Source organism: Hydra vulgaris, chromosome 14 (genome assembly GCF_038396675.1).
Source record: "Hydra vulgaris chromosome 14, alternate assembly HydraT2T_AEP".
NCBI lineage: Eukaryota > Metazoa > Cnidaria > Hydrozoa > Anthoathecata > Hydridae > Hydra > Hydra vulgaris.
In genome coordinates this window covers 20,726,471-20,848,366 of record NC_088933.1, presented here as the reverse complement: position 1 = coordinate 20,848,366, position 121,896 = coordinate 20,726,471, and the positions used below count along the sequence as shown (strand labels likewise).

The 121,896-nt window shown below is 28.5% G+C and overlaps 5 protein-coding genes across 10 annotated transcripts; 2 read left to right on the top strand and 3 right to left on the bottom strand.

Annotated features, from left to right (window-relative positions):
* Positions 1 to 794: 794 nt before the first annotated feature.
* Positions 795 to 49,964, bottom strand: LOC100204497 (uncharacterized). 4 transcript variants are annotated; one of them, XM_065817111.1, is made up of 19 exons: positions 49,872 to 49,964; positions 46,144 to 46,175; positions 42,022 to 42,070; positions 29,635 to 29,750; positions 29,349 to 29,429; positions 28,450 to 28,489; positions 28,294 to 28,359; positions 26,474 to 26,518; positions 25,688 to 25,706; positions 25,370 to 25,517; positions 25,162 to 25,263; positions 20,921 to 20,997; positions 12,545 to 12,665; positions 11,624 to 11,665; positions 11,366 to 11,540; positions 9,028 to 9,092; positions 5,654 to 5,749; positions 1,208 to 1,308; positions 795 to 1,070 (listed from the first exon to the last, which is right to left on the bottom strand). In XM_065817111.1, the coding sequence occupies exons 4-19, from the start codon at positions 29,666 to 29,668 to the stop codon at positions 900 to 902; spliced, it is 1,383 nt and encodes a 460-aa protein (XP_065673183.1). In that variant the 5' UTR covers positions 29,669 to 29,750; positions 42,022 to 42,070; positions 46,144 to 46,175; positions 49,872 to 49,964; the 3' UTR covers positions 795 to 899. The 4 variants fall into 4 exon arrangements, with proteins under 4 accessions (XP_065673183.1, XP_065673182.1, XP_065673181.1 ...); XM_065817110.1 differs by having other exon boundaries at positions 42,046 to 42,070; XM_065817109.1 differs by having other exon boundaries at positions 42,046 to 42,070; positions 49,767 to 49,908.
* Positions 49,965 to 53,984: 4,020 nt separating this feature from the next.
* Positions 53,985 to 54,973, bottom strand: LOC136090968 (protein FAM200A-like). The gene is made up of 3 exons (XM_065817949.1): positions 54,758 to 54,973; positions 54,179 to 54,299; positions 53,985 to 54,136 (listed from the first exon to the last, which is right to left on the bottom strand). The coding sequence occupies exons 1-3, from the start codon at positions 54,971 to 54,973 to the stop codon at positions 53,985 to 53,987; spliced, it is 489 nt and encodes a 162-aa protein (XP_065674021.1).
* A 10,653-nt stretch (positions 54,974 to 65,626) lies between these two features.
* On the top strand, positions 65,627 to 67,480 carry LOC136090967 (E3 SUMO-protein ligase ZBED1-like). Its single transcript, XM_065817948.1, has one exon. It carries the CDS (start codon positions 65,627 to 65,629, stop codon positions 67,478 to 67,480), a length of 1,854 nt encoding a protein of 617 aa, XP_065674020.1.
* A 2,508-nt stretch (positions 67,481 to 69,988) lies between these two features.
* Positions 69,989 to 96,361, bottom strand: LOC101239853 (tafazzin). Of its 3 annotated transcripts, none has more exons than XM_065818446.1 (11): positions 96,117 to 96,348; positions 89,955 to 90,083; positions 82,510 to 82,558; positions 82,345 to 82,411; positions 82,166 to 82,184; positions 75,328 to 75,408; positions 70,990 to 71,025; positions 70,852 to 70,914; positions 70,699 to 70,778; positions 70,421 to 70,498; positions 69,994 to 70,332 (listed from the first exon to the last, which is right to left on the bottom strand). In XM_065818446.1, the coding sequence occupies exons 1-11, from the start codon at positions 96,133 to 96,135 to the stop codon at positions 70,228 to 70,230; spliced, it is 726 nt and encodes a 241-aa protein (XP_065674518.1). In that variant the 5' UTR covers positions 96,136 to 96,348; the 3' UTR covers positions 69,994 to 70,227. The 3 variants fall into 3 exon arrangements, with proteins under 3 accessions (XP_065674517.1, XP_065674518.1, XP_065674516.1); XM_065818444.1 differs by having other exon boundaries at positions 69,996 to 70,332; positions 96,113 to 96,359; XM_065818445.1 differs by lacking the exon at positions 89,955 to 90,083 and having other exon boundaries at positions 69,989 to 70,332; positions 96,113 to 96,361.
* A 9,043-nt stretch (positions 96,362 to 105,404) lies between these two features.
* On the top strand, positions 105,405 to 106,418 carry LOC136091236 (uncharacterized). Its single transcript, XM_065818447.1, has 3 exons — positions 105,405 to 105,711; positions 105,832 to 106,180; positions 106,353 to 106,418. Exons 1-3 carry the CDS (start codon positions 105,483 to 105,485, stop codon positions 106,405 to 106,407), a joined length of 633 nt encoding a protein of 210 aa, XP_065674519.1. The 5' UTR covers positions 105,405 to 105,482; the 3' UTR covers positions 106,408 to 106,418.
* The last annotated feature ends 15,478 nt before the right edge of the window (positions 106,419 to 121,896 follow it).

The following is a 121,896-nucleotide window of genomic DNA, read 5'->3' as shown; positions in this document are numbered from 1 at the left end:
ATAGCTACAAAATCGCAATGTCGAAAGTTCAATTATTTTTATAATTATAATCACTACTAAAAATCAACACTAAAAATCGAATTTTTAAAAATGTTAAAGAGATTAGGAAAAAATAAAATAAGAAAAAAAAAATCGCCTGAAAATCTAGCTAGTGGCTCGCTAATAGCTCATTTCCAACGGGTACCTGCTGAACTTTTCACGCTATGCATTAGCCATGTCAAATCGCCCTTTAAATAGCAAACCAATATTTTGGTCTATAAAATGAAAATGATACCAGAAAACAATTATAATAAAATTTGTAGGTATTACATAGTAGATTACTCATTAACCATTTTTCGAAAATAGTGACCGAATATCATAGTCATCGATAACGTTTTGAAATACAATTAGCAATAGCTAACAAAATATAGACCAAAACTGACATTAATTCTTAACCAGTTTACCAATCAGACTAAAACTTTATCCAGAGTTTGGTGTAGACATTTGCATCAACTTTATCAAATTAGAACGGTTGAATGAAATAGAATGGTTCTCATTCTATAGGTGTTTTTACAATACAAATACATTTATACAACAAATAGTCTATTTAAACTTAAACGAAATTTTTTTACAACGTATAAATAGATATAAATTCTAAACATATATATATATATATACACTGTGTATTTAAAAAATAGATATGGCATATTTATATATATATATATATATATATATATATATATATATATATATATATATATATATATATATATATATATATATATATATATATATATATATATATATACAAATACATTTATACAATAGTCTTAAAGCTTGAATGAAATTTTTTACAATGTATAAATAGAATAAAATTTTATAAAGAGTTTTTAATTAGCGCCTAGAAGATTGGCAAATGATTACTTGGCCTTTCTTATGAAACGAACCATGTAAGCGCTTATCGCAAAATAAACACATGTTATAAGAAACAGTATAATATATCCTAGTCCCCAGTGACAGTTTACATGATTAAATCCATCCAACACAATACCACCTATTGGTGTAGCAATGGCTTGCGGCAACACAAGAGCCTATGTAAAAAATATGTTTAAATAAATGTTTAAAAAATAGGAAATAATATTTACAAAAAAATAAATAAATTGAATACATAAATTATCTGCAAGTTTTAATTAAATAATTTCTGGAAGTTTGAGTAAACCCTCCTAACCTGATGCCATACTGCAAGATCTTTTGCTATATCTCTGTCATCTGGGAGAACATCTAAAACCAACGCAAAATCAATTGCAGAGTAAGCTCCGAAACCAATACCTTAAATAGAAAAGTAATCTCCATAAAATGTTTGTTTTTTTCAATTTCTTTTACGTACCTAATAAGTAATATTTTAGCAATAATAAACAACTTGTTTACCAAACTTCAAACAACTTGTTTATCATAACTTCAAGCAACTTGTTTATCAAACATCAATTAATTTTTTTTTTGTTGTCACCAGAAAAATTTAAAGAAACATGATTTTGGTAACTAGTAGAATTTAAAATAATTTATTAATAAACCATTCTCGTTCTTACTGGTATAAAAACACATAAAGTGTACCAGACCTACCCACCATATCATAAAGCTAACAAAATATCCATTCAGTATTTTATTAATTTTCAAAAGAAAAATTTGCCAAAATTTCAAAATAGTCCTAATCTTAACCGGATTCTGCTCCATCAACGTCCGTATCAAACGTTTGTTGATTTATAATGTTGTCGCAAAGATATCATCATATATGTGTATGTATGTAATATAGTACTTTTATTTCTTGAGATTTTTTTTTACTGGACATAGAATAAAAATATTAATTATCATTAAATGTTTAATAACGAACTTTTTCAAAATTAGTAGTAATTCACCCCTTCACTTTTCCATTTCATCTTCTTCACTTTTCCAGTTCACTTCCTTCACCTTTCTATTTCACCCCTCCACCTTTTCATTTTCATGACCATTTTACATAAATAAAAGTTTGTTAAATTTTATTGCATAAAAATTATAATTTTAAACATATACAAAAAAATTAATTTATTAACGCTTTTTACTAAAAAAAATTTTTGCAGATATTTTTATAAAATATGATTATTATTTTTAACTTTTGTATAAAATTTTAATACTTTTAAGACCCTACATTGGCAAAGTAGGTATTTCTCTAAAATGTTGCTTTAAAAGCCAGCCTATTCATTAACTACCCTTGGTTAAATCAACTCATGTTCTTTAAAACTAACAACAGGTTAAACACATTTCAGCTCGCTAAAAATAGTTGACAAACTTTCTCACGCTCTTTAACAATAAATAAAAAATAAACTATTTATAATATTATATATTCTTCTTATATATTATATATATATATATATATATCTTTTTTCCTGGCCATAAACAATGGCAGATGCTTCCGTCATGTTTTTGATGCAGCGTTCTGTTGCTTGAGTGTCAATGCTGAATTTAGGAATTTTCAATGGATTTTCAATGAACTTGGAGAACTCCGCTTTAGAAAGATTATATGTAAATATTGGTTCATAGCAATCTTTTAAATTCCTAGAAATTAATTCTTGAAGATTAGTAGTGTCAAGGTTAATCTTTGGAGATATTCTTTGTCAAACAGCAGTGTCTCTAAGGTCATTATTTCTTCTAATTTGTAAAATCTTATCAACACCAAACTTTCTTTCAATTTCGTTAGAGCTAGACAAGAGTGAAGCCAGAAAACACTCACTATGGCTGTACCAAGACCCAGTTTATATATATAGTATGATAATATTCACCACATTTACTGGGAGTGTCTTAAGAATTTTAAGTTCAAACAAAATGTGTCTTGGTCCGTCCTCTAGCAGATGTTTGGTAGAAAATTCAAAAAAAAGTTTGAAATACATTTTGACACAAAACTCAACTAATATCTTCAAGATCTCAAACTCACTGTATATAAGGTTATGATTTCTTGTCCATAAAAACATCAAAGCCATACCTGTTGTAAGACAGTGATCTACATTTGAGATTTGTGAGATCCGGAAAAAGTTTTCCTGACTTGATAGCATTTACATATCTATAACTCATGTAAGCATCAGTAGATAAGCTTTTATGTCTTTCTTATCAAGTTTCGGAAGTTCCTCTCCATCTGGCAGGGGTGTAAAATTATAATTTATTGCCATATCATTTATATACTTAAGATTTTTGCAAACTGATCCTGTAAATCCTTGCTATTTGTTGGATGGTCAAGTGATATAATTAAATGTCTTAGCTTGAGTTCATTTGTATGTTTCATGAAAATCGCCCAATAGCATTTATATCCCAACATTTTCTCAAGATGGGCACGAATTCCCCCCGACCATCCTGTGTTGGTATTAGTTGAATCTCCACCTATTACTATGCATGATTCAGTAGCATTGTTTTTTTGAAGCACCTCATAGTGTGCTTCAGCTATCTTTTTTGCATGTTTTTCCGGATGAATGGCAAGTTCTGGCGTGATGTGAGCAACGTCCAGTTGGCTCCCAAGTTACACTTATATGCCCCTCTTTTATGACTCTAGGGTGAAGTTTTCCATATTTATCTGGAACTAACGTCTTGGTCCAGTTTTTTCTCCACCATACGCAATTTTAATTATATTTTAGTTACTACATTTATTAGCTTCAATAATTGTATTTTCTTTCATTACATTATTCTTAGCACTTTGCATTTTTTTTGGGTCAATAGAAAGGTATGACATATCAGGAGAAAGATAACCTGCAGCTATAAAATCTTTTATCATACCAGTTACTATAGCTACCGCACCAACATTAGAAATGTTATATCTTATTGCAGCTGATGCCGCATGTGTTATAGTCATTTTATTCTGCTTTAGACTTGGTTTTTCTAAGTATCTTGTAACCAGTGATGCCAATCTTCCAAGTTTTTCTTTAAGCAACTTGTCAACCACAGTTTTTGGAATATATAAATTTTAAATTCAAGTATAATGGAATATATAAATTTTAAATTCAAAAAATTTCAATATATATATTAAACATTAAAAAGTTAGTTTTAAAGTCTATTTTAGATTGCGATAAGAAATGTTTTAGAACAATTAAAGAATTCCATTCATTCATTGAAATTTAGCTAACCTGAAATTTATCAAACTTATTTTTTCTTTAATTTTCTTTTTTTTTTTAGCTTTTTCCTGAATGTTTTTACTTTTTTTTCTACTCTGTAGGCGAATTGATTCTTTATAATCACATAAACCAATTTGCATAGTAGAAATCTCTTTCTTCTTAAGCCTCTGATTACGAAGCCAAAGAAGATCAGGTACAGGAACTTTTTCTAAGTTTTTGGGAACATTGCAAAATGATGTGGCCTCTGTGCATATATCGATTGCATTAGTACATGCTACGATATCAAAGAGACTTTGAGATCATTATTTATTTTATTGGTTGCTTCTTTGTATGGTTTTACATTTTTCAAAAACTTGGATACTTTATTCCATAATTTCTCTATTTTTTGCACGAGTGATTTTTCCATAATTGTAACTGGTGGTTTACACTGACTATTTGCTTTGAACCATTGAGCTGTCACCAGTTTAGCAAGTTCTCTGCTTCTACATTCAAACTTCATTTTTTTCTTTCCTAAAAGGTAGATATAGGTCTAGTTATTTTTCACGAATAATTTATATAAAGTGAATACATATTTTTAATATAATCACTTTTGAAAATATTTTTAAAGTTTTAAAAATAATTAAAAACAAACCTTTAGAAGAATTCATATTTGAATTACTGATCTTTTTGTGGGTACCTCCGACAAAACAAACTCTTTACCTTTTCCAACAAAATTAGACAATTTAGTTGCTAAATTATGTCTAGTTTTCACATTCAATGTATAACCACTCATTGTAATTACTTTTATTAAAATTAAAAAAAAATACACATAAAAAGAATTTGTGATTATAACCTTTTTTATAAAAAAGATTCTAGTATATAAACTAATAAAATTTGAAGTCTCGGGTATATAAACTGAATAAAATTCTGCTTCTTTCGTTTCTTTGCTTTTTTTAACAAAAGCAACATGTATTTAGACTATTTAACAATATTAATTCAAATAAGATAAAACATCTACTACTACAAGGTCAAAAAATTAACCACACAATTTTATCACACAATTCATTTTATCACATATATATATAATATGCATACTCACTGAATATGAATAATATGAATGCATTATAAAGACAAACTTTATGATATTTTGATAACTGGTATTAGTTTTACAATGTGAGTATTACTCACCTTGAGAATTATACAGTTGTTACAACATATTCTCAAAAAACAATTTTTTATAAAAAACTATAAAATGCACAACTAAAAGTCTCATTTGTACTACCAAAACATTTTTAAGTTAAAAAACACAAAAAAGAAACTCAAATTAAAGTTTAATTTTACATAGGAATATCAGTACGCCGTATTATTTTAATAAAATTAATTTTTAGCAATGTACCCTAATATACACACTTACTTGGGTGGACTTAGTTGTGCACTGCCCTATAATATTTTGCCACTTTAAGTTATATATATTCATGTATATGTACACTTTAATATATACATTTACTACTACATGATTTTATAATACAAAATGTTTTTTTTACATTAAAAAAAAAAAGACATACCAAATGTCAATGAGACAGGAATCACTGCATAGAAAGCATACTTTCCTTGCAATCCAATAAATGCCAAAATAAAGGAACAAACAGCCATTAAAATTGCTAAAATATTATTTTAAATCTTTTAAATAAAATAGCAAATAGCAAATGATAACATATTTATATATATATATATATATATATATATATATATATATATATATATATATATATATATATATATATATATATATATATATACACACACACATACACGTAAGTGTACATTAGCTAAATGCTAATGTTTGTAATATAATATATATATATATATATATATATATATATACATATATATATATATATATATATATATATATATATATATATATATATATATATATATATATATATTGGCACATCTAAAATATATTACATTCATGTCAATGTATGTAAAAGAATAAAAATAAAAACATTCAGAATGTTTTTATTTTTAATGCAAAAAATGAAAAACATTCCAATCTTTTAAGTTGCATGGTTTTTTAAAAAGCGATAAAATTTTATTAGTTTCCTCAAATAAACAGTTTTTACATAAGTGTACTTGATTTTGTTATTTTTAAAGACAGAGTTGTTAAGAGCCGTTTTTAATAACCTCTTATCCCAAACAGAAAAACTATAGGAATATATATACGTGCTTTTAATTATTTAAAACTAAACACTTGGAAAAGCATGCAAGCAAAAATCAAATTTTGAAATAAGCCAAAGTTTGCTATGAGTTCAATAAAAGTAACTCTTTATTCATAGAAAAATATATAGTTATGTTGGAAAATAAGATAACAACCGTTTGTTTTAGTAATCTGAAGGTAAAACAATTATTATTTTATTATTATTAATTATTTCTCGGTAAACGCAGAATATGTTTATTCTACACATTAATACATTATTTTTTCGGTGGTAATTAAATATATAAACTAACTTTACAAACCTAAATACATTCTTTAATAACTTAATAACACAAACGTGTTATTAAGTTTACAATACAATTAGGTAATAACACGAACGGAAAGTAAGTTGACAACAAAGAAAATTAATTGTTTTATATTTATTAAAAAAAGATTATAAATGAATTTGAAAGCCTTATGACTTAATGACCTCTAGCAATCGACTATGCATACTTCTAATTAATTTTTAATAATTTCTTGAGTCATATCCTCTGCAGAGCTCCATTTGGCATTCCCTCTGCAGGGCTCATTTGAGTTAAGTTTTAGAATCTTTTTCATTTTGGAATATTTTGCAGTTTAATGTCCTTTGTCCCAAAGATAATTTAGAGGTTATAGTCAGGGCTATGAGGTGGCTGTGTAACAAGTTAAAGTGATTTTCTACCAGTAATTTCTTAGTAATTTTGAAAGCATGTTTGGGGTCATTATCCTATAGGATAATTGTTTACACCTTCTCTTGATATATGGAATACATTATCAATATTTTGCAAAAATTCACTGGTTTATTTTAGCTTATAAATTTTCACATTGGCAAAAATGTCCTTCAGATCATTTATCAAGACATACCTTTTTCCATCGCCACACAGTCCTGATCTGCCTGTTCCGACTCCTCCTAGGCAGCATTAATCATCTTCAGGAGACAGCAGCAAGTCAGATAGCAAGATACTGGAGATAAGGACTACGATTCTGCAAATGAAGTTGGGGATAGAAAGCCCTAACCAGAAAGACGTGAATAATTTAATTAGGGACCACAGGCTTATGAAATCGAATGCTGAGCCTCTGATATCCTGGCCCACTCTATGCATCTCAAAGAGGACTACATCAGTGTCAAAATATTGCTGAGTGCATTAAAGTATGATGACTACAGATGGGAGGTCATTGGTGACTTCAAAAGAGTATCATTCCTCGTGGTTCTTCAAGGAGGTTTTATGAAATTCCCTTGTTTCCTCTGTCTCCTGGACAGTCGTGATACTAAGGCGCAATATTGCACAAAGGACTGGCTAAAATTAACCGAGTTATTTGTTGGGAAGAGTAATGTGAAGCCGCTGATAGAACCTCATAAAGTGCTTATTCCACCACTGCACATCAAGTTAGACCTTATTAAACAATTTGTCACTACTCTTGACAAGGAGCCAGCAGCATTTCAATACCTCCAAGATCTTTTTCCAAAGCTGTCCAAGACTAAGGTCTGGGCTAGTATATATATCGGCACACAGATCAAGATCATAGATTGTAAGAATTTCACAAAGCTATTGAACAGGACAGAGAGAGCGACTTGGAGCAGTTTTGTTGCAGTTGTTCAGGGCTTCCTAGGTAATCACAAAGCTGAAAACTATGTGGAGTTGGTGCAGACTCTCATAAAGAATTAAGCCAAAATGAAATCCAGAATTTTTCTGTAAGCCCATATCCTTGATTCGCATCTCCAAAAATTCAAAGAGAACATGGGAGATTACTCCGAGGAGCAAAGCGAGCACTTTCATCAAGATATATTGGACTTTAAATGCCGTTATCAAGGACAGTATAACGAAAACATGACGGGGGACTACATTTGGGGGCTACTTTGAGAGAGTGATTTACAGTAAAATTGTAAATCTAGAAAATCTAAACATTTCTGAACCTTGTTGAGTGGTTTCCAACTATGTTTGTCTATTCCTTGTGCAATTTTTGTTTTTACCTGATCATAACGATGAAATGAAAAAAAATCGCTTTATCTTTTAAGCAAAGCTTGTGCCTAATGAAGTCATTTTTTCACATACTTTAGACATAAGCAATTAAAATGTAACAGTTAGAAGCACAACATTTGTGTTACATAGTGTTATTTGTTGCAGGTGAGGCAGGTGAAATCTCTAATTTTTTGTATTCTAGAATATCTAATTATAATATACATTCTAACTTTCAAAAACTGTCTTGGAATTTATTTTTTAATATATATAACAGCAAAATGTTATCACAAATATAGACATAGACTAACTTGAATGTATAATTCTAAAATTTAAATAGAAATTGTTTTTGTCAACTTAATTTCCGACTAGTCCGTAAAAACTCTGATAAACAAAAAATGATATATATGACCTTCCCACTTCGGATGTTACAGTGTAACTAACTAAAATGTTTAGACTTATGATGGATTGTGTTGTTCATATTAACTCAGTATGTTTACATTAGCGCGTTACAGAGCTCTAAGAAATAACGTTTACAATAATCTAGATACTATTTCATACCAAAAAATATCTGTCCCCTCCTTTTGGCTTGTGGGGTGGAAGTTGTTTCATCACTAACCAGAGGAGATTTAAATAAAACTAAGCTACTGTAACACTAACAGAATTGAAATTTGAAAAACATTATTGCTAAATCTACTTAAACAAATAAAATTAACAACAATAATGAAAATACAAATAATCAAACCTGATCCAATTACAAGAGGTTTTCTTTTTCTAAGCTTGTCTGACAAGAATCCACCAACAACTGAACTAAAATAAGATTTCATTATAGTAGTTATTTGTTTTTTTAATATATTTTAAACCTTTTAAAATTAAAAAAAAATAATTTAAAGTTGCTTTAAATAACTACTATTAATTAAATGAGCAATTAAGAAAAATTTGAAATAAACAAGTAAGAGATATGCAGGTCCATCACCTTCCATTTGGTCATTCAATTGATCGTAGTTGGGGTGTTTTAAGATGGTATACAATGTTAACAATGAAGCGAAGGAAAACTTTAAATTGAGATTTCTCTAAAACCATAAATATTTCTTTTAATTTTTTAATTAAAACTACTTATCATTGATCATCTTCAGTTACTTCCTTATCTTTAATTGTGTTGATAAACTTTTGTTTATAAATCAATGATTTGCGAAATTTTTCATAAAACAATTGAGGTGCATAAAAAAGTTGTGAATTTTTTCTTGCAAAAATCCATGAACTTCATATTGCTTGATTGCTAAATGTACTTGATTGCCCAAAATCTACTCTCATAGATATTAAAATTAATTTAAGACTACTCAAAGGTTTGAAAGAAAACCTAAAAGCGAAAGAAAGAAAACTTTCTTTCACTTCCAGGTTGTAAGTTGATTTTCAGTTCAATAGCAAGAAATTCGAACCAGTCACAACAAGATCTAGCAAGAAAATTCAAGACTTTGTGTTCTTATATCAAAAAAGTACTTAAAAATGCTGGAATTGAAGCATTTCATAAGAAAAATACACCCAAGAGAAGCCTAAATTGTGAAATGAAAGGAAATCGATACGCAAAGAAGTTGGTTCAAAATAATGGCGGATAAAAGTATGTGCATAATTAGACCATTAAACATACTGCAAGGCCAATTTTTCACAACTTCCTGGTCAACAATTTTACTATGAGAACAAAAATAAATTTGTCAATGATCAATTTATATATATTCTACAAGAAAAATTTGCACCCAAGTTGTTTAGCAAACAATTTGTAGTTGTGGTATGCAGTCCTCTTATTTTGTCACTAAGAAAGCCTTGCTGCCAGTCTCTACATCAAAGAATGCCTCCAAAAAAGACTTATGCAATTTATGAAAAATACTGATGTCTCTTTTGGGCAGATCTTGCTGCTTCTCACCATTCTAAAAAATTTCTTCAGTGGTGCAAAAATAATAATGTGAAAATTGTTCCTAAAGATACAAATCCTCCAAACCATCCTGAAGAGCTCAAGATTAAAGATTTTTGGGCAATAGTTAAAGGAGTTCTTTGTATCACAGGCGAAGTAACAAAAAATAAAAAGGACCAAAAAAAGAAGATTAATGCCACTAATAAGGTGAAAAAAGAAAAAATCTGCAAAATGATGAAATCAACCAGCTATAAAATTTGATATCTTGCAAAACAGCCCATCAAGCCTCTTAAAATTAAGTTGAAGCCCTATTTGATGTAAACAATTGAGATTTCTCTAAAACCATAAATGCTTTTTATTGAAATAAAAAATATCATCTTTTATAATGGATAGATAAACATGCTCTTCATCCTGTACTCCTATGAATTTTTTGGATAGCAACTTTAAAAAAAATTATAACCAGGGATGCAAAGTCCCAAAAGGACTCTGGCTTTATATCTCTACTTTTCCAAGTCTGTAGTGTCCACATGTTTGCTGACTTATGATCTGCTATAAGAAAAATAAAAAAATGATTGTTCCTCTAACCTAAAAATCTTAATTTTTTTCCTATCAGTTGTCCATAAACTTATTTAATTTTTTAGAGCTCCTGGATACCAAAAACTAGGATGAAGTAATCTTTTTGTGACTTTCAAATCCGGAATCCTTTTTGGGACTCTGCATCCCTGCTTATAATCAATATCTTTAATGTGAATGAAGGTACAAAGTCTGCAAAATACATGAACAGTGGTGTCCAGCATCAAATTCTCACAATTATTGAAGATATTCTTAAATCAGACCATAACTTAAAAATACTATTAGGAAAACTCAATTTGCTAGATGTCAAGTTGTCGACAGCATTTAACCTAAAGTATGCCAATGCTGAGTTTGGTCTGCCAGGCCAGGCTGGAAAAAAACCATATACAAAATACATAGCAGAAAGGAACTTATTAAATCTAACGACACTATATAAATGTGACATTCAAAGGTTCTTAAACATATAGTTAAATGTTTGAAAGATGTGAAAAGCAAAAAGAAGATAGTGATAATGTTATTTAAATTCTGAAACATTCAAGTTTCTTTTTCTCTTTTCTCAGATCATTTTTCATATAAAAAGTATTTAAATAAAAATTCTTACAAAATTGCAGCAGACAAAAGCAAAGGTAACAGGATAACAGCCACAGCCTTTTCAGGGGTCCAACAAGCAGGCAATTCTACCATATCCCCTAACCAATACTCTAGAAAACCAACAACAGTAGCAACACCTTGCTGCATAAGAAACCGTGTAAGAAACACCCAGCGAAAATCGTGTTCTAAAATAAAATATGAAATTAATTTTCAAAAATTTAAAAATTTCTTGTAAAAATAAAATATTAAAGTCAAACAGTTCTTAAACCTCTAAGTGGTCCCCAATAAGCACTGAAAAGCATTTTTGTGTCTACAATAAAAAAATAATAATAATAATAAGTAAAGTAGAATGGAACATTTTTAAAAAATGAGATAACTTTATTTTTACAAAAGTTAAAGTTCCACCTTTACAAGATATTCTGCTAAGTACAACTCCATCTTTAAAAATGAAAATCACATTATTTATTTCCAGTTAAATGTAATCAAAATATAACTTTATCCTTGCACTATTTATTCATTCATTCCCAAGTATACACTTTTATATACCTGAATATGATGTTTGTGATCAAATTTTTGTGCAGAGAATCAAAACGTTTTCAAGATTTCCTAATGAAAACTTTCATAAAAATTTTTTTGTAATTTTTTATTTTGTTTTTAATCTTTAAACTTTAAAATTAATTATGAAAAACAAGCAAATAAATAGTATCTTTGCAAAAACATTATTATTATGAAAAACAAGAAAATAAATTGCACATTATCAAAACATAATGGCAATAAAAAAAAAACCTTTGGTATTTATGAATTCCAAAGAGTATTTTTTTACAGTTCATCTTAGTAATTTATTTTGACAGTTACACCATAGCCACTATACCCACCATACCTTTAACTGACTTTGACTTTCCAGAAAAAAAATAATAAGATTTCATAATTATATAAAAACCATCGATTAAGAATAAAATAGTCTGTAAAATAGTTAAAATAGTCTGAACACCAAAATATTTTTAAAATTTAAACCAATTAACTATTAAAAAAAAAATGTTTCAATTTCTTCAAGGTAAATGTAATGTAATGTAAAGGTAAAAACCATATGAAATTAAATTTTAACAACAACAACATAGTGTTTTTACTTGTAATGCCTGGACATAAATTCTCCTAAAACATAGAATCATTTTTCGAAAAACACACTTACCAATCTTTTTTTTAACTTCGTTAACATATGATGGCTTTTCTGAGCAGGATATTACTGTTATAACCACGCACACAAAGTAAAGACCAGATATGATAGAATATGTGGGTACAACACCAATTTTCTTTAAAAAAATTTAATTAAAGTTACGCCCAAATCTTTCTAAAAATCCCCCTCTCCACTTAATACATAATAAAACACTAAATCTTTCTCTAATTAATAACAAGCTAGAGATTTAATCTATTAACCTCAGTTGTGTATAACCTATTAGTCTTTTTCTATTGGATAGCCTTTTTCATCAGAATCAGTTAGCTTATCTGCATTTAATTGCTCAAACAAGTATAGAATGGCATGTTTATAAACAGAAAAAAAGTTTAACTTTGTATATTTTGTTTAATGCTTTCATTGTAAAAAATAATTTCAAAAAACACATTTGCTGATAACAATAGGTGATATAGTAGAGATGTGCCGTAACCAGTTTATGCAGAGTCCCTGATTCAGGCTACCCGGAAGAAAATACTGGGTCTGAGTCCGGCATAAGGTCAAAAAGTTGGAATAAAAGCTTTTGAAATCTCTAGTGCTAAACTGTTTTCACAAAATAATGCTAGTTAATTTGCGCTAATTAAGTTTACCTAAATATATCAAGTTTCTTTTTAATAAATAACTGTATTTACACTTGAGGTTATAAACTAAAGTGTAAACTTGATGTCTGTAAATACTTTCTCAACCTCAGGGTTGTTAATATTTGGAATAACTTGCTATCTGATATCATTAATACCAAAAACATCAAGAGCTTTAAAATTAAAATTGACTCTATCAACTTCAAAAAATTCTTATGTAAAAAAATTCTCTCACACAATAAAAAGTAGCTATTCAAATATCTGTATAAATGTTTTTTTTTTGCAATATATTCTGATTGTTTGCAAAAATATATTTAAAAAAATATTTTAAGTAAGACACATTAACATTGAGAAAATCGGAATTTGTGGTTATTGACTCCATAACACTTTTAGACTTATGTCAAGAAGTTTATTAGTTGAAGTTTAAACTAAAAGCAATTCTGTTAATAATATTTTGACACAATTTAAAGTACCACTTAAACAAATAGTTATTTAAGGTTATTGTTTATTAAAAACTTCTTTCAAAATACCCTGTGCTGGGTACTGCAACAAAATGGCAGATTCCGGGTACCTGGTAAAACAGCAGAATTAACAAGTCCCCAGGTCTGAACCGGGTACCTGGCACACCACTATATAGCACTTAAAAAAAGTTAAACCACCTATTTTTCCTCCCACTCCTTTCTTCTCCTATAGTTATATACATTTACTTAAAAACAAGCAGTTTTTGTCGTACAGGTAAAGGGTCCTCCTTAAATTATGTCATGCTCTAGGAAGGGAAGGAGGTTATTGGTTTTGTAACAACTTGTACTAGACTTGTTACTAAAGAGTTAGGATGTTGTTAAAGAGGGGGAAAGGTATTCAAAAACTGTCAAAAATTGAATGACCTATTTTATGGACAACCCCTAAGAAGTAAGAATATTTTTGACTAATGAGAATTTAAAGTAATTAGGTCATACAAATAGTAGAACCAGTACTGATAGCAAGAGTAGTGTAGTAAAATGCAAAGTAGATTTAATATCAAGAACATCAAACACTAAAATATAGTTTAATGGTTGGAGAATTAACAGTCATATTTAAGAACACAAAAAAGTTAAAATGGTTTTAAAATAATGGTTTTAAATTAATTGATTAAAAACTTTATTTGTAACTTTATGGTAGGCTTTTGCAGCAGCAAAATTAGCCTTTATTTCACATTTGTATATTTTGGATGATTTGAAATTTGAACATTAAGATCTCTTTCAGATATAGTATTGAGTTGACTAAAAAGTATTATGCAGTTTTTCTGAAAAAAATTCATAATACTTTGATCAAGAAAGCTCTGGGAACGAAGTTTACATGCTTTCTAGTATATAGGTGATATATAGGCGAGATTGCCTGCTTAAAAGCATTTAAAAATTATTTCACTGCAATACAAAAAAACTTGGCTGTGTTCATCCTTTTATAGAACACCACTTGCACAAGATGAGAAAGATCTTTATGCTCAATGTTTGGATGCAGGCTGAATATATGTCAGCTAGGTCAGCAGACTGACACCTGCACAAACCTATTGTCTATACAACACACATTTAACTAGCTAGGCCATGTTATTGCCAGAGATAAGTAGTGAATACTTTACATAAACCTAACCAGGAAGCGCCAGTAGCTAGGCCAGAAACAACCATCAAAACCAATGCTAAAGGTAACACTCCAACACCCTAAATAAGTGTTACTTTTTGTAAGATTAGATGCAAAAAGCATTGTGTAAACCAAGCTTCTAGCAGAAACTTGAAAAAATGCTAAAGGCACAACAAATTTTACTTCCCCTATGCCCTCAAAAAAAAATTAAAGGGTAGTCGGGAAGTGTTGTGTCATTCGCTCAATGATTATTTGTTCTGATCATTAAGCAACAGCTTGCGCAATTAAAGATTCAATCACAAAGCACCTCAATCACTTCTTTAACTCAAAGATTAAAGAGTTAAATTAAACACCCATGGCACTTTTTCATTGCCTAAGCCTTGGTAGATGATCATAGTCAATGATAATCCATGTTGTTGAAGATTAGTTATAGAAATAAAACAAGAAAATTATTTTTGAAAATATGCTTGTTACTTTTTATCACACCCAAAATATTTTTTTAAAAAAAAACTTTTGAGTTGCTTCTGTTAAAAAAAAATAAAAATTTATGAAATAAATAAAATAATTTTCGAAATTCATTTATGAAATAAATAAAATAAATCATGAAATTCATTTATGAAATAAATAAAATAATTTATGAAATTCATTTAATAAAATAAATTATGAAATTCATTTATGAAATAAATAAAATAACTTATGAAATTCATTTATGAAACAAATATAACTTATCTGTCACACTAGCTATTATAAATCTTAGTATAAAATAAATAATGCAAAAACAGTCCAAAATAAGCATAAAAATGGTAAAGATATCACTGAGTTTAAAACAACTTTTGAAGTTAAATGAGAATTCCAACATATTCACAAATTTTAAGTTAACCCTACGTAGTTTTATCCAGGTAGAAGTGCCAACATTTTTCACCTTGAGGGTATTCCTATTAGGGTTTTTTTATTAAAAAGGCAGTATAGTTAGGTGTAAAAAAATTAGGTATGGTAAGCAACGGGGAAATATGCTACATATTTATAGCAATTAAAAAGAAATCATAGTATTAAGTTGTTTGATAATTTACTATTCTTCTATAGACTAAATCATTAAATTAAGTCTAATAACTAAAGATTTATAATTTATGCAAAATGTAAACAATCGAAAAGTTAGGTTAGAGCAAAAGAAAAATTGTTTTGTTATATATGTAATATGTTATATATGTAATATATGTAATATATGTTATATATGTAATATATGTAATATATGTTATATATGTAATATATGTTATATATGTAATATATGTTATATATGTAATATATGTTATATATGTAATATATGTTATATATGTATTTCAGTTTGCTGCAAAGGAAGAATCTAAGTTAAAAAATTTAAAAGTGATCAATTAAAAAAAAATTTTTTTTTTGTTTGATTAGTTTCAAATTAAAAATTTAAAGCAAGTTCAAAATAAAAAAGATCTTAATTCTATCAAAAATATTTGATATTGGGTTAAAAAAATTAATACAGAAAAGATTCAAACTTATGTGTATGTTTTGAAATTTTAAATACTTTTAATAGTAATAAAAGAAACATCAAAAATTTTAGGTAGTGGTCTAACTTCCAATATAAAATCCTTGTGAAATTTGTTGTTAAGTATGACTGCAATTTTGATTAGATCATTAAAAAATTTTATTATTTAATAACGTAAATTTACGTAAATGATAACTTTACTTAAGTTTTGGGTTCGAATCTTGAAAAAAAAAAGTTTAATAAAATTTTTGTTAAAAAAGAAATGGATTTTTTATTTGGTAGTTTATGTATATATGTATGGACATATATGTATGTGTATGTATGTGTATGTATGTGTGTGTATGTGTGTGTATGTGTGTGCATGTAAAATAACAAATAAAAGTAGAATAAAAGAGAGAATTTAAAAAAATAAAATCAAAAAATAATCAATTTTTATTTTTTTGTAGACAGTAAATTGATTGTTAATACAATTTAATTTTTTTTTTTTCATTTTTCATTTTTATAAGCTGTATTTTTCAGTTATATTAACGGGGCTGGATGATAAAACCTTGTTTTTTATTAAAAATTTTTCAAGTTATTCTTTCTAAACACTCTGGGCATAAGCCAACAAAGAAGTTCATATTTTTCTAAACAATTCTAAATGCATACACACATACCCCAAAAATACTGGACAAACATATAAAAAAGAAAATTCCTGATGCAGTCAGAGATAACACCAGGGAACACATAAATATTCCTGTTATAGAATCACACTATTGCCATGCCAATACAGAAAAGAAATTATTTGAATCTTAATTGTCTATTAGTCGACTGTATGAGCTCTAACAAAAAATTTTTAAGCAAAAGAGACTTCAATCAGCTAAAAAGCCTTTATAGCCTGAATAAGTTTAATATTTCTTTCCAACAAAAAAAAAAAGTTGTGATAAATGTGAAGTTTTTAAAACAATTGTGAACGGACTCAAAATCTAAATCATATTGAACAACAAGATGCTTGTAAAGAGGGCAAAGAATAAAAATTGCTTGTGAAGACAGAGAGTTCACAGATTCTGTTCTTTGATTTGATTCACAAAATATTTCAACACTGCCCAAAGCTGAGATCTCAAGTTTCTTTTATCTTAGGAAGTTGTCTGTTTTTTAAAAAGCATTTAAAAAATTTAAGTTTGCAAAATATATTAGGACAATGCTGATCTCAATTTGCAGAACCAAATATACTATGTATATTTATATAAACAGCCCTTGGATAATAAGTCGGCATTCGGCAATGCTAACCTAACTGAAAAATTGCCGACCTCAGGATTTTAAAACTTAATTTTATTTGATATCTCAAATGAATCAAAAACTGCAAAACAAACCAGGGTTCCCACCAGATTAAAAAAATTGAAATTCCAGGACTATCCAGGACTTTTCAGGACAATTTTTTTATTTATCCAGAACATTTGCTTTATTATTTCCAGGACTTACAAAAAAAAGTTATATACTCCAGGATTTTCCAGGACTTTTTTAAAGATAGCTCAAAATAACAAAAAACACGTTACTAAATGTAAATTAATATAGAAATTAAATGTAAATTAAAGAAATACATTACAGCTACATCACTACAGCTACATCGCTACATAACTAACTGTAAATTCAAAAAATATTTGACAAGGAACTATTTTTAATTTGAAAGGAAACTTTTAATGCAACCAATTTCAAAAACATCAGAATCATTTCAATAACTCATAATAAAAATACTGTTTTAACAAAACAACAAAAAACAAATAAAAACTTTACTCAATAACTATGTAAACAAAAATATGCTTTTAAAATTAGATAGTGAATTTATCACTTTTATGAATCATCTATTTTTCTATATTGCGCAAATCCTTGATTTCCTTTTGTTTTTCTCAACATTTTTTCATTTTAAATTTCTTTCTAAAAAACATAACTACTTTGCCTTTCTGCATTTATGGCTTGCATATCAGACTATTCAATCAAAGTAGTTAATTCACTTTGCAAGATTATACACTTTGCTTTAACTACCTTTTTCTCATTGTCCAAAATTTGTTTTAAATTCCTACTGTTACATTCTTTTTGTTCTTGTGATTGCAAATACTCTTTATATCAACTACTTGCTTGTTTTATATTTTGCAGCATTTCTTTATTAATTTTGATACAATCAGGGGATTCTTCAAAGGAAGACAAATGATCTTCAATATGACAATATTGAATATCTTCAATATTTTCTTTAAGATTTTCGACAAGAAGATGTTTATTAATACTAAAGCCACGCTCAATGGAAGATTGTCCATGTGAAAGCACAAAAACTATTTTAAAAATGCTCCAAACATCTTGATAAGCTTTATTTGCTCCAATAAAGTCAGAGAAAAAATGATCAAGACTATCGTATTTAATATCGAAATCTTGAAATGATTTTTGATTTGATTCTACTATTTCTAAAAACTTATAATATTGATTTTTTGCTAGTTCAGCAGACTTTGGTGACAAAAGGCCATATTTAACTAACTTTTGCAACAGAATTGAAAAATTATTGATACAAGTGTTCTTTTTATTTGGATTTGAAATAAAAATTGGGTTAATAGATACTGCAGTGCGTACTATGACAAAATTCAAAGGACACTTCTCAAGAAGATGTGTCAACAGACCAGCTAAAAACTGGCCCGCCTCTTTTTAATATATAACCACTCTTTGGTCACTGTAACTTAAATTACAGTGACCAAAGAGTCATGTAGAAATTGCCACACTATTTTTAACAGATTAAGCTTCCAAACACTTGCTTTTGCCCCTGCTTTAAAAATGCCAAGGTCCATTTGACCCTTCTGAAAAACTTGTTTCTTGGATTCATCAAATGAAACAGTGTAATAAGGTGTATTAAATAGAAAAGTAAGCAACTCATTTTTAAAAAAGCGAGTTAATCTAAATGTTGCAATATAACTGGCCTTGGTGGGTCCACATTGAAACAACTTAGCAATGTCACTATCTGGAAACATTGTACTAAATAATTTACCAGAATCAGTTGAAGAATTCATTGAATATTTAGAATACACAATATTAAGGACCCAACCAACTTCAGCTTTAAGTGTAGATGTATTTATTAGCATTTCATTAACTGTTTTTTGGTGTTATGCTTTATTTGAGCATTCTGACATATACTCATTAACTTAAACAATGTTAGGAGCAGTTGGCATCAATGACTTGTTATTGTTAGCAGAAGGAGATCTTTCTATGTCCTTTTTACCTTTCATGTGTGAAGTTAAAGCAGCTTCTCCCATGCTAGCAATAATAATGTCTTTAGCACAATAACTGCAGTTTCTGTTTTTTTTACGTAACCAATGTTTATATTTTTTTTCAACAAGCCATTTAATTGTAAAACACAATTTTAATTAATTGATTAATTTTAATTGTAAAACACATTTATTGTTTTCTAATTATTTTATCTGAAAACAAAACAAAAAATTGTAAACATTTTAGGAGCCAAAAAGAATTTAGAATCTCTAATATTTCATACTTTTAAAAATTATTCAAAACTATACAACAATGCAATAATTATATACTAATCAAAAAATATATATATATAAACTGTCTATATATTTATGATTTATGGAAACCTCTATGATGATATCTTTCAAATAATATTTTAAAAATAAATTAACTATACCTTATTGTTGATGTGTAAGCTTTTTTAAGGGTCTTAAAAGTACAAATTTCAAAAACAATATAAGAACCAGATTTTCCATAAAAAATATACATTAGAACAATTATATTACTATAATTTACTATAATTAGTATTGTAGTTGTATTGTTTTCTTTACTTAAAATCAACAACAAAATATAAAATATAATCCCATTTTCCAGGACTATTCGAGAATTTTATAGAATAATTAAAAAAAATCCAGGACTTTCCAGGACCACTATCAAATTCCAGGACCACTATCAAATTCCAGGACTTTCCAGGACTGGTGGGAACCCTGCAAACACTTCATTTAAATTTTAAACAAATTGAAATAAAAACAGTTAATTGGGTGTTTTATTTAAATTCTAAATAAATTTATTAAAATATAAACAAAACTAAATGAAATTTTAAAATAAATTTAAAAAAAAAACGAAAAGAATTTTATTTATACTCAAAATGAAAATAATTAAAATATATAGGCAAAACGAACGTTCTATTTTAATTCTAAATACCACTCTTTAATTTAAATTGTAAACATAACAATTAAAATGTAAAACGATATAACTAATATCTTATCTAACTCCTAATAAAATATAAAATGTTATTTTATTACAAAATTTTAAAAAAATTTTAAACAAATATCAACATTTTAAAAAAAAGTCTATGATCTCTCCATTTTTTTTTTGTCAATTTAATGCAAATTTGTTGCATGTTTGTTAATTTGTTGAACACCGTTTGTAAATTTGTGACAAATTAAAATAGTTTTAGGTCTACAAAAAATTGCTGACCTTATTTTTCCAAATTCCAAGTGCTGTATATATATATATATATATATATATATATATATATATATATATATATATATATATATATATATATATATATATATATATATATATATATATATATATATATATATATATATATATATAACATATGAAGAGTATTTAGAACCTTACATTAAAAAAGAAGCCAATAACAGCACCTGCAAGATTTCCAAACAAAGTCATTGCTCCCATTACACCAGAACTAAAACCTAAACATAAAAATCATTAAAGAATCATTAAAAAAAACCACTTTGTAAAAATATTGAAGATTTAAAAAAGCAATTCATTTTTTTTTACAAATATGCATTAAAGTAAACCTAAAACACTCAGGAATACTTTGGATTTTTTCATTTTGTTAAACCTGTGTTTTAAATATATATATATATATATATATATATATATATATATATATATATATATATATATATATTCAATTAATTTTAACTAGACACTGAAAAAAATATTATTTTTTGATTTTATTTTAATGTTATACCACAAACAAATTGTTAAGATTAAAATGAGAAAAAATAAAAGCTAGATCTAAAAACCGAAATCTGTCACAAACATTTAGAAATCTCAGTTTGTAGTAAGTTATTAAATATACAAAAAAATAACAGTTTGCTATGAAGTAATTCTATTAGCATTATTTGTAAAATTTTCAAATATGAACAATAAAAAGTTTCTATTGTTAGTGCATAAGTAGCTCAAGCGTAGTACTAAAAGCTACCTGAAAATAATCTGATGATTGGAATTAACTTTAAACGTTTAACTGTAAGTTTAAGCACAGTAATTGCCCCAAATCATGCTTAGCAAAACCCTTTTCAATAGGTTGTAGCAGTTGTAATACCTACCATATTTACTAAAACTGTTGGGTTTAAAACAGTTGAATGAGTATAATTTATAGAGAAGCAAGGGGTGAATTAAGTAATAGCAAATTGCAATGGGCAAAACAATTTAGTGATCTTGAAAGTATACTATTGAAACAATCGCAATTTTTAAAAATTTCTATGAAAAAAAGTTTCTTCATATTTTACGTCTATGTTGATACAAAATAAAATGGTTGGACAAAGATTACCTTTGTTTATTTGTCCATCAGGTCAACAAAGCCAAATTTATAATTAAAGCCTATATTTTTTTAGTCCACTAGTATCACAAAGAAATGCTTTAAAGTTGATTAAAGTGGTAATGTTTTTTTACTTAACTCTTTTTTTTTTAATTTTGGCCTACAACAATAAGAATTTTTATCCTGTATTTGTATATCCTGGATTAACACCAGTTAAATGATATTTAAAATATGTTAGTTACAAAAATCTTAGTAAAATATTTTTGTTGCAGTAAATTTGTTGTTTTTAGCAAAATTTATTGCAATCTGGCAAATTTGAGTTGATTGACCCCTTATTAAAGTGATCCCAAAGTGCCGAGACAAGTTGTGTTCATATTAAAGAGAACGTTAAAAAAATATTTGGGTTATCTTTGACGTCATTGTAAAATTTTGATAAGAAATCTAAAAATTATTTTTTTCCTTAAATTATATAATTTTTTTATTATTATTATAGATTATTAAAGAATTTGTTTAGTTACTTATTATTATATAAAAAAATTTTTTCATTGTAAATTACTATAGACTTTCTTTAGTAATTTTATTTTCTAAATTTTGTGAAGTTTTGCATTAAAAATATGAATAAAATATTTCAGATATTTTAAGCTTGTCTATTGCTATAAATTAGTTTTATGTTATATTTATTGTTATTACATGATTAATATCTTTATTAAGATTCTTTAAAAAAAATTATTTTGTATTTTTAAACCTTATAAAAGTTTAAATAACAGCATTTATTTGCTAAATTTTTCATCGGGTACAAATATTTTCGAAATTCTTATTTAATCATGCAAGAATATATTAAATGAAATTTAATCTGTAAAATAGGTATAGCTTATTTTATTTTATTTTTAAAATTGAACAATTATTGTTAAAGATTGCAAAAAGGTGTAGAATTATCAAATCAATTTTAAAATTAAAATTGTTTAATGAAAAACTTTTTACTGTCAAATTAGGTAGTTTTTTGATTTGTTAAGAGACTGTTTTTAATGTTAAATACTTGTCGAATACAACATATAAATTGGGAAATATTAAATATAATATGTTTTTTAACACGCTGGAACATATTGACAATTTTAATTGCCATCTGTCTTGCATTATTGACATAAAACATTAATTGTTTTAATTAATAAAAAGCTGTCTGTAAATTTGTTAAGTGTAAATTCTATAAAAATCTTTTAACTGAAAGTTAAAAAATTCGGCAAATATCTCTAATAAATGATGTCATTTACCAAAATTATTTATTTATTAAAAATGTGAGAATTTGTAAAATGTCATTTCAATAGGAGAACAAAAACGATAAACGATGAAAAACTAGAAAAAACATTTTTTACATTACAAGATTCAGATTATAAAGTGATCAATAAGGTGATATAATAAGGTGATCAACCTCTTTTTTATATATTTATTATATATAAAAGTGTACCATAAAAATCTTTTTTTGGTTCTCACGCTCTACAAAAAAAAACATTCTTATGTTTAGCTTTCTATAAAAATTATTGGAAAGTTATGCGATTGATGATAAACGCTTATTTTAAAAAACAAATAAAACAAAAACAATTATTGATTCAAAAAAAAAAATTAGATTTTTCAAAAAAAAAAATCCTACAATGACATCATTTTTAATACTAAAACTTTTTATTATTAAACGCACTTGAATAAATTATAATTTATAGATTGCGGCGTATATTTTAAAGACTTGAAAAAACACGCTAACATGCAGACAGTGAGCTTCGAGTAAAACTGCAAAGTTAGTTTTACTTGGCATACATTTATCATTTTGTTTTACTCCAAAAAATTCAGCCTAAACATTTTTTTAAACATTCTCTTTAATATGAACAAAACTTGTCTCTGCACTTTGGAATTCCCTTTAAGTTTAAAAACATGTGTCAATCTGATACAACATGTGTGACAACACCTATGTAGTCTATATCTTTGAAATATTAGATAATGATAAGAAATTAATATTTTTTTTAGGTTTTATTGCTGCCCTACATTTTGCTTCTGCTTTCTAAAACTATGTCATATTGGGTCTACTACTTTATTTATAGTACACACACACACACACACACACACACACACACACACACACACACACACACACACACACACACACACACACACACACACACACACACGCACACACACACACGCACACACACACATATATATGTATATATATGTATATACATGTATATATATGTATATACATGTATATATATGTATATATATATATGTATATATATATATATATGTATATATATATATATGTATATATATATATATATATATATACATATATATGTATATATATATCAGGGATGCGGAGTCCTAAAAAGGACTCCGGGTTTGAAAGTCACAAAAAGATTACTTTATCCTAGTTTTTGGTATTCAGGAGCTCTAAAAATATAAATAAGTTTATGAACTACTAATAGGAAAAAATTTAAGACTTTTAGATTAGAAGAACAATAGTTTTTTAAGCCCGAAGTCCTTAGGTATAATGGTTGCAAGGACTCCGGGACTCCAGGACTCCGGGCTTAAAAACAATAAGTTTCAAGTCATTAAATCTCATTAATTTTTTTATTATAGCAGATAATAAGTCAACAAACATGTTTGGAGCTTCTGGACACTACAGACTTGGAAAAAGTAGAGATATAAAGCCGGAGTCCTTTTGGGACTCCGCATCCCTGATATATATATATATATATATATATATATATATATATATATATATATATATATATATATATATATATATATATATATATATATATATATATATATATATATATATATATATAGTAGAAAAAATTATAAACAGCAAACTAAAACAAAAGTTTTTGATTGGAAGAAAAATGTTTAAGATACTATGGAGATACAGTGTACAAAGTACATTATAGGAAACATAGCAAGTCAGTTTGAGATTTGAAAATTTCAGCCATCTAATACATATATTCATTATATTCAGTATATATTTATAAAAATTAATATAGATGCGTATATGTAGGTTTGCATATTAGGTTGCATAAATGTGCATATATATTAGGTTGTATAGAAGTGTATATGTACTAGGATGTATATGTGGCATAAAGGTGTAAAAAGATGTTCAAAGTGATTCTCAGATTTGAGAATCTTTTGCACATGTTGTAAGTGTACACATTGCACATTTACAGCATTTGTCTACTATAAAATCTCCTTTTTTCAATATGTAAAATAAAAGAATACAATAAATTTAATAAATAAGAAAATTAAGAACATTTGTATTTGTGCATACCACGTTGAGTTGCAGGTGTTTGATCAGCAATAAGTCCATTGTAAGGAACGGCTACAATTGCATAACAAGCCATTACACATAAATAAAATAAGAAGTAAAAACCTAGAAAAAAAAACTGCTCTCAATTTTGTAGTAAATGAATATATATATATATATATTTTGTCTTTCATTACAATTTTAAATTATTCAAAAATTATAATACTATTACCTAAACTACCAGTAGCAACTTGTTGTTGTGACATTAACTCAAGCAGCACAGTTGAGTTAAATGTAGAATTCAATGCAATATTTTGAAGGAGTGTAAGATTATTTTGGTAAAAAGATGTACACCTTCTTAGTTCCAGATCAATAGAGCACTAAAATAATTTTTTTGTTTATATATTAAACAAAACAGTTCTATTTAAAGGTGAGTGAGTTATAAAAAAGCAAAATTATTTTACAGCAGAATTTATCAGGATTTACAATTACAATAATTCCAACTTTTTCATTTATTTAAAAAAAATAACAATACTGAAACAGTTCTTACTGTTGCATTAGCTTTCACACTAAAAACAAAAAATTAATAAAATAAATTGAAGTATGTAAGTAAATATAAACATGTCTTATAAATTTTTTTTAATACTTCTGATCAACAATTTTAATTTAATCTTAAAAGCACTGCTTTGTTTGTAAGTCATTTTATAGATGAAAGAACTAAGAAATTATAGAGTAACTTTATACTATATTTATAGAGGAACTTTAAAATTATAGAGGAACTTATATACAGCATGTATATACTCTATGAAGGAAACTTTATAAGGTAATCCTCTTAGTAGTTATTACAATAAAAATACTCAGTCTTGATCTGGTAAACAGGTCAATGCAGGTCGTAATGCCAGTAAGGACACCCAGTTGTAAAAAACTTACTTTAATACTTTTATGTCATATATAAATTTAAAAAAAATGACATTATGGTAACTTCTTAAATTTTTAATAGAAAGCTTGACTTTGATTATAAAGTTTCATTACTGTAGCTCACTGCTTCTAATCATTTAGTTGAACCAAAGAAAAAAATTGAATTTCAGTTCCTTGTAAAGCTTTTTTAAAAACATATTATTTTTTTTTTGCTTTCCAACAAATATTTTGAAATCTTCAGAAAAACTGTCATTGGTTCAACATCCTAAATTGCCCGCTTTTAACCTTGATACTATTCATTAAAAATTATAAAAATAAAGGATATAAAATAAATGAAAGAATGAGAAACAGATTTTTAGTACATTTATAAAAATTAAAAAAAAAAAAATAAAAAATAACTTTCAGTTCTGACACATACCTTTCACTTCCAGGTGCACTAAAAGCCATACCAAATAAACTAATTCTAAACAAATTAAAATAATTTATCTTAATTTTATCATAATTAATATTATTATATCAAAATTTTAAATTTACAGCAACAGTCTATATAATATTTTGTTAGCATATGGTCCTCTTTCATTCACCACCATGCTGTATTTTTATTTATTAATATATAAAATTAAATAAATTGTTAAAAATAGATCCAATAATAAATATTCCTTAAATGATTTTATCACTCAGTGTAGTTAAGGCAATTTTAAAATATTTTAGTGCCTGTATGATATTTTGTTGATTACAAAATATTTACGCTAAATGATCAGGTCTGTGAATTATGAAAAGACCAAAAAAATTACAATGATAAATTTTGTGGTATCATAAAATATAAATGTTTGTTTCGAAAAAACCCAAAATAAAAAATCCTTTTAAATCACAATTTCTTGACCAAATTTGAATAAGATTTTAAACAAATTTGTTGTTTAGGTAAAATGAGCAACATAGTTTAATAATATGTTCTGATTTGTTTATTAATAATTTTTCTTAATTATAAGCTCTTTTTTGGTCGGAATTCTAGTATTTTTTGTGAAAATTGATAGAAATATTGTATTTTGACAAGTATATATAGTTAATATACGTCAAGTATATATATATATATATATATATACAAGTATATATAGTTAATATATAGGTAAGAACCGATTAGAACTAGGATCTATAGTAAATTAAGGTACTTTTTCAAAAGATTTTAACTAATTTCATGTTAACGCTGATGAGGGAAAGTGATCTAAAGACTCCAAAATGGTGTTCTTTAGATTCACTATTAGGGGTAATAAAAAGTTATTGAAAGTTATGTATAAAAAAGAAATGTTTCTTTAAATATTAAAAAAATTTGATGCAAAAAAATCATAACATCTAAAGCTCTTATTTGGACATAATACACTGATAAAATCATGCTAATTCCAAATACAAGAATTTAAACAATTTGTAAATCGCCTTACACCAAGCAGTAAAATTTATTAAAATTAAAAAAATATATAAATCTTTATATAAATATATAAATCTTTAAATAAATCTTCTAAAAGTGTCTAAACAAAAATTGAAAAAAGAAAAGAAAAAAAAGTTTTAATTAAAAAAAATATTTTATATTTAGAAATTGTTTTTTTAAAACATTTAACATCTACAACTGATCACATGTTTTAAAACATTGCATTTTTCATTTTTGACATATAAAATTTTTTATTAGATCTTAAAAAATTAATAAAACTCCTCGCAATTAAAATTTCAACTTGAATCCAGGTTCCAAAAATGACTTTGGTTTTGAAAGTTACAAAATCCTTAATTAATCCTGAGCTTTAAAAATATTGAGAGATTTAGGACCTTCTTTGGTGAAAAAAATTAGGAGTTCCTAGAGTCCTCATGTAAAACAAGGGCATGGGGCTCCAAAACTCCAAGGTTAAAATAACACCTTTCAATTCAAAAACAGGTTAAACCCCATACAATTTTTCTCAAAATAGTCCACAAGTGTCTTATCATTTTTAAAAACCCTGGACACCAAATACCAGAAAAAAATAATGATTTTAGGCAGGAATTTACTTTAGGACTTTCCACACCTGCTTATATCTTTGTGCAGCAACCTTATTTGCAACAATTAGAAAAAGTAAAGTATATAGATACAAATACAAATACAATAAATAGAAGAGACAATATTTCCTCCTTGACTATAGTGACTCTGCCTTGGGGCAGTTAAGGTAGAAAAAATTGAACTTATAAAACAGAAAGAAAATTTCCAAAAAAACTTACATGAGCAAAACTGTACCAGCAACCATTAATGGACGACGTTTACCAAATGGTGAAGCAAATCGATCACTTTTTAAAAAAAGTTAAAATGATTTCATTTTTCAAGCTTTTGCAGAAGCTATTCAAACTTTTCTTGCAATTTTAACAAAAAACTCTCACCTGTGGATTCCAATCAGTGGACTTACAATGAATGTCACAACTAAATAAATAAAGTAGGATAAACTATTTACTAACTTTTTTTAAACATTAAAAACTGTACATTTTGTGAATATGATCTAAAAATAGTTTTTTTCAATAAAGTTAAAAGTTTTCAATAAAGTTTTCAATATAGTTAACTCTTATCCTATTTTTAATTAAAATTAATTTTTATGTAAACTCACAATAAGATCATTTTAAAAAAATGAAAAACTCAAAAAAAATTATATTCTAAACCACATAACTTAAAACTTTAATAAACATGAAATGACTGAATAGGTTATCATTCTTAAAGGAATAGCTTTCTTTCATTAAATTAATTTAATTAATTCTTAAAAGAATACCGTTTTTAAAAAACATTCAAGATGCAACTAATAAAAAAGCTATCATATTGTAGATAAAAATCTCTTAAATTTTAGGTAAGAAAGTTTTATTTATTCTCATCTTAAATCAACCAAAACTTATTTTCGCTTGATTCATCATTCAGCGAAGTCACTGTATCTGTCCTTGCATGCTCTAAAAACTTTTTTTTGTTTAGTTTTATTTCCAGCACTTTAACTCTTTGGTACTCTCTCCCATCTTCAAGTTTTCCTGATTCATAAAACCTAGAAATTTTCAAGTCTTATATCAACCATTCTTCTTTAACTCTTCTTTAATTCTTTGTTTTCTAGTAACTCTCATCTTAATAGTGGTTGCTTGCAGAGGAGGTTGGGAGTGAATTAGTTTTAAAATCATATAAAAAAATCATTAGGGAGTTGGGAGTGAATTAAAATAAAATAAAAAATTACTTAAACCATATAAGATATAAATGTATAAAAAGACTTGCATAAAATCTAGAGCAAAAAAAACAAAACAGTTATTACCTGCACCAAGTGCGACCATTGCACCAAATATCTGCCCTTTCATTTCTGAACCAACTAAAGCATGGACTTGACTTGGTACAACTACAAACAGATAATTTGTTAAAGTTTTTTTTCAAAAATTTTTGAAAAACCTGCTTAACGATGTATAAACTAATATGACATGGCATAGAAATTTAGAAGTCTATTTTAGCATCAAGATTAAAAGCCACATAAAGAAAAAAAAAAAACATAAAATAAATACATTAATAAAAATACATTAAGAAAAATTTAATAAACTAAAAAAAACCTTCTACTGAGAGAATAAGATACATAGCATTCATCCCAAACCATGATAAATTAAGGAAAAATACACCAGTTTTTGATAACTGATTTGAAGAAAATGCTTCCTCTGACTTTTGTAGACTAAAAAATAAAATTAATTAAATTGATATTTTACTTTTTTTATAATATAAACAAAGTTTCATTAAGTAAAAAAAAATTGTGTAATATACTTATTTACCAAACATGTATATATAAATATATAAACATGTATATATAAATATATATATATATATATATATATATATATATATATATATATATATATATATATATTTACAGGTGACCTAAACATATCTTAGGTCAGTGATTTTTTGCCGACTTTTCTACATATACAGTATGGGACAAAAAATAGCAAATTTTTTTTTAAGGAACAATCTTGTTTCTCTGGTCAGGAATATATGCCCTGTCTTGAGAAGGGACCTTAAATATAACTTTTAAAAATAATCAACTATTTCAGTTTGATTGAAGTAAAATCAAAGTATAATATAAAATTCTTAGTACAATAACTGCAGATTAAAACAACAGCACAAAAAAAAAAATAACTATTTTTTGTCCCACACTGTATATATATATACATATATATACATATATATATATATATATATATATATATATATATATATATATATATATATATATATATATATATACATATACATATATATATATATATATATATATACATATATATATATATATATATATATATATATATATATATATATATATATATATATATATATATATATATATATATATATATATATATATATATACCCTTGTACCTTGCTCATTTAATTTTAATTATACCCATAAAATGTCAAGTTTATGTTTTTGTTTTTTTTTTAAATTGTTTTAAAGACCAGATGTTAAAATTAGTTTTTCTTATTATTTGATAGACTACCTGCCCCAACCAAACCCTCAGTTGATGTAGCAGCACTTCCTTCTAACAGCAGGCCATAAGATGTAGCAGCAGGCTATATATAGTCAACATAGCAACACTCCGCGCATATTACAATAAAAAAATAAAAACATGTTGAATGTTTTTATTTTTATTTTATTTTTTTGTGTTTTTTTTTAATTAAAAGATTGCTTGTCTAAACCAAAACCCTCAGTTCATGTAGCAGGACTCCTTGCATGTTTTAACTATTTTTCAGCCCATGTAGCAGCAATTCTCACATGTTCTACCTATTAGTCAGTTGATGTAAGTAAAAATTAAAAAAATAAATAAAAAAAACCGTTCAGAAAGATTTTATTTTCATTAAAAAAATAAAAAGCATTTTTCAATGGTTTTAAAAACATTTTTGTCTATTAATTTGCGCTTTTGTGATTTTTTAAAAAACAATAAATTTAATTGGTTTTTTCATTTAAATTTAATGGTTTTGACAAAGTGTAATTTATAAAAGAGAAGCATTAAGAAACAAAGCAGAATAAAGTAAAGAGAGTTAAAATTGTATCCTGATAAGCTTTCTCAACATGATGAGTTGGAGTCAGTTAACTTTGACAATGATTATGCACCAAACACACATAATCTCTATGATAAATGCCTTACATGTAGATGTAAGATATTGCTTTATCAGCATTATGATTTGGCATAAGTAACAGAGTAGCAATATTAAGCACTGCAACATTAAAAGCAGCCAAAGGTAAAGGTTTTTTTAAAGCTAACATTCCTGATACAACCCTTGCTCTAGAATAAAATTGAGAAATTAAAGCAAAGAGTGATGAAGGTTTGTCAAGAGAAGCATAAAAATAAAAATAAAGGAAAAGATATGAATAAACTAATTAGTTACAATATGAGCAGACTCAAGCAACCTTAACAAGGTTTTATTTCTTTTCATTATAAAACTTTTATTATTTTTCTGTTGTTTAACTTACTGAAAATAAAAAACAATAGGTTGGAAGGGTGGAGTAATTCAATATTTAGAGAAAAAACTAGGATTCAAACTAATCTGGATTGTTTGTGCTTAATATATATTTTTTTTAATTTGAATTTTCGTGCTATATTTTTCTATACAATGTTATATCCAAAGATATTGTTGGCTTAGCGTAGGAACAGCCACAAGTAGTCATTAAGACTAATCAAAAGTAGTGTCCGGTATTGACCAAGATTTTTGCATACTGAAGTACTACTCATGTGCTGAGTTGGCAGTCACAGGATTTGAAATTGTATCGTACAACAGTCCGGGTTTTAACTTTTCGTTTGACGCTTTAACCAACTGAGCTATCCAGCCACTATATAACCATTATATTTATTACCATTACAGCCATTATATAACAAGTATTTGTCCCACACAGAAACATGCAACATGATTGAATCTTACAAACAGACTACTTTGAACTGAGTGCTCTGAGCATGGAATAAAAATCTACACAAGATCTACACAATTTGAAACTACTAAAAGAGTTCATCAAGCAAGTTTATTCTGTTTGAAATTAGGGTGATAATCTTAGTTTATTAAATACTGAAAAAAATATAATTTACATTTACAAGAAATTTGTGTTGGATACTGTATTAGTCGATGTCTTCTCATCTATCAGAATACACACAATGAGTATGTTCTTCAAAAAATGCTCTGTAGTTCAGTTGAACAAGAAAGGAGATTTGCAGTGCTGAAAATCATTTATATAAGAAAAAATAAAGACATAAGACAGAAAATCTTGAAATAAAAAAATACTAATGATAAAAACTTAAGCAAGCAATCTGACAGATTTAATTAATTGGGAAACAGAGGAAATCAATATAAATGTATACAACCCTCAGAATTAGGGTCGCATTTGGCAATGCCGACTTTACTGCTGACAAAAATGTGTTTAAGGTCAGCAAAAAATTGCCAACCTCGTTTCTGTTTTATGGTCAAACCTTTGTTTTACATTCTGTGGATCTCACACAGATTAAGGTCAGCAAATTATGGCCAACCTTATATTTCCTAATTCCGAGGGCTATATATATATATATATATATATATATATATATATATATATATATATATATATATATATATATATATATATATATATATAATATATATATATATATATATATATAATATATATATATATATATATATATATATATATATATATATACATATATATACATACATACACATATATTTATATATATACACATATATATGTATATGCATAGATATACACATATGTATACTTCTATATATATAAAATATATATATTTTAACAAAGTATATATATATATATTTATATCATACTTATATAAAATACATAGTCCTGATCAGCTAATCAGAGTAACACCAGGATGGGCATCTGCTTGTAAAAAACTAATTCAACTCTTCCATAATGTCATATTCAAAAAATGTGTAGAAACCTGGGTGTTTATTATATTATTTGATGCATGTTAGCATGTAGCCAAAAATGTGCTAGAAGATACAGTTTGGACTAAGATTCGAATGCATCTGTAGTCAGACCAGCATTAATATATGTAGGTTTTCTGTTAATTTTTATGCAATTCAAACCAATAAGGAAAGAAATTGTAGACATAACACTAAAACATTGGCCTTAAAAAAATATTAAATCAAAGACCGATGAAGACATACATAAAACTTAAAATCCATCAAAGACACTCTCACACACACAATATTTAGAGAAAAATTCCACAGGATCTGGTTAACAGAAAACAAGCACCTACTACAAACACTGAAAATTTTGAAATTACTTTTGGACATAATTGGAAGGCTGTTGTAACTTAGACTATATTATTTTTTAACTTGTAATCTAAATAATTTTTAAACTTCATCACTTGTAATCTAAACTAATTTTTAAACTTCATCATCACATCAACACCATCAATTAAAACAATTTATTACTTGTGTTTCTGCATTTTATTACATTAAAATAAAGGCTTATACTTAATAGGCTGCAAATACCAACTGCACATGATGTTGGAGTTCTAGAACAAATCATTAAATGGATTGATTCAGCAAAGCAGAGCTTGTCAACACTAGGCTGTTTATCTGTCCTAACTTACAGCAACTTTAACTTCAGCCATACATCATACGAGGTACTAATAACTGATGGAGGCGCAGCAACGGTTGTACAAAATGAAAATCCATTTAACAAGAAATTCCAGCATTGTTTGAGAGATCTTTTCTCATGCAAAAAACCTTTGTCACTTTTCCTCACTCTCTGCAGAAATAGTGAAGAAAGACCAATCAACCGCATTACATTTACTAATCACTGATGAAACTGACAGCATACATAAAGTCAACTCACTTAACAACATACCTGTAGGGGAAGCCCGCTTCTTACTCAATGGCTCATTTGCTACAAACAGTACTTCTGTTAAAGAAGAACAGAAAAGATTCATCTGGAGCAGGGCGAACTATGAAGCAATCTTAACGCTAATGGGTAATTTTATGTCAAATGACCCAGGTCATGCCACCATACATCTCAGATTTTGGTGATTTTTATACAGTTGAGAGTGATTATTAAAATAAGAATTCTTTGAAATTTTTAGCCTCAGGCTCCAAGAAGATCCTGAGATATGGCCATTTTACTTTTAGCAGATACTGGCCAGGCCCCTCTTATCCCCTCAAATTTGCAACATTTATTTATAGGTTTCAAGTCACATAAGTTTAAAATATATTTGATTTTTTTACTTGAAAACTTGTAAACGGCTATTTTTGGGGGTTACAAATCTAATGGAATGATCAGAAGTGTAAAAAGTTATTATTAAGTACATGTAATTATTAATTTAAATAAGTTAAGGCAACTTTTTATATACCTGTTTTTAATGCTCAAGAAACCCATGTGGTCTTGATGATATCAAAAAAAAATTTACTACACATTATATATATTCATTGATCTTTCAAAAAATAAAAAGATTTTAATCTGCAAGTATATGGATTTCCATAGATGGTTAACGGGGCACAGTTCCCACTTTTTTGTTGCAAAATATTGCAATTGGCTTCACTAACTTCCAGACTAGCTGGAACTCTGAGAATTTTGGAATTTCAATAGTGCCAATAAATGTGCATGTTAAAATTGTTTTCAGGGCCCCAAGACATTAGGGGGAACTAGGCAAGTGCCCCACTTTTTTGTAGTGGGATCTTGTGATATATTTTTTAATATCTTCCAGACAAACTGGAGCTCGAAAACTTTCAGCATTTGTGTAGTCTTAAACACAAGTTAAAATTATTTTCTGCCCTAGAAACAATTTTAACGCATGTTAAAATTATTTCCAGGGCAGACGACCAGAAGGTCCATGGCTCGGGGCACTGGGACCATGCCCCATTTATTTTCTCAAAAAAAAATTTTTTTTTTTTTTTTACATTTTTACTAAAGTAAAGATAACATTGTTTTCAAAAAATTTTTTGGTTTGTACTTGTTCTGTTTCATTTACAAAATAAAATACAAAAATATTATGTCTCAAGATTGTGTTAAGATTTGCTTAGATGCGTAAACAGTCAAAGTATACATACATCCAGTTGTTGTTACAGGTGCATCAATCGTACAAACTATTTGGTAAATGGAACCCAACACTCGTTTGCTCTAGATGGTCAGGAAAGTTTGTTAAAAGAACTGTGTGGGTGCATAAATGTTACCATAACATCTTGCTCATACCAATCCAATCAAACATATCATATTTACACAGAATAAATTCACCAAATTTCAATGCAATAATGTTAATTTTCAATGTGCTGATGTTATTTCGCTGATAAGGTTAAATACTTAGAATATCAGAAAAAGAAATCATACCTGTTATATTAAAATCTTCACTTGTTTGTTTAAAACTAATAGTATCTATAGATTCTGGGTTAAATTGATGATAGCTCCTAATAGGGCTAGCAAATCCGGTAAACCGGTTTACCGGTAAATTGGTTAAAAATTATGTTTAAATTTACCGGTAATTTTCAAATAATTTACTGGTAATTCGGTAAATTTTACGGAAATTCTGAATAAATTATTAGTAGTATTTTTTTCTAACTAAAAAGAAAAATTCTACAAAAAAGCTAACTTTTCTACATATTATAAAAAAACAGTTGAAATCGCAAAAAATTAAGAACTTTATAATGGAAAAGAATTTTGTTTTCTTACAATATTACAATATGCATTTCTTAAAAAAAAATACAGCCTACTTGATTGATTTTTCTTAAATTTTCGTTTTTTAATAGAGAAAGAAAAATATTTACATAAAATTAAGACTTGTTTATGTAGTTTATTTATAATTACATTCAGTTTATTTTGTGCTCGCGTCCCATCTGCTTACAGTTACAGGTGACATTTTATTTAATTTTAATAGTGCGTTAGTGAGTTTTTTTTAAATTATTTGGTTTTTTGCACTGGATGATAAAATTATTAAGTATCATAAAAAAAAATTGAAAATAAACACAAAGCATAACTTTGAAAATAAAGCGAATATTCTATATTCTTATTGTGTTGAGTAAGTATTTCACAAAAAGTCTTTAAAATTATATTATAGAAAATATTTGTATTGTGTTCCAAAATTTACATATTGAATTTTTTTTAAAAAAATAGCTTCATCTATGATGTCTACTGGATGCGGACAAAATCAATTGTGGAATCATTTTCTATGTACGAAAGCTGGTGATTCAGCTATATGCAAAAAAAAAAAAAAATGCTCTGGCGGCAGCACAAGTGGTTTGCACAATCACCTTATCAGAAAACATAAAATTAATCTGCTAAAAGGAGTGATCAACATGATGATGCAGAAGCTAGCTGTTCTAATATCAATACCACAACTTCCGTTACGAATGATACAAATTCTAGATCAAAAATTTCTGATTATTTCAACATTATTAAAACGATTGATGACTCATTCCCAGCTGTTTTAGCACGACTGACAGCACTAGATTGTTTATCATTTAAAAAGATTTGCAATCATACGATCTTCAGCAATTATTTAAATTCAGAGGATATGATTGCCCAAAGTCTCCAAAACAATTAAGAAAATGGTGTTGCAGTACGGTGACAAAATCCGAAAACAAATCGTTACAGAATTATCAAAAAGATTAGCCCGTGGTGAATTATTCAGCTTGACTTTCGATGAATGGACATCTCTTAAAAATCGAAGGTTTATGAATGTGAATGTCCACTTGTATGATAATGTATTTTGGAATCTCGGATTGGTTAGGATTATAAGATCGATGCCTGCTGAAAAATGTATAACGTATCTTCAAAATACACTTAAAGAATTTAGTATTGCGATAGAAAATATAATTTCCATTACTACGAATGGGGCCGCCGTAATGAAAAAGGTAGGCAGATTACTGGACGTAAATCATCAACTTTGTTTAGCCCACGGCATCCAGTTATCAGTAATTAAGGTGCTGTATAAAAGATCTGTTTTGGATAATATTTCCGTAGAAAATCAAGAAGTGGCTATTACTGAATTTGAACATGGTGAAGATGAAGAGGACGATGTAATGGAAGATATTGGGGTTTTTGATGTTATTGAGGATACATCAACTACTGATTCATCAATTCAACATGAATGTATAGGTCCAATAATAACAAAAATTGGAAAAATTGTTGTCATGTTCTGTAGATCATCAACAAAAAATGACATCCTCCAAAAACATATTAAGGATGAATTTAAAAAAGAACTTACGCTAATCCTTGACACAAAAACACGGTGGAGCAGTATGTTGATAATGTTGGAAAGAATTTATGAGATTAAAAATTGTGTTCGTAAGAGTCTAATCGATATCAAATCTGATATAGATTTATCAGAAAATGATCTCAATGTTGTATCAAATATAATAATGGCTTTGCAACCTGTTAAAGTAGCTGTGGAAGCTCTCAGTTCAAGGGACACGAATCTATATGTTGCAGATTTGACAATTAGGTTCATGTTGGATGAACTAAGTAACCAAAATAATTTCTAAAGTAATGAATTGAAATAAGATTTAATATTTCGAATAAGTGAGAGAAGAACCGTATATTCTGATATATATTCATATCTTTATGAACCATGTCCACATACAGCTTTAAATAATGAAAATAATTATGACGTGTTTAATACAACAAGTAAATTGGTTATGGAAAAAAATATTGTAGAAATCATTCAACAATTTTTAAAAAACGATTCCGAAACTACTGAAGCTGAAGTTGTGCAAGTGTATGAAACTGAATCAACTAGTGAATCTATGGTTTTATCAGCAGTGGCGACATCAAGTCAAGCAATGTCAATGAAGGAAAAACTTGGTTTAGTAATTTAAAAAAAAATGATAACTATTGCTCATGAAGAGATTAGTGATCCGAAGACAACATCCGGTCTTTTAAATATAGTCAGGAAAGAAATGGCGTATTTCAAGGAACAAAATATTAAAGGAAAATATTTAAACAAACTCCAAAAGTATATTTCAGCAGTTCGCCCAACCAGTGTAGAGTCGGAAAGAGCTTTTTCTGCACCAGGCTTAATTGGCACAAGGTACAGAACAAGTTTAAACAACGAAACATTAAATGTAATGTGTTTTTTAAGAGCTTACTTTAATAAACAATTTATGCTCCTTGAAAAGAATTGACTATATTAATTATTTTTATTTTAAAAATGAAGTTTTCTTTATGTTTATGTTTGTTTATGTTTACGCTAAAATACAAAAATGTTAATGTATAATAAATGAATTATATTTTGTTATATAAAAAAAATCTTTTTGATTGTTTAATTTATTTATTTTTAACTAGGATGGACCTGTAAACTGATGCTGTTTTACTAATATATTCATTTGTTATGCTTTTTGTTGTTTTCAGTGTTTAGATTATTACTATTTAAGCCTTTAGAAAAAATACCGGTAAATTACCGGTAACCCGGTAATTTTTTTTTTTTTACCGAATTACCGGTTTTTTAAAATATCGGTAAATTTACTAGCACTACCACCAATACCATCACATGGTGACTTACCATGACTTGTAGCAAAAATTTTAAATAATTAACTACTTGTGTCTTCACAAAACCAATGTCATGCTCATTATCTTCTGACATGAAGCAAAACAATTTTCCTTTCAGCTGGTCAATTTTGTTTAATAAATACATGCATAGACTTTGGCACCAATCGTAACTTTAGATTTTATCTTGAATCACAAACATGTAGTTTTCTGCAAAATCATCTAAAACGATAAGCAGTCTTTTGCCAAATTTTCATTTTGTTGCCTTAGATATCTTGCTTGACATTTTGCAATGTAGGAATGAACAGTTAACTTGTTTATTGTCTCTGATAACACCAATTTGTATTCTTCAATTGTTGTTGTCTGAAAGATTAATGCTATTTTATCTGTTTTCTTTTTAATTCAAAAGGTTTTAAATTATACAATGTAAAATTCTACTAAAATCATTATTTTAGATGAATGACTGTTTTTAATCCATATACTTGCTATAAAATTTCTTAAAACATGTTAAGAAAGATCATTGAATACAGAATGACAAAAAACCAAATGGAACAAATATAAACAAAAAAAATTTTAGAAGACAATATTTTCAAAATTATCTTTACTTTATTAAAAATGTAAAAAAAAAAAATTTTAACAAAAATGGGGCATGACCCCTAGTGCCCCAACCTTATGAACCCTCTGGTCATCTACTCTGGAAACAATTTTAACACACATTGATCAGAACTACACAAATGCTGAAAGTTTCCAAGCTCCAGTTTGTCTGAAAAGTAGTGAAAAATCTATCACAAGATTCCGCTTCAAAGAAGTGGACCAATGACCCAGCCCCCCCCTCCCCTGCTGTTGTGGGCCCTGAAAACAACTTTAACATGCATTTTCATTGGCACTACAAAAATGCCAAAATTTTCAGAGCTCTAGCTAGTCTGGAAGTTAGTGAAAAGTCAAATATCAAATATTTTTAAAGTTATGTGACTTGAAACCTCTAAATAAATGTTGCAATTCTAAGAGGACAAGAGAGGCCTGGCCAGTATCTGCTTAAAGTAAAATGGTCATATTTCAGGATCTTTTTGAAGCCAGAGGCTAAAATTTTCAAGGAATTCTTATTTTAATAAGTACTCTCAACTGTATAAAAATCAGTAAAATCTGAGATATAGGGTGAAATTTTAGAAAATTTCTGGGTCATTTGACATGGAATTACCCTAATCAAATTTTATGACTGGGTAACAATTTTCAACTCCTATTTAGTAAATGAAAGTTATCACGTGTTTGTTGACAGAATCAACTGTTTCAAAATTGATTCATAATGTCTTCATAACCAAGTCAAACAGAAGCAGTAATAATGAATAATGAAGTCACTGGAAGACAACAATGGAAATCTTACAACTGACAGTCATAAAGTTTCTCATTTACTTAACTGTTGTTGAGCTGTTACACCAGATGTTAACCTTTGAGAACAAAAAAAAATTAAATGCGCCCTGAGTGAAGCAGAGATAACAACTATATTGGTTCAGCAATAGCTAGAAGAGCTCATTGAGACAAAGTTAAAAGGCTATGATAACATACATCCACATGTTCTTTGACACTGCGGTACTGCAATAGCCGGGCCACTGCTACGATTTTAAAAAAATCACTGGCTGAAGGCATAGACCCTATGGATAATATCAAACGTGACTCCTATATTTCAAAATAAAACCCAGACCAGATTTCTATCACATCAGTAGCATGTAAGATAAGATCCTTCTCATAGGTTTCTGGAAGTTCCTCACAAACAGCAATCCTGGAGTGGATAACTGACTGGATAAAAAATGAAAACAGAAAAATTGTCAGCGATAGCAAGTCTGAATGGGTAGATGTTACTAGTGGAGATCCACAAGATTCAGTGTTAGGCCCACTTTCGTTTCTGATTTATACAGTCTTCCAGACAACATGGCGCACCATATAAAGATCTATGCAAATGACAGTAGTTTTATTGCATCATCTTCAAAACAGAAGATGATGCAATAAAACTACAAAAAGACATAGATCATGCAGTTGAATGGTCTAAGAAGTGGCTAATGTTTTTTAACTTCAACAAATATAACAAAAGTCTTGCATGCTGGTAACTCAACTAAGTCAGTTCGTCTTTTTACTCAATGCTTGACATAGATTAAAATTGAATAGAACTTGGAACAACAACAATGACCCTGACTCTTAACATCAAACAACCACAATGTTAAGCATTAAGTAGAAGCTGCAGAGGCTTGACCAAGTACTAGGCAAACTAAAAAAATCATTTTGCACTAAAGGGCTAATATTATGGAGGGTAATCTACACAACATCCATTAGACCTCATCTAGATTTAGCCATCCAAGCCTGGTCTCCTCACCTAAAAAGTAACATAAAAACACTTGAATGCATTCAACAGCAAGCAACCAAAATGATAAGCGAATTAAAGCACAAAACTATGAGGATAGACTGGCCATACTAAATCTTGCCACTCTAGAAGAATGACAAAAATGGGAAGACCTGATTTAGCAGTATAAAATTAAAAATAAAATAGAAAAAATTGACTTTGTTTTCTGCAAATATATGTGCAAATCATCAGGTTATAGACAATCATCAGATATCAGAGTGATTTTAATTAACGACTAACACAACAAATTGTTAAATCCTGTCATGAACAAGTTGTTAAAAATTCGAGTTGTTAACAACTGAAATAAGCGACCAGCAAAGATAGTCAATGCAAAGTCAACTAAGATTTTTAAAAGTCGATTTTACACACTTTTAAAGCAGGACACACAGTGTGACCGGAATTATGTTATCATAATGGTGCCTGGTGCAGCTTTTTTTCATCAAAGTTTACAAAATATACATTAAAAAATGATAAAATTAAATACACTTTATATAAAAACCATTTAATTTAATTGAGGAAACTAATTAAATTTTATCATTTTTTGAAAAACCACAAAATAGCAACTTAATAGGCATTCATTTTTATTTTTTTATTGTTCATATATATCAACTTAAAAATAGGATGAAAATGCGAGGATGTGTGATGACATCAACTGACAATTTGGTAGAACTTGCATGGAGTGCTGCTACATTAACTGACAAATAGATAGAACATGTGAGTAGTGCTGCTACTCCGACTGAAGGTTTTGGTTTAGGCAGGCAACCTACCAATTAAAAAGATAAAACTTTATTTTAAATTTTACAAAGTTTAAATTTTATGGTAAAAATAAAAGACGACCATGCAAGAGTGTATATATATATATATATATATATATATATATATATATATATATATATATATATATATATATATATATATATATATATATATATATATATATATATATATATATATATATATATATATATATATATACTCATGAGAAAATAATAAAGCATTACTAATGTTTTTTTTAAAGGTAGATAATTTTATCTTTGCTGTTTTATCAAACCAATATTTTAATTAAACATTTACTGTAAACATGTAATAATGACATACTATAACTTTTCATCCAATGGACAGCCTAAAATGCAAAAAAATATCGTTATAACAGGTAAATATAAAAATACTAAAAGAACTTTAAGTTACATTCTTATTATTTGGCGAGGATAAAATATTTTCATAATACATATATATATATATATGTATTATGAAAAAAATTTCGTTAGATATCTTAGATAAAGAAAGAGAAATAATTTTCTTTTTAATTCTACATTTTTTTTCAATATTAAACTAAATAAAAATGTTCAGAAATTTTTAAGAAAGCTAATAATAGTCATGGAGGATGGGAAGTCTTTGCTTTTGACTTTAACCTTTTTGGTTGCCTTTTCTTTATTTTGTTTTTGTTTTCTATTTGCTACTATTAATAAGTTTTGTTAATGTTGATATTGTATTCTTTAGGACTTTTGAGCAATTTATTTATTAGACATCTTTTTTTCTAGGTTTTTTAATGCCTTCTACTTTTCTATTGCAGATTTGTTTGTAAGTTTTAAATTATTGAGCGTTGTTGGGTTTGATAAAAACAATAAAGTAATAAAATAAAAAATTTATAATTATAAATAATTACATTTAAAATATAATCAAATTATTTGATTATTTATAATTCAAATATCTAAATTATAAATAATCAAATTTAAAATATAATCAAATCAATAATTATAAAAAAATCAAATTTAAAACGTTTTTTAAGGAATACTTTTCAAAAATTGGAATTTTAAAAAATGAAATATTATTAAAATGTTTACTTAAAAAAGAAATTGTGTAAATGTTTGAGATAACGAGAGAATATAGGCCCAGGGACCAAAAATATTGTTTAAGATATAAAAAGTTTGAAATATTGAGAAGATTTTAGCCCAAACCAGTAGGTAATGTCCAATCAATAGCTCGAATACTTGAAATATCAAGTATTCAAGCTATTGATATTCAACTGAATATATTTAATGTTGTTTTCTAACTTAACAATTTCAACTTTATTATCAGTTTTTTGAACAGTAACTTTAGGGCTGGAGCATAGACACCATTTAAGATCCACATATCCTCATAATTTTTCAATGCTGAAGAAATTTCAATCATATACAAAGTTTTTTAAGACAGAATAGACTGCTCTCTTGACAACCAGTGAAAAATCACAGGTCGCATGAAAGTACACCTTTATGAGCATCTCTAACCTGGACTTTAACAGTGACGCTTGCTCATAAAGATATATTTTATTATGTATCACAGAATATAATATCTGTTCAAAATAAAAATAAAATGCACATATATCACAAGTGTGTTTATGTTGTTTGGTATGCACATACCTTCACACATTTATTGAAATTTAGAAGTAAGGATAAAACAATGTTAAAATAGTCACCATCATACCAAATCATACTGCATACATATTTGTAAAAAAGTGTTAAAATCATGCTAACTAGACACAAGATAATCAGTATCAGGTATATCAATACAGAGTATCATTTATATTTTAATCCAATACCATCAATATCATTTCGATACCACACAATAGCAATAATAAAAAGAATTGTATAAAAAGAATTATTGAATGGTTGAATAATCTCATTTGATATAATTTTTAAATTTATTATGAACAAAATACAAGATTGCTATTTGGTGATTCAGTTAATAACAAATAAAGACATTTTTTATATATTTTTTATTAAAAGCAACAAATTACAAAATACAAAATTTAATTAAAAAAAATACAAATTAAAAGGTATTAACTAAGGTATTATTTAGACAAGGAACAAAATGGATGAACAAAAATATATAATAAATATGATACTTAGTATCATACTTATTATATATTTTTATATACTGTTATATAATGATTGATGATTAGTTTATTTTAATTGTTGAATTTCAAACACAGAATGAAAGAAGATACAAGGTAAGAACTATAATACCACACAAGACTTAAATAAATAATGATACCATATAAGTAATTAAATTACGGAAGCAATAGCACACAATTAACTAAACTATAACAATACCATGCAAAAAGTTAAATTACAGAAGAGATAACACACCATTAAATAAAGTAAAAGAACAATACCAGATAGGAAATTAAATTACGGAAGTAATACAACACAATTGAATAAAGCAAAATAGCGATACTATTTGAAAAAGTGATATTTGAAAATGGTTATGATTTATCGTATGTCATTTGATAAGACACTATCATTGATAATTTCTATTACATTTTATTTTCTACAATATGAGTCAATCATGAAAACAAATAAAAATTCTTGTGAAAAACAAATACAAAATGATAACATCAATACAGAAATAACATATATATATATATAACATGATATAACCAATACCTTTGATATAGGTACTGATTTCAATATCAATACTGTAAGGTATTGTATTGATACAACACAATAATCGAGACTCAATACCAATTATCTAGTGGTTAATACTATCATGCCCTAAAATTGAAAAACTTTTAAAGGATTCGTTATAATCTCAAGTTTTTTTATTCTTTCCAAAAGTATCTTGTGACATGAGATGAGTTTTTTTTTTGCTTTTATCTATTTTAAAGACCTAAACATGTTTTAAAATTTTAATTTTTCGGTAAAACATGTAAATGATTTTGACATTTTTTATACCTCTGTACTTACCTTAATTCTAATAAATATCAAACTATATATTAATGAAATTAATATCAGTTGATTATATCATACTTAGTTTTATCTTACATACTTGTAGGATACAGTTTGTGCATTTAAAAAAAAAACTGATCTCTTAAGGACTTGGAAACCAGTGAGCTTGGAGGAGCACTTCCTATAACTGATTGCCAAAAAACTTAAACTTTAAACTTATTTCCTTGAACCTGGCCAAATATAAGAGGGTGTGATATATAATTTAAAAAATATATTAAACTACCCTAATATGCACACTACTCAGCAGAACAACCCACTACATGTCTAACCTAGTTTACTGCTATAACCAAACACAAATTTAACCTTTAAAAATCATATTCTTATCATAGAATAAACATATATATATATATATATATATATATATATATATATATAAATATATATATATATATATATATATATATATATATATATATATATATATATATATATATATATATATATATATATATATACAAACCTTGGAATTAGGAAAAATGAGGTTGGAAAAATGAAGTCGGTAAAAAATTGCTGACCTCATACTGTTAGAGGTCAGCATCAGATTGGCAAAAAAATTTGACACAAAGGGGTTACCATAAACCATTGAAACGAGGTCAGTAATTTTTTTCCAACCTAAAACACTTTAAGGTCAGTAGTTAGGTCAGCATTGCCGAATGCTGACCCTAATTCTGAGGGTTATATATATATATATATATATATATATATATATATATATATATATATATATATATATATATATATATAATATATATATATATATATATATATATATATATATATATATATATGCAATAGTGTGCAAAGGTTTTGCAATTTTAATAAAAAACAGTTATTATCTTGAAAAAGTAAAATTAAACTTTATTACTTAAAATTAATTTTATTACTTACAAGTAGTGATTATGTAAAATGAAATATGTAATAATATTTTATGACTATTTAGACTTGAATAAAATTTTAAAAATGGGGAATACAAAGCATTTATCCCCTGGTAAATGAAGGTTAATCATGAAGCTTGAGAAGACTTATCTATCTAATAAAGCTATTGACACTCACTTGGAAGTATCTCAATCAGCTATATCTCGACTTCAAAAAAAAGCAACTCCACCAATAACATTAGACCAGAACCAAGGTCCGAAAGACTGCTAAATGTTCAACTTTTAGTTGGACATCTTTTTGTGAAAGCATAGGACAAAGTTCCTATGCTTTCACAAAAAGTGTTGATGCACTTAAAGATGTAATTGAGTATATCTAGTTACAAGAAATAACTCTAGAATTGAGTGAAAATTCAATGCCTAAGAGAATCAATACATTCTTGAAATTAAAATTTTACCCATCAAAAAAATTATGATTATAATAATAATAATTAAGATAATAATAAAAATAAAAATAATTACAATAATAATGATAATAATAATAATAAAAATACAACCTTTTTCATTTATAGGTGAGCGTTTTTTCAATCTAAAAAAAAATAAATATTAGAATATGAAGTATACATATCTATGGCTTAATCCACAAACAAGATAACTTTACTTTTTTGTAATATCAACTTTATTGTGGTAACAATTTTTCTTACTTCTAAGATATCATTATAAAAATGTGTCATTTTGTTTTTAGTAATGATTTTAAATATAGAAATATGAACAAATAACAATAAAAATTCGTGTAAGTGTATATATGGGCTTTTAAAATACTTTTGTATTGCTCTTGCACAGTTTGGTTTAATAGAGTTATCTTGTTTGCAGATTAAGCTGTTGATATGTATTTTATTCCAATAAAAACGATTAACAAATAACCTTTTTTTAACAAATTTTAATGCATTATATTTTAAAACTAAGTTAAAAATATATATATATATTTAATATATTTTTATATATATTACTGTTTTATTAACTTTTTTTATTTCTTTTCTTTTTTCTTATTTTTTTCTAATTTTTTGTCATAAATTTTTATCAAATGATTTATCTAGTAACCACAGAGTATACATCAACTAACTTTTGTAAGAGCAGCTACAGTGAATGTTTTAGTTTAGCAGTCATGAAATGAAATAAAAAAAGTACTACTTTATTTATATTTTTTCCCCAGCCTTAACTTTTACCTTCCTTGAGTTTTGGATTAAAGCTTATCTTTTATGTGAAAAATTCATGTGCAACATGCAAGGGTTGGGTTTAAGGTTGTTGTTATTTTTAATTTATCAGGGTGAGCTTACTCTTCCCACCAAGTCTGTTTTAGACAAGCTTTTCACTACTCTAGCATTTGTTTAAAACACTAAAGTTTTCTACTAAAAAAAGCCATAGTCAGGGCTCACTAGTAGATACATCAACTAAGAATTCAGAAAGCTGTATGTGCAATTTTTAGACAAACTGCAAAAATAAAAATAAAAGTTATTTTATAAATGTTTTTAAAAGTTAAAACAAGAAGTTTACTAAAAAAAATTTATTTTAAAGTTTTCAAGAAAATTTTTATTTTTTTATCTTAAGCATAATTAATACATGGTTAATTTTTATCTTGTTTAAAAATTTATTTTTGAATACATGTTCTTCTTTTTTAAAATACATTCATCTTAAATATATAACATTCCTTTTTTCCAAGTAAACTAGGTTTTCCAGGTTTGTTGTTGATCCTTCTTTATAAAATATCAAGGTCACAATAACAATAAAAAAACAGATAAGATTTGAAAAGATATCGTGATTCTTACAAAAAATCAGACTAAACCTTCAAATGCCAGTTATATATTATACAAAAAATTAGATTATTCTTTTTTGGTGTGATTATATTTTAAGGCTGCCTTAATGTAACCATAAAGATAGCCTTGAAAGATTTATATCTTCCATACCAACATAGTTGTCACCTTTAGTGCCCACCTATTTGTGATCCCTATCCTTTTGTAAGAACAAACTTTTTTGGACATTATCAATCTAAAAGAGAAAGAGCATCATTAGAAGAACTAGCCCAAGTATGACAAAAGCATTATATACAAGGACAAATAAATAATTAATAGAGTTAGAGAACAGAATGAGAAGTATGACAACAACAAGAGACAACCATAACAGATGTTAACTTTACAATCGCTTGTATATATAGCATCCAGTAGAAATACAAAAGGATAATAAAAAAAAATACATAAAGTAGTGGAGTTGATAGGTTAAATTTATCAGCTACTGTGCTGCCCAAGATCATCATACCACATTGAAATTCAGCTATCTGCTCTTAGCAATCAAGTGATAGTTTTTTTGTCAAGACTGAAGTAAATAGCTTTGTTGTCAGCAAATAGAGCCGCTTAAGAGGTAAGTATTTCAAAAAGATAACTAATACAGATGAGAAACAATACAGGACCTAGAATGGTCTTCTGTGGTACTCTAGAGATTTTTTTTTTAAACTTCACTTCCAACAAGACTACAAGCAACCACTATTAGAGTTAAAAGTTACTGGAAGAGAAAACATGAAGTTTATAAAGCAAGATAATTAACAGATTACAAGAAACAAAAAAGAGTATTTTGTCAAGTACAAGCAGACTTTTCCTAATGCAATCCAAATTCTTTTTTCAAAAAATTAAATAATTTATGGATATAATGGAGTCTAAAAAATGACGCATTAACATTCAAATTTCAGTAACTGGCTCGAAACCTTTAACACTCAAATACTTTCAAGAATTTGACTGTTAAAGGTTTGAGAGATTTTAGTTGCAAAACTAATAACACTCGAATATTGTTAAGCTTTTAAATGAGTTTAACCCTTTAAATATGGTTATGCTATTGTTAAATTTTATAAAACTAACTTTTTTTGAAACATGTTTTTGTAATTGGGTTAAACGAAATTATCACCTCAAACAATTTTAAAACCTACTACCACTTTTAATAGGGAGAGTACCTGGGCAGTGACAGATCAAGGGGGTATGCATCCCTCCCCTCCCCCAAAATCTGAAAGTTCTAAAATATTTTAGAAATTGAGGACCTTTTTTTTTCCTTTAGAAGGGACACAAAAGTGGTACAAAATATGAAAAAATTTCAACACCACCAAAAATACCTGGATCCGTCACTGTACCTGGGTAAAACACAGTAAAAAAATTTGTTGTTATTATTATTTTGTTATAATTATTAAATATTTAGTTGTAATTTTTATTACCAAGAAAAAAAAAAAATTTTCTGGAATGCTCATTTTAAGCACAATCTTAATTATATTTTCTAAAATTACTTTTTTTTCTATCTGTCAATTTACCCAAAGCGATTCCACAGCACAGCGAAAAGTATTTAAGGTTTGGCAAAAAACACATAAATTTCATGAACTTTACTCCCTTATATCTTTTTTTATGATTAAGCAAGAACCTTTAGTTTTTTGCATCAATTAGTTTCCACCTCTATCCAACCATGTATAGAAAGTACTTAGTTTTATATGGCTTGGCTTATATATCATTCATGTCTTATAAATTCATTCATGTCAAGACCACTACTGATATAAAAGCTTGCAATGGGAACGTTTTTTTAAAAGAAGTTTTTGAAGGTAAGAATTCTTAAGTATCAAATTACATCAAATTTATTTGAAAAATTTTTATATAAAATAAAAGGGATGAGGAATATAATGGAATAGGGAACCTTTTTAACGTTTATTCATAATTTTTTAGTTCTCAGCGTTTAAAAACTTCAAGGTTGATTTATTTAAAAATACAACCTGTGAAAAAAAGCAACAATAGCCTTTCCTCTATTCAAATCAAGAATTTATTTAAGTTTTCTTGATGAAATGGTACTTAGGATTTTTGCGTAGAAATTATGTATATTATGGTTTTTTTCCTTTGCGTATATTTTGTTTTGATTTTTGATGTTTTCTTATTTTATTTCGGTGTCATTACACAGCCAATTTCCATACTTAAGTATGAGGCGTTTTGTCAAAAAATCATCACTAGTCAGATTGATTAACCAAAATTATTTTACATTAACCAAAAAATCACCACAGGCTAACCTTAAAGTATTATCTTAAAGAAAAAAACATAGACTATTAAATGCCCTGGTCAATTACAGCCACTAAATTTGCATATAAGTAAACTTAATTTCATACCTTGAATCATCCATTATATTTTAACATTAACTATTAACTTATCATATCTTTTAATAGATTGATTAAGGAAATAAAAAAATAGCAACGTAAATGCAATATACATACAAAAGTTTGATAAGTATTTGTATCCAACACGCTTAGATTTACGAATTAGATCATTTACTCTACCTCGGCTTGTTAGTTTTAGCTCGATTAACAATAAGGTGATAAAAATTCACTAATAATTTTCTATACGGCTTATTGAGTTGATAATAACAAACAAGAGCTCACTGCTTAACTTTCAATGCAAAAATAGTTTCGTTTTTAAACTTGAACTTTTACGGCGTATTTTGTTTTAAAATTTCTAATTTCTTAAGTATAAAATTTTTTTATTAGTAGTTTTTAAATGGAGAACTTTTAAATATTTTATTTTTAAATAGAAAAGTATCCGAGTAAGTAAGGATTTTTAAGGTAAATTATAAAGCAAGAATGTGACAACTTATTTAAGAGAAGCTCCTAAGGAGGTCACTTTTTCCATAAGTTTGTGGATGCTAAATGAGTTCATACTATTATTATTATTTTTTTTTTAATTAAATAAATTTTATTTCGCTGATTAAACAACAATTTTCAAATAAACATGTAAAAAATAAATAACATCGTAAAAATAAAAACCTTGATAAAAACATTTTTAATTTTTTTATAGTATATATTTATATATATATATATATATATATATATATATATATATATATATATATATATATATATATATATATATATATATATATATATATATATATATATATATATATATATATACTTGAACGTATAAATCATGTATGAGAGTATGTAAATTATTATTTTATGAACATCAATAAACACGAGTTTCTCTCGAAACAAAATTTATTTTTTTAAAGAAATTTTCGCTGGATTGTTGTGACCAGCGTCTTCAGCTTTAAGTTTTTTTTTTTTTTTTTATATTTTTGAATTTAGATGAGGGACAATATGTGTCAACAAAATTTTGGACACCGTTTAAGGCGCACTTACGTCAAAAAAAGATGAAACCATCACTTTGACATAAAATAGAACTGCCGTTTTAAAATAAGATGTTCGAATTAATTTTCCCTATGTAGTTGTACCTGGTATTTGAAGGCAGATTATATTTTTTAAAAAATGATATCAAGAAAGATAATATCTTAGAAGAAAATATCTTAAAAAACGCTTGGTAGTAGATTGTCCTTATACTTGTACATAAAAATTAGTATCTGTAATGTCTTATGTGTTAAGTTTCTCATTATCAGAACCATCATACTTTTCATTATTGGGGCCGGGTTTGTTAAACTATTTAAATAATTAATTGCTTTGCATGCATGCATGGCAATTTTAGCAATTTTGTTTTATGGATGCTGGCCAATAAGACAAAACTGACTATGCTGACTATGATATAAAGTAAAGCATATTACGTGACTTACTATCGAGAAAAGGTCTCGACTTATAAAAAACACCTATTACAGAAGACATCTTTTTTCAAGAAGACCAATATGGTTTCTTCATTACAAATTTTAATGAAAAAATACTCCTAAAAGTTTTGTATATTTTTCACGTTCAACTTTATTTTTATTAATAAGCAGTTTAGACAGCTTTAACGATTATTTGATTTTGATTTGATTTTTTTCTTTTAATGAAAAAGAGTTAAGCTAATTTTTCACAATTTAGGGATAATTTATTTGCTATGAATCAGAGGTTGAAACTTTTGAGTTCAATATTCGTAGTCAAAAACGAAGTTTTTGCATCAGGATGATTAAAAAATAAATTTGTATTGTCAGCATACATAACTGTAGATATCTGTTGGCTTTATGCATATTGTTAATATATATTAAAAGAAAAATGGACCTAGGATTCATGGTACTATCTTTGATACAAAAATTCTTTATTGTTGTTGTATCTTAAGCGTTGCAAAATCTTCAAAAAAACTTTCTTTTTCACGCTGGTAAGCTGGGTTTTTATATTAAAATGGTGACTGTTTTATTTTTTTACTTTTTTGCTCGATGACGTATATACGTCATTGAATATATATTTAAAGTTTTGAATATATATTAAAAGTTTGGGGAAGTGGAGTGAGGAGGGAAAAAAAGAAGGGCAGTGGTGTTTTTCCGTTGTTTTTTGTTTTTTTTAATTTGTTTGGACTGTGTACCACCGTATAACTACAGTACACCATTTTAACAACAATTTTGTTTTTTTTCATTTATTACTTCAAATTTACTTTAATTGCTAAAAGTTACATGATTCACTTTTCCAAAGATCCAATTAATTTCTTACCGCACAAGTTCTAGTTGCTCTCCTTCTAAAAAAAGAAAGAAGTTTTAAATCCAAAGACTATTAAATGCTTTGAAATAATTTTTACACAGGACATCGTATATTTAAATTTTGTGTGTATTTAAAAAAAAATATTCTAATGTTTAGAAAACAGGAGTTGTTCTTCTTTTCCGGGTTTATTTAGTTTACCGGTAATAAAAAGTTGTAAACCGGTAGCTTTCTTTATTAAACATTTAAAGCAGTTTATTTATAATATCATTTTTTTTTTTTTTTTTTTTTTAAAGTTATAAGTTTGCCGTTAAAAATAATTACAACTCTCGTATTGGTAAAATATACACATGGCGGGGGCAAGAAGAAGACAAAATAGTCTTATCGCCAAGCTCCCAATAATCCGTAAATAATATAGCTATCAAATCTTGTCATTAAAAAAGTTATCAAATATAAAAAGAAAGAAAAGAAAGAAAAAAAAAAAAAAATTTTTTTTTTATTTTTTATTATTTTTTTTTTTTGTTTTTTTGTTTTTTTTGTTTTTTATAACTATAAATGATAAAGGTTTTTGGAGAATAAACTGAGTCGGTTTTCTAAATAGTTCACAACCCGTAAAAATAAATTGAAGTACCTTACTACAGAGGTAGCCAAATTTTTTTTTTTTTTACTGATTAAATGTCAATTTGTTGAATAAAATTTACATCAAATAAAAACTGGCTGCCTCTGAAGCAACATGATTCAACCATCTTTACCAAAACAATTTTGAATCATTATCATTTAACTTTTTTCGATCTAACGACTTAGTGCTTGACACAAATTCAGATCCGGATCTAAATTATTTTAGTGATGTAGGAGCGTTATAAAACAACTGCTTATACTTTTATAACAAAGGAATTTCTAGAGCGGGATCATTTAAATGTTGTTCATTTTAATATAAGAAGTCTAATAAAATTTTTGAAAATTTGCGTAATTTAATAAACGAAATTTCAAATACTTTTAATATAATATGCGTAACTGAAACATGGTGTGAATTTGATGACGCAAAATCTAATTTTAATCTTCCAGGTTTTAATATGATCCCACAAGCGCAAAAAGTAAATAAACGAAGTGGTATTGTTCTTTTTTATATACAGGAAAACTGGAGACTTATTATCAGGCCTAAGATGAGTATTTCTGATGACAAGAAAGAGATTTTAACAATTGAACTTTTAACAAATAAAAATGTACTCCTAAGCTGCTGCTATCGGCCACCATCTGGCCATATTAAAAGCTTTAATGCATATTTGCAAAATAATATTTTAAAAATAAGTTTAAAAGAAAAGAGGATAAATTATGTAATTGGTGACTTTAATTTAAATTGTTTTGAATACCACGTAAATAGCAACATTAAAAAGTTTTACGATAATTTATTCCAAAGTGGAGCTATGCCGCTTATTAACAAACCAACTAGAATAACCTCAATGTCAGCGACCTTAATTGACAACATAATAACAAACGATATTTTTAAGGAATCTCTTAAAATAGGTATAATTAAAAATGACGTTTCGGATCATTTCCCCATTTTTTTTTCCATTAACATTGAGAAAAAAACATAAAAAAGTCTTTTACAAGCAATCTTTCAATGATAAAAATACGGCATCATTTAAAGATCAGCTCTCTCTAATAAATTGGAAGCATGTAAATCAGTGTTTCCCAGCCTTTTTATTGCCATGCACCACCAAAGCTCATAAAAACTTAAAATGTCCCCCTACGTTACATATGAATAATTTTTAATATTATAAATTTTTCATAAGTAGCATAAATGATATACTGCGGGAAGAAATCTCAAAAAGTTATTTATTAAACAAAAAATTTCAAGTAAACAAAATATAGTAAACAATATATAAGTAAATAAAATAAAATACATCAGGTATTCAAGTTTAAAATAATTGAAATTTAGTGAGATCGTTGTGCTTTATGCTGGTTACAAAGAGATTTTATATTTCCAATTTTTGTCAGCTTCATTCTTAGATCTCCCCGTTGAGTTATATCCAAACGATTTCTTTTTTTAAGTAACAAATCAGTTATGGCACTAAATCCGCATTCAGCTAAATATGAAAAAGGAAACGGTAATAATAGTTTTTAAGCACATTCTATTGTGCTTGGATATTTTATTTTGGTCTCTTCAAAAAACCATGCCATCGATTCTTTTATATTAAATAAAGTTTTAACTGACTCATCATTCTGCATTTCTGCTAATTCTTCTTGGTACTACATATTTGAAATATGAGATAAATTAACTAACATTGGCTGCATCAACCAAGTTGGAAAAGCAATTTTTTTCAAATCGGAAAATCTTCCTTTTAAAACAGCTGATAAACTTTTTAGATCCTCGACAATATTAAGTACAGCGATATCAGTTACTTCACATTTTTGAAACCAATTAAACTTTTCAAATTGTTTTTGATAAACGTCTTTTTCGACTAGTTTAATAGACGTAATAAAACCAAATATCTTCGTTTTTGCATCGACAATAGTTTTATTTGTTCCTCTAGTCCTTTATTCAATATATTTAGTTTTTCAAAAATATCGGCTAAATAACTCAAATATGCCTTAAAATCGATCGTTAACAGATATTGCATTTCAGTTTTGTTGCTTAAAAAACCACTAAGAGTATCAAATAGTTCCATAAATCTTTTTAAACAGTTCTCTTTCGAAAGCCATCTTACCTCAGAGTGAAGTAAAAGTCTCACATGGGCTTCGTTGTTTTCTTTACAAAATAATTTTAAAATGCGCTCTTCTTTTGCACTTGCTTTAATAGAATTAATGCATTTTACAACCAAGTTCATTATTTTATTTAGAACAGGAGAAAGATTTTTAGCTACCAAGTTTTCCCTATGAATAACACAGTGCACAAGAAGCATATCTGGATTTTCATCTTTCATCAGTTTTAAGCAACCTTTTTTTTTTGTCTATCATATTAGGAGCACCATCAGCAGTACAGGTCATTATATTTTTCATCGCTATTTTATTCGTATCTAAGTAACTTTTTAGAGTACTATATATATCTTTAGCGGTAGTGCTGCTTTTTAATGATTCGCAAAATAACATTACTTGAGCAAAATCATTATTATCAATGTATCTGACATATGTAAGTAATACTGCTTCGCTGTCTCTCAATGTTGATTCGTCCATTTGCACCGAAAAAAGTCTTGTTTTTTATTTTTCGATAAGTTGTATTTCAACATCTTTTCTCATTTTGTCGGTTCTTCTACTAACAGTATTTAATTAGTGGCATGGTTTTCACGTCTTGGTCATCTTTTCCAAAAACAGTTTTAACAAATGTTGATATTGTAGGCTTGATTAACTGCTCTCCAATTGTATGATTTTTCCCAGATTTAGCGATGAGTAAAGAAATTTGATAGCTAGCCTCAAGAGTGCGATTAATATTAACATTATGAGCAGTAAAGAGAGACTTTAAAGTTGCTCATTTTTCATAATTTTTCTTTAAAACTTGAAAATAATTCAAATTTGAATTAATTTGATCTTTATGTTTTGCCTTCAAATGTGCTTTAAGACAACCTGGTTTCATTGATTCATTGCTCAAGCATTGTTGGTATAATAGACAAAAAGGTAACCGTGCATCATGAATAGCAAGTATGAAACCAAACTTTAAATACTCTTCCGAGTACTGCCAAATTTTTTCTTGCTTGCACTACTCATGGGCTAAAAAATGAATTTTAAAATCAATTAGGAAATTAAAAATATATATTTTGTAATGTTTCGTATTCTTATTTATTATTAAAAGAAAATCAACGTTAGTTTTTGTATTATATTTATTTCTATATTTGAATATTAAATTATAAACAACTAGTTGTATATAAACTATGTGTTGTCTTCTCGACTTGTTATTCAAACTGTTATTATGTTTAGCGCTATGGCTTTTAAGTGAGAATTCCTGGTGCGGAATTAGTCTTTCAAGGTTATACTTTCACAATAAGTTTTCGTGCAATTCTCCAAAGGGAATTGCTTATTCCGCAATTGCTAATCGTTATTCTGAACCAGCGTTTGAAATGATTGTCCAGAGGGAATTGTTTTCGTAGCAATCATTACATATCTCTTTATTTTTCGTAACAATCATTACATATTTCTATGAGGCATCTAAAATTCTAAATAATTATTTAAATATATTTACAATTATATTTACTTACCAATTATATTTAAATATCACTTATATTTATTTATAAAATGTATTAAAAATTTGAAAACAACGATAAATTCACATAAAAGCACAGCACTGCTTTTATAAGCACAGCACTATTTTTATTTCAAATTAACGGTAACGCACATTGACAGAAAGATACAAGCAACTGATAATCCTAGTCCAAATTCAAGTTTTTCGAATCAAATTCTAGTTTTCCGAATTAGTTTTCTGAATCCTAGTTTGCCGAAGCAAATCTTAGTTTTTCGAATGCATTCCAGCGAATAAATTTTGCATGGATGCACTTTATAATGGACGTTTCCTGGAGATTCGACTATGTGGTTAAACTTAAGCTGAAAAAGTCCTTTTTTTTCCATTACCCCCGAACAATCGAATTGCCCCATGAAAATTTCTTACGCCCCACGTTGGCAAACACTGATGTAAACAGTTCATTCGAAGCAAATATAATGTACGACAGATTCTTTCAAACCTTTTATGAAATTTACGATGTAAATTTTTCAAAACGTCAATTTATAAAAACCGATAAAAGTTTAAAGTCACCTTGGATCAATACAGATCTTAAGAAATCCTCAAAAAAAAAAGCAAAAACTGAATAGAAAATACTTAAAAAAACCAACACCTGAAATTAAATTAATTTATAAAAATTACACTAAACTATTTGAAAGCCAAAGAAAAAAGGTAAAAAAACATTACTGCGATTTACTAGAGAAGTATAAATCTAGCTCAGGGGTCATCCATAAATGATGTCAGTAAAAATAGGGGGGAGGGAGTGCTGGAAAGTTTGACACTAATTGACAATGGGGAGGGGGTGTTGAGGCCCAAATGATGTCAATTATTTTTTTAGTTTGAGCAGATTTTAACGGTATTTACATCTACTAAATGGTATAGAAACGATGTTTTGTTTGTGGGGAAATTAATATTAAATGCGGGGAATTTGATATTTTATTAAATTATTTTATTAAAACTTTATTAATTTAAATTTTATTTTTTATAATTTTATTATAAATTTTAAATTTTATTATTTTATTAAAATTTTATTAAAATTTTATTAAATTATTTTATTAAAATATTTTATTAAATTATTTATAATATAATATTATAAATTAATATAATAAGTTTCCCAGAGACATTAAATAAATAACAACTACTAACGTAAAATAAAAATTACTATCGTTTAATTAATATATTACCATTTGACTGCGAATCAAATTGTGTTATAAATATTAACTCTTTGTTTATAAAATTCACAATCGTTATTCGCTCCCTAGCGGATTATAAAATGCGGTTCAAAGTAAACTCATAAAAGCAAACTCATAAATTTGTCATTTTTTGAAATTAAATTGTCGTTATTTCAAATACGAAACTCTAATTGCTCTCTAATTGATTGTAAAACGTGATGCAATGCAAACGCATAAAGTCTATTGAAAATTCGAAACGCTAATTTCTCCATAGCGGGTTGAAGAAACTCTTTTAAAAAGCTTGCGCTAACGATGAGCAAAATCATTATTTTGATTGTGATGTAAACAATACTAATAAATCAATATTAAAAATTGGATAAAACCGCATTACTTAACTTATTGATGGTCTCGTATGGAAATGCTCATCCCGATAAAAAAAAGGCTAATATCCAGAAAGAAGTCCATAGTATATGGAATTCATTAAAAGAAAAGAAACTGGTGCATAAAGATCTTGAATCAGGAGTAATGTATTTAATCAATTTATTTAATGAAAAGGCAATGAAGTTCAAGAGCAAGCAACTATCATTTTAGGCCAATAATCCAAAACAGTCTGCCTCCACGTATACTCCACTTGAATTTGAAAAGAGTTCATAACAGTTTGTTGAGCCCACCAATGAGCGATCTGTTATTGATGATCACAAAGTGCATTAACTTTGAGTTTATTGACCACGAAAAATCAAAAAATGCAAGAATAGTGGCTCAAGATCGACTCAATTCTGAGATTACAGCTTTAAATTGTGAAGTTGCTGGACTGAAGACCAGAAAGAGAAGTAGATTGATTGTTGAAGCTGAAGAGGATGGTTTAAAAAAGAAAAAGAAGAAACTAGCTCATCTATGTAAAGAACTGGCCAAAAAAAGTATGATCAAGCTCAACAGAAGAAAACTAGAGAACTGAAAAAAGATAGAATGGAGAAAATCTGTTTGGATCATCCAGAAGTCAAAGAAAAACTAAAAATCAGAAAGAAACCTGGTCGACCGTCATTAGAAGTAGATCTTGAAATGTTAACAACTAATTTCAAGATTTTTTTTAAATATGATTTACGAAATAAATCCCGTTTTCTGTAAAAAAGTTAATTATATCCAAATATATTTCTTTATTATTTAGAGCATTAAAACTCTCGACGAATTGACATCCGAGATGAACAAAATTGGATTTGCAATCAGCAAGAGCGCCCTCTATACTCGTCTACTTCCGAGAAGTTAAGGAACATTAGAAGGCTAAAGGCACGTCAAAACAGTCCCTGTTAGATTGATCAGTCCTCAGAATGAATCTCATTTAAATCATGTTGACGGACTCTTTTGCAGTTCAACTATAAAATATGTGGAAGAAGTTTGTTCTTTTTTAGGGCCAGATGAAGTGTGTTTCATTAGCCAAGACGACAAGGCTAGAGTGCCAATTGGAATCACAGCAGCCAAAAAACAGGGGCCGTTGTTGATGCATTTGGAGTACCGGTAACTCTCCCAGACCACGACTGGGTTGTGGCTGCCAAACACAAGCTTATACCATCTGTATACGCTGGAATTACGATCAAAAAAGATGGTTTCGGAAAAACAGATGCTGTTACTTATTCTGGACCTACCTACATTGCTGTTCGATCAGGAAAACACGCATCCTCGACCGCCTTCGCTCATGGATTAGACTTTCAGCGGCTCTTGGATATCAAAGAATTTGACTCTATTACCAGAGATTCTCAAACTAATATGGTTAAGCCTATCGTTGTGTTTAGCGTCGATGGAGGACCCGACGAAAATCCTAGATACCAGAAAGTAATTGAAATCGGCATTCACCATTTCTTGAAGAATAACCTTAACGCTCTTTTCATCATGACGAACGCTCCAGGCCGCAGTGCATTCAACAGAGCTGAGCGACGAATGGCACCTCTAAGTAAAGAATCATCTGGGATGATTCTTCCGCACAAACATTACGGAACTCATCTTGATTCTCAAGGTAATTACATTGACAAATTTGTAAAAATATTAGTAATTTGTAAAAATATTAGTATAATTTTTAACCTATAATAACCAACATATCTTTTTAAATCAGGCAGGACAATAGAGGAAAATTTAGAAAAACAGAAGTTTGGTTTTGCTGGACAAGCTTTGGCAGATATTTGGTCTGATCTACAAATTGACGGTTATCCAACCATTGCAGAGTATATTGATCCAGACAAATCAGAGCTAGAGTCAAGGAGCCTTTTATTACAAGATCAACGTTGGATTGCCGATCATCTTCGTACAAGTCAAATTGCGAAATGTGAAAGTCGTTCTTGTTGTCGGACTATTAGAAGCTCTTACTTTACTCTAATTAGAGCAAGATTTCTTTCACCACCTGTCCCTGTTAACCAAACGAGAGACGGGCTCAAAGCAGTAGATGTCTCAGAAGGAGCAAAATAATTGTTTCCATCGTCCGTCTTTATGCTCATCGCATCAAACATTGAAAGTATTCATCCTCGTACTGCCAAAGGATTTCCAATTTTGTCGTATGATGCGTTTTGTTCATCAATTCAGTCTATCCTAGCTGATATAATCTGTAAAAAGTGCAATATCTACTTTGCCTCTCAAGCTATGTTGAAAAAGCACGCTTCTATCCATTCTTCTGCTATAACACTCCTGCTAATCAAAAGGGTCCAACCTGTTCGTATCGCTGCCAAGCGTCAGACAAAATTTTTGGCAGTCATTGCCTTGCAGAAGAGTTAGAAAACTGCTGAATGGTTAGATGAAAATGAAGTTGACGCAACGAATTTGATTGTACCTCAAGAATACGATATCCTTTTAGAGTGCGGAGAGCATTCACTACCTATTGTTTCAATCGATGATCACTTCAACAACCCATTGGAAGATTATATTAAAGATATATAATACTATTTGCTTAGTTGATTATTTAATGAGATATCGACTATTATATAATATAATTTGATGAGATCTACTATTATATAAATGTATAATTTAGTCAGAAAAAAAATCAATGGTTTTTAAGCATTTTATTGTTTTTAAGGGGGGGAGTACACAAAAACTGACATCATATATAATGGGGGTTGGCCAAAAATTGACAGAGTTTGACAAAAGGGGGGAGGGGAGTCGAAAAATTGAGAAAAAACACTGATATCATTTATGGATGACCCCCTCAAAGCGTACATGACAAATTATTAGTCAAATTACTGGTAAAAACAAATTTAAAATGTGCTCTATACCTAAGACTATAAAAATAGATGGCGTATTTTTACATGAACCTAAACAAATAGTGAGCGAACTAAATAAGTTTTTGTATCTGTGAAACCAAATTTAGCTAAAAATATTCCTAATATGATTAATCCAATAAATGATTACGCTTTTCCATTAATTTCTAAATTAGATAAATTTGAAGTAACTTTTTCAGAATTTGAAAATGCATTTAAAATGCTGAAAAATAATAAGGGGTCGTCCAAAAAGTACGTACGCTCATAGGGGGGAGGGGGGAGGTCTTCAGAAAGCGTACGAAAGCGTATGGGAGGGGGCGGGAGGGTTTAATTTAAAAGTACGTACTTTGATTTTCTAATTTATCACAATTAACCAGCTAATCAATAGAAAAGTTACATTCTGACTAAAGATTCTAGTTTGCCAACATAAAAAGATGTATGGTATATGGAGTAGAGGGTATAGTTTTCCTCTATGTACACACATGTATGGGCGCCCTCAGAATTTTTTGATGTTCCAGATAGGACACTTTCACACATCGTGCAAACTCATAGCTTAAGTTTGTTTATACCTATGCCAATGAGGAGGCCTTGCAAAATATCGGGATGGCGGAGGCCTGTGAACAAAAAGCCTTAAAACGCTTACCCTCCCCTGCCCATATGTGAGGGCACTAATGTAGTAAAATTTTCAACTTTACTATCTAAAATTAAGTTTAAATTTATTGACAGATTTTAATTTTTGTAGAAAAATATTACAAAAGTTACAAAATTACAAAAGTTATGACCATGCAAGTTTTCCGACCCCAAAATGAGAGGGGTGTAAATTTTGCATGGTCATAACTTTTTTGTAATTTACAATATTTTTCTACAAAAATTAAAATCTGTCGATAAATTTAAATTTAGTTTTAGATGGTAAAGTTAAAAATTTTGCTACATATTTCCCTCACGTTTGGGTAGGGAAGGGGGAGCCGAATGTTTTAGGGCTTTTTGTTCCCAGGCCTCCACCATCCAATTTTTTTGCAAGGCCACCTCATTTGGCATATTAACAAACTTAAGTTTGCACGATGTGTGAAAGTGTTCTATCTGGAACATCAAAAAATCCTAAGGGAGCCCATGCACACATGCCACCCTTATATACTGGTCCTGAGTAAGACCTGAGGGCCGTGGTTGATGGGACGGAGTCCCCCTCCAAAAAAACGTGTCAATGGCGTCTCAAAATCTTCCAAATTTGACCACTAGGTTTTGCTCAAATAAAAAGCTTCTTAAATTAGCAAAAGGGCACAAAATTTGCTGTTGCCCCTTCCCACTGGGTTTTACCCTTTGTTTTCAATATTACTGATCTCACGTAAGACTCGTTTTTTACTTACTAAAGAGGGGTGCCTGAAAAAAACGTCCACCTTAAGTATAGTTTATTTACATTTGATTCGTTATTAAAACAAAAAAAGGTTTACATGGGTTTCACCGGGAATCGAACCTGGATCTGTCTACTTTTTCCGCCGCATTAACCTTTCGCCCAAATAGACACGTAATTCTAAGTATTTTAAATTTATTTAAATTATTATTTGCATATATACTTGAAGACGTTTTTAAAATGCGCAAACAGAGGGCTTTGGGGTCGTATAAAGTATTTATCCGTCTTTTTTTTTTTAAATCAACTTATTTATTGAGAAGAAATAATAAAAGAAGGGATGGGGGGGGGGGGGGGGGGGGGTTTGAGGGTGAGGGGGTATTTGAGAAACGTACGTACTTTTAAGGGGGGGGGGCATAAAAGTACGCATGGCAACAGGGGGGAGAGGTAGGGGTCTAATTTCAAAATTTTTGGCGTACGTACTTTATGGACGACCCCTAAAGCAGTTGGTCCTGATGACATAAATTGTAATATAGTTATAGATTCATACGACGATATAAAGTATATTCTTTTCAAAGTTTTTAAAGGTTCAATTAATTAAGGAATTTTTCCAGACCAATTAAAAATTGGTAAGATTACACCAGTATTTAAAGGTGGTGAACCCTCAAATGTCAGTAATTATCGTCCAATATCTGTCCTCTCTGTTTTTCAAAAATCGTAGAGCGAATTTTGTTTAACCAAATATACAATCATCTAACTGTTAATAATATACTTTACATGAACCAATACGGCTTCAAGAGAAACAGCTCTTCAGAACATGCAATAATTCATCTCACTCGAAGCAAAACTGAATCATTTGAAAAAGCAGAACTTACTTTAGGCGTTTTTATAGACTTATCTAATCTAACTTATCTAAGGCGTTTGAAACAATTGACTATGAAATACATTTTACAAAACTTGAATATTACGGTATTACTGGAAAAGCTTTAATGTTACTTAAAAGTTACCAAAAAATTAGCAATGAGTCACATCGGAGGATTTTCTTTACCTTACTTTCTAAATATAATCTGTGGAGTTTCACAAGGATCTATACTAGGACCCCTATTATTTCTAATTTATGTAAATTATCTCTATAAAGCCTTCAAATTAACAACAATCATGTTTGCTGATGATACTAACTTCTTCTTATCATGTAATAATATCAATATCAATAGACTTTTTAATGATATGAATATTGAGTTAACAAAAATCTCAAATCGGTTCAAATCAAACAAACTATCGCTCAATATTGAAAAGATTAAATGAACTCTCTTTTATCCATCATTTATAAAACGTTTACACCCAAGTGATATGCCTATACTATATGTTGATAATATTCAAATAAAAAGAGTAACGTCTACAAACTTTTTAGGTATTATTATAGATGAAAATCTATCCTGGAAAAATCACATCAGGAACTTATGTAGTAAAATTGCAAAAAGTATTGGAGTCTTGTATAAAGTAAGAACCGTTTTGAATAAATATCTACTAATTCAACTTTATTACTCTTTTATACATTGTCATATTAATTATGCTAATATTGCGTGGGGAAGCGCTTAAAAAAATAATTTAAAACCACTTTATTGTCAACAGAAGCTCATTGCACGACTTATAAATTTCAAAGATCGTCTTACTCACTCAAAGCCTCTCTTAATTAACATGAATATTCTTAATATATATATCAAGTAAATGTTTTTAATGTACTTTGTTTTATGTTCAAGTGTAAAACCAACTCTTCTCCAACCCCCTTTCTTGATTTATATTCTTTAAAAGAAAAAAATAAATATTCTTTAAGAAGTTATAATTCTATTAAACAACCAATTATCCAAACAAACTTTGGTAAAACCTGTATTTCATTTCGTGGAGCTTTCTTATGGAACAAAGTTGTGTTAAAAAACTTTTTTTTTCTCATGAATGGAGTTCTTTTTTATTTAAGAGAAAACTTAGAGAAGTAATTTTTCCTCTTGATAATATACTTACATACTTTTAAATTATACTTAGCTCTTAAATACCTAAATATCGATTTATTTTATTCAACATTATATTAAATTTACTATTTATATACATTTATTTGAATATAATTGAAGGTTGTATTGACTACGATATTTGGTTCATATATATTCTATTTATTTACACTATTATACTGAACGACTTTAAATGTAAATACAATTATATATATATATATATATTTCTTATTTTGTATATGTACAACGAACTCTCTAAGTTGTAAAAAAAATAAATATGTATACGTATGTATGTGTGTGTGTGTGTGCGTGTGTGTGCGTGTGTGTGTGTGTGTGTGTGTGTGGGTGTGGGTGTGTGTCTGTATGTATGTGTATGTATATGTGTATGTGTTTATATGTATATGGATATATATGTGTTTATTTGTATATGGGTATATATATGTGTTTATATGTATATGGATATAAATACATAACTGTATGTATGTGTATATGTATGTATGGATGTGTGTATGCGTGAATTTTTATATCTATGTATGTATTCATGTGGGTATATATGTATTTATGTATTTATGTATGTATGTATGTATGTATGTATGTATGTATGTATGTATGTATGTATGTATGTATGTATGTATGTATGTATGTATGTATGTATGTATGTATGTATGTATGTATGTATGTATGTATGTATGTGTGTATGTATGTATCTGGATATGCATGTGTGTGTTTGTATGTGTATGTGCTAGGGCTGCGGAAATTAACGATTAATTAATCGATTAATCGCTAATTTATTTAATCGATTAAAATTTCTTTAATCGGTAATATTTCGATTAATTTTTGCCGGTTTTCCGTTACTTATTTTTTTTATTTTTTTATTACCGTTCATATATATATTTACAAGTTTTGTAATTAATAATAGTAATATTTACAAGTTTCCTTAGTCAAAATATATAAACGAGATTATAATTATAATTAAAATAGTACAGACAGGACTTCAAGAAGATCGTACTGATCTTATCACGAAGCCCTTACAAGTGAATAATATATATTATGTTCAATATAGGTAATATATTACATATTAAGTACAACTAGTTGTATTAAAACTACTCGAATATTAAAGTTAACTTTAATATTCTTCAATTAGAATAAACTCAAGATTACCTGTTTCTCTTATATTATATTTATTAACGTTATTTATAAAGAAATTATTTGTGAAGTGGTATGGTACTTGGCCTAATTTAAATTTTAGCATGAACAATATATTTTGATATATGTTAATTTGATAAATGTTAAGCATAAAAATTTATAAAAAAAATATATCGTTTTCATATAAATCATTCGCAAAGAAGTTATTTTCAGTTTTAAAAGTTTTAAAAACGTCTAAACGCAACTTTTCAAAATCAATTGTTTCAAAGTCATTAGCCATGACGAAAAAGAGTATTAAATTTAGAATTTTTCAATAGAATTCGATAAATATAAAATTAATTTTGAAAGCGCGTATCTTGAAAATCTCGACTAAAAATTTTGTCATATTTTAAAATACTTACTGACCTGGGAACATTATCTTACATTTCTATATCCGTTTCTAAAGTAAACAAAGTTTGTTTTGCAAATATGGCTGCGGCAACTAATGAAAGCAACGTTTCTGTCAAACATTTAACTGGAAAGTTAAGCAAGCATTTTGTTTTCAAGTTGAATGCTGATGGTAAAGTAGACGAAGGTGACAAAATATACTGCGTTCACTGCAATGAACAGTTTACTTTCCGTGGCTCAAACACATCGCTGACTTATCACCTTCAGCACAAGCATCCTCTGAAATATCAACAGGTTGTCGACAGTGAACGTAAGATGACCCCTCAGATAAAATCAATCACCAATTTATTTACGTGTCAGTCAAACAAGCCTGTCAGTGAAAAGGTCTCAGCCGACCTGAAGGTGGCAATAGCTCATTGGATTGCCAGTTCTGGACGTCCAACAGCAATTGTAGAAGATGCTGGACTAGAGGCGGTGCTTCGTATTGCCCTTCAAAACCAGACTTATACTTTGCCCAGTCGCCGTACAATCGACACTGTCATTGGAGAGATGTACAATGAGAAGTTGAATGAGCACAAGAAAGCTCTAGAATGCATTCATAGTATTGCTCTAACTACTGACTTTTGGACCTCCACCAACAATGAATCGTACTGTGGGATAACAGGTCATTGGATTGATTCTGAGTGGAAACTGACGTCTGTCGCTTTAGCTTGCATAAATGTTAAAGAAAGGCACACTGCTGATAATGTTGCCAGTTTCTATGAAGAGTTTGCCGCAACGTGGAACATTGCTGAAAAAATTAGCTGTATCGTAACGGACAGTGCACGAAATATGGTTGCTGCTATAGGACGGACGGATTACAGCCATATACCGTGTATTGCACACTGTCTTCAACTGAGCATACTAGCAGGTTTGAAAGCAGCTGATTCATCTCCTATTCTGGCTAAATTTCGACACCTAGTTGGACATTTTAGGCGCAGTTCAAAGAATACATCAGAGCTAAAGGCCAGCCAAGCCAGTACCTCTAACAGGTCTGACGATGTGAAATTTCACAAATTGCAGCAAGATGTAGCTACGCGGTGGAACAGTACCTACCTAATGTTAGCCAGATTGCTGGAAGTGAAAGATGCCATTAAGCAGTATCATATTGACCATCCCGAAAATTACACTGGAGATAAACTAAGGGAGTTGGACTGGGAGAGAATGTCAAAATTTGTCTCGGTATTGGGTCCACTTGCAGATGCTACTGAGTATATTGGTAGTGAACAGTATGCTACATGTTCGGCTGCACTTCCGTTAGAAGCATTTTTGCGCAGACTTCTGCGGGTTAATGATGACGATCCAGGGTATATAGCACGTTTCAAATCTGCAACACTAAATGACTTCTCAGGTCGCATTGAAAACATTTATGCATTGCCAACGTTGCAAATGGCTGTGGCATTAGACCCACGTTACAAGAAACTCGGCTGTCTCTCAAGAGAGAAACGTGAAGCAGTTTGGACAATACTTTCTAATGCATTTCGGGTGTACTGTAACCAAAGACAGAGAGCTGAACGTGAAACTACTACCAGCACTGGCGAGGCATCAGAACCCGTGCGTAAGAAACTGAAACTTACTCTGTTGGTCAGCGACTCGGAATCGCAATCCTCATCAGATGAATCACAAACAGTACATGGCTCACTGGCTGAGCTTACACGATATCAAGAAGAAGGTGTAATTCCAGAAACTGAGAATCCCCTCATGTGGTGGCAACTGAACAGGCATCGTTACCCTAACCTGAGCAGTTTTTTGCAGACAATTCTGTGTGTACCTGCCACTTCTGTTCCTTGTGAAAGACTGTTTAGTTCGTCAGGGTACATTGTCAACAAACTGCGATCTTGTCTACTTCCAGAAAACGTTAACGTCCTCGTTTGTTTACGTGACTGGCTAAAGTGATGCCTACTTGTACTTGTCAATTAAACTGAATACAGTATAGCAGGCATTAAGTGTCTTGTTTGTTAACGTTTGTGAATACTGTAGTTAGTTAACGTTTACCGATAACAACTTCACCTCACCAGTGGTGAAAAGCAGGTTATTCTGTCGACTTCAGAATTAATCGAAATTAATCGATTAATCGATTAAAATTTTAGACGATTAATCGAACAAAAAAAAATTAATCAGTACCAGCCCTAGTATGTGCATATTCATAAACCTTTATACCAGAAGAGAAGCATTGTACAGATGTATCACAGAAGAGGTAACATTAATACAGACGAAGAAAGAACATGAAACTACATTACAAGTGTTTGATGAATATTTATCAGTACAATAAAGATCAATGCTATAAAACGAAAAAAGTAATATCCTAATTATTTATACTTTATTGTTGACCTTGTACATATACTTTAAAGAAGAAGAAAAAAAAAAGCAACACATGGTGAAATTAGTCGTAAATATAGAAAACTCAATTGAAATATCAAATAATAATCATTGAATGAAGATTACTTGACCATATATATTGATTTTAAGAAAGTGAAATTTATCTAAAAATCACAGACAAAAGTCGCATGAGTCTTTTGGAAGGCTATTTAATTTTGTTGCAAGCACCTTTAACAAAGCAACTTAAAACTATAGCGAAAGAAATGTCTAAGTTTCAACAGCGGTTCTCTGTGACAAGACCTTAAGGTCTTCTTGGAGAGTCCGCGTTCTTTATATTTATCCATAACTTTTTCAAGTGTAATTTTTCTCTTTTATATTGGTATCTTAAACGTTTGTTTTTAAATCATGTAGTAAAGAACAAAAAAAAAAAAAAAAAAAAAATGTGCGTACGCATCATTTAAAACAAAACTGAGATCGCCTTTTATAGTTTAAAATGCAAAATAACAATATAAACTTATCTTATAAGTTACTGCAAGCATGATATTGCTGTAATATAACAAAATAGTCCAAAGTTTTCTTGGTTGGAACTTTAAAGTTTTCCTTACTTAATCAGTAATAAAATCAAAGGGTTGTAGAAATAGTACGAGCGCAATTTAAATACTTAGTAACAACAATAAACCTTAAAAATTATACTTTATTAGTTATTTTTAGTCAATAAACTAAGAGAACGTTATAACAGTTGAAGCTTTTATACAATTTTTTGTTTGTAGAATTTCAGTTAGTCAGAATAATATTAATTCTATTATAAGTTTTGAATGAACTGTTTAAATTTTCACTGTAAAGATAAAAATCATTTTTAAACATGTATTAAAATTAATTTTTGTTGATTTTATTGAGTTTTTTTTAAAAAAAAAACAACCTGTTCTGATTAAGGAATCAAAGTGTTCTAATTTAGGGAACAAGTTACCTTGATTGGAAAAAAATGGTATCTTAGCAAAAACAAATTTATTTCCAATTATTTAATTATTGCAATTAATTAAGCCAAACTACGGTTAAAAGTATAGTGGGGTTGACTGATTATATTAATCAAATCATAAATGTTTTCATAGTTAAGCCATCTTTGGTTAATAAATATTTATTCCTAAAGTGTTCGAATTAAGGCAACTCTCCCCCAACTTATTTTAATTTTCAGAGTTTAAAACTATTGTATTTTTTAATTTATCACACACCTCCACCCCTCACACCAAAGGCGGATCTAACATTTTTTGGTCTTTGAGATTTTTTTATATGGGTATACTCATGTCAAATAATAAGGGTTTGCAAAAAAATGCGATGATTGGAGGTTGGGAACAAAAAGCAACAAAATTTTCACGCCCTTCCTGCCCCAAACGTGAGAGCAACAAGTTGATGAAATATTTTTTGTACTATTCTTAACTACACTTATATTCATCGATAAATTTTAGATTTCATAGTAAAATATTTAAGCGTTCAAAAATTATGACTATATAAAGTTTAAACACCCTCAATTTGAGGGAGTTTAAACTTTATATATATATATATATATATATATATATATATATATATATATATATATATATATATATATATATATATATATATATATATATATATATAGTATAAAAATTATTATGAAAAATAAATTGAATAATACATTTATTTAATAATTAAAATTTTACAAAAGTTACAAACATTCGTTTTAAATTTGTAATTAAAAAAAAAATGCTTTTTTGGCATTTGTTAAATAACTACAAAAACCATTAGTGTATTAAATATAAAACTTTATTTTGTAATTACATTTCTATTGGTAAATTTTGAGATTTAGATTTATTATCATTTCCGACACATTTATAAATTGTTGGATTTTAAACTTTACTCTACAATCAGAAAATATCAAGCCTTAAATATAACTAAAATAACTTAAATATAACTAAAAAATCAGGGATGCGGAGTACCAAAAAGAACCCCGGATTTAAAAGTCATAAAATGACCTGGTTTTCGATCTCAAGAAGGTTTGAAAATGTAAAGAGGGTTATGCACTACTTTATAAAAAAAAATAAAAAAATAAAAAGATTTATAGGGTAGAGTAATGTATAATGTATAATGGTGGCAAGGGACTTTGGGCTAAAAAACAATAGGTTCCGAGTCATTAAATCTCATGAATTTTTTCCTTATTGCAGATCATAAATCACTCAACACTTATAGAGCTCCTAGACACCAGAGAACAGGAAAAAAAATTTACAGCATAAATCTTCGGAACTCCGCATCCCTGAAAATAACTAACTGCTAAGTTTTCATTTTTAAAACTATTTGCTAAGAAACCCTCTGTTAGTGTGTAGATCCTCGGCAATAATTCGAAGTTGCTGAAACGCACCTTGTATTCGATTAGTGAGCTGAATCCTTGCGCTAACCTATTTTAGTAAAAAATAAATTCGCACCATCAGCATGTCAAAGTTTAAAAATGTTTAAATTAAAAAAATAGATCAGAAAAAAAATTACTTCATTAAGTTCGCCAGAATGAAATTTCAATAAAATGTCGCATACTGGTATCGGATCGCCAAACAAAATAGTGATTTTCTAATTAAAATGTAATCAAAATTCTACATGAAAAAAGCAAACATCAGCAAGAGAAACAATAATATAACCCCAAAAAAACAAATCCCTGACCAAATCCCGTACATTAATTTAGTCAACCTTTTATTGTATTATATTTCTACAAAATGCATTAATGCATTGTATTTCTACAGAATACTTTCACATTTTGAAAGGATACAAACCTTTTTAATTCTTGGTAAAGTTATATGTCCAAAAAAAGGTATATATATGTCATTTTCTAGTGGAAGAAATTCTTGCATTCCTAAAATATTAAAAATTTCAAACTGAATAATACTGGTTTATAACTATTGTAAAAAAAACGTACAGTCACTCACCAACATGCCAAAACGGTAAAATAATGGGCGTTTTTACACATTCATTAATCATCCTGCCAACACCTAACACAAGTAACATTAACTTGATAAACATAATTTAAAACAAAAAATAAACTCAATGAAGGTTAAAATTTTTACCCCATTTTAGTCTGACAGTTTCTGAAGTTATCTTTCCTAAATAAAACAGTAACTTAATAATGTAATAATGAAACTGTATTTTAATCATAATAGAAAATAATTTAATAATAATACAATAATGTACGTATACAGGGGTTGAAATAAGTGTCGGATATCGTTGCACCTCTTACCAATCTTGAGATATACTAGAGGAGGGAAACAAATGATTGCTTATTTTTTCATATATATATATAAAATATATATATATATATATATATATATATATATATATATATATATATATTATATATATATATATTATATATATATATATATATATATATATATATATATATATATATATATATATATATATATATATATATATATATATATATATATATATATATATATATATATATGTATATATATATATTTATATATATAAAGGCCTCAGCAGGAAGCGAGAGCTTTAGCTCTTGCTCTCCCCCACACTTCCTTAAAGTGTTTTACGGGAGCAATTTACGGCCCTTGCAAAAGTATTATTTTTTCATAAATATAAACCACTTCTTTTCTTCTCTATTTTTAGAAATTGATGAGAAAAGTTAAAAGTTCTTGTGCAAACTACATCAAATAAAAAATAAAAATAAAAAGTTCCAATTTCAGATTGACTTTTTTTTATTACAAAATGCGATTGTTTGTCTTTAGTAATGTTTTAATAAATCAATGGATAGCTATAGTGAAAATCTAAAGGAAAGGCTTGTCTTAACCTATCACCCTATAAATAAAATTTCGGACAAATTTTAATTGCATTTATTATGTAATTTATTTCATGCACGCAAAAAACAATTATACTTATTTGGAAGAGGATTTTATAATCTATTTAAATTTAATTTAATTCAGTTAAAAATATTATTTAAATATTGAAAATAAAATGGTCAAAGGAAAGGACCTCGAAAAAATTATGGAAATTTTTTCCAAAAAAATTGAGAAAAAGGTAAAGCGTTTGTTGTTAAGCAGTTTATAGAATGGGGTTTACCCAGATCAACTGCTTACAATAAAATCATAAAATTGGAGAATGGATCTCTAAAAAGAAAAATTGGAAATGGTTGAATCGCTAAGGTAGCTACTAAAGAAAATATTCCAAAGATTGCTGCATTTTTTGAAAATAAGTCAGGGTGCTCCCAAAAGAAAGTAGCTCAAGTTTTTAACTGTAGTCAAACTCGAATTTCCCAAGTATTAAAAACAATGACTAACATTCGAACTTTCAAAAATCATCCAGATCATAGCCATCAGCAGAAGAAAGCTATGCGTCTGAAATGTCATAAATTGTACGAAAATTATAAAAACTTGGATTTTGTTATGGATGATGAAAGCTATTTTACCTTAAACAATAGCACATTAGCTGGTAATGATAGGTTTTAAGCCGCTGATCCTTCTCAATGTTCTGACCAAGTAAGATAAAATTTGTGTAAAAAGTACGAGGACAAGCTCTTAGTTTCTTGTTGCATCAGCCTCCGTGGAATAAGCCCTCTTTATATTCATCACAGTAAGCAGGCAATCAACCAGTACACTTATAAAGAGATACTAGAAAAAACTTTACTTCCTCTAGTATCAGAATATTATAAAAAAGACAATGAGTTTATCTTCTGGCCTGATCTAGCTCGATCACATTACGCAAAGTTGGTCATCAACTTTTTAAAATTGAAAAAAATCAAAGTTGTACCCAAAGATATAAACCCAGCTAACATTCCAGAAGCAAGACCAATTGAAAACTTTTGGGGTGATTTAAACCCATTTGTAGGGAAACTAGATTTGAATCAACCTTTTATGTGCTTTCATTTACCACCACTTCACTCTATCACCTTTCTCTTTGTTCTGTATAGCTTTCCTTTATCTCAAGACCACACTCTTTTCGATGTTGTTTCTGATCAAACTGACCAAGCCCTCTCTCTTTATCCATCAGCCAATATCGTTGTTTTTAGTGACTTAAAATGCTCACCACACTGAGTGGCTTGGCTCTAGTGTCAGTGACTCCGCAGCCGTTAAGAACCACAACTTTTGCCTTTCTCAATCTCTAACTCAAATAGTAAACTTTCCAACTCGCTTTCCAGACACCACAAATCATTTACCTTCTCTACTTGACTTATGTCTTGTTTCTGATTCTAGTCAGTGCTCAGTTTCTTCACATTCACCCTTATGTGTTTGTGATCACGGTTTGATCTCGCTAAAAGTATTATCTCATTCTTCTTCATCATCGGAATCTCCCTATCATCGTACCTCTCACAACTACCTTAAAGCTGACTGAGATTTTTTCTGTGATTTTCTTCGTGATGGCCCTTGGGTAAAAATCTTTCATCTTCCTGCTGACAAATGTGCATTTTACATAACTTTATGGATTCAGGCTGGCATGGAATCTTTTATTCCCTCTCGATTCCAAGTCAAGCCTTACTCCATTGTTTTCCTCACATTGTGCTACTGCAACTTCAGGCCTTCTGTAGAGACGCATGTAATCGCACCTTTTATTTGACCATTCATATAATTTTTTTTGTTGATAAATTGGCCACGATTTTTTTGCATATATTAAAAATGACACGTTTTAGAAAAGAGCGGAAAATCTAAATGAAATGATGTTTATAAATTATAATTATGCTTATAATTACGTTTGGATATATAACTTAAATAAAAACAAATATATATATATATATATTAAATAAATAACTTTGATCTTTATAAATGTTTTTATTTTACGCAAAACGCTTTTAAATAAACATTGCAATTTACTTCTGTTTACAATAAACACATTAAAATTAAGGAATATATATTCTTATAATCATTTTAATATATTTTAATAATAAATAAATATAATATATGTAACTATATTTTTTTGTTTATGTTTTTTTAATATAGATTTAATTTTATAAATATTTCTATAATTTGATTTATTTCTGTTTTTTTAATGCAATAAACCTTTAGCGCTTTATCGAAAAAACTAAAACCTTTTTTCGCTAAAACGTTTTTTAATAAATGCAACCTTTTTTTTTTGATTATTTTTTATTTTTTCATCTACAATCAGTAAATCATAAATATTTACATTATTTTATACTGAATCTTAAAATTTTTTTACTAATTTAAATCGTTTATAACTATTTCTATGATTAATTTTAAAAAGAACATTTAATCAACGCATTGATTAAAGTAGTAAAAAAAATTAATAAACAACGACAACTTTATTCAAAACTTGAATGTTTCAATTTAAAACCACTTTAAAAGTTTAAACGTTTCGTGAAGTCATTCCAATTTTTGCAACAATAGGAATCGGAGACGGAGATTTTTTTTGTATAAGACGTTCAAATCATTTTTACAAAAGAATTTTTTTATAAAAGAAAAATCTTAATGATAGGTTGAAAAAAAAAAAGAATTAAAAAAAGATTTGTTTTTTAAAGTTTATTTTATAAGCCTAATATTTTTTTTTAATCTCACTTTACACTTTAATCTAATTTTTTAATTTATGTTTTAACTTTCTCTTTAGTTTAGTTTGGATTTTCAGCGCCTTTTTAAAATGCGCTATTTTTAATATATGCAAAAAAATCGTCGCCTTAAGTTATCAACAAAAAAAATTATATGCGCAGTCAAATAAGAGGTGCAATAGCACATGTCTCCTCAGAAGGCCTGAACTTCCAATTGAAACCATTACTTCCATATCTATAAGCAAAACAATTCTCCAGAAAACAGACATGTTTACTAATGCTAGAAATCATTGTAAAAAGGTTTTGTCTAACGTCAAAACGCTGTATTCTCAGGTCATGAAATCTTGTATTTCATCTCAAAAATTAGGCTCTCGTGACTTCTGGAGAATCTTTAACAGTAACAATAATAAGGACAAATCTGTTATTCCACCTCTCTTGTATGGTTCAGATTTTGTAACCTCACCTAAAGACAAAGCTGAATTGTTTGCTAAAAACTTTTTATCAATATCATCTCTTGATTCCTTTTTATCAATATCATCTCTTGATTACCAAAAGTAAAGCTAAAATTCTGAAGATCAAGTTTTCAGTTTTTGCTTCACAAATATTGAAAATAAAAACTTTTTTTTCAAATGAGTAATAGTACTGATTGATAGCAGCTGACTATATTAATTTATTTACTAAAAATAAAAATCTATAAAAAATGTATAAGTATTTTAAAAGAAATAAAACACCAATAAATATATCAATTATAATAGCAATAATAAAACTGACTTTGATTTTTTTGTTATAAAATTTTATATTATATTGTATTTGTTATATTATTGTTAATGTTAACTTAATTGATTAACCAAATAAAAATAAGATAAGCAGTAAAAACTTAAATACAAACCTTCAGGAAACACATGTATCCAATCACCAGCATTGAGTTTTTGAATAGCATAATTTACTCCATCCTGATAAACTCCCTTTCCTACAAAATATTTTCATTATAAATTTGTAGCATTTAATGTGTGTGTGTGTGTGTGAGTGTGTGTGTGTGTGTGTGTGTGTGTGTGTGTGTGTGTGTGTGTGTGTGTGTGTGTGTGTGTGTGTGTGTGTAAGTGCAGTGGTGTACACTGGAGTTTTAGATGTTTGAGTTTTGACACTTACAGGCATTGTGCAAACTCCAAACTTTTGTATGATTATGCTTATATCAAAAAATAATGTTTTGCAAAGAATTGGGGTGATTGGAGCTTGGGAACAAAAAACCCCTAATTTTTGGGCCCACCCAGCCCTTAACATGGGAGCAACAAATTTATAAAATATTTTCTTCACTATTCTAATCTAAATTCATATTCATCAACAAATTTCAAGTTTCATGCAATAGTCTCTTAGTGTTCAGTTTTTATGACCCTGCAATGTTTACAGCTCCCTCAAATTGAGGGGGGTTAAAACTTTATATGGTCATAGTTTTTGAAAAATAAGAGATTATTGCATGAAATTTGTTGATGAATATAAATTTAGACAAAAATAGTAAAGAAAATACTTTATAAACTTGTTGCTCCCACATTAAGGGCTGGGTGGGCCCAAAAATTAGGGTTTTTTTGTTCCCAAGTTCACCCCAATTCTTTGCAAAACATTCTTTTTTTATATAAGCATAAACATACAGAAGTTTAGAGTTTGCGCAACGCCTGTAAGTGTCAAAACTCAAACATCTAAAAATCCAGTGTACACCACTGAAGTGTGTGTTTGAATATATATTTAAAGCTGAAATCAGAACCAAAGGTTTATAATTAAATTTCATGAAATTTAATTTAATCTTATTGAAAGTTGGATCTAAAGTCAGAATCTGCGGTTGAACTTACTACAAAATAGAACTGTGTTTGAGTACAAAAAGAACTGTTCGCTTTATGAAATGATAAAAAAAAAAAAAATTCACAACTAAGATATTTAATATACAAGTTGCAAACAATTTTTAATAAATGTTTTAGTTTAAATTTTTTAAACTAAAAAAAAAATTTCTTGAATCACAACTCTAAAACTTCATAATACAAGCTGTGTTATATATTTAGATCTTTGTTATAATTTTTAATTAGAAACTATGGGAGCCAGATGTGTAAAATCAATTGGAACTTCCAAATACTTATTAAAACAAAAGTTATTTTATTGAAAAAACATAGTGTGAATGAACTATAATCAAATTGTGAATAGTATTTTAAACAATTTTTAATCAATAGATCTTAAAAATGTCTTATAGCATATTATAGACTCCAGCACAAAACAATGCGCTGGAATCTAACTTGCTACAATAAAACAATTTTGATTATACACACTGCAGGCATTGTTTTAAATAAAAACAGCTTAACACAGTAGCTTGTCCTGATTTTGACATCATAAAATTATCTTTATTTTTATTTTATTTATGGACATTAACTTTTTAAAACTACAGCAATAAAATAAATCACAAAACAAGTTTAATATACCAATTAAGAAAAACAAATCTAGGAGTGTTATTTTGTAAATGAACATATTGTGGAATGTCTATTTTGTTTCAATTTGTTTTTGTGTTTTAATATTAAATAATCAAATTTAATATTACATTTTTTATTATCATTTAACATAAACCAATTTCTTTCGTTTCTCAACATTTGTATAAATGAATTAAAATGTTTTTGTTTTTTTCATTATTTTTTAAAATTGCAGCTTTGCAAATAACAATGATTTTTTACTTTTAAAAAGTTATTAACGAACAAAAAAATTACTTGTTGCAAATAAAAAACTCAGGTTATTTACTTTACCAGCACTTTTTTTTGTAACAAACAAAGATTTAAGTTTCCAAATACCATTTATTATAAAATATATACCGTTGCCCTTTCACTTGCCTCATGACAAAAAAGTTAAATGTTTACAATGAATTTAATTTTTTGTAAAAAATAGAAAAGGAAAACCAAGAAATATATCACTATATGAATAACGCAGGCGAAAAATTTTTTTTCTTTTTCTGTTGCTGGGCAAACAATATGTTTTTTGTATAGCATTTTTGTATAGCATATTTCCCATTTTGATTTTAAATATGCAACTCATTTTTTTACCATCACATCAAGTTGTAAAGATATTTGGGTTCAAGTCTTTAGTATTTGGGGCAAAGACCCTATTATTGTCGAAAAAAAAGTTATTCAAAAGTATGTCAACCTGGGTCTCAAAAGAAGCTTATTTTTATAGACATTTTAGAAAACATAAATTTTTTTTCTTAAAATTTTATTGACTTCTTAAAAAATAATTGATTTCTTAAAAAAATTACATGAAAAAATACTAAAGACTTTTGAAAAAATTTTTCTTAAAATGTTTTTCAGCAATAATACAAAAAATATTTATTGCAAACTAATAACATTTTTAAAATCTCTATGAAAATACGCTTCTTTTGAGATCCAGGTTGACATACTTTAAAATTTTTTTTTTTTGACAATATTAGGGATTTTACCCTAAATGCTAAAGATTTGAACCCAAATATCTTTACAACTTGACTTGATGGTGAAAATTGAGTTGTATATTTGAAATCAAAATGAGAAATGCTATACAAAAAACCATATAAAAATTACAATATAAATATAATATAAAATAATACAGGTAGTTTATAACAAAATAACAATCCAAAACATTTGAAATAATAAATGGTTAAAATAATATCTAAAAAATATTTCAATATATTATCCATTTGATATATATATATTACTTGTTTTTAAAAACAGAAAAAGAAATGGATGAATCTAAATTAGGCTGGGCAATTTTATTCCAGAGATAGGGTGCTCGATAATCTGTACAAAATTGATTAAACTTTGTTTGACAAAAGGGTTCTTTTAAACAGTTTTTATTTTGCAAACTATATTTATTCTTTACTTTAAAGGTAAATAGATCTTTAAAAACATGTAATAAAGGGTTGTTCATACAAAAAAATGTAAAACATAAAGTATTATAAGTAAGTTCATAAACATTTAATATATTCATATCTTTGAATAAAGGTTTTGTATTTATGCAAATAATATAAAAAATATATTATTTGCATTGAATGTTTCTGATGGCAGTAAAGACGTTGCAACTTACTTTTACCTATACTTCCCCAGGCAATACTTGCATAGTTTATATAGCTATGAATAAATGAGTAGTATAGTTATTTTAAATTATTTTTATTTAAATAATTTCTGGCCTTATAGAGAATTCCAATACTTTTTGCAACTTTTGTTGATATATAATCAATATGAGTTTTCCATATCATATTTTTGTCAAGATAAATACCTAGGAATAGATAAAATACCTGGGAATTTTAAAATGGAATCTTTTTTTGTTTCTACTTCATCAATATAATGTTTAGGTAAATCATTAAGCAAAAAACGTTTTTTTGTTGAGGAATGGAAAAGGATCCACTTTGTTTTGTCAATAATTAAGGTTAGCTTGTTGCATTTAAACCAAGTAGAAATTTGTATAAGTTCTTTATTTATAATTAAAAAAAGTTTGTTTATGTCTTTGTTTGATAAAAATAAATTATCGTCTGCAAACATGATGCTTATAAGGTTCGAGACCTTATTTAGATCGTTGATGTATACTAAAAAGAGAAGTGGACCAAGGATAGAACCCTGTGGAACACCACATTTTATTTCAATTAATGTTTTATTTTGAAGATCAATAGGAAGCAATTCTTCTCCGTGGTAGACAAATTGCTTTCTATTTGACAAGTAACTTTTATACCATTTGATCAATTTACCAGTTATTCCGTAGAACTCAAGTTTGTTAAGATATCATGATTGACTGTATCAAAAGCCTTTGATAAATCGACAAAACACCAAGTGAATTTGTGATATAGCAATATTGTGATATAGCAATATTGTGATATAGCAATATTGTGATTTAGCAAAAGAATTTGAGATTTCACGTGTCAACTGAATAATGGCTTGTTCAATTTAACAATTTTTTTAAAGCTGAATTGATTTTTATATAGTAAATTATTTGAAATCAGGTAGTTGTATGTCATTTCGAAGATGATTTTTTCTAATATTGTTGAAAACGTAGGAAGGATAGAAATAGGGCGATAATTATTGATGTTTGATTTTTCTCTGTCTTTATAAATCGAGACTTTGGCAATTTTTAATAGATCAGGGAAAACCCCTTGTTGTATAGATATTTTTCAAACTTTAAATATTTTTCAAACTTTCATAGCAACCTATAATCATGTTCCCGTTTATTCGATCTGCACCAATTGCTTTGTTTCTTTTAGAGATTTGAAGACTCTTTTAAACTCTTCAATTGATAAATCTAGGAATAAGTCAAGGGGAGAAAGTAAATTATTTAAAGTAGTCAAAAAATCATTAAAGGAAATATTTGAAGAAGAAATTCTATCAGCCAGCCTACTTCCAGTATCAGTAAAGTATTTATTAAATTCTTCCGCTATTTCATTTGGTTCATATACACACACATTCTTTATTTTAATCATTTTCGCAAGGAAATTTGAACAGGTTTTTTGTTCCCCCGTTATTTCTTTCAATATTTTCCACATTTTGAGTCGTTTTTATATTTAGTAATTAGATTAGAGTAATAATTTTTTTTCAGGTTTTACAAATTTTTTCAAATAGAGTTTTGTAGTTTTTATATATGCATAAATTAGCATGAGATTTTGTTTTTAAATATTTTTATATACAATTTTTGTTTAATTTTTGAAGATTTTTTAAGACCCTTGGTAATCCAAGGACTATTTAAGGTTTTTGGTTTTAAGGTTATTTCGGAAACAGGAAAATTTGCATCGTGGACCGAGAAGGATGTATTAAAGAACTTATTATGGATTACATTTATGTCTTTATTAAAATTTATATGCTTCCAGTTTAACGATGATAATTGATATTTAAACAATATTCTAAATTTTTTTTGTTGAAAATACGTTTTCTTCTAGTTAGACTTTTATTAGTGTAGTTAAATGTTAGAAAAATGGGAAAATCGTCTGATATATCTGATTTTATAATGCCTTTTTGCATATCATTGTCATATACATCTGTTGTTAAAATATTGTCCATTAGGCCGGTTGAGTTATCTGTTATTCGAGTAGGCCAGTTGATAAGCGGTATTGCTCCTGATACAAATATCATAAAATTTTTTTATTTTTTTGTTTTCGCTATATCATAAGCAATCCATATTAAATCACCAATCAGTTTTTTTTCTTTTCTTTGTTACCTTTATGAAAAATATTGTGCTTTAAGTATAAGCTTAAATTTTCTGACGCACCACCAGGTGATCTATAACAACAACAAAATTATCAGTAAAAGCAAAATTATCAGTATCCTTTTAATTCTTCATTTACGAATTATATCTCGCTAGGCACCTCTGCATACCGCTAGGCACCTCTGCACACCTCTATGCTTTAAATGACCTTTTCTCTTGTTGCATAAATACATATTATAATGCGTACATATGCTGATATATTGATTTTTTAATAAATAATTATTTATTAGAAAATCAAACTCTTTATAAGAATAACTCTTATAACTCTTTATAACTCATTTAAAGTTTGTAATAATTATTTTTACATTTTTTTGGTAAAAATCAGTCATTATAACATAATAAACAAAATAAAACTAAAATATCAAAAGTGGTGCTAATATTAAAAAAAATTTAACCTCTACTAATTTTTAACTTAAAATTTTTTGTCGTGTTTTTTTTTTTTTTTAAATTTAGTAATTATTTCTGCTATTGCTTGTTAACGGGTGATGCGGAATTTATCGGACAAAATAAAAACGTCAATAACTTATTTATAAATAAAAAAATAAACTATTATATTTTTTTAAAATAAAGCATTTATTTTTTAATAAAAATATATTATTTTTTATATGAAAAAACACCACCATCTGCAATTGATCTCAATTTTGTTCTGACGCCTTTCATATGCGACTGTAAAAAGTTTAAATCAATTTCTTGTAGTTTTAGTTTAATGCGATCAATCAAAACTTGCTCTGTTGAAGCTTGCCAATCTCCCTCGTAAACCTTCTGTGCCAAATGTCCCCAAAAATTTTCAATTGGTCGTGCTTGAGGCACATTTAGGGGATTGGATTCTTTATCAACGTAATAGACATATTGGTCCACCCGATTTAGAGAATCTTTAGAATAATGAGAACTTGCTAAATCTGGCCAAAATAAATAGTTAAAGTTTCCGTGATACTTGTGAATAAATGGAAGAAGTTGTTTTTCTGAACATTCATTAATATAGATTGATGAATTGATCGCTACAGCCTTGGAAGTGCGAAACAATGGCTCGGACATACCACGGCCAGATATGGCTATCCACATTAATCATTTTTTTGGAAATTTCTCTTTTCCAATAAAACGAACACTTTCTGGGCATGTCTTTTTGTTGTTTGTGTAGTATCCAGAATTTCCAGGCATGTTGTTCCCTGCAAAAAAGTATTTTTCGTCATCGATGACTAGAAGCAATTTTGTGTTATAGAGTTGGTTTTCTTTGCCTTTATTTGTTGTTCTATAGCGTATTTTGGAGTTTTTTCACGTTTTCTATATTTAATATTCTTTTTTTTTATTATTTAAAGTCAAAAAATTATAATTGATAAATTGATTATTACATTAAAAACGTATAACCTAATTTATACAATGAAAATAATTCTAAATGGAATTGTTTAAAAAAGACAATTAACGGATTAAAAAGAATTAAAAAAAAAGTAAAAATAATTTATAATTTAATTCAAAATGCTTCTTACCTCGCTCAATTGGAATAAGCTATAAAATAAAGGTTGTAAACACAATTTTAAAAACTATTAAACATTTAAATGAAGACAATAGATACTTCAAAACTCTTAGGTAATTGAAAAAAGCACTTGCAATAATATAAAATAAAGAAAGAAAACAGCAAAGATTTGATGATAGAAACTACTCAAGCCTTTCCGTGATGACTGACGTAGGATGTTAAGCAAGTTGCAAAGCAAATTTCTTTTGCAGCCATAGACCTAAAAATGGAGATTTTAATAAATTAAAATTTATCTTAAATAGTGAAACATAAATATTAGGAAATATATATAAATAGTCAGAATGAGTTATACCATACCATCTCATTTTTCGTTGGTTTACTAATGCTTTAAGATCCATAATGGTAGCTATTCACAAAAAACTTAAATAATCAAACAAATTTACTAAACATATTAAAAACACAATTTAAACATATTCAAATAACATAAATAGTAAGTAATAGTAAAAAAACATAATGACGCTAGTTCAATTAAAAATATGCTTTTTCTGTTTATTTTAAAATTTCCTGAAATAGAAATTATTTTGCTGATGGAAAAACTTTAGAAATGAGAATAACATATTCTTGACTAAAGAGTTTCTAATGAAAGAAGTAACTCATCTGCAATTACTGTTACTGACATAATACATAATTATACAGATAAAAAACTGTTCACTAAAAGTGACATTCTAACTACTGATGAAGTAAATATGCCCAAAATTATTGGAAAAACAGCAATGATAATTATGTAACTTTTATTACTGTAACTCCCAGTGATCAAGGAGAAACTGTTAACCAACCAATAGAGAACCAATGGCCTGAATACTTTGGCTACCGTGATTGCTTAAGTTTTGTCAAACGACAAAACTTAAGCAACCCTGATCAAAAAAAAATTTTTTTTTTCCTTTTATCAAGATAAAAAAGATTCTGAAAAATTCAGTGTTGCTTATAACACTTGAATTCTTCCTAATGGCAAAAAAGTGGATCAATGTTAGTGTTTTCAAAATTTAAAAATACTGTGTTCTACTGCTGTTGCAACCTGTTATCAAAGTATTTCTATATGCGGGTGATGATGTGTGTTAGAATATCAAAAAGAGTTAGAAAATCACAAAAACAATTAGTCTCAAGAAAGAAATGGGTCACTACAGTAATCAAATAATGGAATTAAAAAATATAAGACAATTGATTTTGAAAAAAAAAAAATAATAATAGATGAGGAGAGTAAAAAAAGGACAGCTGTGCTAGAAATACTTTTTTTAAATTATAAACTTCTTAGCAGAAAGAGACTATTTGTGGGTTAATAGTAAAGTTAGAGCATACACAAAATGTGATTGGTTAAACTTCTGGGTAAATATGATCAATTTTGCAAAAGCACATAGGACAAATCAAATCAGAAGAAACTTGTTGTGGTTACCTTAATAAACACATACATAATGAAATTTTTTTTTTGGCTAAATCAATAAGAAAAGAAACCATTGTGATACAATAAAGGAAATTTTTTTTTTTATTCTAGACTGCACACCAGACCTTTCTCTCACAGAGCAAATTTTGTTGATTATTAATTTTGTTACAGCTAACAAACAAAATGAATATTTCATTTTGTTTGTTAGCTGTAGACTGTCAAATAGGAGCACTTGATTTACCTTTTCTTAAACAAACTTAAAAAAGAAAACAAAACAAGGATTAGACACGCAGAACTGTTGAGGTTATTAATGGAGCAAACATAAAAGGCAGCCAATCTGGCATTTAAGGAAGAACTTCAAGTCTCAACCTCTTGATATTTTCTGCTATCATCAGATAAAACTTATGCTGGAAAAATCTTCACCTAATTCAATTTTTTTTTTTTTTGGTTTCTCTCAAAGTTTGAACACTTTTTTTGTTGCATCTACATAGTAATGGCATTTTCTTATATATCTCCAAAAAAGCAATGCATTACTGAGAGGAGAAACATATGACTAGAGATGGCAACCCCTGGATATGTACGATTAAACATATAAAAAATGTATATATAGTATAATATTAAAACTAATATATTATTAAAAACAAATAAATTTAAGCGCTTGCTGATGAGAAGATCCAAAAATTTTAATAGAGGGAATACCTTAATTTTATTTTGAATTTTCTAATTCATTCTTACTCCAATGGTTTTAATTCCATATCTAAGTCCACTCAATTTATTTACAAATGTTTGCGTGATTTACAAAAGTTTTTTTAACATCGGTTTAACCAATAAAGCTATCAAAATACAGAAGGTTTATTAAATTACAAAAGTTTACTTAATGTCCGTTTAATTAATGAAGTTATCCAAATACATAAGGTTTATTAAATAAATTTTATTTATTGTTATTTAAAGTAAAAATTGTTTTCTGGAGGGGAGGATTGTATTCAGGATTCAAATGATTCATTGTTAATTATTGAAACATCTGAAGTTAAAATTAGGCGCCAAATTATTAGACTTGCTATAACATAAGTCAGGAAATTTGTAAAAATGTTTAAAAGGTCCCTAAACAAAAATGAAAACTATTTACAAAAGTATGTAAAATTTGAGTTTAGAAGGGTCATCCATTTATTCATGGGTTGCAAAGCCAAATGGAGCAGCTTGTTGCTTATGCTAGACTGATTCGTGAAGTTAAAATTTGAAATATTTTTGTGTTATTGATGATTCAAATGATTCAGCGACATTGATGATTCAATGTTGGAATTTAAGATGAACGAAAAGGAATGAAGAATGATATCTGATTTAGTACTACATTTTACTCCAGTTAAAGAAACTATGGTAGCACTTTGTCGATAAGACTCTTAAATTTCCTCTAACACTTGCATTAGAGTTTATGTTGACAAAAATAAAAGAACAGCAATCTGAAATCAAAAACAATTGTATGATGCTTTGAGTCACCAAACTAAAGAGGAGAACACTGTTAAGAAGCTTAGTATATCTTTATGGCCAGGTTACTTCATAAAAAATCCCAGAAGTTTTTGTACCAAATACAAGTATCCAAAATAAAAAAATTATGATAAACCTGATAAACTGTTTAAACTTGGCAGATATAATAACAGCAGCAGACTTAGATAGTAATAGTTGTGTTCAGTTGAAATAGGCTTTTCCAAGCCATGAATATGATTATATTTTCAAAACATTTGTTAACAATTGAATGAAGTGATGGAAAAAGGATTGGGAGCAATACGAACACAGCCTTAAGGGTAGGAAAATAACTTTTAAAATTCAAAAAGAAATACTGTTCTTTGAAAGTAGTAGCTCAAGATGTGATCACCTTTAAAAAACATGTGGTCATTTACTGTCTATGTGGCCAACAAGTGTGTAGTCCAGGAAAATGTACGGGATTTTTGCCATCCCTACATATTACGCAAAACATGAAACCATTAGAAGAAACCATTAAATAACTTTTTCCATTTCAAATTTACACATTTAAAAAAACAACAACATGAAAGCAAAAAAATACAAAAATAAAATGACTTTTCATTTTAACACTGATATTAAAAAATTATTTTTTGAATTACAAATATTTTCAACTGCACTTTGTGATAATAGCTGATCGTTATAAAACTTTATTGTTACGTGTATAAAATTCTTGTCATAATATTATCAAAGTTAATTGATGTAATTTATTAGTCAAGTCATAAGCTATTTTTGTATATAATTATGCCCTCGAGAATTTTTGTTTCTGTATAAAAATTGTAAATAGAATTTAATAAACAGAGTCGAAAAATAAAGTATAATAAAGTTGTCGTATTAACAAGCTATTTCGGCAGTATGGCATCTATGGCGAAAATGATTGGAAAATTTGATGGATCTGGAGATGTTGTAGTGTGGCTGAAAAAAATCAAACTGGTGGGAGAGCTGCAAAATATGGGCGATCTTTCATTGATCATTCCGCTGTTTCTTGAAGGCAGTGCGTTTGCATTATATGAGCAACTTGGGGAGAGCCAAAAAACCGCCGCTGCGGACATTGAAAAAGCTCTACTAGATGCATTTGCAGTCGATGGTTTTCAAGCTTACGAGCAGTTCAGAGATCGGAGATGGAATGACAGTGAATCTGTTGATGTGTATTTGGCCAGTTTACGTCAACTTATGGGTTTGGCCAACGTTGAAAGCGAAGAATTATTGCTAAGAGCGTTCATAACTGGATTGCCGGGTGAAATTTCAAAGCAGCTACGAGCACAAGTGAAAATATTTGGGATCAGTTTACAGGATGCATTAAACCATGCACGAGTACTCATGACGGAAAAAACAAAAGAAGAGTATGTTTCAACAACAATCTCTGGTTTCGATAAACATGTTAAAAAACCATCCGCTACTGATTTTAACTGCTACAAGTGTGGCAAGCCTGGACATGTTGCCCGAATCTGTTTTTCGAAGAAACAAATTGTTAATGATGGAATAAAATGCTTTAGATGTGGAGAATCTGGACACATTGCAAGATTTTGTTCGTTGCATCAGGGAAACTTAAATGGGGAATCGCGAGCGCCAGCTGTTTCCCTAAACAACTAACGGCGCTCCCAATATGCACTGTGCAAGTGAACACCTTTGCTGGAAAAGCACTGGTTGACAGCGGATGTACTCGAACTATTATTTCAAACAATATGGCTCAGAAAGCCGGTGTTCGTATCAGAAGAAATGAACTAATGGTGTTGGCTGTTAATGGAGAATTTGTGAAAACGGAGGGAGAAGCTACAGTAACATTGATAATTGAAGGAAAAAAGCTCAAAACATCAGTAATGATTCTGAAAAGTGTTGTCAATGGTATTGATGCTATTATTGGTATGGATGTCATTAATCGCTATGGAGGAGTGCATTTGTACAATGGAAAAATTGAATTTGGTTTTGTTTCAATTCATGCAGAGAAACAAGCTGTTGGTATAAAAGACAAGGATTTTGATGCTTATTTTGATGGTACAAAGTGGACTGCTAAATATAAATGGAAACAAGGTCAACCACAACTGAGAAATTCTGTCGCGCAGTACAAGGTGAAACCCCAGTTGTTACATCAATTTAATGACGAGATGGACGTATGGGTAAAAAATGGCTGGTTGAAACCATGCAACAAAGAAGAAAAAAGTACAATAGGGATTGTCCCGTTAATGGCTGTTGAGCAGGAAAATAAAGAGAAGATACGACCTGTTCTGGATTTTCGCGAATTGAATCAGTATGTTAATTCACATAATGCCTCAAGTGATGCATGTGATGAAAAAGTTAGAAAATGGAGAACTGTTGGTGACAAATTTGCAACGCTTGATCTTAGATGCGCCTATATGCAAATACATATTGATCCGAGTTTGTGGGAGCATCAGAAGGTAGTCTACAAAGAAGAAAAATACTATCTTACACGTCTTGGTTTTGGGTTAAATTCTGCCCCAAAAATAATGTCTTCAGTCTTAGGCAGTGTGTTGAATCTTAATGCTGGTATTAGTGAAGCAACAGACCACTACATTGATGACATAATTGTCAATTTGGAAAAGACATCAGTTGAAAAGGTCGTAAATCATTTAGCGTGTTATGGATTGGTAACAAAAGAGCCGGTGCAATGTGATACTGCACGAGTGTTGGGTTTGCAACTGTTTAGAAATGAAAAAAAGGAGCTATGTTGGAAACGTGGAAACATCATTCCAAAGTCACAAAATATCAAAACTGAAAAAGTAACACGACGGAAACTTTTTTCAATATGTGGACACTTATTAGGTCACTATCCTGTTGGAGGGTGGCTTAGAATTGCCTGCAGTTTTATAAAACGTCATAGTCAAGGAAATACTTGGGATGATCTAATCGGAGATCAAGCTCAGTCATGGTTAATCGAAATATTGTGTCGATTAGAAGTTTGTGATTCTGTGAGAGGGAAATGGAATGCTAAAGGGATTCAAAATGGAGCAACATTGTGGTGTGATGCTAGCAGCATGGCAATAGGGGTTGCTATAGAATACGATGGCGTAATAATTGAGGATGCAGCCTGGCTTCGAAGTATAAATGATGTTATGCATATTAATATTGCTGAATTAGATGCTGTGGTGCGTGGGATAAACCTAGCTGCTAAGTGAGATATAAAGAATTTGTCGGTGTTCACTGATTCAGTAACAGTTCATGGATGGCTAAAAAGTATGCTGACTGAAAGTCATAGGATTCGATCAAATGCATTATCAGAAATGCTAATTAAAAGAAGACTTTCTCTATTGCAAGACCTAATAAAAGAATATAATATAAACATCACGTTAAAATGGGTTCCGTCCTCCAAAAACAAAGCTGACGTGTTGACAAGAGTTCCAAAGACTTGGTTAAATGAGCTTTCACGAAGAAGTACTAAAGAGCTATGTGGAGTAAGTATTGCTGAAGAAATTCGTAATTGTCACTCAAAGCATCATTTTGGCGTTAACCGGACAATGTTTACAGTGCAACGAAGACTTCCGCACGTATTAAGAAAAGATGTCGAAGAATGTGTTCGCAAATGTTGTCAATGTAATTCAATTGATCCAGCGCCAATAAAATGGGAAAATGGAGTGCTAGATGTACCAGACACATGGTACCGAGTTGCTTGTGATGTGACTCACTATAAAGGGTCGCCATATTTAACAATGATTGACTGTGGACCAAGTCGGTTTGCAATTTGGAGAAAGTTGCCTTGCGAAGATACCAAAAATGTAGTAAGTCAATTGGAATCCGTATTTAGGGAGCATGGCCCGCCGCAAGAACTGTTAATGGATAATGGAGCGGTGTTTAAATCTAGTGAATTTTCAAATATATGTGAAAAATGGTGTGTTAAAAAGAAGTATAGATGTGCATATAGACCATCAGGAAATGGGATTGTGGAGCGTAACCACCGCACAGTAAAACGAACAGCTGCGAGGGCACAAATATGTCCTTTATTAGCGGTATTTTGGTACAATGCAACACCAACGGTGGGAACAAACGAGGAATCTGCACCTGCTTCTCAAAAAAATAAGTACGTTTAGCGTCTGCCAATTCAAGAGGAGAAAAACACTGAAACTCAGGAAAGTTCACGGCAAGTTATGAAAACTTATAGAATTGGAGAAAAAGTTTATGTTCGCCCCGCTGATGCAAAGTGCACTTCAGTTTGGAAAATTGGTACTGTAACTGACATACTCACAAACACAAATATTGAAATTGATGGTGTACCAAGACATGTGCGAGACGTGAGAATAGCTCCTGCCTCAAATTCTTCAAACGCTTCAAGTAAAATTGTTATCAGTGAAGAGGTTGACAGTGATGAAAGTGATTTAGAAGATTTAGACATTTTTGCTGCACGAGAGGAAGGAACTGAAGAAACAGTTGTTGACGCTGAGGAGGAAGCTGACGGCAGAGAAATCGTTGATAATTTATTACCAGCGATCAGACGATCAACCAGAGAAGGGAAAAAGCCGACATATTTAAATGACTATGTTACTTAAGAACTTCAGTTCTTGGGGTGATGTGATAATAGCTGATCGTTATAAAACTTTATTGTTACGTGTATAAAATTCTTGTCATAATATTATCAAAGTTAATTGATGTAATTTATTAGTCAAGTCATAAGCTATTTTTGTATATAATTACGCCCTCGAGAATTTTTGTTTCTGTATAAAAATTGTAAATAGAATTTAATAAACAGAGTCGAAAAATAAAGTATAATAAAGTTGTCGTATTAACACACTTCCATCAAACTTGACACTGTTGACATATTTGAAAAATAACAGGTTGTAATGAGACTTCATTAAACAAAAATTATTTTTTTATAAACTTCAAATTAAAAAAAGTATACCAAGTATTCCTGGGTCATCAAACATTGAAGTATGATTTGAGACAGTGATAAGTGGAGTACCAGCAGGACGATCATGAATAAGGTTTAAAAATAATTCTCTATTGTAAATTGTTACTCTATTACACCAATCTGAAACAAACAATTAAACTACTTTAAAAAATATTTGAATACAACAAGCATTTAAAGAATAATACACTTATAACAAGGATTTTAAAAATAGTGCAGACTATTAAATAGAACTATTAAGTTTGTATGTCATTCTGTTCTTGATAAGTAATAATTTCTATTTTATTAATTTATACTTAATCAAATTTTGTATTATAAAAATTTATACTTTATTAAATAATTTATACTGTATTAAATTTTATATTATTATTAAAAGCAATTTATCAAGCAGTTTGTATTGCTTGTAAGAATTTTTTTTTTTTTAACTTATTTAATCTCAACAAGACTACAAACAACCACTATTTAGATGGGAGTTACTAAATGACAAGTCAAGTGAGAATGAGTGCTCTATTTGCCAATACTATCACAAACATAGTATTGGCAAATAGAGCAGGTCTGACTACATTTACAATACATTTTTGGACTTTGTCTAGAAAAGAAAGGACATCCATAGCAGAACCAGCTCAAATATGACAACAGTTTTCATACAGGGACAAATATAGAAAGAGATTTATATAGAGCACAATAATTAGAAGCAACATTAACAGATGCTAATTTAGCAATTTATTGTATATATGGTATCCATGAGTAGTCAGTAATAAAAGATAATCCAAGAAGATGTAAAATAGAAGACTCAGTAAGTCTATGAGAGTATGTGAACAATATTGCTATAGTTGTTTGGAGTAATATCTTTTTTTGGAGTTAAACAAGCCATTGCAAGCCCCAAGCTGCAACTTGAGAGAGATCAGATTCAAAAGAGAAGACTTTTTCTCACGACAGGAGTATAAAGTTGAGTTATCAGCAAAAAGAGCTACTTTAGTACTCATTTAGGATGACTTTAATACTGTCAGAAAAAATGATTTAATTATCTCACATCATAATCATATAAATATATTTTTATTACAGCATTTTCTGTTTTTAAGTTTTACCTTTTTTTGTAACTTTTATTATTTGCACATGATACTTCTGGTAAATTTCTGAATAACATTAAAAATGATTTTATTTTTCATAAAAAATTAAAATATATATTTTTTTGATAATGGATAAAAAAAAATTTATATATGAGGAAACAATTTAAGCTTGTAAATATAGCTCAGCCACACTGTTTTGTAGAATATCAGATTTTTTTTTTGTTGGGGGGCAGGGTCCTTAATAAATTCAATACTCTCAAGTCCAAGCATTAATGTTACAATATAAGCATTTTTTATAAAAAAACTTCAGTTTATAATTACTAACTAATATTTTTTACAAAACACGCATAAAACTATTTAAATCTAGCATGGCTTGCGGTCAAAAGTATTTTCTAACAGCTGTTTTGTAATAATTTCAATAGGATTTAATATGCTGATATAAGTTTTATAATTTGGTAAGAAATAAATTAAATACTAATTTTGATTTACTTGATCGACGATTTTTAAAGCCTGTTTACACTAAAAGTTTTTGTATTTTCACTGATTTTTTTTTGTTTTGTTTTTTGATAACAAGTAAAAATAATTAGGCGGGGAGGGGTGGTCCTAATAAGTTTGGGGTGGGTGGAAAAATTTTCAAAAAATTAATACCCCCCCTCCTTTTATTAGGGACTCAAGAAAAATTTTAAAAACAATGAAGAGTACAGAGAAAAAAACAGGAGAGTCAAATTTTATTAGTTTCGATTTATAATTTTAATATTTGATTTTTAAGTTTTTAAACCGCTTTTTAATAACTATTCGATTACAAAGTAACTTTTTTAAAATTAAATTCACAATATTTTGAATAAATACCTAATAATGTTTGAAAAATTTAAGTTTTATCAACCAATATTTGAGATAAGGTCAAAAACGCTCTGCAATTGAAAAAACATTGCAAAATTTTTATTTTTCATTTATATTTAATGAGAATATCATAACAAAAATAATTTATTGCATTTTTTTTAATGCTAAGCATATGGTTCAAATTTACAGTAGACAATGCAGAAGCTGTCAAGTCATGCAGACTTTTTGAAAAATTATACATTACCAGCTGTAAATTGGGTCAAGATTGACTCAAATTCTGCTATTTTTAAGTTTAGTACAAACTCATTACAGGTAAACTAAGTTCAACAATGTTTGAATCCTCAATTAATAAATTTAAAATTTCAGTTATTCCTGGGATAATGTAAAAATAAAATTCTAAATTAAGCATAAGTAAGTTATAGAAATCGAAAATGCACCTAAAGGTACCACATGCATAAATTTGTATTTTTGTTTACCATGTCACATTTACAAAAAAAACCTTCCCACTTATCACTTGACTAAGAAATAAATCGTAATATCTATTTATAGTGGGCTATAGTGGTACTATAGTGGGCCCTCTGACCTTTTATTTTTCTATCATTTTAAACATTAGCTAATTAGCTCAGTTTGAAATAAGCACAACTAGCATGAGGTAATTTCAAAACACTATAAAACAAACAACAAAACAACATATTTTTTCAAACAACTTTTCAGTAAAAAACTTTATATTTATTCAAAACCATCCTGTTCATCTTTGTTATCATCATATGGTAGTAAATCAAAAAAACCAGGTTGGTTTGTAAACTTTTTAAGTACCTGAAGATCTTTAAATTTATCTATTGATATACAGTTATGGCCATTGAAATCCGACCACTGCTGAATATAAAGAAAAACAGTCTATGCATGCGAATAATCAATTTATTTTCTTCCCTGACATCAATGATTAGTTAATTAGCTTTTAGCCAATCACATTAGCATTTATTTTATTGCACTGTAAAATTTATTAAGCTATATATCTCATTGTAGGGTATGGATTATCATTTAACTGTCACAATTTAATTATGACTACGAAGGAAGGTCTTCGTGCTAATATTAAACTAATATTAAACTTTATGGGAGGATGGTGCAAGTGAGCGCAAGATATCAGCAAAATTGCGAATGCCAAAATCTACTGTTCATGATAATATACAACTAATCAAAGACACGGGATCCACTGCGCCCAGAAAACATATTGGTAAAGCTAGAATTACTAGCAAACAAACAGACAATATGATATGCAGGGCTGCTGTGAGAGATCCAACAATATCCAGCACACAAATCAGGGCAGATCTACCTAATGACGTTACAGTCAGCACTCGAACAATTAGAAGACGTTTATTGAAAGATGCAGGTCTACGTTCTCGTCGTCCAGCCCTCAAACCGCGACTGTCTTTAAAGAACATCCGTGATAGGATCGCATTTTGTAGAGCTCACAGACACTGGTCAATAACCAAATGGCGCCAGGTAATGTTTAGCGACGAGACACAAATAAAGCAATTCGCTCCGCATAAGTCATTAGTTCGTCGCCCACCTAATCAGCGTTTTAATGCAAGGTATACCGTACCAGCTGTCAAGCAATGTCCTTCAATTATGGTGTGGGGCGCAATAGCTTCATCCGGTTGATGTGGTATTTATTTAATGCAGAAGGGACAGACTGTTAACTCCCAACAATATCTAAAAATCCTTCAAGAAAAGGTTCCAAATTTGATGGAAATTCGTCGTTGCAAAATATTCCAGCATGATGGTGCACCGTGTCACCAATCTCGTTTTGTAAAATCTTGGTTAGAGGATCACAACGTTCAGGTTCTGGGTCCTTGGCCGGGATCATCCCCAGACTTAAACCCAATCGAAAATTGCTGGGTCAAGTTAAAGTCAGCAGTATCCAGAACTAATCCTACATCACTGGACGATCTAGCGCACAAAATTCGTCAAGCTTGGATTACTGAAATAACGCCAGAATATTGTCAGGCTCTCGTGGATTCAATGCCAGATCGCATTAATGCAGTCTTAAAAGCACATGGTGGTGCCACTAAATATTAAAAACATTGAATATGTACGATATGTTACATTATAATCATTAATTGTTACTGTTATTCTTTTATTGCTATAATACAATTGTTTATTACTACATTAAACTAGTTTTAAGTAAAATGATACTGGTGGTCGGATTTCAATGGCCATAACTGTATATAGTCTCTCAGAGTACAAGAATATCAGAATAGTTTGAAGGTTTTTTTTACCAATAAATATGTTTAATATACGCCATTTCAAGAGTCTCTATAAGATATATTTTCAGGAGTTAACAGAAAAAAGTATTTCTAAATGAGGTCTTGTAGCTTTTTTTATTTTATTTTTTATTATTCACCTCTCCAAGGCCGAGAAGGCCACTACAGTAGAGGCTACTTTTTTGTGGTTATAACACTGTCTCAACTCTCAATTCAGGATTTGCTGAGATATCTTTTGAAGAAACATCAATTAGTATTTTCAGTTCGTCACACTTTGAACATGTATCTGTTCGAGGATAACCAAATGCAATATTAAACTTGCTGTTAAATAATGTCCTATAGGATTCATAACAAATTTTTACATTTGGGTGAAGAATCATAAACATCTTAAACATTTATTTATATTCAGTTCTTCAGGTAAATAAATGTCTAGTTTTTTCTTGGGAATAGTGAGACTGGCTTCCTCTGAATAATAAAATATGGTTTATTATTTTATTACGTACATCATCTGTAATTTTATGAAGTCTTGTAGAATGTTTTCCTCTCATATCAGGGCTACCAACATGGCCCACCAAAAATTATAGTTTTAAATTTATAAATTTATTTATAAAGTCATGCTGTATAATAATATATTATAAAATTTTTTTAACTGTCATAACTATTATGCTTCTATATAAAATTCCTATAATATAAAACAATGTACCTATAGTTGATAAACTTCTTTTTATAGTTTCTAATCTACCTTTTTTGATCCCAAATATAGAAAGAAATGCTTTGAAACACACTTGAACAAATTGTCAGTTAGCATTATTAACAAACAGTTTATATTTGTAGCTAAAACCATTATTTCTGCTTGGCTAAGATATACCTGGTCTTCTTCTATTTACTGTTATAAGTCCTGCTAGAAAGAATTCTTGCATTTCTTTGCTCGCTATTGAATTAAATGATTTTAATAAAGAAACTCTCATTATCAAGATATGTTTATTTTTAAAACAAATCATTGGATACCAAGATCACTGACTATGAATATTTCAAGGATACATGACTTAGCTTTTTCTTTTATTGTAAACAGTGAACTAAGCTGTTTTTCCATTGTACCTGGTTTTTTCTTTTTCACTTTTCTTATGGAAAGAAATGTTTTTTATCTTGATTTATCACTCAAGATATAATTCAAAAGGTTTTCTACGAGACCAGCATAATACTTTCAAAAAATTGAAAATGTGACTCTGCCATTTTTTCCCCTGGACTCTTCAAGTTTATGCTCTATTAATGGCCAGCTTACTAACATAAATTCTGATTGTCTTAAATTATTAATACAAAAGTTATTTTACTCTTTCTTTTACTGAGACTCTCAAGGAGACAGTAAGTGCTAAATTTCACAAAATAGATAGTGAAGAGATAGAGGGATCTTTAGCAATGCTAAAGGTAAATCATCTAATGCAACAATTTGTTATATTTCATGCAAATTAAGATAAAACTTATAGATCTTAGAATAGAATTAGGATTATTTTGATATATAAAATCATATATAATAATTTTATTTTTTTTCTAATACACGTAAAACCTAGTAAAGCATAAATTTAATTATATATATTGTGAATTTTATACTGAATGCACTCATTTCATAAAAGATAAATTCATTTAAAAGAATTAAACATTTTAAAAATAGGGTGTGTTAAATCACCTGATACTGGAACTCTAAGATACAATTCTCATATTTTTATATGGTCTGGAATAAAATTTTATTAATTTTTTGTCACAAAAAATCACACCTTTTGTAGAAAAAACAAACAAACGCTCAAAAACAAGAAATATGGATATAAATGTGCATATAACTAATTACTAATTTAGTGTAACACTTTTAAAAAAAGTGTTTCATAAATTAGCAGTTATATAGTTTTAAGACAATATAAAACGAGTAAAAACTTGTTTTCAAGGTGAGTTTTTAATTATATGATGAAATGGTTCTGATATTTACCTACTAATATTTTCCCGACACATCCTACAGCTGAGATCCAAAAGGTTGATTGTAATTTAAATCCTAAACTATTTTTTTTTGGAACTATTCTATGTTCTTGAGAAAAACTATTAGCACTTAGATATCTTAAGTTAGCTGACAACGGATGAAGGACTTTTAATTTTTCAGCAACCACCATACTCAGAATTTGTTATTGAAACTTATCAGTTAAAATTGTAGATGCCTTTACACTTTACCTGTACACTATGGTCCGCATGCAAACTCGGAAAGCACCACAATCAAGTTTCGGCTGTGCACTTTCGAATATATTTGTTTATTTTGAATTTCTAAAATACTTTATACTTTTTATATGTTATTTTATTATTTTGTTTCACATAATTTTATACTGTACAATGCAAGCGTAAAATAGTTTTTAAAAAGCTGTAATTAAAATTGAAAATAAATTTTTTACAATGATAAGTTAAGTGTAAAAAAATATTTTATTTTAAACTTATAATAAAGTTTGCATTTTGTAGATTTTCGTTTGCTAATTTTCTCTTGAACTTTTATTATTATTTACAGAAGTAGTATTTATTGGTAACTAATGATCCTAATCAATGATTATCATGCTTTTGTACATCTCCGTTATAACTTGAGCATCATCAAAGTTGGAAATTTTTCTTGTAGGAATTGTTTAATTGCTACAAGTAAAAAAAAATAATTTTTTTTTAGAAGTGTCTAAACTTAAACATTTTTACTGCCAAATGATAAAACTATTATCCCAGTTACTTTTTTAACTGAATTTTTTTCATATGGATAATGATTATTTCCATATGTATCGCCTTAGCATATTAGGTTATTTCTCAATTGAGTGTGGTCTCTGTTAAACAAAAAGGACAGGTGTAAAAGAGATAGATGCGTTATAAATATTAAAAAAAACTGGAGCAAAAAATCAAATTTGAAAGAAATTAAATGTCAAATGTTAATTGATTGCTCTGCCCCTTATAAATAAAGGTTATAACTCCTTGATATTAACTTTTTCTAAATGGATAGTCATTTAAAATCGACTAATACATAGTCGATTTATTTTAATACAAAGTTTATTTATTTTTACTTTTAAAAGTAAACACACAAAAATTAATGGAAGAAAGACAATATTTATAAACATTCTATAAAACAAAAAACAAAAATATTCAAAACAAGTTTTTCTTTAGTTTTCTTAAAAATATAAAAAAGTATTATTATTTATTAAAGATGTAGCCGAAAATTTACATATATGTACATTAAAATGTACATATAATGTACATTTCGTTATCGATTACATATAATTACATATAATGTACATTTCAGTATCGCTTTTATTTATTTATTTTTGTCAAGCAACTATTTACAATTAAAGATGATTTTCTACATATAAAATATTTTAAAATATTAAATACAAAATACACTTTATCATATATGGTAGTTTCATAACTGGAGAACCTGAAGAAGATAAAATCTTATCATCAGTAACCTTTGATAATAAAAAAGACAGTAAAAGTTTATTTTTAGAAAAAATCAAGTAAGGAATCTTGATTGACAATTTTTTTTTTTTTTTTTTTTTTTTTTTGTTATTTCACCTCCCCAAGGCCCAGAAGGCCACTACAGACAAGGAGGCTACTTAATTGTGGTAATAACCCTCTCTCAACTCTATAACTCCGAAACACGAACCTTGACGAACAAGGCCGCTGCGCGGAGAAACAAGTTGAGCGCGGTACTACCAGGGACGTGGTGGGGATCGAACTCGGAACCTCTCGCTTATGAAGCGAGCGCTCTACCACTACACCACTACCGCATTTAGTTCAATTATGTTCTTTTTGAATTTTTGAGAGGTATTGGCTTCTCTTAGTTTACAATTCATGCTTGTAAAATGGTTCCATAGCATTGGGCCACATTAGGAAATGGCAAAGCTCGTAAGTTTTGATATAGGGAAAGATTTTTTATAATTTTCGGTTGATCGAGTGTTGTATCGGTTTGATATTTTAGGAAATTATTTTCGAAAACTTTCGTAGTTTTTTTAATCTGATGTTGGAACATAAATTGTGTGATTTTGAATACATTTATTTCAAAAATATCAAGTGCCCTCATACTTCTTAGAAGAGGTTTAGCGTTTGTGAAGCGATTTTGAAAATATATAATGCGTGCTGCATGATTTTGTTGTTTGAGGAGACATTTGAGTTTAGATTTGTTTGTACTACCCCAAACAATATTACCATACGATAAACAACTATGTACGAATGCAAAATATAGCTGAGTTAGGGTAGATTTGTCTAAGATTTGACGGGTTTTATATAAAATACCAATATTTCTTGAAATTTTATTGCTAATATATTTAATATGATCTCTCCAGGATAAGTTTTCATCTATTAAGACACCAAGTAATTTATTTGTGAAATAGCACTCAATTTCCATGTTATTTATATATAGCATTTAGGAATATATTGAAACTTTCGTTTAGAATGGAATAAGGAAAACTTAGTTTTAACAGTGTTTAAAGATGTTCGCGTTAAGCCAGATTGATATTTGTTCTAGTTCATTGTTTGCAACTTGAAATAGAGAAATAATGTTATTGTGAGAATGAAATAAAGTGGTGTCATCTGCAGAAATGATGGTAGACATTGATGGTATTTGATGCTTTATATAGATCGTTGACGTATATTAGAAATAGTAGAGGACCTAAGATGGAGCCCTGTGGAACCCCACATAATATTTTAAGTTTGTTTGTGTGAAAACCGTCATTTAGAGATATAAACTGTTTTCCATAAGTTAAGTAACTGGTAAACCATTTATGGTATGTATATTCCATAATATTTTATTTTTATCTAGTAAAGTTTGATGGTTAACGGTATCGAACGTTTTTGACAAATCTAGAAATATACCTAAAGTGAAATTGTTATGAGAAGATGCTCCACTGATAACTTCAACTAGTTGCATAAATGCCTGCTCCGTAGAGTAATTTGATCGAAAACCATATTGGTTGCAATAAAGAAAATTGTTTTCGTCCAAGAAGGAAAATAGCCTATTATACATGGTACGCTCGAGGATTTTAGAAATAACTGGTAACACTGAAATAGGTCGATAATTTGAAACCAGACTTTCATCTCCTGTTTTAAAAATGGGTGTAATAATTGCAATTTTAAGTTTATCTGGAAAAACACCTGTATTGAGCGATTTGTCAAAAACATCTAATAAACATCTTTAATAAATCCATAGCAATCTTTGATTATGCTTGCTGAAATAAAATCATAACCTGTTGCTTTATTAGTATTGAGTTTTTTCATCGAATCCTCAAGTTCTTTACTAGTGAGTTTTTTAAATTCTAAGTTTTTATCAGACTTCGATAGATAGTTCGAGAAATGAACAAGAGTGTGTTTAATTTTACTGGCTAAGTTTGGACCTATGTTTACGAAAAACTCATTAAATTTTGTTGCTACCGATTTACCATCAGAGATCTGAGTGTCGTCAACGGTAATCGCGCTTGGTAAGACTTTATTGTGAATTTTTTGTTTATCGAGAATCTCTTTAATTGCATCCCATGTTTTTTTCCCGTTACCTTTTAGGCTCAATAGCTTGTTTTTGAAATATGTAGTTCGGGCTATTTTTTTTGTTCTTTCATATAGGGGAAAGACGCCTATGATGGCATACTTAACTTTGAAGCTTCATTATTCAGTATCCTGAAGACCAATAATAAAAGTTTTGATATGGATACATTCCTTGTTACATCTAGAACAATAATTACCCTAGGAGTTTTCATCAGTTATATTTTTTTTATAAGTTATTCTTATTGTAAAAAAAAGCACAAGTGTGCCATCATAGGCAACTACTGCTCCTATGATGGCATATGGGAGGATGGGGCTAGTTAGGATCGAGGGTAACGTAATGATTTCATTTAACCTTAGAGTCTTCCCTCAGAAAAGCCAGAAATTACTCGAAACCATCCTAATTTACCATTTCATGCTACACACCAGCATTGTAAAATTTTGGGCATGCGCATAGGGTATATTGCGTTTTACGTATTTTTTGGACCAAAAAAAAAATGTTGGAGCATCGCTTTCTTTTAACTTTACTTAAAAATAAGTTTTTCTTATAAAAAAAAAGGTTTTCCCAACTCGTCAATATTTCAACACCCCCAACTCGTTAGTATGCCATCATGGGTAAAAGTCATCATTTTCATTAAAACAAGCTGTGTCTGCTTTGTTCAAAAGATAAAATTAAAGTAACTATTCCACTAAATGCACAAAACTTGAATATAAAATGCATAAAAATTTCATTTCTGCACAGTTAATAGTAAAATCACAATCTTAAATATATGAAGGAAATAAAACTACAACAGCACATCCCAAAATCGATTTTTGTTGATTATTAATACAATACTTGTGCACGAGGGACGTTTTTTCACTAAAACTAATGTAAAGTCAGTATAGTCATGTAGGTCTAATCATTTTTTACAAAAACCAATTTTAATGGAAATATGAGCGGTATGCCATCATAGGCGCTATGCCATCATAGGCGCCTTTCCCCTAGACGTTTGTGGTTTAAGTAATTATGCTTGTTGCGATCTTTCTTTGATTTAATAAAGCGTATATATAGCTTTTGTTTTCGCTTCGAACACTTTAAAAGGTTGAGAAGTCTTTTAGTTTTAATTCGGTTAGTTTTGTTAGGAAAATGCTTGTCGTACAAATTAAGAAATTTATTTAGAAATAGGTTGTGGCTTTTGTTTGCGCATGTCTCGAGATATACAAAGTTCTAATTTATAGAAGACAACTCTAGTTTAAACATATTTTTTGCTTGGGTGGTAAAGATTCTTTTTTTTAAGAATGAATTTTTCTTTTGTATATTTTTTGGTTTTTTGAAAATTGCAAAGACTGGAAAATGGTCACTTATGTCACTTCGAATAATGCCTGATTTAAATGTGGAATGAAAAAGAGTGTTTGTGAAAATATTGACGATTGCAGAATAACAGTTTTGCGTGATTCTTGTTGGTTTCTTTATTATTGGCACCATTCCAAACTCATTAAAGCGATTGTAAAATTGTGGTATTTTAATATTTTCACCATATTTGAGATATTCCACGTTAAAATCTCCAACAAATAAAAACGAGCTATCTTTCTTTTTTTTGCATGCGATTTCAAAATAGTCATTTAAGTGATTTTTAAAGTTGTTTAAACTTCCGTTTGGTGGTCGGTATGAAGTTGCTACGATAATATTTTTTGATGGTTTGTTATAAATTTCTAAAGTGAAAGATTCGAAATCTGGCTTAGAAAACGACAGGTCATATCTAATTTTATAAGTAAACTCTTCAAGCACATAGACACATATACCTCCACCTGTTTTCAAAGATTTACGTTCAAAGCTAATGGCTTTGTAATTGGGCAAAATAAAATTAGAATTTTGATAAAATGATGTATCTAAAATCCAGCTTTCCGTTAAATAAATTAAGCTAAAGTTAAAGTTTAGATTAAGTAGTAGGATTTTGCGTTCTTTAAAGTTTTTGGTAATACAACGAATATTTAGAAACACTGAGAATTGATTAGAAAAGCATAATTTAAATGTTTTAAGAAAAATAGTGGCTTTATCCAAGTCAAAGTAAGAAGTGCTTTTGTCGAATGGTTGATCTTGAATATGTTTAGATTTTATTTGAGTATAGTCATTATTTATCATTTGTTTTAAGGTTATTTTTGATGACGATTCTAAATTAGTGGTTGCTAGTGGCTATTTGTGGAAAATTCTAGTAAGATTATCATTTCTAATACCGTAATGAAACTTTATTTTTTCTTCTTCACTTCTTGACGCGTTTTTTTCGTATCGTTCTATCAAATTTTTTTTGAGAACGAACCTTTGACTTGCTGTTAGATCACGACCTATGTACAAATTTACATATTCTTCGATTTTTCTTAACTTAATTGATGCTTTAAGAACCATATTTTTGCTATTTACATCTTCAAGCTCGATAAGCAAATGATCAATGATTCCTTTAAATTTAAGGCGGCGAATTGATCTAACTCTAGTTCCATCGGATTCAATAGCACTAAGTAAGTTATTTACTTGTAATTTGTCATTTTTGTCGGCTTGTAATCCATAGATGATGACATTTAATTCTTTGCGTTCCTGCTCTTTACGTTCTTTTGTGGTTTCAAAAAGAAGTGACAATTGGTCATTCGTTTTTTTGGCAGCCCCAGATACAACTTTCGACCACAAAGTTTCTTTTATATCATAATTGGTTTCCTTTGATTTTTCCATTTCTGCAATTTTACTTTTCAGTTGCTTGTTTTCTTTAACACATTCTGCAACCTCAGACTTTAAGTTTTTTATTTCATCCTCGAAATTTTTTATTGCGCTATCTATCATCTTTTTTATCTCTTTTTCTTGCGAAGCAGTTAAATTAGTCATGGTTTTGCTTATTTCCTTTTTTTAATGATTAATTTATTTCTGGTATAGTTTTGTTAAATAATTCTCCTTTTGTTTGTCTTATAACTGTTTGATCGTATCTTATATATTGAATATAGTTGAAAATCAAAAAAACAGATATATATATATATATATATATATATATATATATATATATATCAAAAATCTAATATATATTATATATGCTAGTAAGTTTTTTCGTTAAAAATGAATATAATAGTAAAACACCTAATATTGTTTGTATATTTTATATACAGCGGTGGCCAAAAATTAAAGACCACTCATTTTTTAGTTGGTTTCTTAATCTTTAAATTAAAATTAAGAAGATTCTAGTTGACATATTAAATTTTTTTTTAATATCTTGTTCATTAAAACATACGGATTAAAGTGGTATAATTTTTTTAATCTAATTCTAATTAAATAGCGTTTAACTTATTAAAAAACTGATGAGTACTTATAAATCTTCTTTAAATAAATTGGACAAAATTTAACGACCACTTTCAAATCTTTAATTTGCACTTATTAAAAATAATAATCCATTATTTTTTTAAACTGTCTTAATTGCTTATTACGTTGGCTATAAAATAAAATGTCGAAACCTGAGTTTTGATATCAAATAAACATTTATTTTTTGAATTGCAATAAGGATATAAAAATATTGCAAAAATGCGTGCAAAGATCGAAGAAAAAGACAGATACGCGGCTCTTGTATTAAAAAAGAAGGCTATAGCATCAGACAAATAGCAGAAAAGCTCGGAAGGTCTCACTCTTGCAATATTAACATAATTCAACGATACAAACAGACCCGGTCAATTAATGATCGTCATAGGACTGGACGCAATAAAATTTCAAATGACCGTGATGTTTGCTCGTTAGTGAGATTAATGAAAGAAACAGACAAGCATCATCAACAGACTTGTCAAATGGTCTGAAAGCAAGCCCTAGAACTGTGCGAAGGGTCCTCCACAACTTAAATTATTTATGGCGTGCTGCTGCAAAAAAACCACGCTTAAATAAAAAACAAAAATATGCCAGGAAAGAGTGGTGCAAACTACATAAAAATTGGTCAACAGATCAGTGGAGTCGTGTGGTCTTTAGTGATGAAATGAACGTTGAGGTAGACAACAGAAAAGGTCGCGTAATGTTGCGTAGACTTCCAAGCGAACGGTTCAATGAATCATGCATTTTGAAACGAACAAAACAAGGCAGTGGTTCAATAGGCATTTGGGCCTGTATGAGTGCCTGTGGAGTTGGCGTTTTTCATTTATTCGATAGTAGACTCAACAAAGAAAGGTACATCGAAATTTTGGAAAACTCGCTTATTCCTAGCATTGATTTATGGCAGTTGCAAGATGGATTTATTTTCCAGCAAGATAATGCGCCGTGTCATAAAGCGCATGTTGTTAGCGATTGGTTCAATTCTAATAAAATTCAAGTGCTTCCATGGCCTGCCAATAGTCCAGACTCGAATCCAATAGAGAATTTATGGTCGTGGCTTGATCACAAGCTTGGTAAAGAACAACTTTACAATCTCTCATCATTTGAAAAATGTGCCTGATGAAGTAATCAAAACTTTAATGAATTCAATGCCAGAACGAGTACAAGAGTGCTTGAAAACAAATGGAGGAACAACACGTTTCTAAATTATTTTTTTATTGCTTTTTGAAATATTTTTGAAACTGGTCTTAAAATTTTGTCCGATTTTTTTTCCCATTTATATTTTTTACTAGTCAGTTTTTTTAATTTTTTAACATTATTTTGTGAAAAAATTATAAATTCTTTTATTATAAATATAAAATACAATAAAAATTCTTTCTAAAAATGTTTTTCTTTTTTTGATACCTTTTTCCAAAGTAAAATTATACTAAAGTTAAAAATAAATTTTGAAAAAAAAAAGAGTGGTCTTTAATTTTTGGCCACCGCTGTATATTAAAGATTTCAGGAAAAATTTTTGTTTAACAATATATATCTATATTTATAAACAATATAGATATAAAAACTTTAGGTATGATAAAAGAACTACGTTACATACAAATTACGTTACAAGTTACGTTACATACAAATATTTATAAACAATAAAGATATAAAAACTTTAGGTATGATAAAAGAACAATAAAAAAGCTTATAGAAATTTACTTTAAAATAAAACAAACAGATTAGTCGACCAGGTGCACAGCAAAACTATTCGGTATCAAAAAAATTGGAAAATAAGAATAATTTAGATACAAATAAAACCCTCGATTAGATATATATTTTTTATATAAATATAAGTATATGTTTATAAATATTTGTATGTAACGTAAGCAGATAATTACAACAACAAAATAAATTTACTCGATCGATTAAAATGTTAGTAGAAAAGTAAGGCTATCGAATAGTAAAAAAGTCTTAGAGTGCAGATAAGAAATATATGAAGAAGAAAAAGCGCATAGAAAAAAATAATTGTAAAGTAAAAACTCAGATAAAATAAAAACTATCGTTAAAATCTGTAGAAAAAGTTCGAAAAAACAAACAAATACTTACGCGTCTTAAAACGCGTCTTGTCAGTTCAATAGCCAAAAGCAAAAAAAAACTTCAATCGCTTCAAATTGAAATTTCGGTCAATCACTAGTGTATACGTAGACACTAGTGATTAGGGCATGCCAAAAAAAAAAAATTTTTGGTCGCGCTTTAAAAACCTATTCTATACATAAAAATAAGCAAAAATATGAATTTTCATTGTTCTATCTCAATTCTAGGTGCCAGAAGATGAAATCAAGATTTTATGAAAATACGCAAAGTATGATGAAATTACATGAAGGATGGCAAAATAACAAGATTGCACCATTTTGTGTTTAGTTTAAGATTACAATCACTACATTACATATCTATTATAAACTGTTAATAATTTTTTATAGCTTAATAGTTAAAAATAGTTAAAATAACATTAACTTTTTCAAAAGAAATGGGTCCAAAAAAGAAGAAAAATGTCCATGTAAGTGAAAGTGTCAGACGACCATTATATCTGTTAACTAACCCAATTTCACAGCTACCAAATACACAGCTTCCAACCAATGGTAGTATTTTAAGATATTATCAATATTTAATTTCAAGTAAAAAGAAAAGATTTATTAAAACACAAATTAACATGGCCTGTAAGAAGCAAAAAGGAACAAGGAACTTGGTGTGCAAAAGTAAGACATAACTGTAAAACATAAACATTTTTATTCCTAGATTAAAGAGGACTAAATAATTATTTTTTCAGGTGCAATAAATTTTAAATAAATAAAATATTTTTTAAAAATCTAAATTAGGTAGAGATTTTTGTGACCTTGAGACGCAATCAGACTGCTTGATTAGACAAATAGTCAACATTTGGACCAAAGCGGGATTTCAAGCATACATCATTTCAGAATATTCAATTCTTGACAAACTTCAAGCTCTACACAAGAAGTATCAACTTTTGAAAAAACGAGTTACCCTGAAAGATACCAAAGATACTAGAGAAAATATTAAGAATGAATTCATTTCAACAATGGAACAGTTGTTTGACATAGGCAAAGATAACTTAGAGCAACTGATGAGAAGTGACAAAATAACACCAAGAACACAAGCTGCTATTGAAGAAGACCTAAATTTCTATCTAGACCAGCAAACAGACAGGTAAGAGTATTAATTATATTGTAGCCTTTTTGTAAATTTCTCTATATTAATCAAATTGTTAGTAGCGCAGCTACTTTATGTAGGGCTTTCAGTCTGTCTGTCTTTCAGCTATCCATCTGTCTGTCCATCAGAGTAAGTTATTGCATTCTAATGTTATACATTTTTGTTTTAGGAAGTGGTTTATTTCTAAGCCAGATAAAGAGCTAGCTACCATCATTGAGAAATGACTAGAAAGGTATAAAAGACAAGAACAAATGAGAATGAAGTACCTAGAGGAGAAAGAAAGATGTAAATCAGCTCCCCCACCACTTGATGAAAGTGATGAAAACTTGACGCCAACTAAGAAAAGGTAAAACAAGTGTCATAATTACTTTAAAACTGTTAAAAAACTTACTTCTTAAAAATGAAACCCTAACTTATTTATGTAAATATTTTAGATACAAGTCCAAACATATCCAAATTGGTCCAGCCAATTTGGATATGTTTGACTCAACTTTGACAGATCCAGATTTTGCTGTAGAAGAAGACTCATTCGAAGGTAGTGATGATGACTTTGAATATGGTGCTGCTCATAATAAAACCCCAAAAGTCTTACCTAAAGGCTCAATGCAAGTAAATAAAAAGATTACAAGAGAAGAATTGATGGCAGTAACTACACCTATTTGTGCTAGAGGGTTAATCAGCATTGAATTACAAACCTGGCTGTTGTCGTCTGTTGTTAATTATCAGGGAGGAGATGTTAATCAGATGGGCATTTCTAAATCTAGTATTTCAAGAGAAAGAGCGAAAGTAATTGAACATCAAGGTAATTTTTAAAGGGACACCTAAAGAAAAAGTCTTTTATGCCAACTTTTTGCCAGTCAAAATTAAGTTTTTTTTTTCAAATCAAAAAGTTTTTCTTCAGATGCCATATTTCTTATCCCTGATTTTCTAATGTAAGTCTATTATAAATGAAAGTTATGATTAAAATCTTACTATACCTTTAAAGAGTGGAATATTTACCTAAAAATAAACCATCATAACAATAATATATTGTGTTAAAAATGATCTTTATTTAGGCAATACCATCAGAGAAAATTACAGAGAGACAATGGTTGGAAAACATCTTGTTCTCCACTTTGATGGCAAGCTGTTAAAACATTTAGATGAAAATACCTTGCAATCTGTTGTAAGAGATAGAGTTGCTGTCAGTGTTACTAGTCCTGAATTTGAGAATAAAAACGATCTCTTACTTGGTGTTTTACCTGCAGAGTCTGGCAAAGCTGTTGATGAAACAGAAATTATTCACAACTTACTTGAGTCCTTTGAAATATGCAATGAAATTTTCGCAACTGTTGCAGATACTACCAATGTTAACACAGGAGCCCATGGAGGAATTATAACCAGGTTGTGCTATATTTTGGGAAAACCTGTTCTCTGGCTGTTATGCAGACATCACATGTTTGAAATAGCAATACATAAGGCAATTGTAATTGTCCTTGGACCTACTGCTGCACCAGATAGACAGTTCTATAAAGATTTCAAGAAGGACTGGGAAGTATATCACGCCATAATTCAAAAAACTAACCTGTCTGAGTTTAAGAAATTTGATGAGAAGAAGCTGGAAGTTGGATCTGAACTTCATAAACTTTACCTGGAAGCTCAGGAATATCTGAAGTTTGCTCTTAATCACGAAGTGTTTCCAAGAGATGATTATAATCATCTAGTTAAGTATGCTGCTTTTTATTTAAATGTCTCATCACCAAAGCTGAATGGTTTTAAAATTTATCAACCAGGAGCCAATCACAATTCTCGTTTCATGGCTGACAGTCTTTACAATTTAGCTATTGTTATGACATCAGGTATAATAGATTTTCTGCCTAAAGATCAGTTACCTCACCTGGAAAAGTCAGCTTTTATATGTGCAGTTTTTTATGCTCCATGGTATTTACGTTCATACAAAGCAGAATATGCTGTTAAGAATGATTTCCTGTCATTCAAGTCAGCTTATGTTATACAACAAGAGTTTGATGTCAAAATTGGCAATGCTTTTCTGAAATTTTTTCAGCAACACTCTTGGTACCTTGCCCGAAAGGTTGCTGTGTTAATACTGGCAGATCCAGATTTTGAAGAGAAGCATGCAGTTCTAGACAAGCTGTTGACCTTTGAGTTACCAGATATCAACACTATTCCCAATGGTAAACCTGATGCTGTCCTAGTTTTACCAACCTCTGAGGTAACAGAGTTGATTACAGAGGAAAGTTGGGCTCTTTTCATTATTCTAGGCATACAGGACGAAATTCCTACCTGGAAAACAGGTTTAGCTGCTGGAAAGCTGGAGGAAAATGATTCCTATATATCATTTTGTGAGCTTGTAAAATCTCTAAATGTTACAAATGACCCAGCAGAGCGGAATATCAATCTTATACAAAGATATATCAGTAGCACATTAAAGGAGGACAAAAAACAAGATATACTGCTAGTTGTCAGAGAGCACAGGGCATTAATATCATTAGAAGCTGACCAAAGTGCACTGGCCAAATTGTAAAATATCTGTTATAGTAACAATATTAGATTTTAAACTAAAAAATACCTTTCCTAACTTTTTTATTTCTTCATTTTCAAAAAGAATATTTTTTTTCAGAAAAAAACAACGATTTCTCGTATTTGCGTAAAAACCTAAAATCATCTTCCAGCACTAAATATGGTCCTAGAGAGTTCAAATTTGGTTTATATACTTCTTTTTATGTATAGAACAGGTATTTATACCGCGACCTTTCATTTTCTGAAAATCGTGATATTTTGGCATGGCCTACTAGTGATTGACCGAAATTCGGTTTCGGCCGAAATTTCGATTTAAACCGATACCGAAATTTCGGTTTCGGTACTTTTTATAAATTCGTTATAAGCAGAAATTTCGGTTGAAAAATATACCAAAAACTGAAAAATTTGTAAAATTTTAATTTTTTATTCAATTTAGAAAAAGAGTAATTTTTGTGAATTTTCACAAAATATTTTGAGAATTTTCACAAAATACCTTGAAAAAATCTTGTTTTGCAGAGAAAATCTGCTAGTTGTTAGTTTTTGCCATTAGCTTATATTGCCAACTTATGAATTAAATTTCAATTTGTGATACACGTGTAATCAATTATTACATAATACGATTATAAAAAGACAATAAATGTAAAAAAAAAATTTTAAATAAATTTTTCTAATGAAATTATTTTTTACGAGCCGAAATGTCGGTATCGCTAAACTATTTGCCGAAATATTGGTTTCGGTTTAGGCAACATACGAAAGTACTCGAAATTTCGGTTTATTTTATATTTCGCACTTTTGGAATTTTTCAAAAAATAGTTTGTTATATATATATATATATATATATATATATATATATATATATATATATATATATATATATATATATATATATTTAGTTTTACAGTCGATAATACACATTATTTATCATACATTCAACAATTTTTTTTAGTCCAACAATCTTCTCTTGAAACTAAAGATTTAAAACTTCGACACGTCGGTTCACGTTTACTGCCATTTATGGTCCATCTTTTATGTAGTTTCCACTTTAGCATTTTTATTATTCGTATAACTATCATCAAAACATCAAAATATCTTTATGTTTTTTAGTGCAAAAATAAATATAAAAAATAGTTAAATAAAAAAAAGCATTTAAAAAAAAGTTAATTTCATTCGAATAATTATTATAAACGGTAGTGTATATAGGTCTTGCTTCACCAAAAAAAAGGCTTTATGTTGTACAACTTTTCTTTTCTTAGAAATAAAGTAAAAATGTTGTATATATGAACTCTAACTCTATTTAAAAGTGTAAGAGAATTTCAGAAAACTCAAAAAGAACAACTTATGTTTAAATTTAATTTTTTTAGTATTAAATAGGGATTCAAGTTTCAAATAGAAATATTCCATGTGAAATTACCGACGCTTTTGGAACGTTTCTATTAATTATGACATATTTTAATAAACCTCATGATAAAAACTTTTATATATAATTATTAAAACACGTTTTCGAATGATCTTTAGTTTATTGGGAACATTGAATGCTCTCAACATGCATTTTTAACTTTCATTTCGTACGTCGGTTATAGCCTTTGCTCACAAGCGGTGGATTAAATTTGTAAACAAAAATAGCGTCCATGTTAACTTTATGTCCGAAAAAATCCTGTATGTTAGATATATAATTTGCATCTATATCAGGGGTGAATCCAGCATTTCTTGTTTTTTGAGATAGTTAACTTCCAGAAACGAAGCAAATTCCAAACAATTTATACTTATGATGCTTGGCGATGATTGGAGCCTAATTACAAATAAGCCCTTAAATTTTTGCCACAACTGCCCCTAACGAGAGCAACAAGTTGCTTTTTTGTTTTAGGCTTTAATCTCAAATTTTTGCAGTCACCCATATTTAACATACGTATAAACATATAAATGTTTGGAGTTTGCTTCATGTCTGGAAGTTATCTTAAACAACAAAAAGTTATTTCTATATTTTAAAGAAATGGAAACAATTTATTTCAAAATTTGGAAAAAAGTTAATAAAAATGAGGTTTGATCATTTTTATTCCAAACACTGACCAGAACACTCACATAGCTCTGTGCAGGATAATCCTGAACGTTTGCATTTGCATTGCATTCGGCAACTTTTCTTGTATCCTCATTTTATTAACTTTACGCATGATTTTTATGTCTCAGGTAGAGTCATCCACAAATGTGTCATTGTTTTATTTGTATTTTTCCAATCCCATTTAGTAGCTTTGAGTAAAATCTGTTGGATTGTCATATTAGATGTCTTGATTCAATAAAATTTTTAGAATAGAATAATATGTCCACTCAAGTATTTAAAAAAATATTTATCTTTATTGAAACACAACTTTTTTCAAAGGCTGAAAAAGTGCATCTTTTGTTGGTGGTAGCAGCTAAAAAATCTAAAATTATTGCGTTTTTATATTTTATAAACATAGGTTACCTGCGAAATTATTTCTTCATCTTCATTGTTCCAGAAATTCCATGCAATTTTTTTCCCCGTCCTGGAAATGAAGACACGGTATCACAGCCAGTGAATTTAAGCCACGACTATTAAGCTTCTGCTTTTTTACCTATCCTTTGTGCTTATTAGTGAATTGGAAGCCATTGTTTAAGTTTTTCAAGTGCAAATTCTATTCAAAGTTGCTTGATATCAGTTAATTGTTTAAAAACGGAAATTGAGATCGCAACAACATCTGTGTCAACTGTTTGAATACAGACAACTTGGCACTCACTGTCAACTGCATTTTTAACATGTAGCAAAATTCTAGCGTCAGCCTCCTTCGGATTACAAGGCGAGATTTTTCATTAAAATTTCTGAAATCGGACAAAACAATTTCATCTAACGTTGTTACTAAAAGTAAGTCAAATGTCAATACTTGTAAAATGTTTGTTGCAAGCATTTTAAACAAATCATTATTGTTTCCATCAAATCTTAAGAACTGTTACCAGTTTTTCTAAATGGGGGTTAAACCAAAAACACATACCCTTATTCCCATGACTCTCCCTAGTCTGGGTTTTTAAACTAGGGGAAGGTTGCGTAAGATGAGCAGATTCCTAAGATGGTATAACCTCTTTTACGGGTAAACTACTGATTTTTTCGCGAACTTTTTTTGGCTAAGGATATTCATACAAGTTCGACGGTGTTATTTATTTTAATTTTTTGGTTGTATAGCTATTATTCTTTGATTGTTTTATTGTTAAAAAAATTTACCATCCCCGTTATAACTTTTTATTATTCAATATATTGTAATTACGTCAGAACGCAACAAGATCAGCAAAAATTTATTACATCCTCAATATTTTATGCTTATCTACTGCTGTGAATTGTGAAGGTTATATGAGATAATACTCTGTTGTCATGCTATTTAAACATTTTTAGACGCTCAAAATAAGATGCGGCTTTTTATTAGGAAAAGAGCGTTTTTTTAGTTTTAAGTTATTCTCCCTGGAGCTTTATTTTGGTATTTCAAGATCGAAAGTTTTTTTCAAAAAGTATTGTTAACTTTTTTAGAGATAGGAAAGATTTATTATTGTTTTTTTTTTACGGTTAAGATAATTGCTTTTTACTTAAGTATAGTCCTTGAAGATACAATTTTATTTAATTTTTTTTTTGTGATTATGTTTTTGTTATTTTGAGTTTTTTTGAGATCCATTAAAAAAAGCTCATCTTAGGAAATTGTTTTCCTACGTTGAGATGATTGAAAATGTGTGTTGAAAATAACGCAATTTTTAATATAAATTTTCTTTTTAAATGAACTATTTATTTATATTCTTTAAGAGGAAAGATTAAATTATGATAATCTGCAAAAATAAATATAAATATTATAATATTTTGGCTGCAAAAAAACAATATACTGTTAACATGCTCAACATACGCAACCTTCTCCTACATCAAAAATAACAGTCAAACACAATGTCAATCTTTTTTATTTCTTTATGTTTAGTTGATGTGATATTAAAATTATTTTTTTTCTCGAAACTCAATTTCAGAATACTCCTTGAATGTCTTTAAATTTAATAAATAAAATATATGCACAATTGCTCCTCCATCTAACACCTTTGCAGTAATACCTTCAGGAGAAGTCAAAGCAGATGCCAAATACTCTTCAAAGCATTTAAGGTACTCCGACTTATTAGTTTTTAGGAGTTTACCAAATTCAGATACTGCTGGTAGATTAGCATAATTTTAATGTCGAAAAAAATTTTAGAGATTGTTTTATATATTAAATCGGATGAATCAATACTCGTTTGCTTAACTTTTTTGACGGATGGCCTTGCTTCTGCGTCAAGTAGTATCTTTGTTAATAAATGCATGAGAATATCTTCTTCTACTAAAAATGAATTTCCGAAATCTTTTATAGCTTCAATAAACTCTGATACACGTTCATTAAAACTCTTCAAAGACATGTGTATCTTTGTGATGATTCTTTTCATTATCTTTTTCTACTTCTCCACATCCCTCTAGAAGCTCAACAAATAGTGGCTCGCAGGGTGTTAGCCAGCCTGATGGCAACGCGTATAACGCGGAATCAATTTATCAATCAGTGTAAAATTCTCGAAGGTTTAAAAGATCACCGTAAAAAAAAAAACTATATCAGGCTCAGATTTCGAGTGTTACGCTAAACGCGTAGAAAACATAATAGACCTCTTTACAGCTTCGATAATTTTGTGCGCGCACATATTTAATAGTACGTCATGCTTCATTATGCGTAAAATTGCATGAAAAGGTATATATACTTTTTATTCATGCATATATATATATATATATATATATATATATATATATATATATATATATATATATATATAATATATATATATATATATATATATATATATATATATATATATATATATATATATATATATATATATATACAGGGGTGCAAAAAAAAAGCCACACTAATTTTTTTTATGAAAACAGCAACAAAAAATGAGTAAGACTCATATAATAAAAGTAATATAGGACAATTTTAATAAAAATGTTTATAACATCATTGTATATTACATATAATAAAAAGAAATTAGGATTTGTAAAGTATTTTTTTGGGTTTCAGCTGTTTTAGTACTTAATTGGCCATCCTTTGTTTTTTATGACATCTAGAAGGCATAATATCTACAAGTCTTTTTAATAAATCGTTTGGCAAAGCATTCCAACCATCAAGAAGAATTTATAACAAATCATCTTCATTTGTTGCTCTACGATCTTTCAATTTTCTATCCAATATAGACCAAAGGTTTTCTATTGGATTTAAATCAGGAGACTGTGCTAGCCAAGACATAACTGGTATCAATTTAGATTCTAGATATCTTTTATTCAACCGTGCTGTATGTTTAGGATCGTTATCGTGTTGAAAGATGTAGTCACTATGAGGAAAAAGTTCTTTTATGCATGGTCCAAGCTGATTAACTAAGATTTTATGATAAATATGCTGGTCCATGATGCCCTTCAGCCGGTAAAGTTTTCCAACTTTGTGTGCACTTAAACAACCCCAAACATTAATCTTTTTGTCATGTTTAATTGTTGCTTTCCATGTTTGGGCTTGAATTTTTTCCCAATTAATTTCCAACAGTGAGATCAACCATTATAGAACAAAACAAAAGGAGATTCGTCGCTCCAGATAACTCTAGCCCATTGTTCACATGTCCAATCTTTGTGCTGAATGCACCACTTTAATCGTTTTTTTCGATTGATTTCACTAAAAAAGGGTTTTTTAATTTGCTTTCCAGAAAAAAAATCAGCTGATGCTTATATTCTGCGAAATATTGTCCACTTTGAGATATTAGTAAGGTTCAAATCTAGTTTTATCTCAGAACATGTGATTTTACGATTTTTTTGACAGCGTTAAGAATGTAGCAATCTTCTTTTTTTGAAGTTTTAGGCTTTCTCCCAGATCCAGCAGACCTTTCAGTTTTACCATATAACTAATTATTAATAGTTGAGTTTTCTCGTTTAAAACGCTTTCCAATGCTTCTGTGAGACTCTCCTTGGTCAGCAGCTTCAATAATTCGTCCAATTTCTACATCCGTTAGATGTTTTCTAAAATATTAAATGTGTCCATATTAATCTTTTTTTTTAAGATTTTATTTATCTAAATATTAGTTTATATATAAACATACCTTTTCTGTTCTAAATTTTTCACTGCCACATCCAATTTTTTTTGTTTTGCTTGATTATACATTTTATACTTAAAATGAAGAAAAAATATTAGTGTGGCTTTTTTTTTTTTGCACCCCACTATATATATATATATATATATATATATATATATATATATATATATATATATATATATATATATATATATATATATATATATATATATATATATATATACATATATATATATTAAGTATATATTTTTTTAAATATAAAAATACTAAGTTTACTAGATATTAAAATTCGCCGCGTAAATTTACTTGCTGCCATTATACGATGAACGAATCTCACTCTGTCCCTTAAATGCCTTTGTTGCTTATTAAATTAATTCTAAAATAACATATTACAACAAAAGTTCTTTTAACTAACATTATATTCGACCGAAATTGGCTTACCGAGAAGGTTTCTTATCTATCAAGTATTTTCAGCTATCGATTATAATAAGTTTTTTTACTTATCGCTGACGAAGTTTTAATCCTTAAATACTTGAAGCAATTTTAAGTCACTATAAGTTTATTTTAAATGTACACATTAAAATAATTTAATGATAAAAATTATAATATAAAATTAGATGAACAAAAATGCGAATATCTATTTAAAAAAGTTCAAAAAGTTTTTTTAAGTATTATAAAACATTAAGTTTTAAAATATTTAAGCATTTAAAAACTTTCGGTTTTTTGGTATTAAGTTGCTTCAAGCTGGAGTAGATATTAAGATAAGTTTAGATAAGTTAAGATAAGTTAAAATTAGTTAAGATAAGAAAATAAGAGTTAATATAAAAATAAAAACCAGGTTTTTGATCACATGCCTGCCCAAATCCAAACCAATTACAGCAACTAGTTTTTAACCAACTTTCATGATTACAAGGTGAATGTATTACCATCACTCAGTGGCGGATTTACCATATGCGAGGCCATAGGCAAGTTTTCTATTATATTAGTTGAGTTTTTAATTCTTGTGTTCTATTGTGTTTTGAATATTTATTAGAACGTAACGAAGCAAAAAACACACATAGGTTTTAAATGTACATTAAGTATTTTTTTTATTTTGGATGAAGATGCACTAATAAGACTACTCAAAATGCGATACCATTTATTTTTTTCGCAGATTTTAGGAGGATCGATTACATTGACTTAAAACTTAACCTTTCTGACTTTTAAAGACGCAAACTCATCAATTAAATCAGAACAGTCCAAGGACCGACTTATTTTATTTTCAATGGAAATTAAAGCTAATGCAGATAAGCGGTCTTGACCCATAGTGGAACGTAAATAGTTTTTTATGAGTTTTAATTTGGAAAATGACCTCTCTGCGCTTGCCACTGAAATAGGGGAAGTTAGTAAAATTCGTAGGGCAATAAATAAATTTAGAAAAATTTCGATTAAAGAATTTGCCGTAATATACTTCAAAATTTCCAATGCATCTTTCGATTCCGCCGAAACTTCCATTCTTAAAAATGTATTTATTTCCGAGTATAACTCTTCATGGTTCACGTCCGATTCTTCTGTACTAGGATTTCTCAGTGATTTTTCTAAATTTTTACAATCATTCAACAATTCATTTGCATCTAAACTTCGCATTTTTTCGATACGGGTTAAAAAACCTAATATTTTGTTATATGAATCAAGCATTTTGAATCTTTCATTTAAGCTTACTAATGCAACATCAATTATTGCATTAAAAAAATCTACTTTATATTTAGACTTTCCATTTAGAGGTGTATCAGTTCCTTCATATTCAAAAAAACGTCGTTTTCGGCTAAGCCGCACTTGAGGGAATACTGGCTCAGTACCTAATTTTATAGCTATTTCTTCAGATTTTTTAATAATGGCTTCAAATGATTCATCACTTCTGAATGATTCTAAAAAATTTTTTGTAGTTTCCACCAATTTTATCATAATAGAAATATCTGCCGAGGGAATCTGCACAACTTTACTTACTTTGTTAATTTCAAACAATAAATCATGCCAAATTGTAAGTGAAAGTATAAACTGATATGAGGATATCTCATTACAACAAATACCCAGAACCAGCATAACATCCCATCACTGCTCAGATTATGTTTTGTGCAACAGTAAAAATGTAAAGACAATATTATATAAAATAAATAAACAAACAAACAAAAAGTCATTCAGTTAGGAGGATGGAAAAACAGAAAAAGCCTTTGAGACGTGTAGGTGTATATGGGCAAAGATATATTTGTCACAGTCATTGTCAATGTATATGAGACTAGAAACCGCATACTCTTTCATATGGTTGCCAGGCATTATGTATAACGCAAAAAAAAATTGCTACATACATAATAATAGATGTAAAGATAATATGTAAAGTTGAATATTTTATAAAAATACTGTTTATAAAAATACTGTACGCATACATTATATTGAATTTTAATAAATAAGTTTCGTTGTTTATATTTATTGTACTAAGAAAATTTTTTTATATTACTTGTACTAAGAAAAAAAAATGCGAGGCCACCTGAGCGCGAGGCCACCGGCAAATGCCTGCTTTGCCTGTGCTTAAAACCGCCGCTGCCATCACTTTAAAAAGAAAAATGTTTTGGATATTCATTTATTTCTATAGAGAGTATTTCTAGAGTTGTTAACCGAAAGATTTCGTACAATTCCGGAAAAATAAAATTCTTTCGGAAGGATAATGAAAATCAGGAATTTTTTTTTTTCGTACCAAATTTTACAAAACAAAAAATGCTACTTACAAAATTATATGTAGTCAAATAATTTTATTTTGTAATTCAACTTGCGCCTTTCGCAAGTTGAATTACAAAATGCTAAACTTATCAATATCATATAAAAAAGTAGTATTTTAATTACTTAATTAATTATACGTATTGGATTCATTGACCGTAATTAAATATATTTATTATGCCGCGTTTCGTAAGTTTTTTTTCCGTTAAGAACTGTTTCGCAAGTTGCGGTGCGAAAGAAATTTGATTTTTTATCATTATTTTAAAAAATAAAACCTTAAAATCTTCATATGTTGAAATAGTGAAAATAAAATTTTATTATAAACATTTTGGTATACAAAAATTTTTGTATACCAAAATGTTTATAATAAGTTGAATTACAAAATAAACATTTTGGTATACAAAAATTTTTTTATAGACTTCAAAACGTCGTTTAGCGAAAGAGCTCGTTTCGCAAGTGTGACTTCCGTAAGCACTACTTTCGTATGTAGCAAAATAATTTTACTTTGTAATTCAACTTGCAAAAGGCTACATTTCGTAAGTAGCATTTGCAAAATGAACATCGACGGGTTTTTTTTATTTGTAAAATTCGCTACGAAAAAAAAATTCCTGATTCTCATTATCCTTCCGAAAGAATTTTATTTTTCCGGAATTGTACGAAATCTTTCGGTTAACAACTCTAGAAATACTCTCTATAGAAATAAATGAATATCCAAAACATTTTTCGCTTTAAAGTTATAGTAATACATTCACCTTGTAATAGTAATTCATTCGTTTAAAGTTTAATTGGAAACAGTTGTCTTTCGTTCCTGTTTTCTCTATACTATATCGCACGAAAAAAAGACGCGAAATAATTATGAAAGAAGATTTCTCAGAATGAAATCTAACATTTATAAAATATAAAAATATTTTTTATTCCTCCTAAGAATATAACGCACCAAAAAACAATTTTAAAGATATTTATGTTTCTAATTAATATCAATTTTCTTAACTTAATGTGGGACCTTAATTTACTTGAATAAATTAATATAAGGAACCACGGGCGCGAGCCATGACTTTAGATGCCTTTGAAGCCTTTGTTTTCAATGTCGGAATGCTAAGACTTTTTACAAAATCTTATACAAAACGCTGTGTAAGATTTTTCCCCGGCTAAAACGTCAATTAAGCCACTATCTCCTTTTATGATTTTGATTTTTGTTCATGGGCCTGATCTACAGTCAAAGATTAAAAAAGGCTTCTTTTTATTTGCAAAACTCGGTGTAAACCTCATGGTGTTTATGAGGGAGCATTTTCATTATGGCGGTTCGTACTTTTTAAATTTAATATTAAAGATATGGGAGCGTACGCAATTTTTTTTATATATTAGGATATTAGAAGAGACGTGATTTTTTTTTTCTAGTGAGAACGCTTTTTAAGTCTTTATTTTTCTAGTGGGGACGCAGGGCGTTTGAAAAATGTTAGTTTTACTAAAAATTATTCAAAATGGAACTTTTCTTCCTTTTTTAAAAAAATTTGTTAGAATGCAATCATCAAATACAGTTTGACATAATATACGCATACAAATGAAACATAACTTTTGGTGCTACTTTACTTAAGACCATACAAACACGGTAGACGTAAGAAAAGATGTTTAACTTTAAAGAATTTACAAATGTCAGTTTTACTAAAAACTAAAAAAAAAATTAGTACAACAATCTTATCAATGTACACAATGCTTCTAAATATAAAGTAAGGTGAATCATAAAATATAGTCATCAAAATTTGTGGGCTTGGGGCTAGCATCGCCCTCTTCATTATTATTAAAAGTCATAAACCATTGGTCAATAACAGGAAATGGTGTTTGGTTTTTTATTTGTAATATAGTTGGTCCTATAGCTGAAAATTACTTAGATAATAGTTGCCAGACGATTTTCTTTTTAAACGTTTTCTATTTATTTATGATTACTTAGGCATTCTAAATATTATAATAAAAAAAATTAGGCATTTCCTTGAAATGATGTAATTAACAAATTTATTACGTAGACCGCTGTCACTTTTACCGAGACCCCAACCTGGTGGTGCAGCAGCAGCAACAGTTTTTGGCATTCGAGCATACTTGTACAATGTTAATGATGGTGCAAATTTACCATTTGCATTTACGCAAAATAGAGTTGTAAGGTTTTCCTTATCGCTGTTGTTGCATTCTTCATAAACATTTCTTCCTCTAATGCCAATTAATTTTCCAGTTTTTGGTGCTAACTCAAAACCAGTTTCGTTTAAGTTAAAAACACAAAATGGATCATTAAGGTATTGCGCATCATCGTCTAATAATTCATACACCTCATTAAACCATTTACTTATCGATGCTTCAGTTATAAGACCTCTAGCTCTACAATATGCTCTGTTCGTTTTTGCGATAATTCCTTATGACGGCGCATAAATTTATAAAACCAGTTTTTACTTGGGATATCATCTTTAAATGGTGTTTTTATACCTCGCCCTTTTTCTATATTTTTTGTACGGCCTTAATTAATAACTTTTTTGTCCTTTTTTGAACCTTTCGTCTTTCTTATCGAATTCATTTCACATAATAAATAAAGTATAAAAAACATATCAAATAAATACTCCCCAGGGTTAAATTCATTTCACATAATGAATAAATTCATTTCACATAATAAATATAATTCATTTCACATAGTAAATTAAGTACAAAAAACATATCAAATAAATACTCCGTAGGGTTAAATTACCTTTATTGGTAATTTAGTTTAACTTAAATGGTTTTTTAGAGAGAAAACTTCACAAAATAAAACACTTCCGATAAAATATTTTTATAAACGGTAAGTGTTAACTATTATTATATTCGTAACCTACCGTGTAAAGGATTAAACAATGTTATACAAAAAAGACTAATATTTTTTGATAAAATTTAAAATAATAAATCTTTTTACAACTATTTTAAACTTTAATCGAAAAAGTTATATAAATTTTAAGCCATAAAAAAAATAGACAAACTTTTTTTTACTATTAAAGATTTTCTTAAGAAAGCAGTAAAAAATCATGTGCAAGTAAAAAAACATCTCAAATCTTTAAAAATATATCTTTATAAAAATATATTATTACTGAAATAAGTTAGTTTTGTATAAAACAATACTAAAAAAAAAATTTAAAAAACAAACATTCAAAATTTACTGATTTTTTCAAAAACCACGGTAGGTTCTTCACGGTAGGGGGTGCCATGACCCTAGATACAAAAATAGTCATTACCTACAACAAAAAGCTACCAATCTTTTTAAACAAATATAATATCAATTTAATTGCGAAAAATGTCTATCTAACCTCAAGAAGTATTAAAATGCCCTATACTGCATAAGCTGTTGGGTAATGGGCTTGAACTTTGTTTTTCAGAGCTGTCTACACCGAGAGTTACGATACGGAATTACGATATGGAATTTTTTTGCGTGATAGATCAGTTACACATTTGAGTACAAGATGTATGTGTATACAAATATTTATTAAAATAAAAAGTATTTGGATGTCAGCAATTTCTACAATCTCGTTGATCTCAGAAAAATATGCAGTTGATAAACTTGTCCTTGAATGAAACATTGCAAAAGGCATTAACGTATACAGACTTGATAAGTTATTTGACTTGACAAAGTATAAGGGCAAAATCTTATGCTGTTATGAAAAGTGGATGTAAAGGTTGTCTTTTTAAAGCTAATGTGACTTGCACACGTTCAAAAGTAGCAAAGATACCTTCGCAAGAACTATTTTTCCTACAAGCTCAAAGAAATAAATTTGGTAAAAAAGTTCTTTACAAATATGATTAGTTGATGTATCAGAAACATATCGGTAACAAGATATTTGGCTAGAAAAAAATCAGAACATTATTCAGTTTGTTCTGAACCTGGAGGTAAATACCAATTTTATTTCACTTGCAATTTTGAAGAAAGAAAAGAAATTGCCCAGTGGGCACGCATCGTCCTAGGTACGTCCGTCGGGTGTCTCACGGACGTCCATTGAACGTCCCCCAGACAACGCATGCTTACTGGGTTCAGCTGAGAAAAACTTTTCAGGTTTTATTGGAAAACTTATAGGTAACGTTACAACCCAAAAAATAATGGTCCACTAAGTAACCGATGAGCAAAACTCAAAATGCCTATATAGCTCCACTGAAATGAACCGCTAAAATATATCTAAATAAGTCCACTGCAAACCCACAAAACCAATGTTTTCTGGGTTGCTTCAAAGTCAAAGATTTCCTAAAGCAATGATTGAACTTCATTCTGAAGTTGTAAAATCGCTATCAGATGATCAAAAGTATCTTTA

What these genes read in the sequence shown, in the direction of transcription:
- LOC136090967 (XM_065817948.1), top strand. Translation starts at nt 65,627, where the DNA reads ATGGCTGCGGCAACTAATGAAAGCAACGTTTCTGTCAAACATTTAACT.
- LOC100204497 (XM_065817109.1), bottom strand. An exon ending in AACACCTGCAACTCAACGTG is followed by an intron (nt 20,998 to 25,161) that starts GTATGCACAAAT and finishes TTTTATGTTTAG; the next exon opens with GTTTTAGTTCTGGTGTAATG. An exon ending in TCCTGTCTCATTGACATTTG is followed by an intron (nt 1,309 to 5,653) that starts GTATGTCTTTTT and finishes TTTCTATTTAAG; the next exon opens with GTATTGGTTTCGGAGCTTAC.
- LOC101239853 (XM_065818444.1), bottom strand. Translation starts at nt 96,290, where the DNA reads ATGGTGGTTGCTGAAAAATTAAAAGTCCTTCATCCGTTGTCAGCTAAC. An exon ending in AACCAACGAAAAATGAGATG is followed by an intron (nt 82,412 to 82,509) that starts GTATGGTATAAC and finishes CTCCATTTTTAG; the next exon opens with GTCTATGGCTGCAAAAGAAA. An exon ending in CTTTACCAAGAATTAAAAAG is followed by an intron (nt 70,499 to 70,698) that starts GTTTGTATCCTT and finishes CATTTTAATTAG; the next exon opens with AAAATCACTATTTTGTTTGG.
- LOC136090968 (XM_065817949.1), bottom strand. Translation starts at nt 54,973, where the DNA reads ATGAAAGATGAAAATCCAGATATGCTTCTTGTGCACTGTGTTATTCAT. An exon ending in GACTTTTACTTCACTCTGAG is followed by an intron (nt 54,300 to 54,757) that starts GTAAGATGGCTT and finishes TCAAATATGTAG; the next exon opens with TACCAAGAAGAATTAGCAGA. An exon ending in ATATCCAAGCACAATAGAAT is followed by an intron (nt 54,137 to 54,178) that starts GTGCTTAAAAAC and finishes TTTCATATTTAG; the next exon opens with CTGAATGCGGATTTAGTGCC.
- LOC136091236 (XM_065818447.1), top strand. Translation starts at nt 105,483, where the DNA reads ATGGGTCCAAAAAAGAAGAAAAATGTCCATGTAAGTGAAAGTGTCAGA. An exon ending in AAGGAACTTGGTGTGCAAAA is followed by an intron (nt 105,712 to 105,831) that starts GTAAGACATAAC and finishes AATCTAAATTAG; the next exon opens with GTAGAGATTTTTGTGACCTT. An exon ending in CTAGACCAGCAAACAGACAG is followed by an intron (nt 106,181 to 106,352) that starts GTAAGAGTATTA and finishes TTTTTGTTTTAG; the next exon opens with GAAGTGGTTTATTTCTAAGC.